At 41.1% G+C, this 105,353-nt stretch overlaps 4 protein-coding genes across 22 annotated transcripts; 1 reads left to right on the top strand and 3 right to left on the bottom strand.

Moving 5' to 3' along the window:
- Positions 1-9,154: 9,154 nt before the first annotated feature.
- On the bottom strand, positions 9,155-18,192 carry LOC119699637 (glutathione S-transferase 3). Of its 3 annotated transcripts, none has more exons than XM_038133430.1 (8): positions 18,054-18,192; positions 16,192-16,289; positions 15,609-15,715; positions 13,786-13,837; positions 12,916-13,048; positions 11,601-11,742; positions 10,463-10,594; positions 9,155-9,917 (listed from the first exon to the last, which is right to left on the bottom strand). In XM_038133430.1, exons 3-8 carry the CDS (start codon positions 15,693-15,695, stop codon positions 9,774-9,776), a joined length of 690 nt encoding a protein of 229 aa, XP_037989358.1. In that variant the 5' UTR covers positions 15,696-15,715; positions 16,192-16,289; positions 18,054-18,192; the 3' UTR covers positions 9,155-9,773. The 3 variants fall into 3 exon arrangements, with proteins under 3 accessions (XP_037989358.1, XP_037989359.1, XP_037989357.1); XM_038133431.1 differs by lacking the exon at positions 16,192-16,289 and adding an exon at positions 16,598-16,743 and having other exon boundaries at positions 18,054-18,176; XM_038133429.1 differs by lacking the exon at positions 16,192-16,289 and having other exon boundaries at positions 18,054-18,181.
- A 1,298-nt stretch (positions 18,193-19,490) lies between these two features.
- CILK1 (ciliogenesis associated kinase 1) lies at positions 19,491-46,063 on the bottom strand. 17 transcript variants are annotated; one of them, XM_038132736.1, is made up of 15 exons: positions 43,962-44,150; positions 42,936-43,013; positions 40,222-40,404; positions 38,295-38,349; positions 36,696-36,817; positions 35,244-35,323; positions 32,711-32,843; positions 32,108-32,279; positions 31,405-31,572; positions 28,846-29,142; positions 27,570-27,760; positions 26,872-27,026; positions 25,385-25,516; positions 23,548-23,661; positions 19,491-23,086 (listed from the first exon to the last, which is right to left on the bottom strand). In XM_038132736.1, the coding sequence occupies exons 3-15, from the start codon at positions 40,320-40,322 to the stop codon at positions 22,932-22,934; spliced, it is 1,875 nt and encodes a 624-aa protein (XP_037988664.1). In that variant the 5' UTR covers positions 40,323-40,404; positions 42,936-43,013; positions 43,962-44,150; the 3' UTR covers positions 19,491-22,931. The 17 variants fall into 17 exon arrangements, with proteins under 17 accessions (XP_037988664.1, XP_037988671.1, XP_037988667.1 ...); XM_038132743.1 differs by lacking the exon at positions 43,962-44,150 and adding an exon at positions 45,920-46,054 and having other exon boundaries at positions 22,761-23,086; XM_038132739.1 differs by lacking the exon at positions 43,962-44,150 and adding an exon at positions 45,920-46,054 and having other exon boundaries at positions 22,761-23,086; positions 40,222-40,483.
- A 158-nt stretch (positions 46,064-46,221) lies between these two features.
- Positions 46,222-65,355, top strand: FBXO9 (F-box protein 9). Its single transcript, XM_038133064.1, has 13 exons — positions 46,222-46,546; positions 50,329-50,406; positions 51,422-51,580; positions 52,041-52,098; positions 54,544-54,643; positions 57,737-57,867; positions 58,998-59,112; positions 59,639-59,757; positions 60,027-60,117; positions 61,129-61,224; positions 61,948-62,041; positions 62,745-62,899; positions 63,931-65,355. Exons 1-13 carry the CDS (start codon positions 46,544-46,546, stop codon positions 64,037-64,039), a joined length of 1,308 nt encoding a protein of 435 aa, XP_037988992.1. The 5' UTR covers positions 46,222-46,543; the 3' UTR covers positions 64,040-65,355.
- A 13,311-nt stretch (positions 65,356-78,666) lies between these two features.
- Positions 78,667-86,106, bottom strand: GCM1 (glial cells missing transcription factor 1). The gene is made up of 5 exons (XM_038133061.1): positions 85,910-86,106; positions 84,139-84,391; positions 83,077-83,189; positions 81,981-82,109; positions 78,667-79,485 (listed from the first exon to the last, which is right to left on the bottom strand). The coding sequence occupies exons 1-5, from the start codon at positions 86,009-86,011 to the stop codon at positions 78,898-78,900; spliced, it is 1,185 nt and encodes a 394-aa protein (XP_037988989.1). The 5' UTR covers positions 86,012-86,106; the 3' UTR covers positions 78,667-78,897.
- Positions 86,107-105,353: the final 19,247 nt, after the last annotated feature.

Raw genomic sequence — 105,353 nt, forward strand, 5'->3', positions numbered from 1 at the left:
TTTGCCTAATTCTCACTTTCTCATAAGTTCATAATATACTGAGTGAAGAGTGATATTAAATGCATACGTCTGTATTTTTTCTATGTCAAACCCAGTTATTACCAGGCTGCCCTAGAGAAAATTCCTAAATATGGATCAGAAGTCCAGCAGAGGCCCAGAACAATCCCCAGCTGGCAGAATAGGTACCCTGTTTTGGAATATCTGAACATTATGTAAATGCATGCTCTACCAAGCATGGGCACAGCGATCTCCGTGTAATGCAGATGTGGCTCCAGTAGGAATGCAGCACATACAGAGATAGCTGAGTAGGAAAGGAGCATTTGTTCATACCTATCCATGATGGCGGTATTGAATTAATCTATTATATTAATCTATTCCTGGTTTTGAGGTCTTTAATATCAGCAGGCACCTGAGTGCAAGAGTTAGTTCAGGAATAGAGACCACAGAAGGGCATGCATGTAACTGTAGTCTCCTTGTCCTCTCTGCAGTCTCAAAAGCTGCCAAGGACAGCACTAGGCTTGGTGGCAAAGAATGGGAGGGAGAGGTCCCAAATTTAAGGGTGAGGGATGACTGAGTGGTCAAGCAAAGCATTCTGATGCTTTTTGGATTTGCCGACTATGGCCACATCCAGATTTATTTGTTGTTCCTCTTCTACCCATTCTTGTTTGGCAGGAAGACTTTCTCCCTTGTTCTCTTTTTGTTTAGCTTCCAGCACAGCCTTTCATAATGTGATTACAAAGCTCCTTTGGAATCTCAAGGTAATCATATCAAGGAGGTTGCTGTTATCTATAACTTGAATAGGTGTTCTGTAAACCTCTAGAGCAGAAAAGAAAATAAGTTTCTTTTACACATGATTTGTGAAGCCACACCCATGAGTATTCAAGAAGCGGGCATGGGGCCCAGGTGCCGCTGAAGTGATCTGGGCTTGGCCAAAGGCAGATTTTAACTAGTGAGTATACCATGCCCTGGCATGTCACCTTCCCACTGTGCTCTGCAGACACACCTCCTTGTGGTGTAGATGAGGTAAGTTCAATGTCTTCTCAAAATGTACCTACCCGCAATCCTCACAAAACACTAAGCAGCTGGCCTGGGGAGCGATGCCTGATTGCAGCATCCTCTCAGAGGATACATCACTAAATGAAAAGAATTAAACATAGAAGGGTAGGAGGATTCTCCCCATGCTGCTTATTGCACAGCTAAACATGCATGCTCCTAAACCGACACACAACACCACTGTGATAAACATAATTTGAGTCCACGTGAATAGTTTGAACAAGTCATGCATCACTTAAACCTTGCTGCAAACCTTCAGTGGCTGCTCTGGTTCTGTGCAGGAAGCTTTACTGACTGGCCAAAGCAAGGTTAGCCAAGCCTGTAGCAACCCTCACACATATTTTCCTGAGCCCTTTGAGTCTCAGCTGGACCAGTGGCATAGGAAAGTCTGAAAACAATAACTCTAAGTCTGATTTACACCCACTGTAGAGCTGTGAGGAGAGTTTAAATGGAGAGCTGGTTTTCAGTACATTATTTGGATTGTTTAGTGTTTACTGATCTATCTCAACATGGTCAAAGGGCTGCTTTATCAAGGCACGAGATAGGCAAGATCAAGGTTTTAAAGACAGCTGAAACATACCTTTAGTATATTTTATACGTTTCATTGTAAAATATTTAACTTGAATAGCTCATGTATTGTAATTACTTCCTATTTTGACAGAAACTTGCATTAGTATATGTTTCCTCTATTTGGTAGCTGTTGTGTTCTGGGGTCCTTCTAAGACTCTCACTTTATGTGCATTATTTCAACTAAAACTACTAATAACCTAAACTTAGGTTTAAAGAATCTTTTTTTTTTTTCTACTACTAAGAATAGGGGTGGGAAAACTTTTAATCAAGCCCAAAAAAGCCTCTGAAATCAGCTTCATCAGATGGTGGCTCAGGGCTGATGATGAGGGAGGAGGAAATTTCCTAAGAGCAGATGGTCCAACTTCTGAGAAAAGCAGATGCAAGTCAGATGGTACAAGCCTACAACACAAGGTGTCAAACCACACAGTGATCAATACTGGGATAACCTGCCTTTCACAGTTTAATCTTTTTGCACCGGAGAGCTGCTTAGCCCCTGAATGTCCAATATCTTTCAGGATTTCACCGCGTTCATTATATCCTTCACATTACTTTCATCCATTTAATTCCTGGCCTCAATGACATCCTCTAACAAAGAGATCCACTGTCGTAGTGTGAAAATGTTGCTTTTATTTGCTTGTAGTTTGCTGCTTTTATTTAATTGTGCTTTTCCATGTCTGTTATAAGATAGGGGAGATGAAAGCCCTTCTCTGTTTCTTGTACGGAAATCACATGCATAAAAAACAACTTTTCTAACAATTTTTTGTAACTAATTGATTTGTAATTCACTTCTCACATGCATTTCTCAGTTCTGCTTTTTTCCTTTTGTGTTCTTTGTATTTTACTCTGTTGGTTGGATTTCTTGATTATCTCTTGATTACATCTGCATTCTCTAAGAGTACAAGAAACTTCCAAGCATTCTGTCTTCCTCAAAACTGGAAATGAATATGTGTGCATAACTATTTAATTTAATTTTCTGCAGAAAAGGAAACTTGGAGAGAATGGAGGGCTTCCATTTGTTGCTGGACTTGTGTCCACAGAAGTTTGACAGGTATGAAAGATTGTAACCAGATTGATACAAGAGGAAAAATGTTTACAGGAATTAAAAACCTAATAACTTTTCTGAGTGAGTTTTGCTCCAGAACAGAGGTGATGAAGTTATTAACAATCTAAACCTTCATTTCAGGTTTATTTTTGCATCCTTAGCCAGTTCTGTAGGTTGCCCATGTACAACAGTTGTTACATTTCCATAAAAACTACAAATGAAAAAATACCAGAAGAAATTGGCAATATGGTATAAGATGCATAAAAAGCGAAGGGAAAGAGAAGTGCATTGGATCAGATACAAACCTTCATGTGCTTTTGTTCTCTTGTTCTCAAAGGGAAGCTTTCAATGCAAGTTTGATAATGGAATAGGAATCTGGTTCATCTTGCCCAGCTAGTTAGCAGCACTATAGACCTCAGTGCCCAGTTCACAAAGGCAACAGCTCCTTTACACATCCATAGGCCTCTTTTCATCAGCCTGCATGATGAGAGGTTAAACTGAATGGATTTACACAGAGACCTGAACTGTCCTTACCATAGCACCAATACTGAAAGATGGCTTGGGTGTGCTTAAGAACCATGCTGAAACTGCCTGTGGTCTTTATACACAAGGTAATGAATTTGTAATAATAAAATACAGGACACTTATGCTAGAAAAGTATTGATGGGGATATGTTTCATTGCTGAAAGTGGAGATTCCTAATCTCTATTGGAATGAGTAGAAAAGACACAAAAATCTTTGGGGTCCTCACCTATACAGTTCATTTGTCAGTTTTGAAGAGACCTCCCTCTTGCTTCAAGGACAGCCAGGACACTACCCACCTAGTGAAGTCTTACTTGGTGTCTTGTAGGGTAAAAACGACCCCCAGATCCTGCAGATACGTGTTCTCCAGCCTCAGCCCTACACTGCCTTCATTTCAGCACCTGTTACAATTAGCAAAAAAGCACCATGGCACTAGAAAAATAGTGTGCCTGTTTAATTAAGACACAAACACTCCTGTGTTTGTGTGACACAAAACAGCTCTGTTTTCTTGTGTGGGTATACTTTGGGAGAACGTAGAACAATAAGATGCTCTGAGAAGTATCAGAGTTACACTGCTTATTTCAAAGCTGTCTCTGTGCAACCCATTCTGAATCTTCTCAGAACTAATTGTTCAATCAGGTTTTCAAAGGAATCCTTTGAAAACTTTCAAAAGAAGAGTTGTCTCCCAGATCATCCCTTGACTAACGTTCTGCAGCAAAACTGTCTGCTGAATAATAGCAAGAGTTAAATAAGATAACTACGTTCTTGAGAAACTGAGTGGAAGGATATTCTCTGCTTGAACTAATGTGCATCCAAGTAGGCTGGCAGGGCCGGTGTCATATGTACTGAGCTCTGGAGTCTGAGGCTGAATGATGAGGTGAAGCTCCCTCTCTCTTGCCAGAAAGGCTAACATTCCACTCCATCTTCTCTTGGACGATGTTTCCAGGTGTGAGATTAAATGGTAGAGCTGCAGTGTTGAAATTGGTCTGAAATGAAAAGTAATGCTTGTAGGGTAGGCAACACAAATCTGCAACAAAACTAGAAAATTGTCCCCTGTTCTGCATTTGGATTAAATGATGCCTACAGCTAGGTAGCTCTTGGGTCAATGTCAGAGTCAGACATACAATGATGGTATTTGAAAATTTCCACTATACACCAAGGTCACACTAGCATTTTCAGATGTCAGTGGCACACTGGGAGCTGGCATATGGCTGATTATCCACCGTATTCTTCAGCTCCTTCTCCTCTGAGTTCCAGCTTCTCACATCAGTGGGAATTTAGGCAAAGTGCATTTAACTAGACTAAATGCCTCTGGTTTATTAATTCCTATGTATGGAATACTGATTCAGATCACTGAGTTTCAACTTTCCTACCTATTATTGCTTTATCTACTATGAAATGTGCTAATTTTTTTTTTAGCCCTTTGATAAAAATGTGAAACAGTGAAGTGCCAAGGATCTGGTTTCTCTCTTCACCTACCTAATATGTACTTGTGGAGGGGCCAGGACCAGGCTCTCCTCAGAGGACCATAGTGAAAGTAGAACAGACAACAGGCACAGGCTGCAGCACGAGAAATTCCAACAGATATCTGCACTGAAACAAAGCCTGGAAGAAGCTGCTGGAAATGTGTGTATATATCCTCTTCTCTGCCCAGCAGTCCAAGGTGGCTTGCAGACATGCTTCCACTTAGGTGCTCAGAGGTTAACCATGCCTTACAGATAAATTACATTCCGATAATATTATTTGTTGCCACTGACTCCAAAAGTGTTACATGTTAAAATCGAGCATCCGGTGCATAGAGGTGCGAAGTTGCTGCCCCAGGGTCTGTCCCTCAGGTCTTTCCCACGGCGGGGGTACTTTTCGGGCTCTGGGGCTGAGGATGCTCCGGGCTGCATCGCCTCGCTCCAGCCAGACCCCGCTGAGGGCCCCTGGGGAAAGCGCAGGGCCCCACCTGGGGGCAGCAAAAGTAATGTCAGGCTAATTCCATGCCCGAAGCTCCCGAGTTGCTTAAAGGGAGCCCGGGGACACGCCGAGGAGTTGCCTGCGACTCAAATTTTTCCCCAGCAGCAAACCAAATAGCCTTTCCCAGGAGCAAGGCTGGGTTCCGAGTGCAGCCTCCTGAGAGCATCTCTGCAGCAGCAGCGTCCAGGCGCCCTGCTGTCCCTGTCCTGCACGCCTCTGGAACGCGAACTTTGCTCTCTTGGACCTCAAAGGGGTGGCCAGCACCAGCAGGTCCCAGTGATCCCCGCAGCCCGCTTGGAAACCCACTGGGGGACCAGCTTTTTAAACCAGGCACGGCTGTACAGGGCATTGGCTGTTATATTTGCCAATAAAAAAAACCAAAAAAACCCAAAACAACAACAACAAAAACCCCAACCTCAAACAAAATTAAATGTAACAGCAATTTTAATTAAGTAGCTTCATATATATAAAATTGAATACACTCAAAATATTGACAATATAATTTGGTTAAAATAAGGAATAATTTGGTTCTGATAATAGCGCATAAGCAAACAAAACAAAATGAAAAAAATAACCGTGTGGGGTACGGAGTGCAGGGCTCTTGGACCCCTGCCACTTCATGTACAAGCTTGTCAAGCCAAAATTCTCCTTTTTATGCTACAGGTCATCACCATCTCCTCCCATTTTTGATTCATCACACCTGTATCACCACCCTCATCATCACCTTTACAACGCATGCTCCACCATTCTTTCAGGGGGTCGCTCCACTCTTTGGGGGTCTTCTTTGAGGAAGGCCTCTCCTCTTCCTCAGTGTCCTTTAATTCACCTTTTGGATTACACATGCGCACCAAGCTGGTATAGTATAAGCCAATATTATGTTCTAACATTAAAGCAATAACTCTCATATAATTAACATTTTCCTGGTGTCCAACCAAATTCTCCTCTCTTCCAGATAAATTTAGTGATAGTTATCTTTTGCTTCTTCCTGTTCGGAACATCTGCAGGAGAAGGGGGGGAACCCCTCCTCTCCCTTTCTTTCTTGGCATTTACACATTTAACTGTTTTATTATTTCCAGATATTAATTACTGTATCAATATTGATTACCGTTTCAATTTTATCAGCATGAATCATACCTATTTACCACAGCTCCAGCAGCGGCTCCCTGAGGGGAGGCCGTGCTGCTCCAGTTGGACACAGCCGGTTCCAGCTGGACATGGCCGGTTCCAGCTGGATCCAACCGCTCCCGCAGGGTGCAGCTGAGGCATGGCTGGGGCGGGAGTGGGGAATGAGTTTAACAAGTGGCAAAACCCTGCACGGCAGAGTGCCAGGGAAAAAGAGTGGAGAAAGTGCGTGCGAACACACGAAGAGAAGGAGGGGAGAAGGCAGAGGACTCAGGAACAAAGGAGGGAGGTTGAGTCTGGGAAGAAAAGGAGTGGGAAGAAGGTGTTCAAGTTTTTGTTTTCTTTCTCATCAACTATATTAATTGGTAATAAAGAAATTTTCCCCAAATCAAGTCATTTTGCCTATGGTGGCAATTGCCTGCTAGAAGCAGCGTCAGGAACCTTCCAGTCAGTCAACCTGGCTAGTTTTCCCTGAATCTGGCATCTTGCTTTTTTTTGGTTTTTTTTTTTTTTTTTTTTTTTTTGTTTTTGTTTTTGTTTTTGTTTTTTTTTGCGGTTTGTGTTGCTATAGTCAGGTGAGAAGAAGTGCCACAAGAAGCATGCTTGAAAAATTCCTATGAATAGCTGATGCTTCTTTTGCACGTTCAGATGTGCTTAAACAAACAGTAGAGTTCCACTGGAATTAACAGCAATCCATCAAAACATCAGCAAGCACAATGCAAGCACAAGTAAAGATCCCATACCATCATCAGAAACCATAACTTGTACTAAAGCAAATATCCTGTACTCACTAGTAAATCAGTGAGAATTATCCCAATGTTTTCAATGGAAATGAACTTGTTATTCCATTGGCAGAGTGTTTTAAACCAAAAATGGTTGTATAGGATCACAACCTTTACCTCCACCAAGCATAATTTACTTGGCTATCAGAATGATGCTCAGGCTGATTTGTACATAAACAGGTTTTACCAGAGCAAGAGTTGAAGAAAACCCCTAGTTCTTCTTGGAGAACACATCAAAACTGCCTAACACCTAAGTGATTTGTGACAGGTAAGAGTGAAACAAATCTTGAGGTTACTGTGTGTTAAGTAACATTTAGCCAGAAATTATTGGGCTGGCAACATTGAGAGACATAGGAGAAACAGCAACTACCATCTGTACATTTTATTTGTTTACCACTGTCTTGAAGGTAGGTAATAAAACTGAAGAGCTCTTATGCATTGCAAAAGCATTACTGAAGTCAGCTAACACCCTAAATAATTACTTCTAGAGTGCTTACCAAGACTCAAGATTGCCCAGATTGCCCAGTAAAAAAAGATGTTCTGTAAAAGACTTAGATTTAAGCTGATTTCAGTCCTAGTTTGCCCAGAATATGGAAGATCACACTAACAGTTTGTAAACCTGCTGCTCTTTACAGGTTAGAATGTAAATTGACAAATCTGCACGGGAATATAAAAATAAGGTTATCAGACAGTTAACCCACAGCACTGTGCAGCCTTGCATAAGCAAACTTGGCCAGAGAAGTCCTCACGATGTATAAACACCTTTAGGTATTTTTCCTTTCAAAACAAACCAAGAAGATAAGTAAAAAATAATGAAACAAAATTGGAAGTTCTTATCAACAATTTACTGAAATATCAGGAAATGAACTGTCACCTGGGCCAGACCTAGAGCCTTACAGGGTATGTCTATATTAGTGGTCTGGAACAGGAGGATGTTTTAAAAATTAATTTCTTAACTATGCTTTGGCTGCCATCACAGTGTAATCTTGGAGTGTACAAACTGGATTCTTTCTGGATGAAGTTAAACTGAAAAATGTGCTTCAAGAGTGCACCAAATGCTGTTTAAGTGTCATTCAGTCCACACAACCACTCTTGAGCTATGCTGAAGTTAATCCTGTCCCAAACACATGCAGTGTTGATGACGAGGCTTTAGTGCCAGCTGTTCTTCTGCTCACACTCATTGCTGCTGTACTACTCTATTTACTAACAGGAATAACCATCAGCTGTTAGGCTTATCACCAAGTACTGGCAGAGGCACCTCTTACCTCTGCTGCACCTTTTTGCTTGTGGAACTCTTAAACTGCATTACATAATTTTCCACATTTTGTGGAGAAAAAGTTCACTTAGCAAAGGAATTATGATCAACAACTACAGTGTTTTCCAACTTTTCTAATAAATTAATCTGAGATTAAACCGAGGACTGAACTGTGATTGCAATTGACATTACATTAGCTGTATAGGTCAATACAAACTTTGTATGCATGGCAATGAGGGGAAAGTGTTTGTAGCACTGAAAACTTCAACCATGCTGAAGCTGGGGACTCTGATGAGCTCAAGTGGGCACCTTGTTCATCAAATATCAGATGAGTGTGCTTATTACATCCCAGTGTCAAGCAGCATCTTATTTCTCAACCCACAGCTAACACAGGAATAAACCAGGGCCATTAAAGATTGAGCACAAGTCTTTTCTTGTAAGCTATATCATTAATGTAGGACTATAAATAACAAATATGAAACACCAAGGTAACATCCTGTAGAGCAGCTTTTCATAACCTAAGTGCCATTTTTTGAAGTGATTAAAACTATTTTAAATTCCTTTGTCTAGCTGTCTGTGGAAACCATAGAATTTAAAAAGAGGAAAAGAAACATTTTGAGTTTGGTTGGTACTAGATAGGAGCTATATCAGGTTTGTGTGATGGTTTACTACCTCTCCTTCACATCTCCATTCTCTTGTTTATAAACACAAACAAAATATACCTTTCCATGAGGCATGTGAGTTAACAATGACCCTCCTCATATCAAATAAAAAGAATTTATCCTCCAAGAAAAGTAAAAATTATGTTTGCAAGCCCCAGCTTTCAATCAGAAGACAACAGGACAATGTGACTATATAAAAAGTTTATTTGATTAGTACAGGTCCTCTAGATACAGCATTTAAACAAAAACATCATTTGGCAGTCAGTTTATTTCCTAATTCAGTAATAAAAGTGCAGCTTAGTTATAAAGGCACAGTGTTGACAAGTCACTGATGTCCAGTAGAACTGGCAGGAGAAAGACCCCACTCCTACTTTCTTTAAAAAACTTTTGTTTCATTTGCCAACAGTGATATTAAAAAAGAATAAAGGCTTACATTGAAAGCAATCATCATATAAAAATCTGATCTGGATCTAGAAAAAAGTCCTCAGAAGTAGCATGACATACTGAAGTCAGCAAATGAAAAAAAGTCACAACATACGAAATGTCAGTCAGCAACTGACATTTCTCTTTTCTGCTGTTCCACAAAGTCTCTAGGAAGACAGTGTGCTTGCTGCCATCTCATCTGCTTAAAATTACCAGAAAATAGGCTAGTATTTTAGTGCTATAAAAGAAGACACTTGCCTACTGTATTTTGTGTGAGGGCACGACCTTTCCCACTGAAACACCTCTGGAACGCCCCTTCGCCTTCCTTCGCAGTGTAATTGGACGTGTGCAATCTGGCAGCTCTCTTACAGCCAGGCAAACTAATTTGCTTTTACATCATAATACATGCGGAGAACTCTCCTGACAGTCTCTACATACTTATCATCAGGAACAGGTTTCCTCTGGCTTCCTGGCTCAAGAAATTTCTTGATCGCGGGGATGCTGCTTATCCTTGCTTTAAATGCCTAAAAGGCAAACAGTAAGTATGCAGTATTTAAAGGACAGAAAGTAACACAAGGAAAAACCTTATTTTACTGATTTATGTAACATCCTTTAAAAAGCTGTATGTGGAGACAAGACAGGAAATATGGTTTTAAGTGTGAATGAATTTTACTCCCACTCACTTCAACCCTTTTATTTTCCACAGTAACAAATGAGCCATCTGTCTTGTATTGATATGGGATGAAGTGGTAAGTTATCTGTGGTTTCTAATATGTACATTACACAGATTGCTCTTATGATCCAGAAAATATCTTCCACTTAGTGGTATCACAGAACTGGTGAGAGTCAAAAAAAGGGAGGGTGCATTTCTTCACATGTGTACAGGGGTTACTCCAGAAAATAACAGTTTCTCTAGATGAAACATCTTACAAGACTCTTCCCAAAGCAGGAAAAGCAAGACTACAATGAAAAATTAACAAACATTTGTGGAATTATTTACACAGAACAGACTTTGAAATATAATTTATCACATTTATAGCCTTACGAGCATCTTGTTAGTGCAAGGTACCTGTAACTGAGGAAAGCCTGAGAGCACATCTGACTTCTTCTCTTCTACCATTAAAATGGCTTCAAGAAGATGAACATCTGCCCAGCTAAAATTGTTGCCAACTAGGAAGTCCTGCCCATGGTCTTTCAAAACCTAGAAATGTCATAGATGAAAACTCTCAGGTGTGGATAGCCAGATGAGATTTTTTGTTTTCAAAATTCATAGGCACACCTTCTTTGACAACACTACTGTCTCCTTTTCATCCTTCTCTCCCATGCAGCTAGCAGGGGGAACAAGGGATATGCCAGCAGTCACTGATCATTTTACAGCAGAAATCCAGAATCCCAGGGTTTTTCTTACCAATCCTTTCTTCCTACAGCTCTAGGTTACCTTGTGTACTAGACTGTAGGGTTAGATACCTTCTTGGTGTTCACATCTTTCAAGTCTAATTTATCTGGATTTTTTTTCTATACATTTTTACAGCTTCAATGGGAAAATAGAGAGTATAAAAGAGAGGTGATCAGCCTGAAGCATTAGGGCTAAGATGCAACAAGTGGAGAGGGCAGAATGCACCCTGGAAAACACCTATAGGAGACCTTGCAAAGTGAAAAACTGTCTTCTCGTTGGTCTTTAAAATGTAGAGGAGCTATTCCTGCTGGATCATCCTGTCCATGGATATTAATTTTCACTGAGAGTATCTCTTGTGTCCTATCTCTCAAATTATCAGTTAGAGAAAGACCAAGATTCCAGGATGGCTAGAAGTCAGCAGTGATAGCTGTGTTTACAAAAACCCAACAGAGATGTATTTGAAATGTTAAACAAAGAAGACAATTAGCACTGCTTTTGCAATACAAATTGCTGTGGTGGGGGTTGACCCTGGCCGGGTAGCAGAAGTCCATCAAAGCTGCTCTATCACTCCCTTCCTCACCTGGACATGAAAGAAAATGCATTGAAAGAAAGAAAATACATTGAAAGTCTCTTAGGTTGACCCACCCAAACAAATCTGATACTGCTCTGATCCCCCTCCAGCCAACAGACAGTATAGATGTTCTGGTGTAAAGTACTGCACTGACACTTCTGCTTCTGGTTGTGGTGAAATACCCAGTGTTCCCATTGTTATCCCTCCAGAATCAGGGAAGAAAATGATCCTCCTCCATACCTTTTCATACACTGGAAAATACCTGCTTGTCGCCTTTTGAACTATTAAAGCACGTTGTTTCTCTTTATCCTCTGCTGATAAGAAAGGGAACATCAAAATGAAGCCCATAAGGTCATCAGTTCCTCCAACATACATATCAATCCTTAAAACCAAAGCAAACAAAAATCTTAAATGGAAGGCACCTTCACAAGCCAAATCACCTTATATTTGTTTTAGGATAGTAAACATTGAATTTCCCATCCCCCTGTCGTGGTGCCTCCCCCCTGCTCCACTCCTTTCCAGGCTGCAGTGTGATCTGAGAAATGCTTTTTAAAGCAATCTCAAACACACCCCCTCATGGAAATTATTTGCCCCCTCATGCAATTAAAAAAATATGTCACAGTGGGAGTCTTATGTACTTGTAGTGATTTTGGCTCTTTACTTGCTTCATTGTCCAGGTTTAAACAGGATTGCACAGAGATTAATTGTGTACCTTTGGTGTTACAGATCACTTCACAATCACCAAAGAAACACACAGCACCACAAGGAGTCATTCCCAACTGACTTAATTGTCAGGATGTATCCCACCTTCAGAATTTCATCCAAAGTCCAAGTAGTGCCACATAGATAAATAATGGGATTGGAGGTCTTTAGAATACCAGGTCCTTCATCCAGCTAAATTATCAGTACAGCAGCACAGGATTGTTCCTTTTCCAGAGCTATCAGAGCAAGTTTTGTACCGTAGATGGACCTTTAAAATGCTAGATACTGAGACAGCCCCATCATAGTTTCTTTTCCTTCACAGACACAACATCAAGATGTAATTTCACATGGATGTTATTTCACATGGACATTATTTCACATGAAAACAATAGTTTTTCAACAGCTCTTAGCTGTTCTTTCCCCAGCTCCCAAAGATCTAAACCACGCAGTTTTTACAGTGCAGTGGTACATCATGCAACTGCAGATAATATCACTGACAGCTCTTATTTTGCAGCCAAAAGTTAGAAACTAACCATTTCTTTCCAGAGTTTTCTGGTTACAAAAGTAGTTCAGCATCTACATTCTAGTCACCTCTCGAATACATGTGTCAGGCTGTATTAATCTTTCAGTAAGGCACAATAGACCCATGACTCAAATATTTTTATGTGGAAAGTAACTGAGTTAGAGCAAATCAGTTGGCTTGCATCTAACTGTGGCTTCTCAAGCTCGCTGCAAGTTATGTATCACTGAGCCCACAGGTGATTGTGCACAGGTGTGTGTGCAACTGTGCAATTAATTCTAAATGCATCTGAAGTACTATATGAAATTCAAGAAGAGTAATACTGTTACATACAAGGCTCTTTCCTTCAGGTCCTTCCCATAGAGGTTGTACTTTGCTGCAATGTAGCTGAGGATGGCTCTGGTCTGCACCATCCTCATCCCATCAATCTCCACCATGGGCACCTGCTGAAACAACAGGGATCCACCTAGAAGGACAGACACACATTATTCAACTGATCTAATAACTCCATGTCAGATTTCTTGCTGTCTTCAGAGGAACATTGCTTTTATGATGAGCTTGCTGTGGGTAGTCATTGTATTAAACTGGAGTTCTTCCATACAAAAAATAAATTACAGTGGTGCAGACAAATTAAACTGAAAAACACAATTATTGTGGGTTACCATCCTTCCTTTAACAAAATTTCACTGAAGTTTCAGTCAGGACTGTGTACAGCAGCTTTAGAAATGAAATTGAAATGCAGTGGAGACAATCACACTAAACTCCTCAACTGAGTAAAAAGTGTCTAGTTCCAAACAATGTAAAAAAACCTCTGTTCCATTATTCAAACACTATTTGAAGCAAACGTTAGATTCACAGATTTCTCTCTTATGACCAATCTTTAGGCTATACCAGGACACAACATTAAATTCTGGGTACATGTTTTCTGGTTACTGAAGCCCATGGTTAAGTTTGTGGGACCAGGTGGGATGCGTAGACAAAAGGAGAACAGAAGAATCCACAGGCCTGGCAAACCCTGCGGGTTGGAAAGATACTCAGTTTGCAATTTCATCTGTCCACATGTGGAAAAAAACAGCCTCTGCAGCTGCTCACAGCTCTGTTTTACTCTTCTGTGTGGAAAGGAAGACACATAGAGTCTTCAAAGACTTGACACATCTTCTCTAAGTCTAGTTACACTTTTCTTGAGGTTTCACATGGACTCACCTTGCAGGAGTTTCTCATACTGGTCTCGGGTTTCCAAAAACTCTTCTTCAAACTGACAAAAGAGAGTGAGGAAGAAGAGGAAATAAGAATCTTTTCACATTTCTAGAAGAGATAAACCTTTAAAACACCATAAAAGGAAAAGAACATACATCATGGTTCTTTCCATTTCAGATATGGCTCTAAGGGAGAACACACCAAGGACAGAAGTGCTGGCAATATCTCCTGGACTGTTACACTTGATAAAGGCTGCAAAGGGCAACCCTAGCAGAAGAACAGGCAATAAGAACTGGAGTGAGGATGGTTTGTTTGGTATTAAACAGGCAACGTAATGTGTAACAATCAACAATACAGTCTAGGCTGTCCTTAAGATGCTTTCTGGAATGTGGAAAAAATCTGCTGAGTGATATTTTGATTTGGGAGCTGGACAGGAACAAATTCTTTGGAAGTTAAAACAAAGCTTTTACAAAATAGTGTACAAGTAGCAAGCCCTGCAGGAAATTTGATACAGATGCATGTTTCAGACACCTAAAGATTAAATATTCACAAAATGAGAAACAAAAGATACAAAATTGCTGGTGATCAGATGGATGCAGTCACACTCAATTTGGTTGAGGAGGGCTGGTCCAATCAGTGTTACTTGTGGAGAAAAAGGTTCAAGATTAAGACACCAAAGTTAGACATCTAGTGTATGTGTTTGCATGTGCCATACATGTCTGTGACCAGTGCACAACATGGAGACTAGAAAATGGTCGATGTTACCAATCCCTAAATGCCTTGCTCAGTCAGCCACTCTCATAACATCTGTGCCACTCATATTAGTAATTAAGATTTGCTATACTAAAGAAACCCCAGAAGATCAGGCACATTAACACACTGCCAATGTTCAATCATAGAAAGTATGATCACAGTCTGAAATTCAGAACCCAGGTTTCTGCTGACGGGAAGCTGAGAAAAGAAGGAAAAATGTAGCAATTGGTACTTATCAACAGCTTTTTTTTAAAAGTTAAAAAAAAAAAAAAAAGAGAGGCACTTAAAACATAGGAACAAAGGACAGTTCTGTCTTCTGCAAGGCCTTCCAAAAAAGACTGGTGGTGTTTTTAAAAAACTTGTATTCCTTGGCTCAGTACACAAGTAACTGTATGTGATGTAACAGCTTATTGTGTAAAAGAGGACACTCAGAGCAAATGCTAGTCCTTTGTGTCCTCAAACTGTATCACCAGTTTACCACCAAGATGGCCAGCAAATGAATAAATCATATACCATCAGAAAAAAAGTAAAGGCTGTTTTACCCAAGTACTTAGAGATGTCTGATTTCCCCACACATGTGGGTCATTTTGCTCACTTCACCTGCTAAGTTTCATCTGAATTATGCTAGACACAAGATATTTTGTGTTACAGCTTATGGAGGATGCAGCCAGTGGAGTGAAAAATAAAACAAAAATCTCTGTGTGAGCATTCAACTGAGAACAGGAAGACTAGAGAAAGTAAATTGCTCTTTTACCAGGCACAGATAACACTTGTTCTGCGAGCAACACATCTATCGGCTCAGCAGCTCTGGCTCATTAATCAAATGCTTAATTAAGGATTACACATTCTTGTGTTAAGCAAGTGTCACTGCTTACAGTGTCACTGCTCAGAAAACATGTAACTTGAAGCCATGGTTTTGTGTGCCTGAAGTAAAAGTATTTAATTACACTGAACAGCCAATGCTCATTTACTACTTCATCTTGGGATGCCTTTTCTTTTTTGCCTTATAACATGTGATCTACCTCAAAGACAAGCTTAGCAATATGCAGCTAGAAATTAAAAACTCTAACACAAACCTCGACCCCAGCTGCAGCCAACAACCAACGAATCGATTCCATCTTGCCTCTTCCATCAAAGTAGTAAAGTTTTGGTTTTGTGGACATGACTTCAAACTTTCTGTTACCTAAAAGAGTTACAAGAGATAGTAAGTTAATTATACAGAAATCTGATGGCAGCTGGAATAATGGTTCACAGGTCACTCACACAACAAAAATTTAAGTTAATTTTTGACGAAATATTTTAGCAAAGTTTCAGTCTAAACTGATTTGATTTTCTTGCTGCACACTCAAGTCAAACTATTTCATAGACTTTTCATCCCCCTGAAATTCAGGAAAAGTAAGCACCAAGTTGCTAAGTAGGAGATAACAGAAAAAAAATTAAAAATCACGGTGAAGAAAAATCTTAAAACGTTTAGAAAATAGAAGTATTAACACTGAAGTTACACAGACACCACTAAAAGCCAAGTCTTGATGGAAGAGAAGAGGCAGTAAACCAAGTTTCCAAAACTGGCAGACCTTTTATCAAGGAATGCCAAAAGTATCTAAACATTAATTCTACACATTTGAGTGAAGCATGGGAATGTACTTTTAAGCCTCTCACTTTTTTTTCTAGCTGTGATGATCCAGCAATCAGTAGAAACTTCAAAAATATCACAATATGAGGATCAGCAGAAACTTCAGAAGAATGGCCTGTTTCTTCTGTAACAATCCAGATTAAAATACAGAGTTTCAGAGTGTTGCACTACTTATCCTTCTACAGGCTGCATTTCTTTCTGTTAATAAACCCTGTTGCTATGCAAAACTTTATGGACTTTTCAGATGATCCTATGCTGCTTCGCAAGCAGCATTTTAGTTCTTTAATGCCTTCATAAATGAGACTATTAATTGTTATTTTTTTTGAATAGACTACTATTTAGGCCTCAGCAGGAACTGGATTCCACTGCAGAGCCATAAGCCAAGAGAGCAATCATATTTAATCACACTGGTATTTCACATGCAGAACTCCCCTGTAGCAAGTCCTTGCTGCAACTCAGAGCTGCTTTCCCTCTGTGAGGTGATTTATTGTCGCTTCAATCCACAGTTCAAGTAATTCTGGAACAGAGGCTCTTGGCATGCAAACAATAACCTCCAGTTTCCAGTGTTCCAAGAGCTCCTTCATTAGCAGAGGGAAAAAAAGACCTTGAGCATGCACAAAATGATCCGCTTGTTAGCCAACAGGCACGAAAAGAGAACACAAAATATGAGAGTGCATCAGGCCATGGGAATTAAACGAGCCTGGCTATTCCACCCCGCCTGCTCAGGGGCCTCGGATTGCTCTTAGGTAAGTCACAGGGAACTAAAACACTGCCAAGTACTATCTCTATCACTGATAAATATAGCAGCGAATTAGAAAAGTATCACTGGGAACTACAGAAAAGAACAGAATTAAACAGGAGCTACTTGTAATACCACATTCACAGAGAAAGAAGAAAAAAGCCAAAGGTGACTTTTAATTTGTAGTTTAAAAAAACTAAAGAAACAGAAGAGTCACTCTTCCTCAGTGCCACTTCTGGAGACCTGCTCTTAGCAGGCCAGTGAACAGGTCACAGGACATAAGCAAGTCACTGATGCCCAATACACCTCAAGGTAAAGGCATGGTGGGTGCTTCTTTTACAATACTTTATAAATAACATTTTTTTAAATACCAGGGGATCAACAAACTTTGAAATGAGCTGTAGCATTCTAGGTTCCTAGGACTGAGCCTGCTATGCCATACTGGAAGAGAAAGTCCAACTTGTGAACTAAAATCTGATGGAAAGAGCACCCTGGTGATGGGCAAAGAGCTTCTCCCTTCTCTGCCCTTCATCAGGAAGAGGTAAAGTGGCAATTTGCAGCCAGGAGCCGCAATTACTGGTAGGTTGTTGCCCATTCCCCTCAGCCTGACACCTTAACAGGAAAATGGACTTTGTGAAAGATTTGTTCCCATGCTGTGATTTATGAAGGCCATCTGGGCTAACGGGGGAATGAGGGAACGTGAATATTAGTGCAAGAAGCGATCGCTCCCATGCAAGGAGAACACAGACCAGAAGAACATCGGTGAAGAGGGCCGGGCAGCAGCTGTGCTTCGCACGTCCCGCAGATCCAGGGCTCTAGGGCTCGATTTCCCCTGCCTGCATTCAGCAGCCCAACAGCGCTGCCACTCTGCAGCCGCAGCACCAAGCGGGGCCGCGTCGCGTGCTCCGCGTGTGACACGCAGCAGCCCCGGGGCCATCAGCTCCCGCCCTCCCGGGGACGAGCTCCTGGCAGGCAGGAGATGACGGGCGGTCTGTGCTGCGACACGGGGAGCCCGTGACCGGGAGCGGACCCACGGCTCAGGCCCGAGCCCGCCACAGACTCCCGGCTCCCCGCCTCACCCGAGCCGAGCGACCGCGGGCACCGCTTGGCGGCGGGAAGAGGGGAATCCCAGGGGCCCACATTACTCACACACACGGAGGGACAAGCGGCGATGCCGAGCGAGCACACGACGCCCCAGGGCAGAGCAGTCCCGCCGGCCCCGGCCGCAGCCGCGATCAGCTGCAGCCCGCAGCGCCGGCCCCGCCCGCGGCCCTCCCCGCCCAGGCCGCGGGACGGCGACGAGCGGAGCAGCCGCCAATGGGAAGCTGTAAATTTGCAAGTTTCGCAAAGCCTTCTGGAAAGACAGCTCACCACAGAGAATTTCGCTAAAATTTTTAAACTGGGTTAAGAACCGGATTCTCTCGGGTGGTTTTGTCGCTGTAAAGTGCTGATTCCCTGCGCTGTGTCCCTAGGTTTTTAGCGTTGCAAACCGTGTTGAGAAAGGAATCGATAATATTGAGCTATAAATACATTCTTGGGAGAACTCATTGTCTGGATGTGAGGGCGATCTGGCTGCGACATCTGTCACCCCATTGATCGCCAGGGTTGATTCGGCTGATCTGGCTGGCTAGGCGGGTGTCCCCTTCCTCCCTCAACGCTCCATGTGCGTCCCTCCCGAAGCTGCGCGCTCGGTCGAAGAGGACGACCTCCCCGATAGAGACGGTACCGTTCATCGGTCAAGGGTATACGGTAGCTGCGCTCCCCTGCTAGAACCTCCAAACAAGCTCAAGGTCCATTTGTAGGAGAACGTAGGGTAGTCAAGCTTCCAAGACTGCAGACACATCCAAGTGAGGCGCTGCATGGGGCAGTCTGCCATTGTTTTGTGCTTTACGTGCACATTCTGTCCAGTGAGGGTGTGCGTATGCAAATGCTGTTTTTTATTGCACTTTATTACTTCTTCAATGCCCCACTCACCTAAAATTCATCACACACCTCCCCCCAACCAGGTAAATTGGAATCCTTGCAAATGCGAATGCATTTTTCACCTAGCTCTTCACCTGTGCAAGTGTTTGTCAGCCCACTTAAACAGGTAACAAAAGGGCTGGGCGTGTGAGGTATAAACTGTTTTCAGCTTCTACTGCCTCGAAAGCCGGGGAGAAGGCTAAAGAGGTGACACGAGACACAGAACAATAGAACAGGAACAGAACAGAACAGAACAGAATAATTTCCCTTGGAAAGGGACCCACAACAATCTAGTTCAGCTGCCTGTCCTCCTGAAGTGTTATGCATATTGTAATTCAGTCTTGCAGGTAGTTTCAGAGGAGCTGACAGCCAAGCAAGACTAAGCGATCAGTTTTACAGGGAGCTCACAGTGTATTGCAGAAATTACACACTTAGACTCAAACCATGTGCCTAGTGAATGTTCAGTGCCCCTCCAAGGTGGGTTATTAAAAAAAAAAACCAAAAAAAAAAAACCCAAACAAACAAAAAACAAACCAACAAAACAAACCCCAACTAAAAAAAACCCAACCAAACAAAAAACAAACTAAAATGCTTCCATTAAAAACTGAATAAAAGAGCAAGCAGTCTTCCTCAAGGATAACTTTATTCTGGGCAGGACATTTGACACAGAAGGAATGAAACAAGCATTTAGGATGTTTTTGAACAAAAGCACTGAATAAACAAGAACCATTCTTTCTCCACATCTCAGACAATTCCACCCCCCTCCTTCCATATTAAGTTCTAAAATATCCTTTCAGTACACACATTATGGAACATGCTGCTCATATCAACAGCTATATCAGATACAGGAACACCAAGGGAGTGGATTTTCTGGCTTTTTTTTTTCCTTCTTGTTAACATCATGGCACTTACACACTACTTTTTGGAAAATCTGGATTACAGGGGTAAATGAATCCACTGTCAGACTCCTTTATTATTACATGTTATACCTAAGCCTGAGAAAATGTAAACAGTACAGTTCTAAAACCATTTTCCACAAAGATGCTGCTAAATATTGAAGCACAAAGTAGTAGGTTATATATCATAAATTCTCAGATATGCTGCTTGTCCAGATTTCAGTATATAAAGGCCTCCATCTTTTCCATATCTGTATTGCACAGAGACAGCACGGTAACATACATAAACTCAGCTCCGTCCTGCTCAAAAAGAACTTTACCAGCTTCAGTAAGAATGTGCTTGAGTAAATGATACAGCCATTACATCTAGCTAATTTTCTGTCTCACTAAGTTAAAACTAGCTGTGATTCTCAATGTCAAGATTATTAGCTTTTCCCCCAAAATTAAAAGGCTTTAACTTAGGAAAGGAGGACATATATAAAAAAAGAAAATTTTAAGTACAACTTACTTTTCTAGTCTTTTGACTGGACCAACTAAAACTTGAATGCTATAGTCAAGAGAATCACTGACAGTCTGACAAAGGTTCAGAGATTACAGACCAGGCTCAGATTCGTCCTGTGTTACTTGAATCTCACAGAGTTGTCCCCCTCCTCAGCAGAGAGACTCAGGTATCTCCAGAATGTTAGTATGCTCTCAAATGAGACAGATTTCTTTTGACACGATTCTCACTCACCAGGGGTGAGTCACCTCACAACAAAGGAGCTCACACTTAAGTATGATGAATCCAAGCCTCAGCTGCCTGTTCTCATGACTTGTGTCCTTCCACTTGTAGGAATTAAGTGTACAGACCAGACTACTTAAATAGGCTACTTAGGTCTAGGGATATTGGGATAGGTTCAGAGTGCTCATTCTTGAGACAAATTACCTGGTGATAAAATAAATTAAATGATATGCAGACATAAATACAGGTATTTATTTCCAAGAGAAACAACTATCTTTCCAGTCCTATCACAAATATACATATTTCTCTTTCCACTTACCCACAGACACCAATCAGTGTGCACTTTAGAAAGCAAATGGCTGCTTTGTTTTACTGCTAAGCATTGGCATCACTGCTGCGGAAGCAGTTAGGTATGGTTTGGAGTTAGTAATTGCTATACCCAGATAACAGGGCAGCAGGACACACAAGATGTCTTTGGCATGTGTTAAGTCCTTCATGCACTTTAGCTCTTTCTTTGTCTTGTACTGTCTCACTGTGGGCTGAGCCTATAAAAGCAAACAGTGACCAGTGCTCCCTGGGGTTCCCCCTGTAGCACTGAGCCAGCAGCCAACCCTAGGGTACAGTTTCATCAAAATCCCACACATTTACCATGGGAAGCACCGAAAAGGCAAGAATATTCTCAGTCTCAAGACCACAGCAGCTGCCCCTTGTGTGTGCTGGCAGATCCCACGGAGAGGATCTTATTGATACACAAGCTATCCAATTCCTGTGAAATGGCTGGAAGCTGAGAACTGCACCTGCTCTGATCCCTTTACGCTGGATTTAAGTCTCATAAATAAACTATTTTCCTGAGCTGATCACACAGTAAGCTCAGAAAGATAAGCCTTTCTGCACACTTTTGCAGGGAGATGCATTTTCTCTGCACACTTCAACTTTGGCAGCACTGCTCCAGAACACAGCTATGGAAGGTCTTCTCCCACAGCACTGAAGGATTTTATCTTTCTTCTGTAGAAGGAGGTGCAGAACAGACAAATGCTGACTGTGCTCTAAAAGAATCTTCTGCTGATGGCTGGACTCTGGCACTCCTTTCCAGAGCAGAACTAAACCAGATTATTTCTTTTCTCTATACCTTGATATAAATCATACTCTCATAAACTGAGTTAAACTGCTCTTCAAAGAACTGTATCAATTTCAGTGAAATCAACTACAATTTAACAACATTTTCTCAATGGGACCACTTAAGATCCCATTTTTTCCTGTAGAGCCTCTGGGCCTAATTTATGGAAGCTGACATCTTCTTCACCTGGTAAAAGATAATGTATTGAGTGAAGAAAAACTGAGTATAAACATAAGGTTAGACCAACTCATTTCCTCTGGGTTGTTTTGTTTTTTTGGAGTTTTTTTTCCTTAAGTGATTTAGAACAGCAGCGATTTAGAACAGTTGTGAAAAAATAAGTCAGCTGCATAGATCTTGTTTCCTTAAACTATGTTGCTAGCATATCACTAATACTTTGTTACTCTGAAACCAGTTTTCTTAGTTCTATTAATTTATTGTTAATAAGTTCTTTAATATATCTTCAGCTCTTACATTCGCAACAAAAGAAAAAGAAGAAATAGAATCTCTTTTTTCTCCTTAGAAATCATTAGACCATTTACATGAATTTAACAGAGTAGGTCCACATTCTATTTCATAGTGAATAATGCCAAAGAACAACTTTTAAGCAGGAAAAAGGAACACTATGTCAGAAAACGGATCCACAGAAGAGTATTTACCCTTCACTAAATAAGAGTCCTCAGATTTGGTAAATTTGAATAGCAGTCCAACAAAAAACCTTTCAAAGGCAAAAATAAATTAAAAAAAGCTGCCTCCCACTATCTTTTAGCAGCCTCTCAGAGACTGTGACTGTGAAGGAGAGTTTAGACTGTTAAGTCACTCACTCTTCTGATGTCTCTATGAAGCAATGAGCATAGGACAAGACAAGTGTGGCACTAAGACGTGGCATCACTTGAAATTACACAGCCTCAACTAGCACATAAAACTTCAGAAAATGTCTAATGAATGCCCCTTCCTCAGTATTTCTCCTTCACTGCAATATTGCACCACTTTTTTTTATCCACTTCTATAAAAAAGTTGAGTCTAATAAAAAATTTAAATTTTTTTGAAGTTCATTATAAAAATTTACTGTATAAAAATGCCAAATACCCTAAGCCTTATATACAAAATGCATCACTTTTATGAAAATAACTGGACCCAAGTATTTAACAAAACATTTTTATACAAAAGGTACAAGATTGCATTCAGATTAATGCAAGTAAAAAAAACCCTTAAAAATGTCTCATTCATGGAAGACCTGCTCCTTTTAAATGTACAGGTATATAAACCAGTATGAAATGGTCCCACGTTGGACACCATTTCCAGGCATGCACTGCTCAGAGGTATTTCCCAGGTCACCGGTGAGCGCCGTACTTGGCAGACCAGTCAACGCGCCCGTGGATCGGCTCCGCTGCCGGCGGGAGAGGCATTAACCGCGGCGAGCTTTTGGTGGGTGAACTGAACGACAGCCATCCAAGAAGGGGTCTGACTGATGTCAGAGATGCAAAATCTAAAGGACAAAAAAATTCTGTGATATAAAGGTTCAGTGAGAACTGTCCATACTGAACAACAACTGGGTGCAGGTCCAGATCCTTACTTCTTCAGGAGGTAAGTCTCCTTTTTTAACAAAGTCTGCTGACGTGAAACAATAGCGGATCCAATCCCTAAAACCTTAGCAGACAAATTATTTACATCACTGATTTGGCAAGTGTTAATTCTGTGCCAGCTCTCACACCTACCTATAGGTCCCACTGAAATAAGCTGTAAATAAACCCACATATTTAATAAACAAAAGTAAACACAAACCAAATCCTTCTCCATATGAAGTTCTGCAAGGTTACAAACAATACCTCCAGGCAGTCACATACTGACAAATAAAATAAAGCAAAGATAAGCAGTTCAGTGCTGCATACATACAGCATTACTGGAGTACTGACCAAGGGACCAAAAGAACTTTAGTACTGGACTTACCAGAAGATGGGTCCACAACTGGTGCTAACTGAACCCTCTGCCCAGCAGAACCTACTTCCTTCTTCAGAAATGAAGGGACATAAGCATTCGTTAGACCGCTTGATCCTATGGGCCCTGAAAGAAATGGCAAGGAACACCTGAACACAATGGATCTCCCATACTGACAACAGGAGACAAAGGTGTGCCCTGAGGGATCATTTTCAAGACCAAGCCTGATCATGGACTGATCAAAACAAGAACTTAGTCAAAGGCACTTGAAATCCACAGCTCCTATATAAACACCTGCATTCAGGAGAGTGTCAGCATCAGACTGCAGTAGAGATGAATGGAAAACATGTACAAATTGTACTTGTCAGAGAGAATGGCAGTTCTCTGACATCTCAGCTTTTTCAAGGTTTCTCAAAGTTTTCAAAACTTAGCATTTCAATTGGAATTATCTTGCTTGACTTTCAGCAACTATGTGCTAAGAAAATATTGACTCATAGTTTCTATGTAGTGAGTCTGGGGCTTTGGTGCTACACAAAGCTCTTACTGAAGCCTGTGAGAGTGCAACTTAAAAATGTTGCACAGATTCACATTTCAAATTTTGAAAGCCAGCTACAAAACTTGTCCCTAAGATGAGCAGGAACAGATTTGACTGATCTGTAGGATAAGCCACAGAAATGGAACAAAACAGTCTAGAGTTATAGCACAGAGGGGCACTAAACAAGGTATCATGCACAGAGCAGGGCCATCACGCATGTGCCTACGCTGTAGTAGAGCGGTGGCAAAGCCTATTGTGGGAAATTATGGTAATAAATAAAAAAAGAAAAATCTAATGACATCCTATGCTGCTACAAAAGAAGCAAAAACATGTAAAAGAGCCAGGAAGGAGACATGCTACGTATATAAAGGTTCTCATGTAGTTTAGCTATTTACAGTGTCCTCCCATCTTAAATCTTTAAAGAGCGATTTTCTGAATAAATTACATCCAAAACTTTAAGTTGTTGTTTTGGGTTTTTTTAACCTAGGTTTCTAGAGGCCCAAAATGCTTCTTTTGGCCAAGATTCAACATAAACTTTGGCAATAAAACACTTTCAAAAGAACATAGGCAAAAGAAGTACATCACTGCAGAACTGTATCACATGAAAACCTGAAGCCATGGTTTAGAAAGGAAATACATAGATACAATCTAAAAACATTGTGTTATTAACATGTTATATCTGATAAAAACTAATGTAAAAATCTACACATTAATTACTTCAACTCAAACAACAGTGATTAAATACCTGAAATATCAAATGCCAAAAAGACCTGAAGAAGAAACATTGAAGAGTTTTGCTTTTTGTCTGAATTTTTAAACTATAATTACTACATTGTTTTAAACAACATAAATTGAAAGACATTGTGGTAGATTTTTTTTGCTTTATTCATGCAACGAGATTGGTGTGTATGGCTAGTTCAATTTAAACCAGCTTCCTCCTGTAATGACAGCTATTTATGTACCAGGTGTACTAAAATAGTTTGGAAATGAGAAAACATTATTTAAAGAAACTGAAGAGAGAAACTGAAAGCAGGAGGAAGCATTTCACGTTGAGCAGACCTAAGCTGTCCAGCTTCCATGCATGGGGTACTTCAGACTTGTGAGGATTCCTTAGAAGAAATTACTGTTTCAGTTTAAGGCAGTCTCCCAAAGAAGAGCCTCATAACCGATTTTAACACAAAGAACAGACAGGGTAATCAGGTGCCTTCAGAGCTGACAATGTTTTGGAAATGGATGACTCCAAAATACACTGGTGGGGAATTGCACAGACATCACTTATTATCATTTCTCAGAGTCTTAAGCACACCGTCTTACCTGAATTCATCCTGTCGGCAGTACTTCCTCCCAAACCAGAGGTTTTCCCAGACAAACTGGAACTGGGCCAGTGATTAGATGGAGCAGACTCTTTGCTTGAAGCGGAGACTATGCTATTCCTGGTGCTTATTCCTGTATTGCAAAAATGCAAAGATTACTTCACTAAAATCCCAGTTGCCACACAGGCCTGCATTCATTACACCTGACGCACATCTGCACAAGAGCAGATGTCTGGTTCAACTTAGCCAAAACCTCTCTCCTCTCAGTAACTCTCTGAGTCACTCTCCATCCTCTCATTATACAGGAATGCTGGAACTAGCCACAGGCCCTAATCCTGCAGACATCACAATGTAAGCAGTTCCACTAGCATCAACAGCTGCTTATATCACAGGACAGGGTCCTTACATCAAGCCACAACTATTCTCATGTCACAGAAAGTGAACCTTGCTATGTACATGAAATCTGTGCTTCCAACAAAAGCCTAACAGCAACAAGATAACTTGAGAGGCAGTAATGGCAATTCCATTTCCCATAGTACTGTACTCTTCTTTGTCTCTACTGAAACCTCAGATTATGCAAACAGTTTGCACTACAGTTCACATGACACCTATTATTTGTATCTAATATAGCTCCCATATTTAAGCAGGGTACCTAACATTCAAGGATGCACTCACAATTTATGATATGGCTAAAGCAATCTTGGGATCAATGTGTTTTACAATCTCCTCTAGTAAAACAAGTTTTAGCTACCAAAACTCTATCTAAGTGAGACAATTTGGAAGTCAATTATTATTTCAGGAAAAAAGGACTGAGACTGAGTTTGCTGTCACAATACCTTCTAGTTTACTTAATTTTGAAGTAGTACTACAAATGAATTAATGCTAACACTACCTTCATGAATAGAAATTATGAGAAAGAATATACTTATATTCATCTCATTTTAAATAATGGCAGACATGCTGTCTGCCTCCTGTACTTCCTCCTGCCTCAGCATTGGTGTCAGTATAGCAGAGGTTATCATGAAGACAGGCATGTAATTCTCTACAGAGACACGGATCTGCTTTTTACTTAACTCCAAACTACAGCAAAGCATATTCCCACTACTAGTTTGCCTGTTGCTCATGGTACTATACGCTCATGAGGTAAACACATGGCACAGTCTAGAAGACCAGTCTTATACTTTTTAGGTAGACAGGGAATAGTTTGGCACATATACAGACACCTTCTAATGCACTTCCAAGTATAAAAGTATCCATCAGGAGGAAGAAGTACCATCAGTCCTGCCCCCTTGTTTGTACTGCTAGACTACTGGAATGTAGTTTGTGTCGTGGCCATCTACACTACAAGCTCTTTCTGTCCTCGTGTTCTTTGAGCAGCAGCCCAGCTCCACAAGTTCAAAGGATAAGAGAGGATAGGAGCTAATGTACCAATGACTATTTCATACTCCTGTTGGAACTGCAGGAAAAAAAGAAAAGTATTTTACTAACCAGGTCGATACCTAGAATGATTTAAGTAGTGTTGCTTTGCTGCAGAAACTCGCAGTGTAGGAGTGTCCTGCCGCAAAAAGGTCGCATGGGAAGTTCGTGCACTGCTGCCAGAGCCTACAGCATCCAAAGGCTTCAGGTCCAAAATGCTTTCAAACCTGTAATTCAAAAATTGGTATGTAGAGTCCAAGTCTTATAACACATGTATATTTACAGCTGACTTTTTCAACTACACCCCATCTCCAGGAATCATTTCCTTGTAATGTGTTTGCTACACCATAAACACTCAGACAACAGGGAATATTATCAACCCAAAGTCATACAAATGCCCCTGAAAATCAGATTTGTGCTTCTAGCTTCCTTATATACTGCTTTTAAGGTTTTTGTAAGTCACTCAGTAAGTTTCTCTCTTTGGTATACCATCCTTGGAAACTGCAGCTTAGACTTGTACAAAACAATTTATATGTGTGGAATACATCAAAATGGTCCGTCCACATGTAAAATCAAAAGTATATATTCAAAAATTAACTTGGGGAGACTTAAGCCAGTTATAATTTTCAGTAGGAAAAAAAAAAAGAACATGAAATTGTATAGATATACATTTCTAGATACAAAGAAAGCATGAAGAGCAACATTACTAAGAAAGAGGAAAAGGGCAAAGAAATAGACCAAATAGCACATACACATAAAAAACCCCTTACCTACAAAGAGTTTCATCATTCTGCCTCTTCTTGTTTTTCAAGTCCATTCTCATGATGGAAGAGCTGAAATCAAGGTCTTCCAAATCATCCCAGTCTTCGGAACTCTTAATTGTCCTGGGAAGATGTCCCCATCTTCGCCTAGGTTTTGGTTTAAGTTCACCATTTATATTCTCAGACCCAGCAGATGTTTTCTGTTACAAAGATTGAAAAGAAACAAACCCACATGCTCAGACCACAATCTAAGCGACAGGAACAAAGAGGACTTTTTTTTCTTCTATCTCAAAGAGTAATAGTGGTAGTTGTGTTGTTACAGCTCTATCTTCCACTTCCATTAAGCATGCTAAGAACACAATTTGTAGCCTTCTAACATTATTATATATCTTCTGCATTTTGTCCTGCAATAAAGCATCTTGAACTTACAGAAGAAGAAATTTTTTGGGTCTCAATTCCAAGTCTATTCATGTTCCAGTACGCACCTCCCAAACCATTAGGTTTTGCTCAATTTTTACTTCTAGACCCATGTTGGGAATATAAAACTGCATGAATGCTTGTTTCCACAAGCCTGTGTCTAGATATTTAACTTTTTTTCTCTTGCAGAACAGCCCAGGCACAAATTTGTGCCTCTTCAGTCATTCAGACTCAACAGTACATTTTGACTTTGTGTGACACTGGTCAGTACTGACCCTGATTATGACTGACCCTGTAGCAGCAGCATTCACACTGTCTGCTCTCATCACCTATTTTATGAATCCAGTCTCCTCATTAGTAGACAGAAAGGGCACACTCTCATGCTGCAAGAAGAACCTGTAAGTTTCCATGTCCACTTTGGAAGACCAAAGGGACTATTATTCCCAGTGAATAAACTGGATGCCTTAAATGGATGAAAGCAATAGTCTCCCTAATTTCAATACTATTTAGCTTCGTACTTTTCTCTCTGGCATCAATCCATTCGTATTTTGAACACTGTACATCCATTTTATTCATATGAAATCAGTGTCATCCTGTAATTGGTGCAGGTGTGAAGGGCAGCACAAAATGGCTCTGAAACAAGAAACTGAGTTGCTAGTTTTACAGCAACTGGGTTTAGATTTCAACAGAGGAACTTCCAGTTTCTAGCAGAAAGTTGGAATGTTGGAACCATGTTTTAGTTCCACTCACTGTCCTTTTAGTGAAGTACAAGAACCTTCAAAAGAGAAAGAGAACAAGAAAACGAAACACAAGGAAAAAAGTCAGGCAGTGTATCAGAAAGGTTATCTTATGCTAGATGGACCTTTACCTGCTGAGGAACCTTATTGTGTATTGCAGGCAGAAGAACCTGGTTAGACTTGTCCTCCTGTAAATAGTTACTGTGCTCAGCCCCAGAGTTGTCTGTCTTACATGCGTACACCATGTGCTGAGAAGACTGGCTTTGCTGAAAAGGCCTTGATGAAATTCGGGCATGGGGTTTCAGAGGGGGTTGTGCTGGAGGGACAGGCTTAATATGGAGCGACAATTTATTATGCAGTTCCTTTTGTTTTCCCAGTTCCTGAATGCCCAGGGCGTGCCCAACCTGGAAGTACGAGTATCGAAGTGCCTGAAAGGTAATAAAGATGTTAGGTTTAGAAAACCGAAGTTTTTCATTTACCCCAGTCCTACATGTCAACACAAATTTAATTTCCTTTTTTTGTGGGATAGGAAACAGCAGAAGACCCATCTTTCAACATTAGATTCCAGTGAGCACAATCCATTTTAAAAAAATGTTGCAATAGTAGGGAATTTTCAAGAGATACTGAGTTACCAAATCCTCTGTGGACTACTACAAAAGGAAAGGTTCTGCAGAATTAAGATAGTTAACCAAGTATGTGGCATCTAAAGGCATGTTTCATTACCTGCTGTCCCTTCATGTGTGTGTGTGAAACATTATCCCCCTCATCATTACAGATGCAGCCCGCAAAACTCAATGACCCCAGAGACATCTCCTCCATTCTCCATTTCTGAGACTGAATTAAGCGAAAGAAACACAACCCTTATGGAAATTAGCCTCTACCTTTTCTGACAAGTTAGTAAAGTTAGTTAGTAAAAGTACTTTTATCTGCCTTACAAATAATTAGGAAGTTGTCAGTAAAGGCAATTAATCTATCTTGCTGTTTCAGGCACACTCATCTTCCCTTCCCAAAGACTTCTTACTGCAAAAAGCTTCTAAAAGCTCAGATTCCTCACTCTATTCGTACTTTACTGTAAAACATTCATTAATGCTCTTAATATTGTTACAGTCAGTGTTTTTTTGTTCTTCATTACTTTTGAGAGTTCTTGATCTATTTCACTTTTTAACTGTTTTCATTAAATTCCAAGCTTTTAATTGCAATTTGTACTGAAGGCCCAGTTAAATCACAAAGGTTCAGCTATGGCTCTTGAAGTCAAGTGTCAAGAATCCCATCTGTTTTCTAAAAGGTGCCCTGCTCATTGTATTAGTTGAGTACTACCCAAAACCAGCAGCTAACCCCACCTGTATGTGCAATACTGATGACTCGGGCAATGCTTGTTGGAACGTATCTGAAATGCACTTGAGCTGAGGCTGCCCAGCAAAAGCAAGCCTCATCCAGGCAACACTGGGCTGGAGGAACAGAGAGCAAGGTGGACTAACAGCTGGCTGAAAGGTCAGGCCCAAAGGGTGGCAGTCAGTGCAACAAAGTCTTGGATGGAGCCAGGAACTATCTGTGTTCCCCAGAGGTCAATAGTGGGGCAAATACTGTTCCAACATCTCCATTAATGATCTTGCTGGTGGTGCAGAGTGCGCCCTCAGCAAGTCTGCTGATGACACAAGTAGAAGGAGGGGCTGACACACTGGTTGGTTGTGCTGCCACCCTGCAGGACTTCCGCAGGCTGATGAAATGGGCTGACAGGAACCTCACCAATTTAATAAGGATAAATACCAAGTCCTGGGAAGGAATAACCACATGCACCAGTCCATGCTGGGGGTCAACCACCTGGAAAGCAGCTTTGCAGGGAAGGACCTGGTAGACACCAAGTTGAACATGGAACGGCTACCAAATACGCCCTTGCTGCAAATAACTCTAAGTCCCGGGCTGCCAGAGCAAGAGTGTTGCCAGCAGATCAAGAGCAGTGATCTTTCCCCTCTGCTCAGCACAGGTGAGGCCATGCCTGGACTGCTGTGTCCAGTTTTGGCCTCCCCAGAAGAAGAGAGAGATAGACATAGTGGAGAGAGTCCAGCAAAGGAGCACAAAGGTGATTAAGGGACTGGAGCATCTCACATGTGAGCAAAGACAGAGAACTGGGACTGTTCAGCCTGGAGAAGAGAAGGTTCTTGAGGATCTTCTCAAAGTACGCCAAAAAACCAGAAGGGAAAGTGCAAAGGAGATTGACTTGAGTCTCTTTTCAGGTGTGCCCAGTGACAACACGCACAAACTGAAACACAGGAAGCTCCTTCTGAACATCAAGAAACACTTTTTTACTCTGAGAGTAACTGAGCACTGGCACAGGGTGCCTAGGGCAAGGTGATTGAACCAGATGCCACTCATTCTGTGACACACTACAATGAAGGAACAGCATCACAGCCTTAAGCCATACATCCTACCTTCACTCTGCTGCTATTCACAGTGACTGGATTACACTTAATTCAAGTGTATTTATACCTTTGATAATTAAGCACATACCCCAAGCAGTTGATGTTTCATGCAAAGATTAATTACTCTCTTTTAATTACCCTTCTGTCTTTCAAATTGTTCTTGGATTCTCCTCCCTTCTGAGAACTGCACCCCTGAGCAACTGCTAAATGTCTGTTCTTTGCAGTAAAAGAAAAAAATCACAAGCAGACAAAATGAAAATAAAATCAAACCTGACTAGCTGTAGGCCGCTTTTTGGGGTCCCACTGTAGCATGTCTCTCATGAGCTGCACTGCTTCACTGCTAGCATTAGGTATGAGAGTTTTTAGGTTGTTAGGTACACACTGAGGCCAGCGAAAATTCATGGAAGCTGAAAGCTGGTAGCCTTCAGGCCAGTCGTTCTGGAAGAATGAGATTTTCAAACACATAAAAAGTTCAGCTGTATCAGTGCCTAAGCACACTAGCACATATTCTACCAGTAACAGACAGTGTCCAGCTTACTCTGGTCTCATATCGAAAATTTCACTATGAATCTTCACCCCAAACCTCCGGTGAGAGGTAAGTCTTGCTGCACATCTGACAGAGTCAAGGGCACAAATGGAATCAGGAAATAGGAATCTTGCCATGATCCCAATTTTTACCCTCTTGAACCATAGGTTTTTATGCAATGTACAAGAGAAAATCAGATTCCCACCTAATGAAATCACAGTCTAAGGACTTTGCTTGCTGCACAGGGGTCTATTTTTCCTCCTCTGTGTGTCAGGTATAGCATAATTAATGCACAGAAAATAAGTTTTAATTTAGTTTATTATATATGATATCAACACCATAAATTAACAGTATGGAGGAAAATTTATTATTTTTATGCTTACTACTATCTTGTGTATTGTGGAACAGCTCCAGGATTATTGTAGTCTGGAATATCACTTCAGTTACCTTTTTTGGCGTCCCTAAGACTTGGCAAATTTTGAATATAGTATCAATTTCACTGGCGCCTGGGAAGAGAGGCCTCAGTGTGTAAACTTCTGCCATTATGCAACCAACAGCCCAAATATCTATTGGAGAGCTATAGCAGGTGGATCTCAGAAGTACTTCAGGAGCCCTGTACCTGTAGTGGAAAAAAAGAAAAGGAAATCCCAACAATCAAACAATTCAAACATACACAAAACTGATCACCTCTTCATTCTTTGCTATTAAGAGCAAACATTCTTTAAAAACCTCCTCTCCTGTACGCAGACTTTTTCTTTTTTTTTATTAAAACTACATAATCTTCTGTAAACGCTCTCACACCTTCCTGACACACAGCAATCCTAGCATGTTCCCACCTGCCTCACTACACTCCCACTCTGCTCCTTTGCTGTTGCTATCTGTAAACTATCTTGCACTGACTGAAGCTTTTCAAATTACACCAAGCTTAACTAAAAGTTGCATAACGAGGAGGCATCAAAAGTAGTATAACAATCAGCACAAATTCAGTACTGTACTACTATCAAGTGTTGGTTGCAAGTTCCTACAATATAAGTGAGTACTAGCACTTACCATCTTGTGGATACATAATCAGTGTAAGGAGGTCGAGAGCGGATTTCTCGGGCTAAGCCAAAATCTGCAATTTTCACAAGTTCTGGTCCCATGCAAAGCAGGTTTTCAGGTTTCAAGTCCCTGTGAAAGAACCCTGAAATTCAAATGAAATATTGATGTGGATTGCAACGTCACTCACAGCTCTATCCTCTATTTTCCAACTGGATAGTTTTGCTTTAGTTCTTAGCATTGAAGCTGGAATAGCACCACACAGATATCGAAGTCCTATGTAATCAGCAGCGCTGATCAGTACAGTGGTGTTCTGTTAGTTTGTGAAGAACAGTATACACAAGTTGGCTATCTTGTAACAATTCAGAGCATTTATTCTGACAGCTCTCTTTCAAGTGACACTTCTCTAACATAAAAAAATTTCCACCATTTTAGTGCTAGTTTCATTCTAACTGGAAACTGTCCAATTAAGTTATCAAACAATTATATAAAATGTTATTTTAAACAGAATACAAATTTAAATGAGGGGTTTTTTTGCACTTCAAACTTCTTTTTAAATCTGAGAACATAACATAATCTGCAAGCACTGAGCTACTCAACACCATGTAAGAGGATCTCAGTGTATTTTTTTAGTGTTCCCTGCATTCAGCAAAAACTGATCATGAATGAATGTTTGGCAAGAGCTCTTTTAATACAAATGAGAGAAGAGGGCTGGCGTATCACTGACTACTGTCTCTGAAATTTGCTTCCATCATCAGCCCAGAAATCTTGTCCTTATGCTTCTTTCTTGCAAGCACCTGAACCACCATTCTGAGATACAGCTCCCTCTGCAGTACCTGACTGAAGCTCTCCCGCTCCTTTCCAGAGACTCCAATATGCTTACTTTTTCCATGGCTTTGAAAATGTTCCCACAGAGAATGGACTAAACATTGACATAGGATATGTCTATGTTGTCTAGTATATCTAGATTAGCTTTTGCTCATTAGATTAATGTATAACAGCACTGAAGACATAGTGCTGTAGGTATCTACTAACCAGGAGACTGCATCCTTCCTAGGGATGTTGAGTTGATATTCTGGTGCCAGCCTGAATTACTGCTTCTTTGTGAAAGGCAGCAGGCAAAGCAATCAAGGCTGTTCTTAGCATTTAGGGCAATCACTTCTGTGTTTTGCTGCACAGACATGCACCAAAAGAATACTTGTGAGGCAATTTATTTCATGACAAACTTGTATAAAGAGCAATCCATTGTGTAGTCAAATATAAAAAGATGCTTAAGAGTTTGGATGGACAAAGAACGCAAGAAGTTTACTTGACAAGCATTTCTATGCCACACAGGTGCAGAACAGAGAAACAGAGAGAGGGAAAAAATGCTCACATGATTTTTTCCAAAACTGTTGTGGAGAGAATCTTGGGACACTCAGTCTTACACTGTGAGCCACAATATCATCACAACCATCCTGTTGGGCTTGCCAAACATTTCCAGGTACATTTCTTAACTACAGATTTGCACCATCTTGGCAGAAATACAAGTCTAGTGTGGTAGCAGGTCAGTGAAAAAGACAGTTTTGACATAGAACTGCTCAGTCTTAACAGCTACAGTAAATTAAATAGCAAAAAAAGCTGTTCTGAAAGGCTGTGATCCATTTGACAATTAATTGGAAAAAGCTGGCTCGGATTTTTGCAAATCAATCATAGTATTTTTCTGTGTTTACATATTATGTATGTCACTGAAACAGAATGGATTTTATAGTTAGGTTTCAGATGAGTATCCAAGCCCCATTAGAAGAGTGCATAAAGTTATTAGCTGGAAAGTATTTTGCAAAACACAGTTAAATGTGTTCTTCAAGTGAACTATAATGCTGGTCCTTATAAGCATTTCACTTCCAGGACTCCAGCCACCGAGGTCAGTTCTCTTCTGATAACCCAGAGAGCTGCCCAGCAACAGACCCTTCAGTGTATCTAGCAGACAGAATTGCAGAGGTCAGCAAAAAACAGTGAGGAAGCTTCTGTTAAAATAAGGTGTTTGTTTTGAGATTTTTTTTTATTAGTTAAGTGGCTCTTGTTACTACTGGCTGGTACATCAGCTTTAGCTTTTACCATTGTTATAAATATTAGTTGGAAGCCCATGCAACAAAAGCTGCTTGTCACTCTGACTTTAAAATGTATCTTATAGAAAATGTGTTTTATTCGGGTATCTGCATGTACCTGGAGAAAAGAGTAATTTCCTCTTTATTCTCAGTCTCAGGGGACCTTTAAATCTATCAAGAAATGTGCTCATTAGCATCGAACAAGTTTGAGTGGCCAGCTGCCAGACTGAGACAGTGGAAATCTACAGAAAAGGAACTGAGAAAACCTCCAGAATGAAGTATTAGGCAACTATAAAATACAAGTGCTATCAGTCATTTGAATCTCTCCTATAGAGCCATTCTTTGCATCATTCCTTCTATTGAAGTTAGTAATGTAATTGCTTGTGTATGAATCAAAAAACTTACACAAACACTATCTGTCTCTAATTCAGAAGGTTTATAGCTAAAACGTAACCTACCATGCTTATGAATAAATGCAAGCCCTTGCAGGATCTGATACATAATATTCCTAACTGTAGACTCAGGGAACAGTTTGTTTCTGCGGAATAAAAGGGAAGAAATAAATATTAATGACTAAACTCATAAATTAGCTTATGCTATCTAATGAACCAAAGACAAAAGGTAGCAATGACAAATAAAACTGCCAGTCAGATTTTCATATTTGCCTACTTTGTCTTCTAGTTACAGAAGAAATTCTTATTTCCTCTGCAGTCCCTTTGCACAAAACTGGCCATTTAACTAAGAATTAAGGAAACAAATCACATTCTTGAAGGTTTGACTCACACAATGTTTAATAAGTTGATGGCCTAGTTAAACTATAGAGTATGATGCAGAACATACTCTTAGAGACATCTGGGCTTTTTGTTTTCATAAGAAGGTAGGATATCAAGCATTTCTGTGAAATTCCCAAAGACAATTGGTTTCTGTTATAGACTTGAACCACTTCTTCCAAGTTCATTATTTCATACAATTTATATCCATATCTATATATATTTAAAAATTACATATATATAATCTTATATAAGATTATATCTATATATATTTAAAATTACATATATATAATCTTATATAAGATTATATCTATATATCCATATATATGTGCCAAATTAAATTACTCTTTTCTATACCTGTGCATGCATAGTAAGTATTTTTATGTTTAAAAAGGCATTTCTTGTGGCATTCACATAGATATACTGTAACAATATCCTTACTTTGTTGAATCAAGGAAGATTCTTGTCAGCTGCCAGGCTGATACTATGGTCCATACAGAGAAACAATCAAACCAGGAAATTTTGCCCTCAGTTATCCTCTGGTGAATGTTATCATGGCCCAAAGGCTAAAATTAAGACTTTCTTAATGCTCCAGCAATATCAAAAAGATAGATTTTATTCAGAATGCTGACAAATGCAACAAGCAGTCTTTGGTCATGTCAGTTCAAATTGCAAGGAAAAATAATTCCTGTAAGCAATCAAAAATTTGACACCTCTTGATTACTGCTCCAACTACTTTTTATTTATTCATTTATTTGAGGAAACCATAAAAGAAGAGGTGGTGATACCACTCTCTTATAAAAAAGCACCACTGGAGTACTTACATAGAAATCAGAAGTTCTAGGTCCAATGCCTCCTCAGTGTGAGGACTGTTGAAAGCCCACAGTTCCTACCTCTCAAAAGAACTCCCTACTCCCCTACCACACTAATGTGGGACAAGACACTAGAAACTCTCACTAGACTGGCTAGGATATGCTCAAAGGTGACAGTCACAGCCCCTACTGCAGCCTGCAGCTTTAAGCTAGAGTGATCCAAGCCTAAACAAATGATCCAAAGTCCTCTGAACAGTATCAGGGGTGTTGAAAGCACATTACCACAAGTAATTAATTTATATCAGGAATAGGTGATGCTGTTACATACCTCTCTTTCATTAACTGATAAAGATTTTCCTTCATGTATTCAAACACAAAATACAGATGATCATTTTCCCTGATAACTTCTTTCAGCTTTACCACATTGGCATGGTTTAATTTCTTCAAAGACTAGAAACAGAAAATACAAATAGGATTTTACAAGGCTCTTAACATAGTGAAGAAGAAAAAAACCCCAAATTATTTCACTGTTGCAGAAGTATTAACTTCAAAAACTCTTTGGTGTCTTAAATAATCAGGCAGGTCTGAGAACAAAGACCAGATCTTGAAGTACTACCATATGCATATACAATCTATACAGCAATTTAATGTGCTGGTCATTCAAAAGCCAGCTATCTGCTGTCACTGTAAGCACCAAAACAACTGCATTTTCTCTGTAAGAAACTTCTGAATGGCAGAATTCACACTCTTCTTGCACCTGCACTGGCAACAGTCAGGTTAGAGTCAAGACTAAAAACAACCCTGGAAAGTCTTCTTTGGTATAGTGTATTAACTTTTGCAGGCAGCTGAGCTTGTTCAGCCCTCCAAGTGGGATGGGGAAAATAATCAGAAGGGCAGAAAGTGAGACAATTCATAGGCTGAGATACAGAGTTTAATGGGTAAAGCAAAAGTCAAGCATGCAAGCAAAGCAAACTAAGGAATTCATTCACTGCTTCCCATGGGCAGGCAGGTGCCCAGCCACCACCAGTACAGCAGGGCTCTATCACATATAATGGTTACTTGGGAATCAAATGCCATCACTCTGAAGGTCTCCTGCTTCCTCCTCCTTTCCCTAGCTTTTGTTGCTCAGCACAATGTCACAAGGCATGTCCCTTTGGTCAGCTGTCTTGGTTGTGTCCCCTCCCAGCCTTTTGCCCACCTTCAGCCTACCCACTGACTGGGAAGCATGAAAAACAGAGAGGGCCTGAGGTTGTGAAAGCACTGCTGAACAATAACTAAAACATACCTGTGTTGTCTGTTTTGGTCAGAAATCCAAAACATGGAGCCATAGAAGCTGCTACAAAGAAAACCAACTCCACCCAAGCTAAAACTAGCAAACTTGGGTCTTCCTTCTTTTTTTAGATTTTCAGTGTATTCAATGTCCATTTTTACAGGGTATGGCACGAAAAATGACCTAGGTTTTCTGTGCTGACTACAAATTAAGGAGGCCCCTAGAGCCTACCCCCAATGTTTCATCAGCATCAGAATTTTACACTATATGTCTGTCCCCAAGCCAACTATAGAGAAACAATTGCACGTACAAAAGTTAATGCTGCACAAAGGGCATGTGTTCTCAAGCTCTGAAAAACAAACACCAATCAACTCCAGGTGTGACAGGAAAGCTATCACTCACACACTCCTCACTGCAGGGAGGAAGCAGCTCTCTACAACCAAGTAATTTTTGTAAGACTACAGAATTTCAGCAAGTGTTTCTTGTAAGACTACTGACACTCCCAATGCAGAGTCAGGAAACAGAACTGTAATGGCATATGCTACAGCTCACTTTGGGAGTAGTGTTTTGACACAAGAGTTGTTAAGAATTTGATGTTACCCCCAAATGTGACAGTGATCACCTAATTTGAAGTCAACCATTAAACAAAACAAGTACCTTAACCTCTCGAAGGTTCATGCACTCCTCCCAGGAATAAAACTTTCTCTTCATTCTACAAAAGCAGAGGGGAAAAGAATGACTAATACATGGAAAATATCAGCTGTTCTTAGAACCAAAAGCCTCACTGCATCTTAACAATTCAGTTCTTCCATCAGAATGTAAAATGCTAGCTCCTTTATCAAAACTTTACATCTCTAGACAAGGTATAGCCAAGTTGATTTACTAGTATACACACTCAAATAAAATTAGTCAAATAACAGTTACTATTACACTGGATTGCATTTTTCTGTACATATATCTTGCTGAAAATAATCCAGAGCCTTCAACAAGCACAGGCATGCTATTTTTCTTTCTGATATAACAATGCGGTAGAATAGAGTCTAACTGTGAAAAGAACAAGGGTAGTTTTGACAGTTTTGAAGCAAATCAAATGAAGATCCAATCACTTCACTGGGTCTCCAATTTTATCATATTCTCCTTGCCCCTCTTTTCTATTTTTGATTTCTCTGTGATTTTAGTTTTTTGCTGTTATTTCCACATTTTCCTTTGTCCACTACTTTCCATGTTTCTCCTTCTCTTGCAAGGTGCATCTCTCATGCCAACTGCTTTTCAAATTCTGCTTTCCTCTTCAAGCTTATAAGCAACTCTGCTCTAACAGAAACAAACTGTGGCAGTTTTCTCCCAAGCCAGATTGTAACTCTGAACACAGTATTTGTGTGTAATGTATGGCCCTGTGTGTCCCTACACATTTTGATTACCACTCACTTCTTTGAGATGTAACTCTGTGCTTCAGGAACAAAAGAATGAAGGCTCACACATACATGCACACAGAAGATCACAGATTAAAACTTACAAATACTCAAGTGTGCAGAGTCTGGATTTCAGAGCAAGTTAGGCACTCTCTGAAGATCTGGGCCTTTGCCTTTAATGATAATTCAGTATTAACTTATTATTGCAGCAAATTTCCAATTTAGCAAGTTTGAAATTGGCTCCCACAATTAGAGTAGTTTAAGAACTACAAGCCCTTCATGTCATGAAGGGGTCTGGATTTTTTTTTTGCAGTGTTTTTGCAGTTACTGTCTTGTGCAAGCAGGTACCAAGCCACTTCTGTTTTTAACAAAGGATCGGCATTAACACCTAAGCTAAGAGAATACTTCTGACTTGTTCTGATTTTTCTGAGTTTTTCCCATATTGCAAACCGAAAATTAAAGCAAGACTTTCTAAGCAAGGTCTGATACAGACAAAATACCCGCAGCAGAGGGGATTTAGAAAGTTGATAAAGCCAGCTATTGACTGCTCATACAAAACAGCATTGTACTAAAAGCTCTTTTGACAAGTCTGTCCCTTGTCATGGTCAGTATTTCAGGAAGGTGCCTGCAATGCTTTACAGCTGTCTCTTACATAGCTAGGACAAGTAAGCCATTTACAAACTAAAGTCGCTACTGAAACAGAAGAGAAAATCATGTGAATTTCGCAAGGGATTTCAAGAAAATCCTAAGTTGAAAAGACCAATATGTCATAGCATAAAAGGTATAGGTAACGGACAATGAGAGCAGTTGTGTGAATTATCACTGCAGTATTAATATTCCATTGAAAATTAGACTACAAAATATATGTTCCATGCATGCAGCAGCGAAAGGGCTGTAGATTCCAAAGCAGCATTGCAGAATAGTCTAAGTAATTCATAAAACACGTTTGACTGCACATAGCAGCAGAGTGCTGTTACACAGTAAGCCTATGTATCTCACCCTCTTTATCTCCTGCTGAAACTTTGGAGGATACAAGGAACTTTTTCATGCTGCCCATCCGTATTAAAAAGCTGCACGGAATCTGAAGTACTCAAAGCAGCATGACCAAGTTGATGCAGACCTAGAAAGGAAAAACCTGGACTATGCATTATTAAGTAATGTATGAGAACACTTACTTTTTAATGGCTATTAGCTCTCCAGATTCAATGCTTCTCCCTAGGAGAACAGAGCCGTAGGTCCCATCACCAAGCTGTCTGATAGTTTTGTACCTATTCATGATGAGGATACTTCAGCTGCAAGCACATTTCATTCCTTGGCGTTTCCTGTGGTTTTTCTCCTCCGAGTGTAACCAGTTCTTTCTGTGGCAGCATAAATATAGAGCACTCAGGACAGTGTGAACAGTTGCAGGAATCATGTTTTCAAGACTTAGCCTTTGGTCTGAAAGCACAGAACATAATCAATTTGATTTCTGCACCCTTCTGAGATTACTTGTTTGCAGACTCCACTCTCCTCCAAGAATACAGTCCCTGTCAGCCATACACAAACATTCATCATGGTCTCTCACCAGAAAGGACCAGTCTGTATCTGGATGTAACTGGGTAAAATCCCCAAAGCCAGTCCCATGCTAAAGCTAAAGGTATCTTACAGAAAGCTTGCAGGCAGCCCTGATGGGAGACACTATTACTAAAGTCACAGGATAAAGTCTCACGGCCTGGAGAAAATCATCTGCTAGCAGAAAAAATGAGGCTTTACAATACAATAGGAGGGGATCTGTCCTAGCCAGATTTTTAGGCATGTAAGTCACCACCTTACAAGTCACACTGCCATCAGTTAAACCAATATCCTCAATTTCCATATGGTCCTATGTGAGAGAGCACAGACATATGCATTCCTTTAAACAAAGTGTGCAGAGGAAGAATATTACATTCATGTCAGGTAAGATCAAATGTATTTTACTAAAGTAACTCCAAGCATCAGTCAGTCTCTAGAAGTAGTGGCTACATCAGATTACCTAGCCAATCTTTCGCTGTGACACTGTGTGAACAAAAAACACCCCACAGAACAGTTTGGGTTGGAAGACACCTTAAAAATCATCTAGTTCCAACCCCTGTGCCATGGGCAAAGACACCCTCCAGTACCCAGGTTGCTCAAAGCCTGACCTTTAATCTTTCCAGGGATGGGGATCCACAGAATCTCTACTGGATAATAAGCAAAAAACTTCTTGTTTCTAGTTTAATTGTTGCTGGTATTTCCTCCACTATAGTTTAGAAAAAATGGAATCTATTCTATGTAAACTAATAATACATTTGAAATAAAACAGAATTCCCCTGCAATGAAGGTTTGGTCACTTGCATTCTCTTATTCTTCACTTCTTAAAAAGACAACAATATTCATAGCTTGAGACTTTTGCCTTCTGTAACATGCATTTTAAATACAGTTTCACAAATTTTTTCTGTAGTAGCCTTATATCTCCATTATTTCACAAAGCTGTATTATGATTTTAGAAGTAATGCGATTATGTTACTGGAACTCTGAACTGACATCAATGCAGAGCCACAATCCTGTAGCTGCAAGATGTTGTGAACATCCTTTATTTTCCATCTTCTAAGCCTACTAGCCCCACTAATACTGATACAGAAATAAAGACCAGTAAATTTGAAGTTAGAAGACCTTTTGACAATTTACTCATTGTGCAGCATGTCTCTAAATCTATCTCAGATACTGGTCAGTGTCTCAGACAGGCAGGAGGAACTGCCCTCTAGCAGTACCTGTTTTTTTCCACACACTCACTACTGCAGAGAACCAGGACTGAACACCTTACATTAGAGGCCTAATCCCACATTCTGTACTACTTGCCAAGGAACACAGAGCCTGCCTCTAACAGCAGTTTCAGGTACCAGTTCCCTTTTGGCTGGTTTTCAGATTGTGCACCTGAGTAGCACAAAGCTATGTTCAGTGGTCTGCATCCAGGTTAAAAAGCTTTAACCTGCTTACTCCAACTGGTCAGTGACTGGATGGCAACTCAGAAGCCTTCATTCAGATCCTTGGCAATAAGATTTCAAACGACAACATCATCTTGCATGTTCTCCTAGTCTGAAAATCCGAAATGTATTATCAGTCCAACAATTTTATACAGTAATTTCAAATCAACACAGTTGGGACTTGTGGACTCTTCTGCACAGACTGCCCTGATGACAGAGTTCTGAAACTGTGATCCTAACAGCTGTGATGTCTTAAAATTCACAGATTCCTATGCTGTCCCTGATTTGCCATTCACATATCCCTTTCAGGGAACTGTGACTGAAGAGTCGAGGAGCACCTTTGCCTCGTATTTGATAACCACAGCAAAACTAAAGATGCTTAACATTACTAGCAATAATCACCAATGGCTGGATAGATTGGTTATTTGATGTCTCTTGTAGATACAAGTGGTGAACCTAACTATTTATTCCTTACTGAGGGTATTAAATGAAATGCCTCTCCTTCCCACAGCCATCAATTTTCAAAAACTTGTATGAAATTATCTTTACAATTGTCAAGTGTGACCAAAACAGACTAATTAATATATTTTTGAGGAATTAAAGTGAGTAGAGGGAAAAAAAAAAAACCACAACCCCCCAAAAAATCAACAAAAAACCCCAAACATACAAAAACAAACCCAAAAAACAACAAAACCCCTCAAAATCCAAAAGCAAACAAAAACCCCAAACATACAAAAACCAAACCCCACCCAAATGAAACAAAACCCCCAAAAAACAAACAAAAAGTCCCAAAACCCCCAACCACCAAAAAACCCCAATGAAACCAAAAACAACAACAACAACAACAAAAAACAAACAAAAAACAAACAAAAAAAACCCCGAAACCAAACTAGTCAGAAAACACTTACTTCAGTGAGGAATTAATGCTAAAAAACATGCCAGGATGCACAGAAGTTAACCCAGCACTTCTGGAAGCACAAATCCACCTGTGTGAAAACCCACCGACAAAACCTGAATGAAGTCTTCTCTGGTTAACTCAATCAGCACCATTTCTTGTTGTTAATAGTGAGGTTGTTTTCAAAATCTACTTTACTCGGCCTTCAGACTGTTTCGTCTGAGTCCCACTGAAATTACTGAAAAGAGCATGAGTCTCCGACAAGCAGTCTGCAGCGCTATAACATGCATCATCTAATCTAAAAGTACAATCTACACAAATTCACATCGTCAGAGGATGCAAATATAAACTGCAAAAATATCTTAAAGTAAAAAGTATGTTGATACTGAAGAGTAAAACGTAAACCCCTTATTTCCACCGTGTTGTAACACCGTGTTCAAACTCTACCTCACCTATATTTTTTCCCCGCAGAAATCGAACCGCAAAACGCCTTTAACAGCAAGCCTAACTCAATACATCGAGAGTGCTTTCTAACCAAGTAGAACTCAAACCTACTATTTCGCTTATGAACCCTTTAAATACGTATCCCCTCCTGTTTGAAGTGCTGAAGCGCCGAGAACTGAAAGCGAAACTGGCTCGCTCTGCCACAGCTGAGAAACGCAGACAGTAAACAAACAGCATGTGCCTTTTTAAACTTGTCCTGTGCTGTGGCAATTACTCGAAGGTATAACTAGCAGGAAGCAGTGAGAAAGGCGCGGTTCAAAGCCGGCGGTGTCCGCAGGGTGCGGTCCCAGCGGCTGCCGCGTTTGTCACAGAGGGCTCTGGGGGTGCCCCATGAGCTGCACACGCAGGCAGGGACAGAAGTGCGATGGCGGGTCGCCGCTCCGGCCAGGTCCCGGCTCCTGCCCGGCCTCCGCGCTGCGGCGCCGCCCGACCCCCCGCCTCAGCCCCTGTGCACTAGAGTGCCCCCGCTCACGTTCCTCGCCGTACGGGAACACGGGTCCCCCGGCCCGCCGTGCCCGTGCCCGGCAGGACTCACCGCGGACGCGTCTCCCCGCTCGGGCCCGGCCTGCGGACAGGCCCGGAATGGCGGCGCCGCGGCCCCGCCGCCCCGCGGAGCAGCTGCGGCGCAGAGCGGCCTCGCTCGGCCCATGGCGCGGCCCCGGCCCCCGCCCCGGCCCGGCCCCCGCGCCCCCGGCCCGGCCCGGCCCGGCGGGGCTCCCCGCGGGGGGACAGCGCCCCACGACTGCGGCCGGGGGAGCCGCGCCGAGCCCTCGCAGAGGGGGCGCTGGGCTGAGTGTTAACGAGAAAAAAAAACCAAAACAAACCATCTCTGGAGCATTCCTCTTATGAGAGACTGCGGGAGCTGAGCCTGTTCAGTCTGGAGAAGACTGGGAGGGGATTTCGTTAATGCGTAGATACATCTTAAAGGTGGGTGCCAAGAAGATGGTGCAAGACCCTTTTCAGTGGTGCCCAGTGACAAGATGAGGAGCAGTAGCCGTAAAATGAAACACATGAGGTTCCACTAACTGTGAGGAAGAACTTCTTTACACTGAGGGAGGCAGAGCACTGGGAGAGGCTGCACAGGGAAGCAGTAGAGTCCCTCTCCGGATACATTGAAAACACACCCTGGACCGAGGTGATCCTGCCTGGGCAGGGGGATTGGTCTGTATGACTTCCAGAGGACCTTACCAACCCTAACAGTTCTGTGATTCTTGTGAAAACAAAATCCAGCCGAACAAACACGAACCCCACACTGATGGGCCTCTCACATGTCAGAGAGGAATTTAAACAACAAAACTAGAACGCAGAAATACCAAACTGTGAACAAATAGGAAGAATATTGACATTTTAAGTGGGGGACTGCCTTCCTCACCCAAGTACCAGATCATCACCTGGGCTCTGTCAGGGTCAGCCTAAGACATAACGGCAAGAGCAGAAAAAGGAAAACAAGGAACAAAAAATTGTTCTAAAACAATTGATTATAAGGACTGTAATAGAGATTCAGGAAGTGTCAGCTTCTTTTTACACTTCATCCCTTAGGTTTTAAAAGTAAAGCATAGAGTTAATTCCCAGGGTTTGGAAAGACAGGATGAGGTAGTGCTGTAATTCAGGAGTACAGTGTAGGACAAGACATTCATTTGCTAAAACAGGTGTGGGCAAAAACAAAGCTCTGGGTGCCTCCCCCACCCCATCTAGTCAGAGGCTAATCTTTATATTTACATGAATATATCATAAAGACTCAAATTCCCTCCAACAGACAGGCATGATTCTCAGTGAAGCCAGGAGGAGCAGTGTACACTAACATGAGATTTCTGCTTTAAGCCACCCATATTACATCCCACGTGCACAATCACGTTTTAGCACTCAGCCCTGCAACAGCCACAGGATGCCGTTTTTCTGTTGTTACAGGCAAGGCTTTTTCATTCCCAATAGAATCATAGAATTATTTGGATTTGAAGTAACCTTAAATATCATCCAGTTTCAACCCCTGGCCATGGGCAGGTTACCTTTCCCTACACCAGGTTGCTCAGACCCCCAAAGTGGCCTTGAACACTGCCGGGGATGGGAGATCCACACCTTCTCAGGGCAACCTGTGCCAGTGCCTCACGGTCCTCATAGAAAAGGGTCTTTTGCTAATATATAACATTTAATATCTAAGAAGAGGCACACCCAGGTAGGAGAAAACCAGCTTTGACTCCAAACGAGAAGCAGCACTAATGATAACCTGTTGTAGCCATGAGCACCCAATCTCAACACCTCAGGTGGCCATGCTGTGTCATCTCAAGTGCTCACGCCAGCAGCACCCAGTCCCCCCGGCTGCCCGCCACCCCCGGCTGCCCGGCCTTGTCGGGCAGCCCCCTTGCCTCTCACTGTCTCCTCTCCACAGAGCAGCGCTACAGTCACCTGGATCTGAAACCCACTGCCGATGCCGACTCCCATAGCCCTCGCACCCCCATTTCCCGCCCCGCTGCCCAAGCCTGAGCGCTCACCGACCCCTCCAGGGAAGATACACGCCTCCTCATCCTCCTCCGGAAGACGCTCAGGGCAGTAGACATGCACAAAGGTTCACAGATCCATACACGTGGTTTTCTTCTGGAACAAAAAGACTGTGATACGCTTTAAAAAAAAAAAATAGGTTTCGTGCTCCCGGACATCGCCGCTTTACCTCGACTTCCCTGCTGGGATCGCGCCGGCCGGGATTCCCACTCACTACAGTTCCCGGCAGCCTTTGCTCTGCAGCCCTTCCCCTGGTGAGCCGCCGCGGACTACGCTCCCCAGCAGGCCTTGCGCCGCGCCGCCGCGGGCGGCAGAGACGGCACGGGCCGCGGTGCGCTCTGGGACGGGGAGTCTGTGCGGTCGCGCGTCGTAGCGGCCCGCGCGGGAGGCGGCGCTCTGACCTGGCGGGTTCGCCCGGGCCGTGTCCCGCCGCTCCCGCCGCCGGCCCTGCTCGCCGGGAAGATGGCTGCCGTCCGCAGGGCCCGCAGGGACTCCCGCTGCGTGGTGCGCTTCTCCGACCGAGAACTCTGCTAAGTGCCCCTCGCGGGCAGGGAGGACACACGGACCAAGCGGGGGAGCAGAGCCCCCGGGACGGGACAGCGCCGCCCGAGCGTCGGCAGCATGGTGAGCGGGCCCGGGCGGTGGGGGCTCGGCTGCCGTGCAGGGACGGCCGGGCGGGACCGGGACGAGGGGGGTGTGCGTGGGAGCGGCCCCCTGGCCCAATTGCTGGCAGGCTGCCCTGCCCTGCCCGCCCCCGGGCACCGGGCGATGCTTGTGGGAAGCGTGCCGTGCTCCCGCCCCACCGCGGCTTGACGCGGCCGCCTCCCGCAGAGGATTTTGATGAGTGGGGCTGCTCGGTTCTGAAGCGATCTAGCCCTCCGTAGGAACGCGTGGACAAAATCCCTGTGTCATTACAGGGGAGCGTGCCCTTCCTTTCCCTTTCTTCCCTCATAAATGTGATGGCATAAAGTCACTCGGTAATTTAAAGGACTCCGTGGGCCAGGGACTCGAGTTGAGTTTGTCATTAAACATATCAGAAATACTCCTTGGTTCGGCATTGCTTTATTGACTGCGCCTCAATATGGATTCAAGTATCCATGATGAAAATTCGATCGTTCAAAGTTAAACCATTTATGTCACACAGGAGCTGTTAAAATGTCTCGTCACGGTTATAAAAACTCTTGGTTTTGAAAACAATGTTGTTTCTGCCACATTTACAGAAAAATAGGGTGGCGTTTTTATAAAACCAAGAGGAATGTTACCTGGCAGTCACTGTTTTGCTTTGCTGTGCTTGCTCCTCCCTGAGTTCTGTATGGTTCACACATAACGCAGCCCTGTTCAACTGGTGATACTCAGCTTCAAACTGTTTCTGATCTTGGTTTTATTTTGCTGAAACAGAGAACAGAACTATTAAAAGTCCTGACATTACAGACTGTTTAGTGAGCAATTAATGTACTCTGAAGAAATCAGCATGCAATTATTGATTGCAAAACAAAACTGAACTCTGCAAATAAACTAATTCTGCATTGGGCAAATGGTTTCTAAAGCTTTGCAAGCAAGTCAGAATTGAGTCTACTCAGCTGATTTCCTTTTTTCTGAGTTGCAGCCTAAATCAGATGTTTACTTTTGACATGTTACCTTTTGATGGCTTGGTAGACTACTACTTTCCTCATGGAAAATTAATCAAGCCAATCAGCCAGTACACAGTACGATGTCTTCCTTTCAATCAGGATGAAGTCACTGTTCCATGTGACAGCTGGCTTCTGTCAGGAGAAAGGCCAGCAGCACTACGATGAACCAGCTAGATTTATCCCCTAAGTAGCACTTAGAGCACAGTATTCTGTGAATTTTAGAAACTCTAAGTACGACGTAAGTGTTCTCAGAGTGGGGCCAGGGAGTCAATTTGTGTGTGTTGTGAAGTGCTTCAGGTGTGATCTCATGAGCTGTCTGCTGGTGAAGGGCCTTGCTTCACAGTACCTATGTTTACTCACTTGTCCCAGCAAAATCATAAGGTTTCAGCTGGTCAGATATATAGGAAAGGTTCTTAATAGACATCAGTTTTCCAGTTCATTCCTATGCAGTAGCAATGAATCCATTGCTCTACTGGTAAGTTCTGAGGGCTGGCCACTTAGGCTGCCACTACTGCCACAAGACAGACCTTTGACATGAGAGATTGCAGATCACGCATGCGTCAGGATAGAGAAGGTAATGACAACACTTCGGTTGTAATCAGTTTCATGATGGTTTTTAACAGCTTTTAGACTAGTGGGCCAGGTCTTCATGGTATTTTTGGTTTGAGTTGAGAGCATGTTTAGGCTTCAAAGAGCATCAAATGGCATTTTGGATGCAGTTGGTCCACTACCATGTCTGACTGTGACTCAGAAATGAAGAAGTAGGGCAGCTCAATGGAGAGGAGGGGTTGAAAATCAAGAGTTAAACAGATTAGTGAAATACAAAGTTTTTGAATGAGGTAAACTTCAGCTTCCTAACCTTCTAAGTAGTTTCAACGCTTAAATCAGTTTGTTTACAGACTTCAGGAGTTAAAGGTTTTAATGGGCGTGGCTTTATGTACAAGAAGATAGTGTGTTGATTTAGTTTAGAAATTGCTAATTTCTGCATTTTGCAGATAAAACCAGGCTTATTCTGCCCAGACTGGAGAGCTGCCTGGACATAATTCAGCTGCAAACCAGAAGACTTGCACTCTGCACAGACAGAATTAGGCCTTATTTCTGTCAGCCCAGTGCCATAATAATGCACTTACAGACACCCTTTTCAGAGCTAGCTCATTCCTAGGCTGGCTCTGCTTGGCCAACAAAATATTCCTGGATGCTAATAATGTGGTAGGACTGTCACAACTCATAGGGCATTAACTGCCTGCAATTAAATTCTGGAATCAAAGCCCATGAAATTTCCAAGTTATTTACTCCTTGCTGAGATTTAATGCTGTTAAATCTCTCACTACTGTTTTATAGTGTTCTGGCTCACCTGTTTCCTCTACTGGGAAATTAAAAATGTACGGAAATTAAAAATGAGAATGTAGACGTAGATGCAATATCTGTTTATCTTCAGCCAACCAACCATGTCTGTCAATTGTAAATGATAAATTATCTGAAACATCAGTGAAAATACTTTTACAGATGACAAACTAGTAAGTTTATGGTCGTTGGGGAATCTGAAGACATGTGCTAACTCCAGGGAGGTGCTTGTCGCCAAGACAGCGAGATTAAAGCTTGCCTTCCCATCACGTTTGCTTGTATTCTGTAGTTTGATCAGAACTTCCAGGTGCTCTAAAAATGGTATAAATTTTCTGAGTACAAGAATGCTTTGATTGCTGCACTTTGTGCAGGAGGTAGAGATTTCTTTTTGAGAGCTTGGTAGAATCTCGCTGACTGAATGTCATTTCAAGTCTCTGAGTACTGAGTACAATAGGAAGGAGTGGGAAATAAAACTTTTTGAAGTAGTTGTGAGAATCCTAATGTCAGGTTTGCCTGCTTGTAATCTCACTTTGCATTATCTACTTGCAGAACTAAAGATGTGAATTTCAGTGCAGAAAAACTGGTTTGCTTCAGCTGCAGGAAGAACCTTAAACAAATGTCTTAGTTGGGATTTTGGGTGGTTTTTGCTCCTTACTGGCTTCTTGCTGTTGTTGTCATTGTAGTGGCTTGTCACTAACGCTCAGAATTAGTTTTCCTTTGTTTTAGTGTAGACTCCATAAATCTCAGTATATTTCACTATGATGATTATTTTGCATATTTTTAAGTTTTCTTCTTAAAACTAGCCGGCTTAACTTTCTGTGTAAAGCCATGTTAGGTTTAGGCAAAGGTCTTATTTCAGGTTTTATTTGTTTAACCTGTCTCACAGCTGTACTGTAAATAAAACCAACTGTCAAGCTCTCATGCTAGCTTTTTATTTTATTTTCCAATACATTTCTTGTTTAGTTTCACATGTATATATAAAGTATCTATTGTTATTTAAAGCACTTTTGTGCTCTTGCAAATATTAAACAAATCAAAACTACTGGTTATTTTTACAATGAGAATATAGTGATTAAATTTGAATTTGTTGGACAAAGGACATTATTGTTTGATACTGAAGCTTTTGCTCTGTGCTTTGATATATGCACAGTGCATTTAGTCAGGTATGCTGGTGTATTGCAGCATGGAAGCCTTCAAGTGATACACAACTAATCTGTGTTGGATTAAAATGCAAAACCCATCTTCATTGAATATGAACTTCATTAATATGGAAGTACAACTGATCTCATTAGCTTTAAAATTAATTTTTATCATCAAAAGGGAAGTATGCTTAATTTCTTTTTTAATGTGTGTCCATGACAGTTGTTCTTTGTGAATGATCTGTAGGGACTTAGGCAGACCCTATAATCACATTTGACTGCTCTTTACTAGGCAGAAGCTGAAGAAGATTGTCACGCTGATTTGGTAAGAACCGATGACAGTGAAAGATCTGGTGAAGCAAATCTTCAGGTATGTCTCTCATGCTAGTGGGTTTTTACAAACATAGTACTGCTGTGATTTAAACTGCATCACTTATCCTCATTTATTTACCACACATTTGTTGATCTGACAAATGCTTAATCTGTCTGTCCTTCCAAAAGTGAGATAAATTTTGCATTGTGTTCCAAGTGTCAAATTCAGTCTTCAGCTATCTGTGTAGATGAAAAGAAAGCTTGTGACAGATCTGGAATTTCTTTGAAGAACTGTAGAACTTGGACAGCAGTTTCTGTGATCAAATTCCAGTTTAAGCTGTCACTCTCTAGTGGACCAGAAAGCTGATAAAAACAGTGTAATAGAAAAGTGTGTTCTCCTAGAAGACTAGATTTCTGTGTAGGCGCTCCCCAGAAGTTGTGATGATTGCAAGAGGCATGTAAAGTGTAACTTCAAAGATGTTGAAAAAAAAAAGGCATGACAGGAATTGTAACTTACTTCACAGAGCACAGTCCATACTCTTTTAAAGAGAAAGGAATAAGGTCTTATTTGTATATTATATAAATTACCATCTTGAATGTTAGATAACTTAGAATGCTTGTGTACAAAAACCCAGGTTTTCTAAATTCTAATATTAAGAGCTAATTGATTTATTGCTTATGATAATTCTACATGAAGAAGAACAAACATGATCATGTCTGGAAGGATCACTTTTCTATGGAATCTTAGGTCATAACCATAGTACTAACAAGCCCTTCTTGAAACATCAGTTTTTCTTCTGAGGTGAACAGTCCAGAGAAAAGCACTTTTGTTATTGAATGAGACTGAACAAGTACTTGTGCACTTGTTTGTTTTACCATAAAACAATTGCTAACTCTCTGTGCCTAAATTCACTGAAGCCATCCAAGACTCAGAAATGTAAAGCATAGTTCTGAAATTCTTTTTTGTGTTTGTATTTTATAATTTCTCCTTAGAAGATACACTGTCTGAATATATACTATGATACTGTGATATATGCTATGTGATACTATGTAGAATTAATAATGTTTTTTAGGCAGAGCTCCAGATGTTCAGAGCTCAGTGGATGTTTGAGCTTGCCCCAGGTGTGAGTTCTAGTGGGTTGGAACCTCTGCCATGCAGAGCGTCATCAAGAGAACCTGGACTAAAATCTGTTGATGCCAGGGGAAAACAGGAGATGGCAAAAGAGGAAAAGGTACAGAAAAATATGCATAATATGAGAAAATATGCATAATATGCATAATATTGAGGTTTTATTTGTCTCTACTACTGTTCCACTATAACTTTTCTAAAAGGTAATGTTGAATTAAATCTGGAGAAACAACAGAGGTTATTATCTCGTTATCTCCATACTAATGTCTGCATAATCCTACAGTGATTTTTCTAGTCTTTATCTTTGCCTTTTGTCACCTTCACAATCTGCTTTCTGAAAAACTGCATGTAAGGGCTGAGCAGCAGGAATACAGATAGTTTGTTAACTGGGACTTTCAGTCATCTTATGTTTTGTAGCACATGAGTATGTCTTCTCCATGGACTTATTTTGGTATCTCTGCCATAGGTACAGTAGGTAAGATCAAAAATAATTCTAATTCAAGTGACATTACACTTGTATTTAAAAGGAATTAAAGAACTGCTCTGTGTGATTTATTGTGCAGGCAAAAGAACTTTTCCTGAAGGCAGTGGAAGAAGAGCGAAATGGGGCCCTTTATGAAGGTAATATGAAAGTCTACAATGAGCACCCTTATTGTAGAGAAATCTTAACATCTGTGATTTATGGGCAAATCTGCATGGTGCCAGTGAACATAAACGACAGGCTAACAGTGATTTGAGAGCTCCGTCATTCAGATAAGCAAGCAAACAAACATGCTATAGAATGAACCACCATATCAGTTTTAAGGTTGAGATAAAGTAAAAATTACATCAAGGAAGGAATTTGTAGCTTTCAGGCAATATAACAGTATCTTAGAACACCTCTTTATGAGACTTCTGTAACTTGAAATTAGCATAATAATTAATCAAGGCAATAAACTATTTCCTGTGCTCACAGTTCTCATCATTCTACTGTGAACAAATCTAGTGCTTTCATGCTTTGTTGTTTGGTTGTGGGGTTTTTTTGGTGTGGTTTTTTTTTTCCTCTTTTTGGAGAGGGCTCTTTGGGTTTGGGGGGTTTTGTTTGTTTTTTTGATTAACACAGCATACTAAATAGCTTTTTCAAGAATTCCTGCAGTGAACATTGAAAACTGGGAGTCTTTGAGCTTTGTCATGAAATATTTAAGGTGCTTAGCTTGCTTACCTCTACTCTTGCTATCAGCACTAGTAAAAATGGAAATTCAAAGGTTTTTTTCTTATATTTAGTTTTCAGAGTCTAGAGAGTAAGAAGACTGTTCTAACTTCCATGTCCTCTTGGTCAGTAGTGGCAATACCAGTTTTCTGTTTCTATCATGTGAAAAAGAAAGTGAAGCAGAGTGTATGTGCCATCCTGCTCATCCACCAGAGGGCTTGGCCACTGTGTTTAAAGTGCAGGTGCACAATAAGTTCAGATACAGAAATTTCAGAGAACTCTGGAAGCTCCTGAACTCAGCCACCTGCTGAATGCAAAATTTTCACTTCACCATGGGAATTTTTCCTTCATTTTTCCTTTCAAGGGATTTCTGGTTGTTGTTTCATATCTTACATTAACTGAGAGAAGTATGAGTCCCCTGTAGTTAATAAAATCAGTTATCTCAGTTTCTGATTTGTTACGTGTTTTTACAGGGCAAAATTACTTTAGGCTAAGATATGGTGGGTGTTTGGTAAAGGATTAAATGCACAGTAAAAAATATGTCAGAACTAAAAACCTGGTATATATTTAGGAAATAATTTAGTTGATTGTGAAGGTTCTTTCTGAATATTTTTTTTAAAAAAGGTGAGGAAAGCAGTCTGTTTAAACATTGTGTATATAAAATGAGCACTGTGGCTTCATCTGCTTCAGTGCACTCCTTGTATGTTAAACATGGTAGGAAAGAAATACTAATATCTAATAATTCCATTCACAAAAGTGTTTCACATATCTGGATTGCATGAATGTGAATTCATCTTTCTCAATTGAATTTGATTTCAGACTTAGAGAAACTAAAGTGAACTATTTCTACACATAGATCTTTATGAGGCCTTAGAGGCACGGTCCTATGCCAGACACAGATATATTACTGAGCACATGTTGGGACATCTGTTTTCAGACCAGGCTTTTATGTGCCAACCTGGCCCAGGTCACCAGAATCCAATCCTGCTTCTGAAATGTACTGATACCTGATGTTTGTGAGACAGTTATGTGCTGCAGCTTGTTCTTTCTTAAGTACACTAGAGGCCTTGTCTGCCAGATTAAGTGCTGAAGTTGAGACTGATCTCTAACTGGCTCCTGGTATTTCCAATCCTCAACTGCCAAAGGATACTATTTGTCAGTCACTGGCCCTGACGTGAACTCAAGGAAATGGGAACATTTACTAGTCCCAGATTCGATTTTCTCAGACTCATCAAATTCTGAGCTCCGCACTCACTGATGTTTTATTTGAGTTTTGGTTTTAAGAGTCCAAGCTGAAGAAGAATTGCCCTCTGATCTTGGTATCACTATGCTGGAATACAAAGAAACATATGCATGCATACATGATTTTACTGCTGGTATTAAAATATATTGAATGTGCATACATCAAATTAATTTAAATTAAGAAGCATTCACAGAGCTGACTCAGGAGGAAGACATTCTGCAGTTTAATAACTGTTTGTTGCCACAGTGATGCTCCTGAACCTCTTTCTCTGGGAAATCTTTGCAAGTGCAGGCACCAAACAACATCAGGAGTTCATAATGCCCCAGTGTAAAATTTTCTACTCCATAGTTGAATTTGTGGTAATTAAGGTAAATCTGTAAAAGCTGAAACACATCTGAGCTAACTCTTTATTCTGAAAAAGTACATGAGATTTTTAGTTTTGAAAACAGGTCTTTAATGTTCCTCTCTTCTGTATTGAATTTAAACCTAACAGTTTAGTCTAAACAAGCTTTCCTAGGCAAGGGCATTTTCCACGTTTTTAGTACTTTTAGGTGAAACTATCTCAAAACAATCTTTGGTTTGATAAGCTAGTATGGATATTGGATATGTTTGAACACCAAACCTTTATTTTCAGCCATCAAGTTTTATCGTCTAGCCATGCAGCTTGTACCTGATATAGAGTTTAAGATCACCTATACACGGTCCCCAGATGGTGATGGAGTTGGAAAGAGGTGGTAAGTATGAAATTTTACTAATTAGGTGCATAGGAGTACTGAAACATGATTTTTTTTTTTCTGAAGGATATCAATATTCTACTGTAATATGCAAGTAAGTCTCTTAGTGTCTGGAAAACTTAACCTACTCTCACTTGAGTAGACTATATTTTCCAAAGACAATAACAGGCTTGTTTGGAGCTAACTAACATCAGGGGGAAGGATTACAAATAGTTATGCTGTTACTTAATTTAAAAAAGGCATCAATCACTTCTTTGATTTTTGATTTTCATGTTTAGGATCATATACAAAGTTCTCGATGGCAAAAAGATTAATTAGTTAAAGCTTCATACTAATAAAATAAGCATCTTAATTAAGCAAAGGAATAATCTCTTCTTGTGCCAACACAGCCAAACGAGAGCATTTTCAGTAGAGCAATACATTTAAAAGCTCAGAGACTGCAATCGGTGTGGTCTAGCCTTTCATCATTACACACATCAGAACAGCCCTAACCTCAGTGCAGAGAATGTGCAGTGACTTAGGGCTGCCGTAACTTGAGCCCAAGACTCATGTTTAAGGAGGGCCAAAACTTCTGTTCCAGCCCCTGCAGCCTAATATAGACAAGCTTATAGAACAGCTTCCCAAATTCCTGCTTACTCTTAGCAGCTATTGGTGCTCCTGATAGCTGCATCAAAAAATCAAAGAGTTTTAACATGGAGAATGAAAAAGGAAAGCACAGCCGTGTCGCTGTGGTATTACTAGCTCAGCCTTGTTGCCCCAGGACAGTACAGCTCCAATGCAGCTGTTGGCTTAATATAAAAGAGTGCAAGATGAGCTAAGTGCTTTATTTCCATCCATTAGTTTTATATCTGAATGTGTTGCTGGCATGAAATCTTTGCTGTGCATCTGTGCACTAAGAAAACTACTGGATCACACACTATAGTCATGTAAAAACCTTGTTTTTTATAGGATTATTTTCTTTAGCATCATTTTCTCTACTCCATTAGGACTCTCTGACCTCAAGTTGGTCAGAGGAGTGGTCCTTCTGGAGGGTAGGAAGGCTCTGCAGAGGGACCTGGACAGGCTGGATCAGTGGGACAAGGCCAGTTGTAGGTGGTTCAGTAAGACAAAGTGCTGGATCCTGCACTTTGGCCACCACAAGCCCATGCAGAGTTGCAGGCTGTGGGGACGGAGTTGCTGGAAAACTGCCTGATGGAAGAGGACCTGGGGGTGCTGGTTGACATCCAGCTGATCATGAGCCAGCAGTGAGCCCAGGTGGCCAGGAAGGCCGATGGCATCCTGGCCTGGATCAGCAATAGTGTGGCCAGCAGGACCAGGGCAGTGATTGTCCCCCTGCACTCAGCACTGCTGAGGCCACACCTCCAGTGCTGGGTCAGTTCTGGGCCCTTCACTGTGAGAAAGACACTGAGGGGCTGGAGTGAGTCCAGGGAAGGGCAATGGAGCTGGTGAAGGGTCTGGAGCACAAGTCCTGTGAGGAGCAGCTGAGGGAGCTGGGGCTGTTTAGCGCGGAGGAAAGGAGCCTCAGGGGAGACCTTACTGTTCTCTACAGCCACTTGAAAGGAGTTTGCATTGAGGTAGGGGTTGGTCTCTTCTCCCAAACAACAAGTGACAGCACAAGAAGAAATGGCCTCAGGGTGTGCTTTGGAGTGAATATTGGGAAAAAGTCTTCACAGAGAGGGTTGTCAAGCACTTGAACAGAGAAGAGAAGAGGTTGAGTCACCATGCCTGGAGGTATTTAAAAGATGTGTACATGTGGCAGTTAGGGACATGGTTTAGTGCCGGGTGAATGGTTGGGCTTGATGATCTCAGAGGTCTTTTCCAACCTAAATGAGTCTACAATTATGTGGATTTTTATTTGGTTTTTTAAATGTTGCTGTACTGTTCCAAGCACTTTGTGGCAGTGAGGGAAAAACAACTCGTAGTCTCAACTGTTACTCTACTGTTTAAAAGCAGTATTTGTAGAGATATATTTCCTGGGAGAGATTTTTGTTTGTGCTTTCTGAATTTTTAGGTGTTTCATACAGTCTTGATGAGAAAAAACAAATTACACAGTTAGATTTGAAAAAACAATTTACAGTGTGGCCTGTAAGTAATGGGACTGACCATCATACTTATCAAAATAAAGGAAGATGTGTTCAGTGCAACTTACTGTAGTCTTAGTTAGGATAGGCCCAAACATAATTGTCTTCTCTGTGATACTTCAAAACCCATTGGTAAGTCTACCAGTTGCTTGTTTATATTCTCAGCTCATTCTAGTAGCTTGTTTAGAGTAGAATTGAACAGTATTAAAAAGTGACTGTAAGATTTCTTAATTAGCCTGTATACCAAGTCAGGGAAAAAAAGGTGGTTTGTGATGTGCTCAAGGAGTTTTGTGTTGTTTCTGGCTATTTGGGGCAATCAAGCAGGCAGCTATTAAAAGATCATATTATGATATACAACTTAAATTTAGATTTATTTTATTCATGTGGTAATGTTCTTTTATCACTTAGTAATCCTTCAGATTTACTGATGAGTAGCAAGCTTGTTGTTTCTGTTCTGCTATCTTGTTCTGGCTCCTGAAATTTATTATTTCTGCCTATTTACAGAATAGGTACAAAATAGTATTCCTTCATTACTGTTGAATACATCCACCAAGGATCACTCTTTAGTGAATAACACAAGCGTGAAAAATAATCCTTAATTGTTTCCAGTATCTTACATCATGAGAAGGATTACAAAATACAACTTTCATTAACAACTTTCATATGCATATGCCATATCTTAGACAAAGTAAAAGATGAGATTTTTCTTTTCATGAGGTCAAGAAATTCTTCAGTAACTTCAATAAAAAACTGAAATACAAAATAAAAAACTGGGATGGGAATTTAATGAAAAAGCCCCAGTTGTTACTCTCAGAGGCATTCCAGCAATGTCTTAATGACCTTGATCATATTGCAGTAGTTGTTTTATTGTACGATGAAATGTGATTGCTTTAAAAATGTACAGGAAACAACTCTATTGAATGGGAGTATGGCAGTGGATTGATGCCAAGATGAGGACATCTGTTGGTATGTTTTGTCCAATATTACAGTGTTGGCATTGCCCCTTTTCTAGTGTTGAGGATAGCAAAGAGGATGACAAAATGGCGGATCTCCTGACGGATTTCCAGCAGCAGTTAACTCTTCAGGAATCTTCAGTCAAACTTTGTCAGCCTGAAGTTTACGTTAGCCAGACCCACATCTCAGGTAAGAGTTAAGATATGCTGTAAGAGTTGGGAGGCAGAATTTATATTGATGTTTCACTTCATTAAAACATTTCTCTCCTTCATTCAAAAGCTACCTTTGAAGAAGTGCATACATTATCTCTTTATTTACTTCTGTAGTTAGATACAAAGAAGAAAAAATTATCAGCTAGGTAAACAAATCTTGTTCTCATACCAGATCTTGTCTTTATCACACAAGCTTTTTCCATGTAGTACTTCTGAGCAGAATTTTCAGGATCAGAGGCATACTTAAAACTAGCAACTTCTAGGAATGGATTTGCTAAAGTAAGTGTATTCCAGTTTTCCTTCCAGTTCTTTTGGTTTGGTTTGCAAACCTGATTCTGTATGAGATTTTTGCAACAAGTATGTTTTCAGGGTCAGAAAAACTAAATAACAAAGCTAGAAAGTCTTTTGAAGGTTAATGACTTTCAGTGCTTCAGTTCTAGGACAGTTATCCTGAGACTTCCTTATGAGATCTAAATTGTAGAGAGTATATGAGCTATGATCTCAAAAACAGATGGCTTGGTTCTGCATCCTAAATAATCAGTTGCACTTTGAAATCTTGGCCTATCTCCTTTGTTCCGGTCAAGGAAAGAAAATAAAGTAAGTGAAGCAAATCAAAACATAAAGAAAACAGGGTTTTAAACATTATTTTCTTTTAATAACTGGTGCATTGTACACTTGGGAAAATGTATTTTCTTTTTTTACCAGTAAAGACAAGATGTTGCAGACATTACTCTAAAATGATCTCAGGAGATGTGTCCTTTGAGCAGCAATGTTGGTCTTTCTAGATTTTTCTTCTACTTTCCACCCAATCCTGTGTTATAGTATCTTTTTTACTGACTTTTTAATAGCAGAAATAAAACCTTTAAAAATCACATCAGCTTCAGAAGTTAGTAGGCTGAAAAGGATCAAAAGGATCCTTTATGGACATCACATCTAACCTATAGTGACCTTTTAAGTTAATTTTTTTGTTGTTGTTGTTCTCTGGCATTGGGCTACAATGTGAAGAGTTGGATTTTTTAAATGGAAAGTCAAAAGCCAAACCTGAAATTATAAATAACCTGTTGATTTACAGGTTGCATCTAACAAGGATTTCTTTTCTCTTTTTAGCGTTGCCTATGGAAGTACTAATGTACATTTTCCGATGGGTGGTTTCAAGTGACTTGGATCTGAGATCATTGGAACAATTATCCCTTGTTTGTCGAGGATTTTACATTTGTGCCAGGTATTGTAGATAATTTATCTAGAGTGAAACTTCTCTTTTTGCACTAGTATGTCCTGCTTTTCCTTCCCATGGACATTTTCATGTTAAGTTCCTTACAGTGCTCATCAGTTTCTGAATACACTACTAAATGGTGTGTCTAAACAGATGACTTCACTGTAATAAAAATCTAGGAGAAAGTATTACTTGCTCTACCTTGTTTGCATATTAGTGTTTCAGGTCTCCAAAATATGGTCTGTTATGCTCATATAGCCACACAGAGAAATGCCAGGGTGCTGCAGTGTTGTGGTTCTGTACTTCGATGAAAATGACACTCTGTTCTTCAGTTTCACTGGGAAGAGGAAAAGGCTTTCAAACACTCCAGGATTAAGTAAATTAGTCTAGGGTTTTAAATTATGAGCTGTTTTTGTTCAAGAAAGTTTCTTTTAGTTGCATCCAAACTAAGTAAGAGAACGTTACTTTGATATATAAAAGCTAAACAGGGTTTGTAGGGAAGTTATGGGGTTTACTTTTTTCTTGTTTCCACTAGAGATCCTGAAATCTGGCATCAAGTCTGTTTGAAAATATGGGGCAGGAGCTGCAATAAACTTGTTCCATATGCGTCTTGGAGGGACATGTTTTTGGAAAGGCCTCGTGTTCGATTTGATGGTAAGCTGTACTTTTGGAAATAGTTGTAACTGTGTGACAGAAACAGGTGGGTTTGATGTTTGTGATGTTGTTAGACCTTATCTGAATTTGTTTGTGCATTTCAATTTGTAGAATATCTACAAAGAGAAGGGAAGGGTGCAAGGGATGAAAATAAAAACTTCCATGTATTTAAGTAACAAAACCATGCTCAAAAGTTTTAGATTATTGGCTTTTTCATCATAAATATTTTATGTTCTTAGTTTTTGTTCATATATCTTCCTTTTCTGTAGGTGTATATGTCAGCAAGACAAAATACATACGTCAAGGAGAACAGTCTCTTGATGGTTTCTATAGAGCATGGCACCAAGTGGAATATTACAGGTAGAGCTGTAGTACAATGAGTGAGTGAAATGTTTCTCTCTCTTAAGTTCTTTAATCCACCCCTGGCTATCACAGACAATAATCATTCTGTAAAACTGAATGGGACTGCTACAGTGTGTAAAGCAATGTGTATTTTTTGAGAATAGGTTTTAGAAACAGAATCTAATAATAGATCTAATAATAGAATTCTATGATAATTAGAAATGAGCTTAGAAACATGGTTCATCCTCACTTAAACCATGTCACATGGTGAAAGCTTGAAGGCTTATAACAATTAATACTTACCTACAGATTTCTTTCCCTAAACAACTTTTGCTTCACATGTCTGATACAACCTGTGACACAATTCAGCAAAGAGAATACATGTGATTATACAAGATCAGTCATTTACCATATGTGTAATCAGTTGTAAAAATCAAGAGGCTGAGCTTTCTCATCTTGCTGTAAATGCCTTGCCACTTGTTTCCTCAGCCTGATTTTTTGCTCTTGTTCATCTTGCTGCTCCCAGCATTTATTGTTTCATCCTGCTGTCTCTTCTGAGGCTGGAAACTGTTGATAGAAACCATTGAACCTGGTGGCTATTGCTGTAGTCTCAAACATAAGCACAGTACTTGAGTACTGTAAAAATCAATCAGGTTCCAGAACCTGAAAAAGTCCATATGACATTACTAATTTTGTGCTGATACTGTAATCGAGATCTTGTTGCATTGGTCTCAGTGGATAGGAATGGAGAAACTTGAGGTAAGTTTTGATCCCAGAGCAGCTTTGGTAGAGGCGACAAAATTTCATAACTCTTCATAACTTCCTCTTTCAATATTCATAACTCTCTTTTGGTTTCTGATCTCTTTTTCTGTTATGTGTGAAGAAAGGTGTTTTCAAATGCTGTTACCAATTAAGTTCTAAATCCTTCTGGGTAACATCCTGTGATTTTAAAAGCAAACAAACAAGGAAAAGAAAAACAGGAAAAGGATATATTTTCTAGGTTTACATTGTGTAATTATGTTTTTGCAGGTATTTGAGATTCTTTCCAGATGGTCAAGTTATGATGCTGACAACTCCTGAAGATCCTCAATCTATAGTTCCTCGCTTACGGACTAAAAACACAAGGTTATTGAAATAAAGTATTTGGCTCTACAGTTTTCATTTTGCTTTTACCTAGCAATTTCTATTTACTTTTGTCTCAGCTTTTATATCCCGTCTTAGCAAAACAATGTTATTTATACTGTGTTGTAGATATTTATAATTGTCTCCTAAGAACTACAAAAAATTTTCATCTTTATGCAAAAATATCTTTCATTTTAGGGTCCTGATATTGTAATAAGATTTCCTTTGTGGGTTATGTGATTTGAAATTTTTAAGGCAAGTAGATGGAACAATCCTTTTAAAGATACTATTTTGTTACTGCCTGCCTTCTCACACTTCCTTAACTGAAGGAAAGTGAAGGTTTCAGTGGGATATGTTGCAATTAGTACTTTTTGATGTTTGGACATAAAAACATAGAAAATCGTTTGCAACTTCAAAGCAGGTTTGAGCTGTTCACGAGAAATCTGTAAATATTTAGCAGTAGCCTAGGAAGAACCAACTAACTTACGTTTACTGTCCTGTTTGGGAAAATTAGAAGCCAGTTTTCAAAATGTTTTCACCATTTAATATCATTGATTAGGCTTTACTGAATGGAAATAAGAGATAGTTTGTATCATTATGCTATGTAGTCAGTCTTTGTTTCATTGCTGATACTTGTATTAGAAGAACTAATACAGAACTAATCACACTTTTGAGACACAGAATATTTTTATGTCCTTTACATTATCCTCCTTTTTAACCTTCCAGAACGGATGCAATCTTGCTTGGCCATTATCGCCTTTCCCAGGAAACAGACAATCAAACCAAAGTATTTGCTGTAATAATGAAGAAAAAGGAAGAGGTAGGTAGAAAAACAGAGTAGAGGAGAAATATATTTACAAGATTTTACTCAGACTAAGTGTTTTAAGGAACCCAAAGATTTGCCTTACATCAAAAGATTAAAAAATTAAATTAATTTTAAACGGTTTAAAAATAAAATATAAATAAATAAGCATGGTGATGTCACTTACATTTGTCCCCAAATCTGTAATAATTTATTAAGGTAAATAAATACCTGGTTCAAATTGAAGCAGTTGTTCTCCCGCTTAGGCTTAGTTTCCATTTATGGTGCTATTAGGTGTCAGCGTTGTTAACAGGAAAGAGGGATGATTCTCATTTTCTGAGAAAAGATTTGACTGTGTGCAGTTACGTTCCACAACATTTAGTAAAACTAGATAAGCAGTATTTGTTAATTGAGCTTTGAATGATTTGATCAGCTTATTTACAAATTCTTCTGCTGACCAAAGTGCTAGTCAAGAGAAACTTGTGAAGAGTAAGAAGCGTTAGTTACAGTGAGTATGCACACAGTTGGGTGGTGTCTGCATGCTTCTTTTGCTCTCTGTGAAAAACTTATCATAAACATACACATTTACGTGTTTTGAAGGAACAGTAGTACTTGGTTTTAAGTATGAGAGTTTTACCAATCTGGTCTCACAGTTACTTAGGATAAATAGTTGCACAATGTGTTCTTTGTAGGTCATGAACCTTCTTATTTCTCTGTACAGAAACCAGTTGATTACCACAAATACAGGTATTTCCGCCGAGTTCCTGCTCAAGAAACGGATCACAGTTTCCATGTAGGACTACAGTTGTGCTCCAGTGGGCGCCAGAGGTTCAACAAACTTGTGTGGATACATCATTCTTGTCACATCACTTGCAGGTGAGTAAATGGAGAACAAGAGCAAAGAAGGGTACTAAACTGTAGAATTAAAGGTGATGTTAATTTGTCCAGTACTAAGTACAGAAAATGCAAATGGCCTGAGACTTAGGTGGCTTTAACAAAATGTAAAACATTAACTGGTCCTGATTTGATATACATAATGAACTTTTACATAAAGAAATCCCAAGATTTTAGTAATCTGTTTTAATGATAATAGGAAGTTTCCAAAGTAGTATAACTATAGTTTTTTAAAGGATTTATGCAGAGTGTTTGATTTCAGAACTGAATCAGGCTTGAATGACTAAATGTGGTGTTAGTGAGGGAGTGTGGAAAGTATTCATTAAGATATATATCTTTTCCACTGTGGATGTGCAGACTTAAGATGTCTGTACTTTTCATGTGAGAACTCTAATGTTACTAAATATATAATTCAGCACTGTAGAATATGGGCTTGTGATCAGCTGTTCTGATCACTTACCAGGCAGGAGCCATGACTACTGTTCTTGCACCTGACATTTCATATTACTGGCAAGTTGGCTTTCCAGATGTTTGATGTTGGCAGTTAGGGTGGATTTAGTCTTTGTCTTCCAGTGTTCTTAATATTCAGTGTTTTTATAGGAACATAGCTCAGCTATTGAGCTGTGAGAATATAAAATGCTGGAAATAAACTAGTTGGGGATTGGGAGTATAGGTAACTTCCATAAACAGAAAAATTGATTTTGTAAAAGCTAATGTTGTCATACCTAATTTATATTGCAGACATATTTTTCAGCATGAAGTTTCTATAGTGCTCAGGTCTTGAAGCTCGTAATAAGAGTGGAAAGGGAAAGTGGTTTCTTAGGTATGAATGTAAAAGTGGATTCTGTATAGTGTGATTCAGCTAAAAGTCAAATGCTTTCAGAACAAGGCATTGCAAAAGACACTTTATTCCAACTGTACTTTGATGCGCACACTGTACTATGGAACATGATTGCACGAGGGACTCAAACAGCAACCTGTCTCTAATTTAACTTTTACAATGCTCTTTGCAGATCGACTGGTGAGACAGCTGTTACTACTTTCGACATTGACAAAATGTACACCCCTTTGTTCTTTGCACGAGTGAAGAGTTTTACTGCATATTCAGAAAAGCCTCTCTAAGAAACACCTTCTCCTCTCACAACTTTTGCATGAGTAAAAGGTTGTAGCTAATAAGCACTTAAGTTATAAATGTGTATATATTTGGAGCATTTTAAAATTCTGGGAAATTTCTTGAAGGCAGTATCTTCTATTTGATTGTGAATTGCTGGGATTTTGTTTTGAGATTTTGTTTTGATTTTTGTTTTGAGAAGCTTATGAGTGTTAAACACCTTTTATCTGTGATAAAAATTTGATAACAAAGTTTTGTTTTGTTGTATTGGGTTTTTTTAAAAGAAGTATTTTAAATCAGATTTGTTTGCTTAAAATGTGAATCTTCATCTGCCTAGACACCGATTCGTTCAAAAGGAATCAATAGGAAAATTTCACTGTCCATGGGACGGTGTGAGTGGTCTCTGCTGAAGACTTGAAATGTGAAAAGGGAGAAGGTTGTCATCTGTTAAACTCTGTGACTTAAAAGAACTTCAAATAAATGTTTTCTTTAAATTAAACTTACTTTGTTTGCCTTTAAGATCTGGCATTTTGTTGACATCAACCTTAAGGAAAAACTGTCAGTGGTGAGCAAACACGAAATATAAAATTTAACTGCAGAGGTGCATTCCCACCAGTGCAGTGGTGTCAGTTGGTCATCAGTGTAATTTGATCTTGGTAGAAGTTCAGTGGAGCCTGCCTTCTCCACGGGATGTGCGTGGAGGGGAGAGGGATACAGGCAGTGAGTTGTTGTTCCCTTGTACTGTAGGATGAGTTTGCAGGTACGTGGCCCTGCTTGGGGAGTGTCACAATGCAGGGTGACATGGTGGTGTGTACTGCTTGTGCACTGGCCTGGTGTGAATACACAGGTAAGCAGGGCTCACTTGGACACGATTGTAACGTGCTACAACCCATCATCTAACCTTGCCACACAGGCTGTAAACCCTTTGAGCATTTGTTTTAGTAAATGAATTTTGAGGCTGCTGTAGATGTTCAGGTGCTGTGTACTGCTAATCATGAAGTGTTCCTTGAGGTCTGGTACAGGTACTGTACGCTGCTTCTCCTGCATATATCGCTTGGGGGTGTAGTGCAGACATTGTAATGCTGCTTATTATGTGTGTATCTTGGATCCTGGAAGAACTGATGCTTTTTACTGTAGTTTTTTTTTTAAGCGATTTTGCATAATTTACCTTTGACTGTCTTGTTTCAAAATACTGACCTGGACTTGAGGACTAAAATATGAAAGCTGTGGAAAGAACTATACTTGTTCTATAATTTATAAACTGTATCTTTGCAAGGAGCTACATGATTAAAAAATACATCAATAAATTATGATTTTGACCATGCAATCCCTTGCAATTTCTTATTTTGCCAAGAAATTCTTACTCTCATACAGTTAATGATGATTAGTTATGAGCTACCATGCATGAACTACATGCCAGGCAAGATTGACAGGTAGAATTAACCTCTTAATAACTTTTTATTACACTACTTACACATTATCTGAGAAAAGTAGAAAAGTTTTCCGGTACATGAGTTCTCAATAAGGATATATATATCTGAAAGTTGATGATGATCCTAGCTACTGTAATAAGGCTCTGCCTACAAGACTTTTGTCTGCGTCCTTAGACTGCAGTTTCACTTACCACTTCATAAACAGAATGCTTAATAAGGAGTCTGTTGTGTTCTCATTGCTCAAAGGAAAAGCAACTGCTTAGAATATCTGCTTGATGTTGTGAAATATTGCAAAGTTTGTAAACAGGAAAATCTGTTAATTGCCTACACTTTTTGTTGAGGGTGAAAGGTAAAGGTCTGATTCTGTCTGCTGAGAAGTGTCAAAGTTTTGCTACGAGAGTCAGATGATGATAGTGATTATTAGTTTAGATACAGTCTTGTCCAGTAAACAAGTTGGATGTAATAGAGGAGCCTTCTAACTCAGAGCTCTTTTTATACCAAGACTTAGTTGCTTCTTCTGACCTTTTGTTTTTCCTTGCTTTGGCCATGTATTAGTCTGGGTGTAAGGAAAAAATAGGTAATTACAAATAGAGATGTTGATTCAACAGAAGTCTCAAGCAATGATTATTTTGCAATTATATAAAATATTCCTTCACCAAGAAAATGATGTGAGCCTTCCATCTATGAGACTGAGATGTGATGACTATGCTTGCATGAAGCGATTTAAGAGTCAAGCTAGTTTTGTATTTTGAAATGGTTAATGAGCAGATACTATTAGTGTTTGTTCATTGCAGCTATTAAAATAGCACCTGCTTCAGCAAAGAATTGGTGAATGTTGCTTTTCCTTCATTCTGTATAGTGTTTTTCAGTAGTCCAGGGCTCTAATTACTAGAAGCGCTATGTTTTTATAATTTAGTTTTATTGTCCTTGTAATTATCATATAATGACATTAGTAGGTATAACTGGTTTACTGCTGTGAAATTGTCCTTTACTAATTGTATTAGTAACTTGATTAAAAGAATAAGGTGTGCACCTATACAGTCCTTTTTTCCTAAGAGTTTACTGAAGGCGTTGAGACAAGTTAACTTAAAAAAATCAAAGGGGGATTACAAAAGGTGACAGATATATCATTCTTGGAGCTGTAGATCTCTTGTATGTATTGAATTAAAGACAGCAGGGTGCACTGTTTCGTGTAGAGAAGATACTCAGGTGATCAAATGTTAAACTGATTTGTCTCAGTCTGATCGGAGATTAGCATCAGTTAAACCTTCTGTGTAAAGAGACTCTGTAATTCAGTGCCCTGAGCAAGGGACCAGCAAGTAGACATTGTCCAGCTGCTAGTTCAGCTCCTGGGTCACTTGATAGCCCTGAGCTAAGCTGGTCAGGATATAAAAAACATGTGGTGTTTACATGAGGTTCTTTAATGGAATAGAACAATAGAATCTGTTTTGTTTGTTTTGTTTTTGTTTTTTTTAATTCAAAAGAATTCCCTTGCAATGTGTACCAGGGTATTTGGAAACTTCTCTTGGCTTTAAAATGGCTGAAGTACTGAGATGCATCTCCATTTTATCTACAGTCCAATATGGGAAAAACATAAAAGCTGCTATACATTTGTGAAATTTGGATTTCAGAAATTACTGTTACCCATGCTACTTAGTATTACTAACACCTGTAGATAAATCAAAGATTTCCATTTGATTGTTGCTCAAACTGGATTCAAGCTTTGTCCTTTATGCTAAGACTAGCAGCTTGCTTATTAAAATAATTTGCATAATTGTTTGCTTAAAAGGAACAGTTAACACCTTTGCCTTGCCTCTAGTCTGTTCAGAGTCTAGTTCTTGAGTCCTTAAAATAACTGATAGAGCCAGAAGGCCTATCTAAAACTGACTGTACAAAGGATTGGGAAGAGAAGCAAGCCTGTTATCAAATGGACCTTCTGAGGATATATAAAAGTGACATTCTCTTTTAGTTAGACCTGCATTCAGCTCTGATAGTGTAGCCCATTTGAAAGGTGCACCATGCTGGTATGTATGTATCATTCAAGGCAGTAAAAGACACGTGTTTACTCTGCAGTACAGAGCGACTCCGTGGAACACATGTTCAGAGTATGAATAGAAAAAAAATCATGGGGCATGACTGCTTCTGAAAACAACATTCCTGCATCTTTGGGGATTGGCATCCTTCCTTGGCAACTGCAAGATTTTTTACATCTTTTGATGATACAGATAGGACATTTATTAATTTAGCCTCAGAATGCTCTATGAGGAATAGCTGGATATGACGCAGAGGTAAGGAAAATAAGACTATTAAATTCTGCCAAATTACCCTTCTTTAATGTGAAAGGCCAAGATGAGTAGACATTTTTTCCACACATTTTATTTCTGAAGGAATGAATTTCCCCTTACGTATGAGCATCGTGACCCCTATGTTTCCATACTAAATTTACACACTAAGTAAACTTCTTTTAATTAATTCTACTTCCATGAGGGTAAGAGATTGCTGAAGTTGCTAAAACAAATCATCTGCTAGATTTAGTTTGCGAACTTTTTTTTTTTTTTTTGGCAAAGGAATATTTGCCAGCTTGATTTTTTCCTCTTTTTAAATTTTATTTTATTCCCACGGTAGTGCTGCCCCTGCAGGTTGTTGTAGCTTAGTAGTAAACAAGAGCTTTGGGAGGCAGCTTCCTCTGTTTCCTGGGGTGGTGTGCACTGTTGCTGTTGTGCTGTGAGGTGGCTTGCCACAGTGTGAAGCTTTCCTTTGTAATTCATAAACTTAAGTATATTTATTTTCCCCTACAATTTAAAGTTCGAAACATTCCAGGAAAAATAGAAGAAATGGACCAAGCAATCAGTACACATTACATTTAGCCTGGCAAGCATTCATCTCCTGATGTCTTTGCACTAGGAAGACATTCACAATAACACAACTGAATGGGAATAAACAGAATGGCCAGTTCTTAGAAGGGATTTTAATTATCTGAATCACAGAATCATGGCTTCCAAATGGGATCTGAAGCAGCCAGTATGAAAAGATACATGATGAAGGATGATGCACTGAAAAGAAATGCCACTCTGAGAGTGTACATTCCCAAAGCAGGGGTCATCATTTCAGTCCCTGCCCTGCTCTGAACATTTCTGTTCAGTTTAAGTTTGCTGAGGCAAGGTTGGTGGCCCCAGCCAGGGCCAAGCAGACATGCTTTTGGGGGTTTTGGACATCCTGCCCTGCAGTATGTGCAAGTAATCTATTTGTTATAGAACAGTTTTAATAAGGAATAACAAATACCTCCCCAGAAATCCTGTAAAACTGCTAAACATGGATATGAATGGGGTGCCTCGGTGAGAGCAGAGAGGTGAACCCATGAGCTGAAGGGATCTCCACCAAAGTTTGATGTTGCATCACCTGCTGTCTGGGGAGCAAAAAGAAGCAATTCTTCCTCATATTTTTAATAGGATACTGTAAGGATTTCTTACTGCAAGAAGCTTTCAGGCAGCTCCTTTTTATCTACGCTGATAAGAGATTTGGTTTAGGTCTAGTATTTCAAACTTCAGAGTTTATTAACCTGGGATGGCCATTTAAGATATTTTATAGGGGCATTACATTTTATTAGCTCTTAGTTGCATATTTCAAGGAAAAAAAGCTACAATATTTTTTTCTCCTTTTCTCCTAGAATCCATTTTCTGTTGCCTCCTGACTCAAACAATGTTCACACAAAGAGCTGGCTTTTGCTTTCAAGACAACCTGAGGAGCAGGCATGTCAGGGTTGGGGAATAGGATTCAGTGGCTTTGAGTAGAGTAAAATACACAAATGTCTTCATATAAAGGAAAATTGACAAATGTGTATGAAAGTAATAATCAGCTACAACAAGTTATCATTAAGAGTATATATATATATATATGGTGCTTTGGGGGTTTTTTACTAGCTGATTTATCCAAATGGGTATGGCCTTCCCACGTCTCACTGATTTTTTGGGGGAGTGGAGGGGATACCCAAGGAAAATGTTGCTCCTATTATACAGACTTCAAGAAGACCTTTGAGGTTCAGAGTACTTATCACAACTTCTGTACTTTGAATCAATGCAAAGGTCTTCAATTTCTTTTGGACAGTTTGGCATCTGCCTTAAATGACAAACATGAATATAGTGGGTTAGATCTGTTCTCCCTGTAAATTTAATCATAAAAATATTGAGAAAGAAAATACTGAGTACCCTTACATTTGCCTTGAGTACACATATTAGTAATTGACAGTGTCTAGACAGATGGTGATCTGGCAAGTAAAGTCTGAGAAAAATAAACTTACAGATATTAAAAGTCAGCTGCATTTCCCAGTGGTAATAGAGGGGGAAGATTGTGGGGGGCTAACATAGTTGCCAGCAATTTTGTTTGAAACCTACTCCCTCTTTAAAAAGTGTGCCTTAAAAATATTTCACATAAAAGCCAACCAAAGTCTGTAGAACCTGAAAAACTACCATGAAAAGCAGTCTGATGATAAGATGAATATTTGTCTGGGTGAGTGCAACACAGTGAATCAAGTTTTTCTTCTTTCTTCTTGAAGGGCTCAGTCTTTTATGAAACCATAATCATATAGTGTATTGTCAGCATGTCATTATTAATGTCCACAGGAATTTTAAAAAATAACAATGAGGCGCACTGTTATCAACTGGTGATCACTGAGCTTCAGCACAGCAGCATTCCTGATCATCTCGTCCTAAAATAGCAGTTCAGCTTCTCATTGAGCTTGAAGATGGTTTGCTATAGAAAAATTGTAACCTAAACCAAGTTTAAACTTACGGCACCTGAACAGAGAAAAGATTACCCCAGGTTTACAGTAAGTCTAAGTTAAAGTCTTCCAAAAGACCCAACAGAACCAGCCACTCTGCCCCCAGCCTGTAGCTCTGCACGGGGTGGTTGTGACTCCAGTGCAGGACTCAGCGCTTGGCCTTGTTAAGCCTCAGACAATTGGCCTTGAGCCATCAATTCAGCCAATCCAGATGCCTCTGTAGAGCCTTTTATGCAGTTCTCTTACAAAATTATTGTTAAGCAGTCATCTTGTCATGCCTGACAGATTCCACCAAAAGCTTTTGAACTTGGTGACCAATTTTGAAATAAATTTGACAGATGGACCAAAGATTCAGTTGCACCAAGTTCCGATGATGAAAGTAGGCAATGGGGGAAAGAGACACATTTCTGATACCTGCATGGGAAGAAAGCCTGTTGTACAACATCTATTTTCAGGTTTTATTTATATAATCACAAATGATCTTTATAATACTTCAATACAGTTCCATTACTAGAACCCAAAGAATTCACAAGAGAGAGTTTGGCAGAGGAAGCCAAGCCCAGCTTCACAATTTCTGCCATGTAAGACCAAGATTTTAGTCAAGTAGGTAAAATTTTGCATGAGCTTCTGCAAATGAAATTAAACTTCGAGAATAAGTGTGAAAAACCATGAGTCCACTCTGTGCAATGACAGTAGGGAGGGAGAAGGCTGTCTGGAGTTCAGGACACCAGGTTTCATGTATGAAGGAATGATCCAGCTTGGAGAAGAGTAGCTACATGTTGTTTGAGAGGGTGTGGGTAGCCAAGAAAAATCTGACAAGATAAAAATATCTGCTTAGAAAAACTTTAAGCTTCTTTCTGAATAATGAGATTTTTTTTCTCTTAAAAGAATAGGGCTTTCAAGAGACCAACTTTTTAAAAATCCTGAAGCACTCCCTTGGTGGGTATCTAGAAAGGACCTTCTGAGAAAGCATTAGTTTTACAGGAAAGAGCAAACCAGACCTTTTTTGTAGGATCAGGCAAGATCTGCTGTGTGGAGAGTCTGCAAACTCACCAAGCTGCTGAGGGCACCCCAGCCCAGCTGCTGGGTGCCATGGAACAGCACTCTCCAGGGCTGCCAGGGCTGGGAGCCGGCGCTGAGGCTCTGGGACTCACTGCTATGCTGCAGGAAGGACACAGACATGCTTGTGAGTGGTCTCCTCGTGCAAATCATGGTCATGGAGATTAGTTCCCTCTGGCTGAACACGAACCTTTCTTTCTTACCCTTGTCAGTACTGCTGTGCATAAAGGCGTTAATGGTAAATGTTAAAAGCAAATTTAACAAGTGAGGTAAACTCCTCTGGTCTCCAAGGAAGGGCTCCACAAGGCACTGTGAGGGAGCAGAGCTAAGCTGTAAATAATTCACTATCTTTGAAGGAGAATTTTCTGGAAGTTCACAAGAGGAGGCTGGTGCGTGACAAGAGTTTTAGTATTATTTCAATGAAGTACTCAGTCTAAATGCTTCAGTTAAGTTAGAGCAAGCCAAGTAACACCAGAACCCCTGTTAAATTAGCTACACAACTATTATTAATTATTGAGCTATAAAAAAAAAAAAAAAAAAACAACAGAACATACCTTGCTTGAACTGGAGGGAAAATTTCTCTCTGCCCATTCCCATTGGGGCATTGTGTGTTGTGCAAAAGGAAGAGAGGAAAGCAGAGTAACCTGCTGGTTGATGCTCCTCAGGTGAGCTTTGGGTGTTTCACTGCTTTGATCTGTCACTCTCCATAATGCTGGTGGTGTGATGGTGGTCTGTGCTGGTAATCCTGCGCTCTGCACGAATCCCTCATCAGCAGGAGGCTGCCACACCTGCTCTGCTGGCTGAGGCTTTCCTCAGCCTTGGAGTCCCAAGCACTAACCCATCTGTGCAAAGAGCAACAGGGGTTTTTTTTGGTTTTCATTTCTGTAGGGGTGGCTCTTGGAAGGTTTTTGGGGCTTCTGGAAAGTTCTGTCCTTAGTGGGGTGATTGAATGCATTAAAGTGCAGGAGGGTCAGAGCAGGATTACAGTCTGACCTAAAGTTTTCTCCTGTGCATACAGAGACCAAAATGTATCATTGACTCCAGTGGAGTAAACTGGCAAGACACCATACATTTACTTTTTATTTTAACTCACTTTGGCCAAGGCCTGTTTGTTCATCCAGTATTCACCCATCCTAAGACTGGACATCCATTCTTTTTTCTCCTGCTCTTCTCCTACCCCTAAGTTTTCCTCTGAGTACAGGAGTCAGTGAGTCTCTAGTCATGCCATGTGTACCCCGTTGCTCTACCATCTCCAGCCTCTCAGGCAGGGAATCCCACTCCTCTGTCTGGGGAATCAGGGAAGTCTATAGGCAATGAACATGAACCAGCCCTTCTCTGCCCTGAAATGTACTGCTGCTTTTGCTGTTATCTTGGAGGGCCCTGCCCCCAGGGATCCTGCTCTGCCCACAGCCACTGCTGGTCTGCACTGAAGACCATGGTTGTTACCTCCTGTCCTTGCTGTGACTTAAGCAGAGAAAATCTGGATTTTGGCAAACAGCTTTTCATGACAGCCAATGTTTATAGCATCCACAGACATTAGGTTGGTCGCAGCTGTTCTTGTGGCAGCCATTACTCATTGCTGTTGGTGCCAGAGTCCAGTGTAAGGCTGCCACCACCTGCAGGTGCCAGGAGAGGCTGTAGACACGAGGTCAGCAGCACGCCCTTGTGCTTCTACTGCTCACCTGGTGTTTGGGGTAGAAGGCCCCACCAACTTGTCCATGCCATGTCCTGGCAGGGACATTCTGCTGGGGATGGGGGACCTGGCACAGGAAATTGCTATCTCTTCTAGAAGCAAAAATGAGCTGGATGTCCAGTTGCCATGTGGCTTTGACCTTCGCTTAACAGTTTCCACCAGGCACAGAAAGCACTGGGCAAAGAGGACTCTGCTGTGGTTTGTATTCTCTGTGACTGTCTGTCTTCAGAAGAACAAATAGATTGGGCAACCCTTGGAAACAGAATACACATCACTGATGACACAATTACCAAAAGATGTGAAGTTTAAATCTTGACACAACTGATTTGGCAAAATGAAAAACACTCATCTGAGGCATGCCCCCCCAAGACAGAGACAGTTCTACTTCCTCACTTACTAACTGGAAACAGCAGAAATGAGCTCAGAGTGAAAAGCTGGCCAAAGATTTTCCTTGTTTGTCCTGTCCCTTAAGAGATTATCTGAGCTGTACAGGAGATCATCTCACATTGCTCACAGAAAGTAAATGATCCAACAAGGAGAGCAAAGCATGCTTGTGGCAATCACATTGTTGATGCTGCTGTGTTCAGGGCCACAAAGGCTGCCCTAGGTTGTCTTTCATATGCCACATTTGTGTCCTGCTGCCCCAGGGTGTCTTTCATATGCCACCTTTCAGATAACTTTCTGGATATGCCACACTCCACATGGTTAATTCAGACAGAAACAACTGAGACTGCAGCTCTCTGGTGTGAGAAGAGCTATGGCTGATCCTAACTGTTACCACAACCACAAAATAGCAGAGATTTTGGTCCACCTCACTGTCCACTTAACAATCCCATACCATCAGCTTGTCTCTGAGGATGTTTTAGAAGACTCTGCTGAAGGGCAGGCTAATAACAAGATAAAAAATACCCACTGCTTTCTCCTCATCCACCAAGCCAGTTCTCTCACTGTAGACTGCTCTGAGGTTGCTTAAGCACAATTTCCCTTTCATAAATCCATGCTGACTGGCCTTAATCACTTTTTAGTCTTCCATGTGTTTGTAAAATTATGAAGAGGATTTTTTTAATTGCCTTTGCACATTTCAAGGTGTAGCTGGGCAGTGTGTAGTTTCCCAGATCCTCCTTCTTGATCTCCTTAAAGACAAAAGTTACATTGCTTTCTTCCAGTCTTCAGACCCTCCCAACCACCATGACTTTTCAATGATTATTGAGAGTGACCTCACAATAACATCTGCCAGCTTCTTCTGCTCATGGGTGCATCCCATCAGGGCCCATGGACTTAAATATGTTGGGTTTGTTTAAGTATTCCCTAACCTGTTTCCCCTGCATTGATGGTGAGTCCTCCTGGTTCAGGAGATGAACAGTGTTGGGGAAGCTCACCTTGTGAATGACAAAAACCCCTTAGTGCCTGGGGACTGCAGCAGCTCAGGGAGGAAGAGGATTTACATGGCATGGGGACCCAGGAGAGGCAGAGGAGGATGGGAAAATGATGCAGTTTGTTTATAAAGAAAAATTAAGGAAGTCAGCTGGTGTCAGAGTAAAATAGATGCAATCAGTAATCAAAGCAGAGCATGAACAGCAATTGAATTGCACATCTAAACACCTGAAGCAGTTGAACCTGACTCATGCAATCTATGCTGACTGATCCTGATTCAGTACAGTGCCTTTTCCCATCCATATCCCTGCTGAGAGCCACCACAAGGGTCACTTCTACATATTGCTTGCAATGAAGTAAAACACTGACTCCTTGAGCATAGTTATTTAAAACCCCCAAATTACTACCCTGAGGGAAATCAGAGCAAAATTGCCAGGAATACCAGACACACAGATTACTAAATATCTCAAAGACCACAAGGAAAGAAAAGCTCTCTACAATGAATGGAGATATATCCCCTAAAGCTTTCTCAGCTGGAGTCTTTTCTACCACCAGAAGTTTGACAACCTTGTTTCACTTAAAAATATAGAGAATGCATTTAGGACCATATTGTAGAAAATAGTCCATAGCCTTGCCAATCTTCTCTTTGTACAAGGGGTTGAAAAGGAAAATATGTCTTTGCTCAGTCTGACCTGCAATTTTTTCACATGCAAAAGTAGAGGTCCTGGGGAGAGGAAAGCCAGAAGAAACACTGTATGTTCCCAGGGATGGAGAGATGTGGGTCAGATCCCTGTTCTGCTTTCTCATATTCCCTTTGCTGTGACTGATACAAAAACATTACCCTTTCTCAATCCGATGTTCTCAGGATAAATGCACTAATAAATTCAGGTGTGCAGTTGCTGTCTTGTACTATTTAGGTAGTTCCTTTAAATGTTGCATGAGTCAAAATAATCCAAACATCAAAGTTAGGTTTCTGTAAGATACAGCCTGGCTAATGTAGGATTCTGAGGAACATTGTAGTGCTCTGATGGCCTCAAAAGAGCCCTTATATACAAAAATATTTGCTTCAGAGCAAGCACAGAGATTGGCCTTTAGATACTTAGGCCAGTGCTTTCAGAGCTAAGAGCTCAGGAACGCAGTATCATCATCCATGCCATGTATGGGGATTTGTGTTAGTTTTGCCAGTAGCTACAGCCATCAGAAACAGCAATAAGCCAGAAGAAACTATTTTGCCTGTGTAATCATCCACATCCTGACATCCTTGCATCTCTGCTGGCTTCATAATGCTTTGCTGCACCTGGGCCTTGCAGAAAATCATTTTCTGCAGGAGAGAACACGGTCACAGATCCACCTGTGGGTGGATCCTCACAGGTCCATTGGTGTTTCTTCATGGAGTTAATCTGAATAACCTGAGCGTTCATTTTATTTTCTTAAATATGGGATCAGAGTATCATGCATCCAGTGCTCGTTCATCTCTGATTCTCCCTCTCTACTGTGCTCTCGTGAGACTCCACCTAGAGTGGAGTGCTGCATCCAGGTCTGGGGCTCCCAACACAAGAAAGATGGACCTGTTGGAATAAGTCCATTGGAGGCCGCTAAGTTGATCACAGGGCTTGAAACCCTTTCCAGTGAAGACAGGCTCAGAGAACTAGGGCTTGAAACCCTTTCCAGTGAAGACAGGCTCAGTGAAGACTAGGCTCAGTGAAGACTAGGCTCAGCCTGGAGGAGAGGAAGCTCTGGGATGACTTTACAGCGCCTTCCAGTACCTAGAGGGGGCCTGGAAGGGGCTCTAAGTAATCTGCTGTAGTAGAAGGTGTCCTGACCTATGGCAGTGGAGTTTTCAGCTAAATTATTTTTAAGGTCTCTTCCAATACACACCATTCTATGATTCTACTATTCTTATCACTGCCCAGCTGGCCACAGTACCTTAGAACTGGTAAAAGAGGATTAAAGCAATGATACATACATGTTTCTTTTAACATATCCCAAACACATTAAAAAAATAATTTTTGTGAAGGTCAGAGATGGGATTGATATCTTTTTAAACAGAAATAAATTTGGTGCTATATTGACCCACCACGCTGAATGTACCTGAAGTGGAGGGAGTTGCTGCCAGCACAGAAGTTGCTTCAAAAGCTTGGAAATTACCCTGGCAGGTTATAAATCTGGGAAGACTTTCTGTTTCTAACCTTAGAAAAATCATAAAGGTTTTGTTTCCCCCTTTTTAAAACTGAATAACCTGTCCTCCTTGAGCCTGAAACGCATTTCTATTGGAAAGAGGTTGGGTGTGATGAACGCTGCATGAACACTACATGAATTTTAGGTCCCCCCAAACTGTGGGACAGTCCTGCTTGTGCAGGATTACAAGCATGGAAGCTGCAAGAAGGCATGGCTCTTCTATGGCAGGGAGCTACTCAGGGGAGCTGAGATCACTGGAATAGGTTTCATTTTAGAAACCTTTTGATTCAGACTCAAAGGCAAACCAACAAAAAGGCTCTTCCTTTTCAGGCAGGGAGAAAGGTCAGTAGTAATTATCTTTTAGGGAGGTTTGGTTGTATTAGACCCGTAGGAAGCCTGTGAAACTTAGTAACTGGATGCTACCCATCTTAAAAGACTTCAAGAAATGCTTGATTTGCAGGAAAGAAAATCAGGTAAGTGAAAAAATGCTACAGCTGGGATTGGAACAGAGAAGCCATGGAATAGGATTGGTTATCAAATCCCCTTCGCTAGAAGTTCCTAAAAATAGAGGAAGTGGTTGGTGAGTGTAAGGAGAACTGATAGAACTTTGGTGTGGAAATAATTATCAAGGAGCCTCCCAGCCGCACATCTGACTGGCACTACTGCTAGAGGTGATGCTGGCAGCATTGCAGTGGAGAGGCAAGGAGTTCAGAGGAGAGACAAGGTGAGACAGAGCCAGATGGCTGTGGCAGGCGCCATGCGCTGTGTGGTCCCTCACCTCTGTGACTGGATTGAGGAATGCCAGCTATGGGACACCAGCCCCGGTGGCCTTGCCTGTCCCTAGTCCTGCAGCTCACCTCCTGAAGCACAAGTGTTCATGGCTCCTAATAATTTCTCTTTTTGTGTCTTAGAGGTGTTACAAATGTTGATCAAAGTTTCCTTCTTTGAGTTAATGATCTGAAAAAATCATAAAACATGCCAAGTTTGGAATTAGTGTGGGACTAACTCAATGACTAAAAAAAAAGTTTGGTGAGTTGATCTTCATGTACAATAGTACAATAGTACATTGTTATTTTGTGATCTACATTTAGATTTTTTTCCACTTAAATCACTGTGCATCCTGTTTCACAAATTCCAATAAACATTTTGAAACACTCTATAAATACAATTCATTCTTGTCTTGTAAATGTCTCTGAATTACATCCGTCACCAGGAGAGTGGTTTCCCTAGCAACTAATATAAAAACTAGGGGAAAAAAAAAGAAAAGCTAAGACTGAACCTATCTGATGAACACATGATACATCCCATTGTGAGGTACTATGAAGTTTTTATTGCCACTTGTTTTGTAATACTGTCCTCCCAGACAATGTGGCTCCATACGTTGTACATGACATCCCTCAGCTCTTTCTTGCAGAGGTGGCAGCTGGTGGTCCCTGAAACCCAGTCCAGAGAGCAGCAGAGGCCAGTCATGCAGCAAAGCCATGCAGATGTCAGTTGTAGGAAAACATAAAGGAATCTTTGCCAAAGGTGTCTGAGCTATTAAGTTCGGGCAAGAAAATTCCTATTTGGCACCCTAGTTTTTTAAACAAGTGTAGAGAACTGATGGGTCCTGCTGAAATACAGCTTATGGCAGTGGTCAGCAAAGGGGATGATGAAGGGTTCTTTACAGTCTGCAATGAAAGAAATGAAAAGTGCCTGGAAAAAGCAGCAAAGCACCTTGAATATATACATACAAGAAACTGGGTGCAGCCCTGCAGACAAGGACTGAGGCCAGTTGGTGTATTGGACACGATCTGGCGGTGTGCATACGCGGCTCAGAAGCCCAAACGTATCCTGGGCTGCATCAAAAGAAATGTGGCCACATGTGGAGGAGGAGAATTCTCCCCATCTACCCCATTCTCATAAGATCCCATGTGAAGTCCTGCATCCAGCTCTATACAACATGTGTCCACGGCTGGTGCAGTACAGGGACTTAGGTCTGAAGAGGGACTGCCTGAAGAAGCTGGAAGAATGTAGAAGGTTGCACATGGCAGTTGTGGTCCTTGAGATCATCCATCTACACCTTCCACAGTCCCACAGGCTTGAACAAGCTGTGTGTGGAGAAGGGTTGTAATGCTTCCAAACCAGAATGGCAGCGAGGCAGTCTGTAAGAGGAGCTGATAGCTTTTATTAGATCCATGAAACAGTGGCGGGAAGTAAGACTGTTAAATAAAAAGGAACAAAGACAAGGTACGAAAGCCCATTCTGGGGCCTGCAAGAGGAGCTAAAGTGAGACCTGTTGTGGTAGCAGTGCCACAGGGGTGGAGAACTGGACCCATTGCCAGAGGAGGGGCAAGCAGGGACATTTGAACCCAGTCACTGTAATGGGTACAGGTTAAAAACCATGTCGTTGTTGCAGTAGTTGAGACAGACTTGGTGCCCTCCCCCACCCCTGTGAGGCAGCGAGAGCTGTGGGTGAGGCTGTGCCGCTCTGGCCATGGGGCAGGGCCCTCCCTGAGGCGCAGGGTGGGACGGCAGACAGAGGCAGGCGCCGCTGTAGGCCAGCGGGGATTTCGTCCCACAGGATCCATCTCCCAAAGGGCCCACGTCAGACCTGAAGGGATCATGGCCACCCTCTGCCGTGGGCAGGACATGCTGGGCGCTGAGGCGGGTGCTCTGCTGGGCAGAAGGGGCTGTGCTGGGTACGGCAGGGACGCTGCACAGCCTCTGGGCTCTGGGGGTCCCCCTGAGGGACAGGCTTCGGCTCCAGGCTGGTGCCTCTCTGGAGGCCCCATCCTCCCCAGCTGTCCTTGGGTATGGAAGCTGCCCAGAGCAGCTGCTCAGCGTTGGCTCCCGGGAGCTTTTGCTTAAATGTCCCCTGAAATTAGCAGGCGGCATGTGAGCATCCGGGCTGGAAAGAAGCAAAGGCAAAGGCTCCTGTGTCGGCACTGCACCTGCCAGAGACTTGGGAAAGCAAGGCATGGGTTAGTAAAACAAGGTGTGGTGTAGCACCTCTCCTCTGTGAGCTGCTTACGAAGGCACTCAGCTAACACGATGGTTGGGTTTGATGATCTTAGATGTCTCTTCCAACCTTGACCGTTCTGTGGTTCTGTGAACACAGGCAACACAGCAGACGGCATAACAGAGCCTCCCCCACCATAAGGGGGGTGCCCATGGGCTGTAGGGGCAAACTGAACAGCTCCCAGCTCTTGGCTCGGCGTTTGTTTCACCAGTTTTTGCCCAAAGCCTGTTTTACACTGAAAGAGTTGTTTAGACCTTGCATTCACAGCCCTTCGGGTCCACTGCCAGCATATACTGAAGAACGACCTAAAAATGAAATTAAGCTAATACATTTGACACCACAGATTTCTTTTTCTGTGGAGACTGGAAAAGCTAAGTATGATTTTTTTTGTACTGATTCTTTTCACTACAAAAATATTATTCTTCAGCTTTACTAGAGTCTATTTCTAACTAATAAATTTTCCTATCTTTACATTTTTTTATCCCACAAACAGAAATTTCATTCAGGCAGGGATCAGCACACAAGAATTATTCTTCTGGGTCTTCTGTTCTGGATATTTCACAACTTCTTTAATTGCTCCAATTATTGGATTATAATTATGCAAACTTTAATTCCTTTCAGAACACTCATTTCTAATGAATGCTTGCAGGTCTTTCTTCTTTATAATTCTGCTTTTTCATCCATTTAATTATAGTGGTTTTGCAGACTGCTGGAGCAGCAAAGTGCCTTTCAGTTGTTCTACACTCATTGTGAGAAAAAAATTCCAACAATCTGGTGTAGGACCCAGCCCACCTTCAGCTACAGACCTGCCACAGATTCCATAGAGAGACCATCCTATAAATCACTTGCTCTATTTTGGGCTCATACCTTTTTTCTGAAGTTCTCCTCCCTGATTTCTTGTGAGCACATTAAAACTGACTCTCTTCAGAATACATTTTCCAGATTGAACACATTAAAAAATGAATCTTTTTGGAATATATTTTTGCAGATTGAGCAGCACAGGTTCTGCATGACAAATCAGACTCCTGAGTTACTTGTATCACAGCTAGTTTGGCAAAACATAAATATGATGGGTTATTCCCAAGGAAAATCTTCTGGAAGGCCATGAACTGGAAAACCAATGAGGATAAATGGTCTAAGTCTGACTGTACAGAGTCAGAACAGCCGAAAAGCAGGCTCTACTATTAGACATTAGTGACATCTTTAGTCTGTTTCTAATCACACACAATTGAAAGTGAAAGCCTCAGGAAGACGTTTTAGGAAGGGAAAGATGAAGGCATGTCTACAGGAAATTTGACCTAAGCAAGTAGGCTGACCAGTAGGCTCAGTTATAAAAGAAGGAAAGCCACATGGCTCAGCCATATTTCCTGGGTGGAAACTATTTAAGTGTTCATGGAGACAGAACTAAACCAGTGATAGGAAAAGCATTGTTGCTGTGTTTTTTAGACAATTAGACACATCAGCTGTTTTTTTCTTATGCTTTTGCTCCCAGGCACTTGTATCAAGAGGTTCTGGTTTTTAGTGTCCTCCTGAGCATTTCCAGTAGAAATAGCTGCAGCTTCTAAATTCACATTCTGTTCAAATGGGTTTAACTTCCTGTGTGCGTATTTTATCTGCTTCTTGGGTTCCCAGATCCCCTTGCTTCTCCATGTCCTCCACTTAAGAAATCTGTCCCCACCCAGAGCAATTATCCCTTCTGTCTGTGGCTGAAGGAGCATGGATTACTATCTCTAATACCAGGTTGGGGGAATGCACCACCCCTAACATATCAAAAGACAAACTGCATGTGAATACTGGTGATGACAGCTGAGTTTAACACAGCCTTTGCAACGAAAGTCACTGGGATTCCCTTCCTCAGTCGTGAGGCAGTCCCAAGGATCTCTGGAGATACTTTCACAAGTGTTTCCACACCCATCAGAGCTGATGTTTTAACATCACTGCTTCACAAAGTCCTTCAAAGCACTCTTCTGCCTTCAAACCAGGCAAACCAGGTACAGGTTATGCACCTTCCCCTTCTTAACCTTGCCGAAACTCAAGGAGAGCAAGCAGAGGTGGAGCATGCCTTCGCCTTTCTCAGTAGTGCCAAGAAACAGAACAAGAGGCAATGGGCAGAAACTTATGCACAGGAAGTTCCACGTGAATGGTGATGAAACTTAGCCTGCCCTGCAGCCCTGCTTTGTTCACCAGTGTAGATGCAATCTCCTGCTGCCACCAGATGCAAACTTGCTCTGCAGAGGAGGTGCTGGCAGTGGATGACAGTGCTAAGGAGAGCAGGATGCTCAGGACAGCCCTGGTCCTTCTTAGCCTGATCATGGGCACGCAGAATGTAGAGATGCAAAGCCTGCTCCCACCCAGACCCAAAGCCCAGACAGCCTCCACCATGCCTTGAATCACAGATCACTTGACCAAAATTTCATTGACCAATAGCAAGAGTTACCTCAATCTCCTGGATTCTTTTTAGTCTTAGAGAAGACGGAGAAAAAGCTGGTTTTGCTTTTTGGATTGATCTTCTTGCTTCTGCTTCTAGTTTTGTTTCTGGACGTGGGTGGTCGTGAGCTCCTTTGGACTTTAGAAAGTAATTATGGTATATTAAAGGTAGAAGCAGCCTTGTTAATAATCTTAAGGGAACAGAATTTATTGCACAGGCCAAAATCACATATTATGGCCTAATGCTTTGTATTTAACAGGATTTAGTTACTGTGAGCTCAAATAATAAGCATATCCCAGATGAAGTGGGATGGGGTAGAAACCCTTTGAAATAATAAAATCAGTGCACCACATTTTTTTGTACAAGACAGTGCTCCGAACAGAGCCCCAGCTGAAGCCAGAGGTCTTCTGCAGCTTGGCTACAGTGTCGCTGCAGTCACTTTAATTCTTTTTACAGTTTAGACATATTTATCTGAATATTAATTTCCATAAGCTTCCACAGAGAATTAATTTTTTTTAGCCTGCACATAAGTGAAAGAGTGGAAAGCAGGAAAGAGGTAATGTTACTAAACCAGGACTAGAGCTTCCAGAAATAGTGCCCATTATTTAAACACTTGCAGACACTGTGTTCCAGATATAAGTTACATATAATACATAGATGGCATTTCCCATAGACAGTCCCTTGGGTACAACCATTTCATCTTCCAAGATTCCCTCATGATTATGTGTAGTGCCTTGGAGAAGGAGAAGACATAATATGGTATTTCTGAGGATTTGTTGGTTCTTATGTACCTGAGGCAAAACACTTCAAAATCAACAAGTTTTCACAGAAGCCTAAATAAAAAACACACTGTGCTGTAAAATCATAGTAGCATAGGCTAATCTAGGCTGGAAGGGCCCTCTAGCTCAACCTGCACAGGCAGGACAAACTTCAGAGTTACATCAGGTTGCTTAGGACCTTGTAAAATTTTTTTCTCCTTACAGTCATATGACTTTGTCATATTCAATAACCCCTATTTGTTGGAGCAAAAAAAAATTGCGAAATAAAACTTAAAATACCAGTCTTTAAAATTAACTTGCATAACGTTAGGTAATTTGATACCAACCTGGAAAAATATGAATTGGCCTTCATGCCTCCAGAAGTTGGTAACTGGGTAACCACCGTGGCCTCGGCAGGAAAGGAGCCGCAGTGGTCCATTGCAGTTTGGACAGCATTTCCCTGGAGCAAGGATAGAGGGAAACATTTTCTACACAGCAGCAGTTAGATGAATCCCATGTGATACAATGGTTCATTGGTGGCAGATTGACACTTCTGGTTTGGTGTTCAGAAATTACACTGAGAAAAAATATGTGAAAAACTTCCAAACATAAGCAAAAATCAATATAAACAAACTAATCATTGCCTTTATTCTGTCTGTTATTAAATACAACCTTCAAAAATATTTCTATTACAATGTTATTACAATTTTAATATTTATTATCATGGTCGGTTTTAGTTTTTCTCTTGTCAGTGTTTGGAATGTCATATATTTTTCTAGAGAACATTGTTCTGGCCTCAGTGAGCACCTGAGTAATACCTTTCTTTAGCTAAAATGTACATCAGATCCAGAAATCAGTATGTGCTAGCTCTACTGAGCAATCACAATTGTTTGGAATGGTCTTGTTAAAAATGTGTGTGCAGCTCATGTTCTCTGTTTGCATTGTCTGGCTCCAGTGACGTGACTGTGGCGCCTATTTTCCAGTCATCACAGTTTATGAACAACTTCTTTCCTGCAAGACTTGCCTCCTGAGTTACTCTTGGGCCAGTGCAATAATGAAACCAACACGCAGGTGGGCAGGAACAGCAGGGCAGTGCAGGAACTGCCTGCACTGCACAGCTTTCTCAGTACCCTCACTCATGGGCCTGAGAAGGCTGGGAAGCAATCCCTAACCAGCAGAAACAGAGATTAAAAAATTATTAGGAAAAAAAAAGAAAATAAACAAGCAGATGACTACGCCCCAACAATAAGAAGTTTCAAATGCACTGTTCCAAATCAAGAATTGCATTGGAATATAAGGAATGGCAGAAGGAAGGCTGGGTAATCCAAAGGGTATCCTATACTTTGATTTCTGCTATGTTGTGTTCACTTATGAACTGCCATACAATGAACTGCCATGTTTGTACTCACGCTGTTGTTTTTGCCTGGCTTTATCACATATGGCTGGTCTGAGGTAGATCTTCCTCCCATCCAAGGTAGAGCAGTTGTTACCACAAACCACCACCCCAAGGCAGGACTTTTTTAAGATGCGAGAGTTGTGGTTGTTGGTGTTTCTCATTGCCCAGCTGCTGTGGTGCCTCTGAGCATTTTTATCCTCTGAGCTATAGATATGTTTTACATAGGAATCTGGCCATTCTTGAAACCAGTCTGTCTGGCTCACATGCTGTAGAAAAAGCAAAGCAAGCCACACTTTAGGCTGGGAAAGAGAAAAGCTTGTCCAGGAGCTGAGCAGAGTTGGGCCTCTGCTGGGTTTCCTGTAGCCTAGGTGATCCCAGCACCCCAGCAGGTGATGCTGGTTGTCAGGAGGGAGCAGTGGAGATAAGGCAGGAAAAACACAAATCTCTTTGGCTCCCCACAGGCCCCAGAGCGTCGGGAAGGCCTGGTTGGGAGCTTGTTCTCATTCACCTAACCAACCAACCAAACAAACAACCAACCAACCAAAAATAATAAAAAACACAAAAAACCACCCCTGAACAAACACCATGCCTCAGGGACAACAGAGACAACAGAGTAAGGCGCAATAAAAATAAAACCGCAGAAAAAAATCCAAAGACCCAAATCAAATATGATGTGATGTGATCAAAGACCATCACAAAAGTGATGTGTTGTACATCAGTGTACATCAGTGGGTACAGCCAATACAGTAAAATGCATCTACCATACCTGATGATGATTTTGAGGGAAAAGTTATTGTAAGGGATACAAAAGCTTAGTAGAAATTTCCTTTAAATTGCTAATCCCAGAACTGAGAGCCATGACAGCAGTAAGAGCATCAACCAAGAAGAGAAAAATTCCCATGCTCCCCTGGTAGCCACTGGATAGTGTAGGGAAGGGTGTCCATGATACCTCCAGACTGAAGTGCAGGTGAAGGTGACCTTGGGCTGGAGGGCAGGGAAGGGGACATCATGGAACATGGAGGCTTTGAGCAAACAGCACTGTTATAGTAGGGAGGAGGCTGGGATCCAGTCAGAAGGCAGAGCTGGGAGTTGAGAGGCAGAGCTGGACACTGAAGGACAGCAGCAGGAGGAATCTGGCAGAAATATGCAGAGCTGAGGGACAGGGAGGTGACATTGATGTTCAGGGTGCGTGGGCTTTCAGTGGAGAGCATGGTTGAAACTTTTAGCTAAGAGAACCAGAAAAGGACAGAGGAGGGGGAAGATCACTATTGTGCCTCTCAGCAAGCCTCTGCAAATATGAAGCAAGGTTTCCCTAGGTGCTCATGAAAAGACTTGCCTCCATGTGGGAAGACAGCTCTGGAGCTGGAGCCCAATCTGCAATGACACTGAACACCCACAGTAGCAAGGCAGTGGTGGGTGCTGTGCTCCCTTCTCAAAAAACACTACCCAGGGCAAAATCAAGTCCTGGACAGCTCTAGTTAAGTGCCCACAGCAGGAGGCACTTTTTTTTCCTCTGCTTTCTCTGCACCTAATCCACCAGTGAAAACAATGCCTTTGCAGCATTGCTATTTTTCATGCATCAACAGCTCTTTCAATAATACATTGAAGGAGAAATGCATGGAAATGTCAATATTTTCTCAATATTTTCTAGCAAAACTCCCCCATACCTCGAGGCGACAATGAGAATAAAGGCCATGAGTCATAGATGACTGAGAAAGCATTTAAGATCAGTGGTGGAGATGACTGGTCAGAAAGAAAGAAGTTTCTAGGACATAGGCACGTACCTGGGGAAGTTTGATGTCATTGATATCCCAACTTGTCATTTCTCCATGTCGGGAAGCAGAGTCCTCCTGCTCCATAACAGAATCACCTGCACCTTTCAGCATTTTTGAATTCCTTCCCAAAGTTAGCAAGAAAGTTGCTCCTGGCTGCTTTTGAAGTTGCCTGGCTGTCAGCAGTCTCAAGCTGTTTACAACCAGGAAGCTGTTTCCTGAAGCTAAATGATAGAGAGGCTGCTCATTAAAGATAAAAATCAGTGTTCTTCTGCCAGAAAAACTTGTTCCATTAAAAGTTTTGCAAGCCAGCAAGGCAGTGGAAAATATAGCTTAGAGATAGCCTGTGATGTTACAGAGACATCATTAGCAGCAAGCAAATCGTGCTTGTGGCATCTGATTTGCTTTGCTCAATCTCCTCTCATGCCAAGTTTGTAGCCATGTAACTCTGCTCACAGGCTCTTCATACATCTGATCCAACTCTGGCTCTGTGCCCCCAGAGCCAAACTTAACTGAACAGCTCAGCAGCTGTTCAGGGGTCTTTGAGTCGCTCCTTACCTATAAGATATTTTTCACTCTGCATGTGACAAAGGTGGCAAAAGAGGGGTCTGCTCCACCACTTCAGAAGAAATGGTGCTCCACCATTTCAAATATTGCTGGTATCTCTGAGAGCTTACCAGTTGCACCAGGGAAGTATAGAAAAGGAGGCTGGGCTATCTGCATTTTCCTATTTCAATGGCAGACTGAAAAAAAAACCCCACCAAGGTATGTTTGTTAAAACCAACAGGTTTTCCCTGAAATTTTTAAAGTATGTGGCTGCCCTACTCTGAATTTTAGTATCAGCCAAGTTTAATAAAATATTGTGTTGGTTTTGTCTGGGGTAGAGTTCATTTTCTTCACAGTGGCTGATCCACGGTGGTTTGGATTGTTCTGAACACAGGGCTGATAAAGTAGAGATGTTTTTGAGTTTAATCCTCAGGGATCCCATGCATGAAAAACCTTGCTTCCTTTGCTAAGGGGAGAAAAAGTGATTCAGTTTTCTCTTTCTGGAAGTTCCCATGTTTTCAGGAAGGTCACTATAGTTATGCCAATTAAGGATTTATTAAAGACTACTGAGTAGTGAGAGAAGTAAAATCTACCTGATAGTCTCGTACATAGACTTTCAAAAGCATAATGTATTTCATTGCTGTTTCTGGCTCTGCATATATGTATGGCCCTCAGAAGGGGATTTAGCCTCCATGTCCTTAGATTACTTATTTATAAAATACCTGTGATCTTACTTTCTCATGTTATATTATCACCTCTAAAGGAAGACTTTGCGAGTTCTTGCAGAGCGCTTGAGATGTTTGGCTGTGTGGCTCTCTGGCAGCATAGTCAGAGCACCATTGCCCCATGTTGTGGCTCAGATTTTGGGGGAAAAAGAAACAAAACATCCTCCACGGAAACTGACTCCCACAGAGGGGGCCTGGTAGTCAGCACCAAATTCAGGGATCTGAACTGAGGGCACTGTACTGGGAGGACAACCAACAGGTTCAAATGAGATGTTAGTGCAGAGGAGAAGGGAACACGGTAAATCAGAAATAAAAACCTCAGTAAGAAACATTAGGTCTCCATGTATTTTCCTACTGTTCTACAATGAAAATGGAGATAGTAAGGTCATGACAAACAAAATACGAGCGGCATTAGAAAACTGAGTTGAATTTGCTAAACAAATCACCCTTGACTACTGTGTGCTCTAAAACATGAATTGATTTGTTACACAATTCAAAATTATAGTCTCATTGCTCTTAAAATTACTTTTCTAAATGAGATGGTTTGGAAATTGATTTTTAATTTTCTTCATTAGAGAAAATGCAATATTTCTTCTTTATACTATATTAATAGGGCTAAAACAATAATGAAATATTACCCTAAAGATTAACAAAAGACACTGATAATTTCATCACAATGCACACAAAAATGAAGTTAATCACACATATTTAACTACTTGCAGGCAAAGCCTTCCACTACTTATTTCTCTAGACTCTTGTACTACAGCATTACTACTAGTGTTGCTGTGATATGTCATGGAAGTTGAACACTAGAAAAGACAAAGTCAAAAACATAGGAAAGAAATAATATTGGAAGATCTGCTATTTAATTCTTATTTCTATATAATATCTGAGACAGTTTACATACATTTAGAAAGAGATTTAAGCCACATATTTTATGACTTAACTAGCAAGGATTTGGAAAATTTCCTCTATTTTTCCTACAAGTACTTGGTGTTGACCACTTAGGAAAAGGATTATGAATTTTTAAAATAAATTATGTATATTACCAATTTACATGAGCCTATAGGTTAAATTAATTCAATATCATCTGTGAAATCTTATTTGGAAGGACAGTCTGGCAGACCATAAGACCAGATAGATTTCAGCAGTTCTTCAGCAACCATCTACAACAAGAGATTGAGGACTTAAAATTGCCTGGAGCTGAAAAAGGCTTCTTGCACTCAGGCTCCTGCTCTGGAGAGGGCTTTGCAAACCCCGCAGAGCAGCACCCGAGGAAAGCAGCTGTCCCTGCAGGGGCTGCCCACTGCTGTCCAGCTGCCAGGCTCTGCCACAGGGTGGTGGCTGGCAGCAGGAACACGTGGATGTCACCTGTCACAGGGCAGTCTCCAGGTCAGGCTCCTTTCTTGCATCGTTTTACCAGCACACAAAGAGGGTTCTTCAGTCAGTGCTTCCATCAGTCTTCCTTTTGCTCTTTGGTGTCATCTTTCAGTGATGACAACCTTTAAGTGACATCAGATGCAGTCAGTGGAGCTTTACCTGGGCTGAGCTACCTGTCCCACCAACAGCTGATGTTACACTATATTCCATGGCTGCCTTTGTGCCTTGCCTCAAGTTCATGATTTTTTCTGACACTGGAAGTTTCACCCTGCTGTGGGAGCTCTCCTGCCTCTCCTCCACTGCTGCTGTCTGCCTTTGCATGCTTCTCGTCCCACTTCTATTACTGCAGAGTTTCATGGTGCTGCTCCCCAGGAACCAAGGAACGTGCATGTTTATACCAAGATGCTATTGATACCCCTTGAGGAACATTGCTCCAGACTGGCCTGACTTTTTTCTTTTTTTCAAATACATTCTGTAAACTTAAAAATAACAACAAGTTCATCTTCCAGTTCAGCCTTTCTGTTTGATAACTGTGGCAGCAGGATGAAGCAATGCGATTATCTCCAGATGCAGAACATAAACTCACTGCAAACAGACGTGTCATTTATAATGGGAAGACAGTTTTTGCCTGTGGAAAAATGCACTGGGGGTGCTGCGTATTTTTGATAAGCAATGAGACAAACTTTTGTTTTCAGAGTGTCCTGACATATCCTCAAGTTGGCTACCTCTATATTCAACATCATTTGAAATGCTTATGCTATCTTTGCCATTCAGTATCCAAAAGTGGAAGCTTCTCCCCTGTGATTTGGGCCTTAGAAGGAAGATGGACGTATTTTGAGATGGAAATACTTTAAAATCCTTGGTTGGTTTTGTTTACACTTTTTTTCTCTTTAATTATTTCCTCAAAACTGTTATTTTAATGGCCCTTGAGATCTGTAACAGCTAATAAGCTCATATTTTTGTTCACTAATCATACCTAGGAATTCTAACTGCTCTGGATAAGAAGTCAGTTGTAGATGATGTAGTTCTCCTGCCTTTGCTGTTTCAGTCACATTCAGTGAACAATTTTTTAAAAATGCTTTTTAAAAGAAGTTTTGGTTTCCTACATTTTCCAAACATCCTCTTTCTAGAGTGATGTCTCAGGTGACATAGTCTGCAGGCTTCTCTGGTTGTCACATTACATAACACAGACATATCTACACCACAGATTGTAAAACAACAAGATTAACATAGATTTCATCTCAAAGCTCAAACACTGATTAATGTCTTGGCTTCTTTTTTCTTACATCACTCCTGCCCTCATGGGCTCAGGCCACTACTCAGACACTCAGTGTGTCTGTGCCAGAGCACTGGGGAGGTGCTGTGTGCTCCTGCCTGTACTGCACAGACCAAGGATGGACACATGGACCGTCTACTGAGGGGATACTCAAATCCTGCTCTTGGGATGGTAATTTCTTGAACAGCTCTTACTCAACTGCCTGCAACCATCTTAGTTTTTCCTCTGTGTCAATTAAACAGTCATTTGGCTGCAAGATTCCCATTTTTCACTTTCTATTTTACTTTTCTGGCTATTTCCAGCAGAGAGATGCAGCTGGGGGCATGATTTTTCAGATGCTTTGCCAGCTGAGGTTCATGTCCACATACTTGTATTGCAGAGGGTAAATATTTTTGCCAGGCCTCTCAGCCCCTCTTCATGAGGAAACTGATATCCACCCATATCTGAATTAGCTTCCAAGCTGTGTTCTCAGCTGAGAGCCTGGTAGTTGAATGACTTACTATTGAACAGAATAGTATCAATACTCTGTTCATTTTTTTTTTTCTCCAGGACAGTGTTTTAGTATCAAATTCTAGGACTGTGTCTTTTCCTGCCATGTGAAGAACATAGCTCCAAGTGAAAGGTTTGAGGCCTGAGCTCATTTTAATCATTGTTTGGAATGCTTGAGTATATACAAATACATATTTCACTTTATTTCTTGGTATCTCTTTATTAACACTGTGATCTATAATTCTTTAGCAGTGAAGTCTAGGTTTTTATTTACTTTATTGACCTCTTTAATTTTTCTGTCTTAACATATCAGACACTCTGCAAAATATGTGATGCTCTACACATCATATTAACTTACTGGGGTAAAATTAGTGATAGCTATTCCACAGATGCAAAACCATCAGGGCAATTTATCAGAAGTAATGTTTTGATGCTGTAAAAAATGTAGGTCTGGGTAAAATTTTGGCATAATTTGTTCATCTTTCTGACCATAAAAATTATCTGTCCTGTTTTGTGGGGTTTGTTGGTTTGGGTTTTTTTTGTGGGTTTTTTCACTGAGATCACAAATTCACATGCTTTAGCTGGAATAGCTAAAGCACAGCTTTAGCTGGTTTCTATGGATTATCTAAAATTTTAGTTGGAATGCTTTTTGCGGGTCATGTTTAAAAATTACAATCTCTTAGTGACAGTATTATGATGGAATTTTAAAATTAGTTTATGGACATTCTGCTTTCTTATTTTGCTAGTTTCAAAGACTAAGTCCTTTTGTGTCTTGATCTGATATTCCATTTCTCATCTTGCCTTTGCATCTGGTATAAATACACTTAATTTTGCAGTTCTGCCTGGCATGAACATCATGTGCATGCAAAATCTCATTTCATGGATTGACGCTCACTTATTGAATGCGGCGCTTTTCTTTTCCTTACAATTCTGTGATTTTCCCTTTTGTGATTTAAAGAATGTGTAATTGCTAAATGAGTTGTCTTTCATGTCCCTCTGCTCCAGAACAGGAATTTGGTATGTCACTCTGATTGCTGTTTTCCTTGTTCCCACTGTGTTGCTGCAATATGCATTCTAATTTTTGAGTTGTTGGAGCTGACTAATTTCTGATATCTCTGACAGCATGCTCTGCTTTTCTCCATGGTCAGGTGGAGTATCATATCTACCAAATCCATCCTCAGCTGCAGGTAATTCCATAACAAATTCCTATCAGTTAACCATGCCCTAGCTTCAAACAGCCAGATTCTGGTATAATCAGCTGCTCTGGAGATCCTGTGTGTGTTCCTCTTTCTACTGACCATGTTATGTCTCAGATTCAAGTGTTCAGGCAATACTGTAAACGTTTAATTTGGTCTGCCATACTTTCAAGAATGAGAAGAACTTTTCCACAGCCTGAGCACTGGAAGGAGCACTTTGTGGGGAAACTGAGCTTCTTTCTGGTCACTTGCTTTGCAACAGAGCACAGCTTTCTTTACTCCTCAGAAATCACAGCTACTCTTCCTATCGGGCTGGCTCAGTGTGCAGCAGGCTGATGGAAATGTTAACAGAGACACACGATCAGATCTTTTACCATTTGAGGAGTGCCAGATTGCACTTGATTATCTATTTGATTCCAGGTCCTATCTCTGTTGGTTTTAGGAGAGAAGAATCCCAGCTATAAGCCTAGGTTTGCCAGTCTGGTGTAGCTTCCTGACATTGTCACACCCTGGAATTTCTCAGCTCCCTCCATGCCATTGGTCTCCTCTGCTGCAACCCAACAAAAGCTGCTCCAATACCTCTATTCAAAAATTTTCTCCTTGGCCTTCATAGCAGTCCCCAGCAACTATTTCTGTAGATCCTTCACAAAACTTCAGCTACACCTCTGCCTTATGGAAACTGGTAACAAGCCAAATCCAGACAGGTATGTCCACCCACATGGGCAGTCCCTGCTTTTACTGATCAGGTGATCATTATTGCATCCTTGTCAATATTATGGCCAGCATGCCCTTTTCTCATTTGGTGCTTATCTATCACACTAGTGCACATCTAAACTATTTCTTTCTTGAGACTGGCTTGAGAAAAATCTCTCTTCTTCTAAGTTTTGCCTGTCTCTGCTATTGTATCTCCTCCAGGAGAGGGAACACAACTGAGTTTCTCAGGCCTGTGAGCTGGTGTGACACCTACAATACCCCTGTGGGTGGGATTTCACCCCCACATTTGCCTGTGCACCTTCCCTGTATTTTCTCCTGGTTCTATCTGTGGTAGCCACGTGGCAGACCTTGTTTCACTGGCAGCATGGATTCATATTAGGATACCTGTAACTCCAGTAATGCAATCCAATGGCACAAGACAACACGTTCTCTGAAAATACAATAGAATCTCTACTGCAGCTAAGGTCCTCACATGCTAACAGATTCATTTCCTAGAAGTGATGACAGCAGCATTGCTCTCCATGTCATGGTCCTTGCCTCACTTTCTTTCTCCATTCAAACTCACCTATGCCCCAGCTATCTGGAGAGTGCACAGTAAAGTGCACTACAATATTCTACAATCTACAACACCTACAAATTTTCCAAGTAGTTTTTTTTTTTTTTTTAGTATAGAATAATAGGCAGCAAAACTAGTAGCCCAGGATGCCTGGTCTGTTCTTTAGCTCTGAGGCTGACCTCCGCTCTTGCCTTGACTGAATCATGTTTGCAGAATGACTGACTGACTGACTTGTCAGGTACTCCTACAACCTGATCCTCCACTTCACCAAAAGTGGGGATGCCTCCATAAAGCAAGGTAGCTGGTCAGGTACTGGAAGCTGTGCAGCTGCATTACCAGGCTGCTCTGCCGAAGTTACTTAACTCTGCTGGCTCTAGCTTTTACAGCCTTGCTGTTAAAGTCCAACCAAATGAGTGGCATGGTATTACAGGTTGTTCTGAGACTGCTCCAAAGAAACCACTGGCCTCTCAGGAGATGGACTGTGCATTTGAAACTAGATACAGTGCAGTTTTCAGCATATCTAATAACACGGTGCAGCAATGTTCAGGTAATCTGATGACACACTCCAGTGACTGCCCACGTATCTGCTGTCATGCTGTGGCACAAACTGCAGCAGGAGTCTGGTAAGCACCACTGGGTTTCCTTACACCTCGTGTTCCTCTCAGCACAAAAGGACAAGCCTGTCTTTCATTTTCTCTTTGTTTTGCTTGTCCATTTGTCCTTCATGAAGAAGTCCAGCAGCTTTTTTGCACTGCACTGAACTGAAGTCTCTGGACTTGTATCTGTCACAGCAGCGAGGGAGGGCACTGTGCAGTGTGGTCCTGGTGCCACAGACCAGGGACCTTGCTACTGGCATCAACATGGAAGAGCAGAGACCAAGGACAGAAGTTACAGCATGGTGTCCATTAACCAGAAGCAAGCTGTCATTGACTGCCCTGAAAACCTAGACCTTGTCTTCATGGGGCCACCAAAAAAAGGAAGGCAACAAATGAGAGGCAGCAGCAGACAGGGAACTTGTGTGTTTGGGCAGAATCCTGCAGGGACACCCACAACTTATGGCCGGAACTCCTACTTATTTTATGGTGCCACTTATACATCTTAACCTTATGGAAACAATGGACCTGTGGTGCTGTACAACTCACATCAAAGCACTGAGACCAGAATAATTTTACTGCTGTTTTCTGAATTACCTTTTTTCTAGCTGCTTTTTAGCTCCTTGCTTCTCTGGGGATCATCTAATTTTGTGGCAAAAATGTGTGTTTTTAATTGTTGTTGACAAACAAGTGAAAATTGCTTTTTACACCCTTTCCAGTTACCTTCAAAGCTGCTAAGCAGAAGTTCTTGCAAAGTGAGAAAGACAAAGAAAGTCAGAATATTCTTGTCCACAGTTGGAATATTCCTTCCACAGTATGTGCATGACACCAGCTTGACAAAGGCAGCAAGCTGATCTGGAAAGGTCCATATGAAGAACTACAACTTGAAGAGGGCTGCTAAAATAGTGTCGTAGTACTCTAATTGGCAGCAGTTTTCATGCCTTCTTCAAAAGCTCACTGCCTGCACCCTGCTCAGAAACAAATTCCTACTATCCCTTCTTCATCTGGTGAGCCTTCTCTCCTTTCCAAAGGTATTGACTATGGTTTAGTCCTCTGGCTTTGCAAATGATGATTTCCATTCATAGCTGCTGTTTAATTTTGCTGTTCCTCCTCCTCGTTTAAAATGTAAAATATTTGAACTATGTAAGTTTTAAGGTAGTACAAACAAGAGATGCTCTTATAAATGACCTTGGATATAAAAATGGTATCTTCTACCTTTGCTGCATATTGTGCATATTTGGGCTCACAAAATTACTAGTATCTATTGATCCCTTAAAGGATCCCTTAAGTCAAATCACAGAAATGAATCCCTAGAAGATTTTGTACAGGAAAATAGAGAAAAGCAACATCAACAAAAGGGGCAGTACTGGCTACTGGCATTTAGACTTTGTCATGCAGCTTCTCTGAGGCACATGTGGAAAAGTGAGGATTGAACATCACTTTAATGAGTGACCATCCCAGAGGTGGAGAGTGCTGCTGACAGCAATAGCTGAACTCATCAAGGCTTTTTTTTTTTTTAAAAAGCCATAAAATTCACTTAACTATCTAAAAGAATTTGTGTAAAGGGACTATAGCAACAATTACAACATCTATTAGTCATGTAACAGCAGAAAAAAAAAGTAGAAACATGAAACTACTTGGAATGCAAAGTTTAAGCTGCCTCTTTCACTCCTATTCAACAAACTCTTTCTTCAAAAGAAAAAAAAAGTTGGATTAGTCATCTTATTTGGAACAAACAACTTCTTAGGGAAAATCATAAAAAAATTGGCTGGATTTGGGATAAACATCTATTGTTAGTATCATACCTACCACGTAATGAAACACAGAGGGAAAACAGAGGACAAGACAGGAAAGGGCTTTGTGCAAGTGCGGGATGCACAATGCCCTTACACATTGCTCTCATCCATTTTTTGCCCCTGTCTTTGACAAACTATGGAAATAATTCACAAGGTGAAGAGACTTCCAGCCACCTTCAAAGCTTTCCTTGGTTGAACAGCTCCGGAGTATCCCAAGGTGACAGGCTGTGGGGCAGTCAGCTGCCCGTGTCAGTTTTCCTGCATTTGTTTCCTGCTACTGGCTCTTCACTGGTAAGAAACCAGAGCTTTGCTGCAGTCTACAGACAGCAGAAGACTTGGCCTGACTTTCAGGATATTGAGAAATCAGCACTTTTCTACAGAGATGGAACAGAGAACCATTGCCACTATGCTGTGGGTGCTCCAGCATAACTCCAGGAATCACTATGTCACCTGAGCTGCTCAAAGGGCAAGTTCCCATTTGAATCCTGTGGGAACTGGAGGTAACCATTCCTAAGTACAGATTTGAAAGGGACATGTATAAGGTGCTGAAATTGTTCTCTGGACAGACACTGTCTGTTTGTCCTGGATGTAACTAGCTCCTATTTCATGTGCTGTGCCTTCATATTTAGCACAGTTGCATGAAATTGAAAAAATGTTCCAGAATTGTAAAGTTGGGAGTAACAAACCTCAAAAGTCACCTAAACCCACTGCTTTTTTGAATTGCTTTTTTCTTCTCCGAGCAGTGTGCAGTTTGCACCCAAACTGTGCCTTAGTTTTGCCTTAGGGTGGATTTTTATTTTTATTTTGTTAGAAGAAAGTGCTCTGTAGTGACTTTAATAAGTAAGAGATGGACACCTATGTTACAAAAGGTCTCGAAAATCAGTTTGGGAAGCTAACACTACACAGCCAGAAGACCTCTTATAATCTTCAGTGGTAACTGAATACCAGCCCTAAAATGATTGGAAAATCTCAGGAACAACTTGCCAACTATTTTCAGAGCGCTGAAATGAGTTGTGCATGCTGAGATCATTAACAAGACCAAGAAAAAAATGTATTCAGTGCAGTTTCCCATCTATTAGATTACTTTGTCTCTCCAGCAGTCTCCAGAGAAAGCCTCTGGCTGCTTCTTAAGGTCACTGAATCATTTCACTACAATAAATGATCTCGCTAGCTGGAAATGCTGGAGAGGCTGCCCGCGCTCCGTATCAGTGACTCACTGCCCGCCCTGCGCTCATGGCTGAGCAAGCACCGCACCCAACCCGGCCCTCCCCTCCCCCGGCCTTTCTCTTCTCCTTGTCCTGCTTCATGTGCTTTTACTTTCCTGACAGTATGGAACCGATAGAAATCTGTGTCTTTGACTGTCTGTGGACGAAATGAGAACATAGACCGAAAAAAGAGGGGAAAGAAAAATACAAGCAAAATCCCAGCAAACGTGATTTGGGCTACCTAATCTTGGGAGTCTTTGACTTTGCCTCGTGTAGGCAATTACAGGAAGGAGTCAGCAATGTTCCTGTGGGGCTCTGGCAGAGCAGGAGAACAAAGTGTCCCAGGGCAGGAACAAAGCTGTCTTCCGCACCGCTGAAAGCCTGGAGCCAGCGAGTATTGACAGTCAGGACATTGAGAGGCATGCCAGTGTAAGGGTAGCTGACATTCATGCTTTAGCACACTGTGTAATCAGTAACAGAGGGAATGGTAGGTGCCATCGGCCACCATTCTGTCACAGAGAGCAGCACCATCTCCCAGATGCAATCCAAGAGAGCCCTGATGAAGAAGACCAACACATCTTTGAGAAATGCCTTTATTTCTGTCAGTAGGAGATAGCAGGCTGTTCCTTTGGTGAACCAAGTTCCAAAAAACATCACCTGCAAGCCCTTGGCAGTATTTTCTCTCCTTATCCCCAAGTGTGCAACAAATTTCTCTTCCAGCTTTGCTCTTTTATCTTTATAACTTGCCTTTCTTTAAGTCTTGTTCTTCTATTTGACTGGATCCTGTTAGGAGAGAGAAACAAAGAGGATCATTGGGTTACTAATGGGTAGTTCAGCAGTGCTGGTTACAAACCAGGCTCTCTCTCAGTCACTCTCAGAGTTCATCTATGCAAAGTCCATATGCTACAAAGCTGTCATCAGCCTTCCACTCCTGTTCAGGCATGCTTGGCTTGGGCTGAGTCCAAGGCACTGGATTTCCATTTTTTCAGAGTAGTGACTTTATCACAGTTGCTTCCCCTCGTAAACTAAATCTCAGATGTCTGTCTCTGTCTCTCTGCACAGACACAATCACGGAATAATTTGGGATAAAGGGTCCCTCTGGAGAGCACCCACTTCACAGCAAAGCTAATTTCAAAGTTATAGTAGGATGCTCAGGGCCTGACCCATTGAACATATCCAAGGATGGAGATCAGCCTCCCTGGAAAGCCTGTGCCAGTCTTTAACTGCTCTCATTGTGAAGGATTTTTTCCATATATTTAATCATAATTTCCTTTGCTGCAACTTATGCATTTGTCCTTCCATTTCACCTCTTGGTCTTCTTCTGCGCCCTGCCAAGAAAACAGTTCTCATCCTCCTGCTTATCACCCCTCAGGCAGCTGAGCACAGCAGTGAGGTGTCCCCCTCTTTACTCTACAGCTCCCTGAATCTCAGTGCTCTATGGCAGACAGAGGACCCAGAAACACAGGTGCTTTCCCAATAGGCAGCCTCAAAAAGTGAGGACAATTGAAAGACTTCAGACATCTTAGGTATAGACCAGCCACTTCCAAATATCTCATTTTGCCTAAAAGCCCAGTGGAGTTAGTAATAAAGGTCATCCTTACTGAACATTGGTGGGCAGGGTACACAGTCTCACTCAATTAAAAGCTAAACCTGGGAGGCTACCTTTACATATTCAGTTCTTATACTCCTAAAGACCCAGTCAGGATTTGATCTGGGATCTTCAAGTTTCAAAGGACAAAAGAGTCAAGTCAGAGTGTCCTCTAATTTTGCATCTTGCAGACTTCTTCATTTCTCCACCAGATTATTTTTAGAGCTTGTTCAGTCTCCTTATGACCTCGTTTCTTCATGTTATACCTTAAATGATTAATGTATAACCTTTCCCTTGAGAGTATCCTGCATCTCAATAGACAGAAAAGTTACTACAATTCTGCAACAAAAGTGCACTTCTGGTCCAATCATAAATATGTTTCTGATCATTATTCTGAGAAAAAGTTGCTCCACAGAAGTGAATTGCTCTTTCAGCAGCTGCAGGGACAAGGCTTGCTTTTATAGATGGCTGCTTTAGTATGACAAATATCAAGCAGACTTCTGGACACTGAAGGCTGTGTGTTCTCTTTCAAGTTATGTTTCAGTACTGCTTGTGGGAGAGTATTTTTGTGTTGTGTTTTTATGTAAATCACTTTGACAGAAATGGAGACATGTATTTTTTCCATAGGGAAAAAAAACCCATGATATTTTCAACAAAATAACTGAAAAATACCATCTGAAATAAAAAGCAAGGAAACGTTACTTTAGCACCTCAGTGACACCTGGTGTTCAGGCAATGGATGTGATATTCCCTGGGGGAGGGTTCCCAGGGAAGTTGTCACCAGGAGTACCTGAGGGCACAGTATGTTACTGTAGGAGCTTCAGCGAGGAGAGGCTGAAAACTCACTCCCAGATGCTGGCCATCCTCACTTCCTCAGGGAATAATCCAGCACAGCATAATGCTGAGGATGGGCCCAGGAAGATCAGAGGGAATGAGGGGAGGAGGAAGACCAGTAGCCATTTTCCTACCTCTTCCAGTGCTCCCATACTGGCACTGTATTTTGATTTTCCTACAGGATCGGTCTCAGCTTTTGCTGAGCTCCCATTGCCCAGGACAGAGGCCAGGTGCCAGGAGAGAGGTGCTCCCACATGACCCACAAAGCTGCACTGTTGAAGGCATCAAGGGTTAACATGGCCACAAGGATCTATGGCACTTGTTTCAACTCCAGTATTGGGATGCTATTTGTGTCTCTCCGATGTCAACCGGTTTCTCCCTCTACAGATACTTTAAATGATTCAGCTCAGCAAGAGCCATCAAGATTGGAGACAAGGCTTATGAAATGCAGAGGAGTCCCCACTCAACAAAACATGACCAGGTAGCCTAGTCCAGAAGATGCTTGCAGCAAACAACAACATCCCCATGTGTGGTGGAAGTGCAGCCCCAGGTTTCTGTGCAGAGGAGAGGAGGAGGCTCAGCGGGGTGGCAGCAGACCCAGCAATGGTTAGACCCAGACGGAGGTCACGAGAAGCAAATCCTAGCCTAGATGGGGACCTGGTCTTCTGAGGTAAGGCCGAAGGAAGAAAGGAGTAAAGACAGGGAAAATATTTCTTAGTGCTGCTTGAGGGAAACCTACCCTTGTGTCAAGCTGAGCTGTAGCTGCTCTGCAGAGAGCAAGGATGGTTTTGGGTGTTCCTCAAACACCTACTGCTGAGAGAGACAGCGACTGCGGCTAGTCAGAAAACTGATCTGGTGTCACATTCTCATCTCTGCACAGTCTCCCTTGCCTTGCTGAAAATGAGAGCAATTCAGTTCATATTCTCCAGTTTCTCTTCCTGTCCCTCTTCTCAAAATGCCATGAGGGCATTCTTGCCTGCTAGAGCCTATCTCCCCATTAGCTTTTTTCCTGGAATTTTGTATGTTTTCTGCTTCCTGTATATATTTTCCTTTGAACTGTTTCCTCATTTTTTCCAAACTAGCTTTTTCTTACTGAGGTGTCAGTAAGGACAGGATGCTGTCAGGGAGGATGCTGTCTTCTGTAATGCAGAGGAACCTGCTGTCCTAGCACCAGCCTTCATGGTCTTCTTACAAGGCCAGACATTTTGGGTTTTGTTCACCTGAATTGATCTGCTATAAAGCATGGTCAATAATGAGTGCTATTAAATAATTACCAGGCACTTGTATGTGCGGGACAGCTGGTGATTTTTTATGTTAAGAACCATTACAGGGTAAGCTTTAATGAGAAAATACATTTGATTTGAGATTTGGCCTGAGTTTAATGAATTTGTTCTTTTTTTTCTTCCCTGCTTAAATTTACCTCTACCCATAAAATGCTCTGAAATATTCCTGGCTATCAGGATGCACAGATCAGTATTCTGATAATTCAAAACAAAACAGTTCCTGCTTTTCCATGAAGGCCAAAGTTCCCAAGGTTATTTGTGCAGTCAAGGTCAGGTGCATTATAAAAGCCATTATGTAGGATATGCTTGCTTTTAATCTTCTCTCCCTTTATGACTCGTTTCCACACTAGGAAATGCTCTTGATTACAAAGTCTTTGCAACAGTGAAATAAAAGACAACATCGTGGTTTATTCTTGTATGTGGTATTCAAAAGCAATCTGATAATCTGTCCTACCACCAGAAACTACTGTGCAGATGTTTTCAATACAGGTCAGGAGCTCTGTTTATCTAACACTTACCTCTCTGCCCAGTCCTCCTCATTTAAGAAAGGGCTAAACATGATCTTTGAAGAACACACTACAGTGCAATCGCAAGGAAAAAGTCTCTGGCTGTGAAATCTCTATCCCTCTATCTAGATACTGATCTGCCATCCTTGCCTGTACTAACTGCTGGCATATTTGTCACTGGTGTCAGCTGCACCTTGCTAATAAATTCTCCCGGTTCTGGGTGCAGGAGCAGCAGCGTGTCCCCTCTGTCCAGCGTGTACCCAGCTGTCCCCTCTGAGGTGTCGCCAGGAGAGGGCATCGGCTCCCAGCGCATCCCCCGGGGTGCGCAGCCCCCGGGCATCCCCCACACCCCTTCTGGCCCTGGATGCTCCCGTACTTACCCGCTCCCTCTGCCACCTCCTCCACTTCCCCCTCTCAGCCAGCCAGGCTGACATCAGTCCTGGGTTCCGCCATTCCTGATTATTGGAGAATTAAGTTTAAAACCCCGGTGCTTGCTTACACCATTCTTGAACCTCCTTAAAATCATCTGCCTAAGAGACAAAACACCTCTGCAGATGCTGTTTAGATCTTCTCTCTCCAATTTTGAGGCCAGAAGGCAAAACTGAACATAGGTGCATAGGTGTGCTTGGGTTTTTTGTTTGTTTGTTTAGTTTTAGTATTCTCCTGGCAAGGTGAGATGACTGGGGTTTGGTTGTGAGCAGCTGGGGGTGGGTATTTGTCTACTTGGTTTTGGGACTTTTTTACTTTTACTTCAGAAAGTAAAATCTCACATTGACTATAATTTTTTTCTAAGTGCTCTGGATGGATGGAGCCAGGTAGTTGGCCCCATAGTTTTGGAGGTTTCTGAAACCTTGTATGTTGCTCCTCTCTGAGCAAGAGAGAGTTAGTTGTTAATTATTCCTATTTTCCTATGTTGCAAGGAAACTTTTGGCAAATACTGCATATTGAGAAAATACCAGGAAACCAAGCAGAGCATTCACCACCAAATTGCCTGGTCTGGTTTCAGGAGTTCCCACTCATTTAAAAATCTACTTGTACAGCTTTATACAGTAGGACTGGGCAGCAATTCTTCACATCTACTTAGCATGGAAAACAGAGTCAGATGTAAAGACTACTTCTTACCTTATTATTAAAACTTCTGAGAACAGAAGAGTCTTTTTCATGATGATTTGAAAAAATCTTGGCAAAAAAATTTAAAAGGAAGTACAGCTGATACTAGTTAGATTATAATAGTTATGCCATCTATATGCATGGGATGCATTTCCTGGTCTTTCTCACAAACTCATCACTATTCTACTGAGCAAAAGTGCATTTGCATCAAAGATGTCTCAAGTCCCTAATAGCCCAGCACACCAAGAGCTGGTCTCACACTCCCTTCCAACCCCAAGTGCTTTGGGAAACAAAGCAACTTGATAAATTAACAGAAGATCTTTCAGAGAGGCAATCCTTTCTAAATATACAGAAAGGTGTTAGACTTAGAAAGGCACTGAAGCATTGAGATGCCATTGATTTTAAAGGAAGAAATGCACTTAAATAACTACAAGGCTACAAATTTTGTTTAAAATTTTATTTTCGTAAAGCTCTTACTTCTGGTAGGTGAGCTGAGATTCTGATTTCCTGCAACAGCTGGTAAAATTGAATTAGTAGCATTTAATAAACATTTGGCCTCCAGCAGCAGACAGAACAGCTGATAAAGGCATGCTTCCTGCTTGCTAAATGGGATGAGACACCATATGTCTAATCAATTACACAAATACCACAATACCTTGCTTCAGTATGTGTGGAAAAAAAATTCACTTCATTTCACTGTAAGTATTTTTACCAAGTAGCTTATCACCACATTAAATTACCTCTGGTGCTGTCTAATCCCGGTGGAAATGCTGTGAATATCCACTTAGGCAAGTCTCAGGTAGTAAAAGTGCAATTGTGCCCCAGGGGTTGTGCATTCCCCGTTACACCAGTGCAGGAGCAGCAAATGCACAGGTGTAAACAACTCTGGGGGATTGCATTTTTATGCCAACACATTGAGTTCACTTGAAGTCTCACCTGCTCCCAAATGAAAAGTTACAATGAGTACAGTTTTGAGTTTCTTTTTGGCACATGGATGGACCATCCCTGCTTGAGCTGGAGCTCCAGCTGCCTGAAGGGTGTGAGGCAGCTCCTCTCATGAGGGAATTCAGGACCTTCTGAACACAGGCTTCCTTCACACATTGTGCCACTGCATTACCTTCCATTCGCACACAGGAGGTTCCTACACTGCCTTTAAAAACTTTCCAAGAATTATGGGACAGATTCCTGGAAAATGTGTTGCTTTAACATGTGTTAGATCTGGAAAAAACAAGAAAAAAAATTGTTAAAAACCAAAACAAATTAAAAACCCCCACAGAACAAGAAACTAAAACAACCAACCAACCAAAAAAACCAAAAAACCAAAAAAAATCACCCAAAACCAAAGCAGTTGGTTCACTCCTATTTTCCCAGACTACAAGACTGCTAGGTGTACCACAATGGCCTTCAGGTTTTCTGGTGCCTGGTACCTCGTGGCCTTTAGCAGATCTTCCTTCTGATCAAGGAAGCTGCCTTGTGCCTGACTGCTGATTTGTAAAAGAACAAAGTGTCCATGTGGAGTGGGGTGAACTTGGCCACCTGCCAGACACCCACCTAGCTGCTCTCTCCCCCTCCTCAACAGGACTAGGGGTGGAAATAAGATGAAATGATTGAGGTTTGAGACAGAGACAGTAAGGTTACTCAGCAATAATTGTCATGGCCCAATTTCTTTTTATTTATTTTATTTAATTAATTTAATTTTAATTTATTTCCAATTAAAATAGAGCTGAATGTGAGGCACAGAGACAAAAACTAAAACACCTACTCCTTACCCCCTCCTTCCAAGGCTATTTCACTCCTTCATTCCCACCCCCTCTACCTCCTCCACGCTCCAAGTGCCGTGGGGGTGTTTCTGATCAGTCCATAGCAGCTCCTCTCTCCTCCTTCCTACTCATGTTCCAGTGCGGGCCATTCCCATGTGCTTAAGTTCCTGAGGAAAAACTTGCAGCATGGGCTCTCCACAGGCTGCAGTTCCTTCAGGGCATGTCCTGCTCCACCACATGGCCTCCCATGGGCTGCAGGGTGGGTATCTGCTTTGCCATGGGCTTCTCCACAGGCTGCAGGGTAATCTGCTCCAGCAACACCTCCTTCCTCTCCTTCCTCTCCCACCTTGGTGTCTGCAGGGCTGTTTCTCACACTTTTGCATCACTCCTCTCTCTGTTTTGCCCTTTCTTAGATATACTTTCACAGAGGCACCAACAGCTGCTTTTTACCGGAATGCAGAGCAGCACTCCAGGGGGTCCCATCCCTGGTTTTACCAGCTTTAGAAGTGGTCAGTGACCCATCTTCAAGCAATCCCCCAGACCTCCACACTACTCTTATGGGAAAAATGCTCCAGAGCCATATTCCACCAAAAAAAAAAGCACTCTCCCTGTTTCTAGCCTAGGAAGACTCTTGGGTAGCTTATACCCATTTGATTTGTGTCATACACTTAAAACAGCTCATTTTCCTTAACGAAAATTTGAATTTACGGATGTGATGCCTGTGTTGGCTGAGGTTACATGTCTTCTCAACACTGTTCGTGTTAAACATCTGTTTTGCAGAACTTCACCATTTCTTTGCCCATTCCAGTAACTCTTCTGTACAGCAGATCTTTTAAAATCAGTTTTCTTGAGAGCTGATGTATTCATCAAAAGGAAGTCCTGCTAGAGCCTCATCCTCCCATGCTAGCACATTACTCCTACTGAAAATGGACCAATTAGCAAATAAGAGATTTTTCCTCCTTTTTTCAGTTTTTTGTTTTGTTTTGTTTTGTTTTCACAGATGCAGCTTTAAGTTGTTGAAGAGATGATTTGAAATATATCTTCCTTCTCTTCAGTCATATCCAACTGGAACTCCCATGGAAACAGCTGAAATTCTGTTACTGGTGCCTAAGGGGGATTTACAGTAATTCCATTTCTTACTCCAGCCATCAAGGTAGTTGCTGTAGGAGATGTAATCTTTCCTGGCACTGACAGAACTTTCTTAATTTGTCATCTCCAAACACTGTTGCAAATAGTCCTGGTTTTTATACCAGGGTTTCTCCTAAAACATTATTAATGTACTCCGTTCTGGCTGAAAGCATTGAGACAAAGCATCTGCTCATCAGTGTGACCTTGCTTGTCCATGGATCCTGTTGCTGGTCACCACACCCTCTAGTTTACATAATAATTTCCAAGATTAAAAATACTACCTATTCCAGAGGGATGGAAGATTTATTTTCTCTATCTACACAGTATTTTTTATATTAAAAACCAATATGGGTCAATCAGATGTGATTACTTCCAGAAAAGCACTATTACATTTTTTCCCATTTTCTTTTTACTTCCTTTTACTCACTCTTCACATTTATTCTGAAACCTGTCATCATACTGAAATCAGACTACCAAGTCTACTATCTACCAGAGACTTTTTACATTCCTCCTATAGAAAACATAGTACCTATATTATATATCATTGAAACACAAGACATGAAATCTCTTTCCTCCTTCTCCACATCCTGCACATCCTGGTTTGACTCATTTTAAACATAATACACTTTTTTTTTTTTTTAACTGGACCTTTGTTGCTCTTTTCCCTTCTTTCTGTTGGATATTATTTTAATACCTTTGACTTAAAAATGAATGCCTCTGCTACTGTCATGTCATGGGAGGCCCTGGGGACTCCAGGTTCCTCTGCTCATA

This window comes from Motacilla alba, chromosome 3 (genome assembly GCF_015832195.1).
Source record: "Motacilla alba alba isolate MOTALB_02 chromosome 3, Motacilla_alba_V1.0_pri, whole genome shotgun sequence".
NCBI classification, from domain to species: Eukaryota; Metazoa; Chordata; class Aves; order Passeriformes; family Motacillidae; genus Motacilla; species Motacilla alba.

What these genes read in the sequence shown, in the direction of transcription:
- LOC119699637 (XM_038133430.1), bottom strand. Translation starts at nt 15,695, where the DNA reads ATGTCCACAAAACCAAAACTTTACTACTTTGATGGAAGAGGCAAGATG. An exon ending in GACCTGAAGGAAAGAGCCTT is followed by an intron (nt 11,743 to 12,915) that starts GTATGTAACAGT and finishes TTTGGTTTTAAG; the next exon opens with GATTGATATGTATGTTGGAG. An exon ending in ATTTTCCAGTGTATGAAAAG is followed by an intron (nt 10,595 to 11,600) that starts GTATGGAGGAGG and finishes TGACATTTCTAG; the next exon opens with GTTTTGAAAGACCATGGGCA.
- CILK1 (XM_038132736.1), bottom strand. Translation starts at nt 40,322, where the DNA reads ATGAATAGGTACAAAACTATCAGACAGCTTGGTGATGGGACCTACGGC. An exon ending in TGCATTTATTCATAAGCATG is followed by an intron (nt 32,844 to 35,243) that starts GTAGGTTACGTT and finishes TTTGAATTTCAG; the next exon opens with GGTTCTTTCACAGGGACTTG. An exon ending in ACAATAAGGTTCCTCAGCAG is followed by an intron (nt 27,761 to 28,845) that starts GTAAAGGTCCAT and finishes TCTTTGTAACAG; the next exon opens with AAAACATCTGCTGGGTCTGA.
- FBXO9 (XM_038133064.1), top strand. An exon ending in AGATGGCAAAAGAGGAAAAG is followed by an intron (nt 51,581 to 52,040) that starts GTACAGAAAAAT and finishes TTTATTGTGCAG; the next exon opens with GCAAAAGAACTTTTCCTGAA. An exon ending in CACCAAGTGGAATATTACAG is followed by an intron (nt 60,118 to 61,128) that starts GTAGAGCTGTAG and finishes ATGTTTTTGCAG; the next exon opens with GTATTTGAGATTCTTTCCAG.
- GCM1 (XM_038133061.1), bottom strand. Translation starts at nt 86,011, where the DNA reads ATGCTGAAAGGTGCAGGTGATTCTGTTATGGAGCAGGAGGACTCTGCT. An exon ending in ATGACATCAAACTTCCCCAG is followed by an intron (nt 84,392 to 85,909) that starts GTACGTGCCTAT and finishes CTTTTTCTACAG; the next exon opens with CATGTGAGCCAGACAGACTG. An exon ending in AAAGAATCCAGGAGATTGAG is followed by an intron (nt 79,486 to 81,980) that starts GTAACTCTTGCT and finishes TGCTTTCCCAAG; the next exon opens with TCTCTGGCAGGTGCAGTGCC.